The sequence below is a fragment of the Anolis carolinensis genome, chromosome 3, assembly GCF_035594765.1.
Source record: "Anolis carolinensis isolate JA03-04 chromosome 3, rAnoCar3.1.pri, whole genome shotgun sequence".
NCBI lineage: Eukaryota > Metazoa > Chordata > Lepidosauria > Squamata > Dactyloidae > Anolis > Anolis carolinensis.
Window position 1 is genome coordinate 266153259 of NC_085843.1, and position 144179 is coordinate 266297437.

The window sequence follows — 144179 nt, forward strand, 5'->3', positions numbered from 1 at the left end:
GATGTCTTCGGATGAAGCTGTAGCCCCTCTGAGAGGAGAAGCCATGTTGGCATGCCTCTCAGTCAATCAGAGCGGAAGAGGGACGGAGGGAGAGGCATGGACATCGATCTGCTAGCATTTAAAAAAAAATGTTGCTTCAAAAATCCCCAAAAATCAGTGGATGGGTCAAACATTATGAAACTTGATAGGCAAAGAGTACTTAATTTTTGCTTCCATTCTGGCAAATTTCATCATAATAGCTTTCATAATGCATGAGAATGAAGCCTCTGAATATTGACCATTAATGAAGCAATTCGCCATAACGAGAGAAAAAACTCCATTTCCCAGAAGCCTTAGCAAGCCAATCAAAGTGGAAGGAAGAAGGACAGGGAGGTGTGGCTATCGATCTGCTAACATTTTAAAAAAATGTTGCTTCAGAAATCCCCAAAAATCAGTGGATGGGTCAAACATTATGAAACTTGATAGGCAAAGAGTACTTAATTTTTGCTTCCATTCTGGCAAATTTCATCATAATAGCTTTCATAATGCAGGAGAACGAAGCCTCTGAATATTGACCATTAATGAAGCAATTCGCCATAACGAGAGAAAAAACTCCATTTCCCAGAAGCCTTAGCAAGCCAATCAAAGTGGAAGGAAGAAGGACAGGGAGGCGTGGCTATCGATCTGCTAACATTTTAAAAAAATGTTGCTTCAGAAATCCCCAAAAATCAGTGGATGGGTCAAACATTATGAAACTAGATAGGCTAAGAGTACTTAATTTTTGCTTCCATTCTGGCAAATTTCATCATAATAGCTTTCAAAATGCAGGAGAAGGAAGCCTCTGAATATTGACCATTTATAAAAGCATTGGGCTGAAGCAAACGTTTCTCCAATAGTACTATGCCCACTTGCAAACTACAATTCCCAGGTGTTCCAGGCCCTCTCTCCTCTTAACATTCCCCACCCCCTTTTGTTCTCACTTAGAATCATAGCATCATTGAACAGTAGAGTTGGAAGAGAGCTCGTGGGCCATCCAGCCCAACCCCTTCTGCCAGGCAGGAAGACACCATCCAATCCCTCCCAACAGATGGCCATCCAGCCTCTGCTTAAAAGCCTCCAAAGAAGAAACCTCCACCACAGCCCGGGGAGAGAGTTCCACAGCTGAACAGCTCACAGTGAGGAAGTTCTTCCTAATGTTCAGGTGAAATCTCCTTTCCTGTAGTTTAAAGCCATTGTTCAGTGTCCTAGTCTGCAGGGCAGCAGAAAACAAGCTTGCTCCCTCCTCTCTATGACTTCCCCTCACATATTATACATCATGTCTCCTCTCAGCCTTCTTTTCTGCAGGCTAAACATGCCCAGTTCTTCAAGCCACTCCTTATAGGGCTTGTTCTCCAGACCCTAGATCATTTTAGTTGCCCTCCTCTGACCATCTTGACCAAACTTTCATACAGTATGTGAATTCTTGGAAGGTATGAGAAGTTTAGAGAGAAGGAGGGAGGAAGAGGTTTGAATTTTGGACTCCAATTGTGGCATGATTCCCCACTCTGCCACCCACTTGGGCAAGTCACACACTCTCAGCCCAGAAAAGCCAATGGAACAGGAAATAGCACTTTCAAACCAGGAACTAATTTCCTTATGCAGAGGCTGATGGCCATCTGTCAGGAAGGATTTGATGGTGTACTATGATTTCTGTTCCTGGGTGATAAATGTCATTTCCTAATTGGTTCTGTCATAGAAACATGGCAAAATCTATGACACTGCCTGAACTTTGTGCAAGCGACATGGATGGAACATATTATGGTTTGGTCCACCAATTTAACAAAGTTTCAGCCACAAAAACAAAGTTTCTGAAGTAGAACAATGACTTTCACAGTAAAGACAACCCAATGAAACAGGAAATAAGACTTTCAAACCAGGAACAGATTTCTGCAATTATTAAAAAATGGTTTATTATAAAAGCTATGAAAATTCGCCAAAAATCAGAGGATAAGGGAAACATTCCAAATTTTGGTGAGCTATCAGTGTTAAATGTGTTCTACCACTGTACCAAGTTTGAAGAAGATCACTCAAAAAATGAGGGCGGGATAGTCCTGTAAAATCTCCCCTCGTGCTGTTTTTTTTTGGGCCACTGCGCATGCGCGTCCGCCATTAACGAATTAATTTAGAAAATAACGAATTTTCGTTAATTTCGAATTTTTTGGGGGGCAAAATTCGGAAATGACATCAGAAACGAAACCCTGGCGCCCCCTACTTTTGAAACGAGTTTAGAATCAATTTTTTCATGGATCGCTCAAGCCTATTAGTTCAGAAGGAGATATATAAAGGTAGAATTTAAAAGTTTCAATTTAGTATTCAGAATGACTGATTTCTAAAATGTATTGATTAAGTTTAGTATCTTTTTCCAGATCCTCACTAGTTCAGAACTATTGTGTTGGTGTTTATATGACACCTGTGGTAACCATTAATCTTTTCTTAAAGAGTATATTAATGATATCATCCTAATAGGGGGGAATCCATCATCTTTGATTATAATAATCTGTCTGAAAATAAATGGAGCCAATTAGCAGTAAAGAGAGCACTCTCAAGTAATGTCAAACAAGGACAATCTGTAACACATATGAACCATGTCCTTAAAGCAATGAACAACAAACAAGCAAACATTTCCACAAAGTTTTATGGAGTTTAAAATATCAAGAAGACTACTTGTTTGGAAAAATGTCTTTCAACAAAAAGATAAGTTTCTCACAATGACACATATGAAGGAAATATCTCATAAAATAAAAGTATCTACAAGGGGATGCATACCTAAACTTCACATTGATATCTGAAATCACAGACAACAGACCCTATTGAAATGAATGGCATCTAGCCCAAGAATACCATAAGGCCATGCTGGAGGACCTAGAAAATGGATAAATCATACTGGGAATACTGGCTATGTGTATAGGGGCCATTACATTATCCCTGGGAAGTGTGAGAAAATGTATTGCCTCATCTTTTATGACACATGGATATAATGAACAACGGCAGGAGATAGTTTCAGGTGAAGAGAAGTCAGTTCCAGTAAACTAACAGAATGGCCTTGGCTATCTCATCTCTCTCACTGAAGCAGCTGGTGAATGGAATATAGTGGGTGCTTGTCCTAAACCTTGATGCCTGAGGGTTTAATACATGACAGGAAGTGGGAGTGGTGCATGCAACAGCAGGAGGTCCTCATTGGTTGGAGATCTAGAATCTCCCTCCAGATCCAATGAATACTTGTGTTATTCATCATGAGAAGGTATGATCTTTGGATCATCTCATTCTTCCACTGTTTCAGGTTTCAATCATTTTTAGAATAAGATTTTAAAATGTACTTCCCATGTCCATAGGGAATAAATTCCTAACCAGATCACAGTTACTGAAACCATAGATATAACTAAACACCATTCAGTTACAGTCCCAGCATACTATGGAATTGCTTTGGAAAACCTAGAGATTTCTACAGGGAAATCATCTTTAGGAATTTGCTGGGTCCTCCAACACATCTAAGCACACCATTGATCACATGGAGGACCCAATAAATTCCTAGAGAGACAATTTCCCCAGGGGCACAGGTAAGGGAAACTGCAGATATGGATTCTGTGGTTAAGGACATCTTGCTGTAGTGAACTGTAGAGAAAGACTAATCCATTCTGGATGTAACTAAGGCATGGACTGCCGTGGTCAAGTTAGTCTCCTTGAGATACGTTCACAGCTGGCACACAAGCTTTAACTGTGCAAAGGCCCTCCTGGCCACTGCCAACACCTGAGCATCAAGCATCAGTACTGAGTTCTGGAAGGCCCCCAGGCTGCGGACCTGTGTCCCTGGGGGAGTGTAACCCCATTGAGCACCCTATACCCCGATTGACCTCACAACTGACCAGGAGGACCTCTGTCTTGTCTGGATTAAGTTTCAGCTATGACCACTGCTAGAGATGGATGATAATTTTTTTTAAAGCATACATTTCCAAAATGATCATAGACTTCTTCATAAATATATTGAAAATACCCTGAGGTTTATTTTGAAAAATCTGAGAGAAAAAGTGCAACTGCCAGATTCTATCCAGGCAAGCTAAGCTTTGAGTGCTTAACTCCTAAAAGTTTGTCTTCAAACTCATATGCATTCAGTACCATTTATCATGCTGAACTGGATTGCTGCCTCTTTTTGTTCTGATCATATCATCACCTTTAACAGCTACACAGCAGGCAAATGCAACATTATCCTGTCCAGGACCAGCTCTCTCTATTAAATCTAGCCAATGCAAATGGCTAAGAATTTTGTCCAATTTGTTTTGATGAAGCATTTCCAACATTTGCAATGTTCCTCATAAATATGATAAAAAGACCATGAGGTTTAAAATAAATGAATTTGCCAGGAAGCCAAATGACATTTCCATCCAACTTTAGCCATTGCTGCTTTCCCTCCTTTTCGAATGCCACTCAGGGGATCCTTGACATGACACCCCACATAAAAGCGAATGCATTGGGCATAAAGCAGTAAAACACTGCTCTGTGCCAAATTATTTTGATACTGAAAAGACCCAGGTCGAATCCAGTATGGACACTGTCTGGACTGCCCCCTTGGAAGTTTTGGGACTTTTGAGGGGGCCGTCCACACAGCCCTTTCACGTTCAGCCCAGAAAATGTGAGAGGATCTACTACCTTCCACAAAACCCCATAAAAACTGTGGGGGGAGGAGGGAGTAAAATAACTTACCTAGCCACCATTAAACTGCTGGTGGAGCTCTCCCGGTGCAGGGGAAGAGGGAAATTGTTCCTGCCCCTCTTTCTCAGGGCACATCATTTCTATGCTCCAGGAGAGCTCCTGCCACAGTTTAATGGCGGCCTGATAAGTTATTTTACTTTTCCCCCATTTCTAAAGGGGTTTGGCTGAGGCAGTGTGAGTATTTCCCTGTCCTTCTGGAAGGTTCTGGGAGGGCATATGGATGCCCCCCCCCCCAGAAAAGCACATGCTTTCTGGGGCATGTGTGGACTTCAAACAGGGTGCAAACGCATTTAAAAAACGTGATTGCTCCTGGGATAAAGGGCTGTATGGAAACATCCTTGATATTTTTTCTGACCAAGTATTTCTAATCACTCAACACTATTATAGACCAGTCTTTAAAAGTTCTACCTATTTTTTGAAAATATTGTATTCTTTTATTTCTAGGAAAAGTTAATCAAATTCTACAAAATGTATCAGTTTGGTCAACTATTCATTTAAAGATGGAACAATACTTTCTTTTCAGTGTCTTGCATAAACTATTTGAGCAGCTGTTATAGAATTTTGAAAGATTTTTTTTTCTTGTTGATTATATTATTTACCAGTCCCAACAAAAATATTTCTGGTGAGAATGGTATGTTCTGTTGTAAAATCATTTGGATTGTTTATTTAGCAGCTGTCCAATATGCATGGGCTTTATGACAGGTCCACCACACGTGGAAAAAGATCTCTTCTTTTCTCTTTCATTTCCAACATTTTTATCCATTATTTTGTTTTTATTCATTTTGCTAACTTTTACTGGAGTGGTGTAAAACCTGTCAAACATTTTATAAAGGTTTTATTTCAATTTGTTTGCTTTTGTAAATTTAAGGCCTTTGTTTCACATTTCTTCCTATACGTTCATATTTATTTCATGACCCATGTCTTTTGCCTAATTTGCCATATAGACTTTTACTTGTTCATCACTTGTCTCATATTTCAATAAAAATGATAAATCCTTCTGATATGTTTATTTCTTTCTGGCCATGATATTTTTCAGCTCAGTCATTTCTTTTTCAAAGCCATGTTGAAGATTTTGTTTAAATTTCTGTTTATAAGTAAACCATCCAACTTTTAATTCTTCTTGCTTCAATTCTTCTCTTGATTTTAGCATAGGTTGGTTTAGTAGGAATCTAATCAACTGATACTATTAAAAATGTTATCTGCTTTTTTATTTGCCGTTGTTGTTGTGTACCTTTATGTAATGTCTGACTTAGCTATTTGTTTCCATTTCATTTCTTTGTATGTCGTATTTTGTCGTTCTGTAGTCTTCTTTGGTTGATATTTTTATTTGGTCACCAGGGCCCAAACTAGCTTCACCTCCTCTCTGCTTTAGCTACACAAAATGGTGCTATATCAATCTTAATAAGTGTAGAAATCCTTGCACTCCATGTGCTGTGATTCCATGTTAATGGGCAATGTGCCAGTTGCAGATTTTTCACAGACTTTTATGATTTGCTGGGATCCTTCTTTCCGGAACAGTCTGATTTAATGAGCACTTTCATAGAGATGAATCCTACCCCACCCCCTGCCTTAGTTCCTTTGATTTGTTTGTCCTTGGGCAGGAGGACAAGTTGCATGGAACAAAACAGAAACCGCAAACAAATAAAAGCCCCCTTTTGCAGTTCATTTCTTTCTGATGTTTTTGTGTGGAAATAGTAAATAGTATACCTAAAAAAAATGAAAGGGGTTCAAAGCACATAGATGTATGAGTTTGGCATGAGACCTTTTGCTGAAGCTATGCCTGCAAAGTCTATAAAAATATTTCCCCAAGGAAATTGGAATCTGTGGACATTTTAGAGCTCTGACAGTTTAAAGAAAAGCAGAAATGTCATGGTAGTGTGAGACATTCTTAGCATGTGAGTACAGAGAAGGTTACAGGGAAAGTTGTTCTCAGGCATGTCAGGCACATCCTGCTTGACCACATATCCTGCTTGCTTCTCCTTGTTATAAATACATTTCATAACCGCTACCTGACAGTCAAAATGGGGGCCTATTTGTGCCGTAGTCAATGCTGCACTGAAGGTCAAAATAAGGTTTTGCTGACAAGTCATGTTTGTAGCAGAGTCAATTGCAAAGCTCTTTTCATCTTCATTGGATTAGGACATGCCATTGGAATTGAAATTCTTTGGGGGAGTAGGCATGGGGGAGGATAATACTAAGGGGAAGTTAGAGAGACCTAAATGAAGACCGGCACTTAGTTCCAATACAGCTGTGAATCCTGTTATATGAACTGCTGATGGCAATGACGAGGTCATGGATAAGGTCTTGGAAACCAGAGTGCAATTGAGCAGTTCTGCTTCGCCTAAAGGTTTAAACAACAGGAAAGAGACATCTCTCCGAAAGATGTTTGCACACAGCTGAAATACTGTTGCTTGAAGCCCACATACTGGCAACTGTTATGGAAAATTGCCTTGCCAGCTTTTCTTTCCCCTTTAACTAGATAAAGTACTGGTGGAGGAAAGGGATTTTGAGAGGCGTTGCCAATATCATAAGGTAACATGATCACTGATTGAAGGGAGTAAAAAATACAACTCTGCCAAAAGGAAAGTAATAAAGAAGGAAGGAGTAAAACAAAATAACTTCTATTATAGTGTTAGGGGAATACAAAATAGTCATTTCTGAGTAGAAATTAGCACACTTTCTCTCTCTCTCTCTCTGTTTTTGTGTGGGTGTGATGTACAAAGCAGAAAATTAATCAACAGTTTTATTTTCTAAAGAAACAAACAAGAAACCCTTTGTAACTACTGGCATCAGGTACACTGTTTATAGCCTTTAGGAAAAAGTGGAGGGGTGAGAAGAACTGAACTATTTTGGCCAAGGGGAAGCTAAAAGTCTGTTGATCTTACATCCCTTAGAGCTGCTGGCAGAAAGAAAAGTATTGGAATTGCACTCCTATTAAGAGAGCCAAGACTTGCTGCATGCTAGATTTTAGTTACTAAACAATGGGCTGGGAAAGCCATAGTGCCAAGAACTCAAGGGACAAAACCTTATTATTGGCTCATTCCACTTCAGGCTGCAGGTGGTCATGGTAAATCTGAGGGCTTACTATTTGAACATTCTTTTGCAGAGGTTAGTATTGTGAGTTGTGCAAAAAGTCTAAGAACATTTTGTTGTTTTGTGAAAGTGTACAATGACATTTCTCAATTAAACACAGTTGACATCAGCTCTCAAGCCAGCTCGGGGTCACACGATGTGGCCTCCGGCAACACTGAACCAGAGTACTCCACTCTTGTCAGCATCCCTGTTTCTGGCCAATGTAGATAGGGCTTTGAGGTAGGTGTACTTTTCAAAGATATCTAAAAAAGAAATATGTGAGTTTTAACAGGCAGGAGTGTTTGGAGGGATTAATAAGATGCCTATTGCACAAAGAGGATTTAAAATAGAGATCTTTGGAATGGAGTTGGGCAAAGATAATTTAAAGCAGGGATCTATTAAAGGGGATTGAAAAAAGAGGATTTAAATCAGGAATCTGGTGCTTCATTTCATACAATGGATCATTTCTCAAGATGCCTCCTTCTTTCTCTTTAATTAAAGATTTCTGTAATTAAAAAGAAAAATAGGTTGAATGATTTTGTGAGGGGTGGTAGTAGGATTTGATTTCAGCCATCCTGTTGCCACCTGGACCACATGTGCTACTGCACAGATGAAATCTAATGCATCCTGTAGACCATTGTCTCAGAGAAAATGGAACTGTTCTATGGTTGACAGGAGAGAACAGGTTATCCTTAGCATGTGATGATAAATAGACTATATTTACTTATATATTTATGAGGCTGGTTAATTATAGGCTTTTACAAACAGTAAGACCTTGTTCTTTTTGTTGAAGTCAAATGGCAAACTTTTCACTCATTTAAAGGCTACAAATATCCTTTAAAAGGAACCCAGAGGCCATGGCATGAGTTGATTTGCAGAGATAATAAATGGCTATCAATCATTATAATTGCTTTATAATTAGAGTTTGGGAATAAAACACCTCTACTTTTTCTTTTGTGTGTAATATTCAAGACACTATGCACTTGAACCCCTCAAACAAAAATAGAAGGCACAGGTTTTAGAGTTTTAAAGGGGCAACAGGTATATAATTGTTCTGCAGCAAGTAAACAACCAAACATTAGTACAGGTTGAGTATCCCTTATCTGAAATGATTGGAGTAGGAGTGTTTTGGATTTATTTATTTTTTTCCAAATTTTGGAATATCTGCATTTGTATAAACTTACATAATAAAATATCAAATGGGGCACAAGACTAAACATAACATTTATTGATGTCTCATAGGCACCTTATGCCATGTAATATTTTTTACAATATTTTAAATAATTTTGTACATGAAGCAAAGTTTGTGTACAATGAACTATCAGAATGTTCAAACCTAGACCAGTTGATAAACTCTATGTTGTGACTGCGCCTTCGGGGACTGTGGATGTTGGTGGTGGGATCAGGAGAGGAAGGAAAAACCCTCGTGAGGAGGGCTCGTTGGAGGATTTGTACAGAAAGAGAATTAGGGACCTCAATGGGGAGTCTTCTGAGGAAGATTGAGATGGGGAGTTTGTGGAAGAAATGGATGCTGGGGAACAGGTGGTGGCTGAGGAAGTGGGCACTGACTGGGCACGGGCACCGGAGATGCCTGGGGAATTGGGGCCCATGGATACTGCTGAAACTTGGGTATCTTCAGAAGCAGATCCCACTTGTTCTGTTTGGAGGAGGGAGGATGGATCCTCAGGTGTGAATGGTGTTGGGTGTGGGCAGGATGATTGGAATTCTGATGAAGAATTAGGCATGCCCGATCCACGAGCTTTAGCTGTGTGGAGTTCTGATTCAGATTAAGGATTTGGGACACCTGCTCTTTGGGTGTTGGTGTTTGGACACCCAGGGAGAATTGGGATAAATTGGGAGTGTTTGGTCACTTCACTTTGCGTTGGCAAGGTGTTGCTGGGCGCCATTGGGATTCCTGTACGTGTTAAAGAAGACTGGACTGGGACTTTGCTTCAGATCTGCTGTTGTCTCCATTGCCTTGGCTCTTTTTGCCATTTCGTGGACCTTGAATTGATTAATTCAACCTCTGGACCCTGGACTGGAATTCGACCCTGTTTCTGCCTTCGCTCTCTGATTGGTCTACCCACGGCTCTTGACTTCTGGCTTGCCTCCTGACCCTGCTGCTGTCTCCTGTCCTGACCCTGGATCAACCTGACGATGTTTCTTCACTTTGTCCCTTGAGCTCCTGGCATTACCTGCACTCTTGAAACAGTTTGCTGATGTTCCTGCTATTTTGACTCCGGACCGGTTTGACGACATCTTCTTGCACTGTCCCTTTAAATCCCCAAAGCCTGTTGCTTGCAGCAGTAAGGGCTTGGAGCCATACTTTCCCTTTTGCACCGGCTCCAAGTTTGTTTACAAGCTCCTTTGCCCGGTTTTGGTTTCTGTTTAGAGCTTTGTGTTCAAATTGCTAGCTTGTGACTCTTGGGAGTTTTTTGGGAGTTTCCTAGTCTTTGTTTTGTTTTGGCTGCTTTTCCAAGCCAACTTAGTTTGTTTAGAGCTGAATTGAAGCACACTTTGTTTAATCTGGATTATTTGCTTGGATAATCTGGTTTGGTTGCTAAAACATACTTTTTGATATATTTTTGTTTGGACTGCTTTAAAACACTGAAAGTTAAGTGTTTAAAGCCATCTTTTGTGTTTGTGTCTATTTTTTTGGGCTATCTCTTGAATAAACTCTGTTTTGCTCTCAAATTGGTGTCTGACTTTTGACACTCTACAAGCTAGCTGGCATTGCCCTCTCTGATGTGTGATGGGAAGTTGCTGCTAACTGTGAGAGAAATAAGGTTGAACACTGTGAAAGCCATCCACTGCATGGCTATCAGCCTCCTCCCAGTAGACTCAAATCAAGGAAAAGCTTCATGAGAACCATCACTCCTCTTAATGTTCCTCCAGCAACAGCAAGAATATCCCTTTGGGCAGCTAAACCAGGCAATCCCAACTGGATGCCCACCCCCCTCCCCCCCCCCCGAGGGTCTGCCTCCAGGGGCAAACTAAGAATGGACAACTTGGAAATCACTGAACAGACTCAGAAGCTGAGTGGGCAGATCAAAAGACAACCTGGCAAGATGGCACTACCTGAAGGAATCTTCCACCTTGTGTGACTGTGGAGCAGAACAAACAACTCCACATATGTATGCTTTCCCACAATTTCCTGTCTCATGTACAGAGGAAGAGTTGTTTAACGCTACAGACAATGCGATCACAATTGCCCGGTTTTGGTCTAAAACTATTTAGCTGCTTGTGATCCCTTTATTTTATCAGTTTTAACCTTATTTATTATGCAATGCTTTTGACACAAAATAAATAAAGTCATAAGACTTTCATTAGATCCATACTTATGACTGGATTTACGAAGACTGAGCAGCGTGTCCACTAAATAAGGACAGCCACGAGGGTTTGCTTGCCATGGCAAGGCAAGTGCAGTGGGAGAGAGTAGGGGAGCAACTAGCATGCAAGAAACAAAGCAGCAAACAAATAGCTTTAAGCTTAAACTTAGCAATAGTCAGAATAGCACACAACTAGCAGCTGAATTTGTCCATTCAGGAAGGCTTTTCTTCCAAAGGATTCCTATTAGGATTCCCATAGCCAGGCTTAGGATTCACTTAGATTCATTTTATTTGTGTGTGCATGTTTGGGCGGGGGGGTGTCAATCTGGTATTTATTTTGGGGGGTTTTCTTTCAAATCAAATAAAAAATCTTTATTACGGTCATAGACCAGCATAAGGAGAGTGGAGTACAGTCTCATAAAAGCATTGTACAATAAAATCTAAAAGGCTAGAAAACAGGTATGTTGAAGGCTAAAACACAAATAGAAAAGGGAAAGGACTAGAATGAATGGAGAGGGAAGGAGATTGATGGAAGGACAGGAGCATACGGGGCACAAGTCTAGGGGGCTGCAGTGGGGGGGAAAGTATTGATTTATATTTCAGTTAGTTGATAGCTGATAGTTAGATTGCTAACTTTTGGAGCCAGCCATGGGGTTTTCTCCCCCCCCTCTAATTATACAATACTTCAAAAATGTCCTAAAATCAATGGGTGAAACATTCTGAAACTTGGGAGGCTTAGACTGATCAAAGTGTGATATAATTGTACCAAGTTTCATAGCAATAGATATAAAACTGAGGGAGTGAGGAGTCCAGTTAATGTCCCCATTGGCCAAATGGGTGAATGCATAAGGAAAATCTAACAATTTCTTTCAAAACTCCAAGATACATCTGACACGGAGCCCTTCAAATGTTTTCAAAACACTTTGGAATTTTGTTAAGACCAACAAAACAGGATTTTTACTCATGCACACTCCTAATATATACTGTATTTACTTTAATCTAGTGAACCATAAAATCTAATGTGCACCTCAGTTTTTAAGACACTGAAACCAAAAAAAGAAGATTTTCTTGCAAATGTAATGTGTAGCGGAAAGAGAATGGAAAGAAGGTAGGAGAAGGAAGTGGAGAAAGGAGTCTTGAAAGAAAAGGCAGAAAGAGAGAAAGAGAATGAAAAGAAGGTAGAAGAAAGAAAAGACAGAGAGAAGGAAGGGTGGAAGGGAGAGATAAAGATGGAAAGGAGTTCTGCTGCGACGGAGTCAAGGAGAGCCAGGGCCTCCTGCTCCTCCTCCTTCAGGGCCTGCAGCTTATGAGGCAGTGGCCCCAACAAGCCATGGTGGAAGATGTGAAGGTGGCCATGGTGCCTTTGCCAGCTGTTTGCTGCAGGCCACAGACCCGAGGAGTCAAGGAGGCTGCTTCTCCGCTGCCTTCACAGCCACCTTCACCTCTTCCTCCTTGACTTCTGGGACCATTTGCTGCTTTGTCGGCTTGCCCCTTCTCACCGGCTGCTTTCCCAGCTCACCCCTTTGCCGTCCACTTTGCCGGATCACAAAATAGTGTCACAGTCATGACTAAATAATTATTGTGAATACATAACAGTTGTCTAGATTTATTAATCCATAATTGTTACATTTTCACAAAGATTCATTAATCCAAATTGTGACACTATTACTACAATCATTTATTAATAATCAACTATCTGAGAAAAGAAAGTGCATTGTGCTGATGATGGGCAAATGACATTTCTGCCAGATTTGGGAGTCAGGTCAGAATAGACAATTCAGTTAAGTATACATAAATAAGTACTTAACTAATAGCTAATGTAGAATGCTGACCAGGACCCCATATTCCAATCTGTTTGGATATGTTGACAACAAAATCAAGAACATGGCTTGGTAGTAAATTGACAGCCTATGGGCCTCATATTAATGTATTCAAGGATTTCTACCTATTTTTCACTGTGTTACCTATCAATATGGTTGCACATGGATATGCAAGGAAGGTCCTTTTTCGGACTTATTTTGTTTCTCTTACTCTTATTCAATTTATCATCCTTAAATCTGGACTGAACCAGTCACAAAACAGGGGTAAAATTCATTTTACTAGCAATTGAAAAGAGAAAAGTGATTAGGGCTGAACAAAGCTTCAGAAGTCCATTTCATAATTTAGAGATTTGTATGATTCATTAATACAGATCTCTGAATTACTAATCAGAATGGGGCCCCTCCGAAGCATTAAGAAGCTAAACAGAAGCCTCCGAAATATTCTGGAGAGATTAGTTTTGGAGCATTGCAAGCTGTGGGTCTTTTTTTCAATGTAACATGCTCCATAATTGTCTGAGGTAGAAGAGGGAGGGGGACTGATGTGATTAGCAATGACAGCTGCATGCTGGGTTTTTTCCTTGTCAGCCAATCACTTGGTTTTCTTCAAAGCTGATCTCCTCCCCTCAGCATCTGTGTTTCTTTATGGAGTTCGTAGGAGAGAGAAAAAGGTGTGTGTTTCAGGGATCTGTTATCTGTGTTTGTTAAAACATAAACTTAAGCTTTTTGATAATTCTGTTTCTTTCTGTCCCTTCATATCCGGTCTATAACCTTCTTTTGTTGAAATTATCTAATCCCAAGCTTACATTTTCCAAATTCTCTATACTCCCTTCCCAAACTTTACAGCCCTTACCTTCCCCTCAGTTCTTAAATTTCCTAAAACTCAGTGGATGATCAAAACATTCTGAAACTTGGCAGGCTTAAAGTCGCAAATGTTGGCTATATTTGTACTAAGCTTCAGAAAATGACAGAGAAATGAGACTCAGAAATTTCCCCATTGCCGCTAATGAAACCAAACTTAATGAAACAATTATGAAGCTTTGGCGATTTCGATTATTTAATGAAATGGGACTCCTCTGAATCTTTAGGAAACGAATCAGGGGTCATCCAATATCTGAAACGAATTACTAATCAAAATTCAGCTTCTTTACACATCTCTAAAAGCGATTATCCACCTGTTCCCTTTAGTACTAAGTACTAAATGTTCAACATTTATTTGTTATATCTTGCTGCATTCAAAGAAATATATTAGCAGCCATGTACATATCAGCATTATTTAATCACTCCTAGACCTCCAAAGAAACGTGTATATCTAAAATATATAGCTGTATAATTAGTGAGCGGAAGATTTAATATTTCAGAAATATTACTTTGGATGTTTAATTTTCACTGGTTCCCTGCAGATCTAAATAAGAGTCCATGTGAATTATTTTCTAAACAAACCCTGATAGATGATCAGTCATATCTTTTGGTGTTACCTCAGGTTAACATCTCAAGTTCATCCAAGATGAAATTATAATATCAGATCAATCCAGGACTCTATTGAAATATACATATCTATTTTTGAAATAAAAAAATCTAGTTGGTAATAAAGAGATGGGTGATGAGGTGCCTTGAAAATTATTAGACATGCAGTAAAATATATTTAATTTGGGAGATTGAGAGGTGGGAAGATAACTGCTTTCTGCCTACACACTTCTGCCATTGCCATGTATAACTAATACTTGAAATAGTTTAGAAACTGAAGAAATTAAACACAGAACTCCTGGCACGAAGGAACCACCTACACCATTTATGCATTTGTTCTATTAATAGTGTCCCACACATTAGCTGTTGACACCCTGGAATAAATTTCGGGAGAACATGAAGAGATGAGCTCTGGTCTTTTTCTTGTCCATTTATGTATGCTAATTGGGAAATACCAGAAAAAGAATGTTGTAGGTCTCACTGATACATGCAGGAAAATTAGAATAGATAAAGCAAGTAGTTTACCAAACTTGGAAACATTACCTTTTCAGATGACAATTCCCAGAGTGACATTTTCTCCAAGTGATGCCCCTCTGGTAGGAAAATACCTTAACCTGTAAACAATTTTGTGAGAATATTGTGGAGAAGATTATGATGTTTGATATTTGTATTGACATGGTGAAATGGCCAGATCCTTGTGGTGAATGGGTTCAAGTGAAGGGCACCATAGTAGTACAGTTTGTTAGCAGTTTGTTACAATGCTTTAATATTTGCATTTTAGGCATGTGTGCAATGTTCATATACTAAAGCACAAGTGAGAAGAAAAGGCATTAATCTTCCTGTCTATCCTTGCACCCAGTCATCATGATGATGACAAGACTGAAGACTGTGTTGGGGCTATCAGGGACCATCTTGGCCCATCTTCATTATGGCACAAGGTGAAATCTGGTGTCTCAGGACAGGTTTGTATCTGTCAGCACCAGAATGTATGAGGCTATTTATATATAGCCTGTGTTTCTTTTCATAGTAGATACAATTTGGCATAACACAATGCTTTCATAGAGATATAGCTTGTGTTTGGAGTCATGAGTGAGAACAACAATGCTCAGTCATGGAATGATCAGAGGCCTTATTCCTCCGATTTGCTTACCAAGCCCCATACTGAAGGAAGGTCAATCATTTGGAAAATAGTTCTGGAGGAACTAGTTTTGGGGGTGTGGCTGCTTTGTGGAGCAGCTTGCCCCATTTAACTCAGTTTGAGTTTGCCGTTGGCCCACCTGTCCACCCATTAACAGTTTAATATATTGGTTGTCCAACGGGGCCAGGTAGGAATTTCCCCCTATGTTCTAGGGGGGCTTTTTCACCTACCCTATACTGTTTGTGAGGGCAAGTGGGGAGTAGTGGGCCTGCCTGTGGAAAGCACCCACAGGTTTACATCTGGTGTAAACCTAAGGCACCCCTTTGTGGTGTAGGCCAGGAACTGAAACCAACACCTATGTTTATGTAACCAGGGTTAGGGCGAATAGAAATGGCCTAAAAATGGGGAGAGTTCTGTAAAATTCTTTGGACTTGGGGTAGAATTCTTTGTATGTTTTCCTAAGGGGTCACCCTGGAAATTTCAATTCACGCTGTTGTCTGGTCTCTTGTTTCAATGATGGGATGGTAAAAGGCTTATATGGGTTAGTTATAAGATTTATTTAGCATTCCAGTTTTTGTTTCCTAATGCAATCATTTCTCAAATAATGTAAAAAGGCTTATTTGTAGATATTCTTATGAATTAGACCTCTGGATGGACATTCAACTAATTCTTATCTTAGGACATTGATTCTTCACTAAAGACTTCATCACATGAGGATTTTTAGTGTCTTAGGATGTTTCTGCCTCAGTTGCGGGACAGATGGGTACACAGCTCATCAGAAGACATCCCTCACCTTCCAACAGAGTCACCCCATATGCCTGCCGTTTCATCAAGCTTGCTATCAAAATGGCACTGTGGTATGTGTGTATGATAATATCATAAGAGTCTGCCTGAACTTTGCTATCTGGGGTGACATCTGTTTTTTTCCACCTCAAGAACATGTTTCGTAAGCATGAAATAAAGTAATTTTAGAAAATATTTTCTTGAGGCTTCCCCAGGCTCTAGATCTCAGTGAACTGCCCCCCTTCCTGTGGTTTTTCCACCAATACTCAATGACTTTTTTATGCAGACAGATATTTGGCAGTTAAGCAGGGTTGTTATAAAAAGGGCTTTTAATGTTGCTATGCTTTGCAATTAAAAACAAAACAAAAACTTATTTGTTTTGTGATTGCTTTAAAATTGTTTGCTCTTTTAAACTATTCTGTTTTATTGTTTTAATCAATACTTGTTTCACTTTATTGCTAGCTTTGCTGAGTCCCATTTTACAGGGGGAAAGGTAAGATAAAAATCTAAGTAACAAATGTGTCAGGAAAAATAGATGAAACTGCGGTAGTGAAGTAGAATTCTATTCGTTACCTCTCCCAGATATGCAATGTTGCACATGGTGAATGAAAGAAAAGGCATGGGACGATGGGAGAGGAAGTTGGCTCTGGCTTGTCTCCTGAGGATTACTGCCTTCTTCCACTGGAACATTTGAGACCCACTTTGTTCTCATGCACTTCTTGACTATTTATAAACTTCAGTGTAGAATAGCCAGTTGTTATAGTGGCTGAGCATAAGTTTTTCAACTTCTTTTCATACCTGAAAATGGGTGAGAATGGAGCCGCAAGGTCATTAAAATCAGTGTTAATACTCAAAGCTTAGATCTCCTTAGTTGAGGGATGAGGGAAGCAAACTGGCATTGAAGGAGGTTTGCATGGTGTAGTGTGAATCCCATTGCCAATCTCCCTCCTTCCCAAGATTAACCTGTCCCTCACTATTGACAGGTAAACTAATCCCACAATGTTCCCATCACCTACATTGTGTGGTAAGGCCATTCTACATTTCTACTATTATTTCTCCTAGAATTCCTTTCATAAACAGAAACTCAATAGAAAACTAGGATAAAAAAAGATGCAGCACAAAAGGAGGCAAAATGATGAAGAGAGAATAGAAAAACAACTGGTGCCAAGCAGCAATCCTTAAAGTTACAAAGTTCTTAAAATGAGTGGGATGGAAATGGCTCAGGAGATAAATAACCAATGACCCCTGTTTGCTCTGTTTCTACAGGGAGAAAACAGTGTCATTACTCAATTTGTCTCTATTTCAGCCTGGTGGAATATTGTGTGAGTGTTTACCTGGTCCAGGAGATCTTTTGGTAGAACCATTAGAATGGTCCTAGTTTCTGTTGTCTCATTTTCTGTTTATTTCTGTTCTGTCATTTTGAATCCAAAGGCAACCAAGGTAAAAGACATTTTAAAGTTTGTTTATACAAGTACAGTAAGCAACCTTTAGAACTGTAAGGATGCAACTCTTCACTAATTCATTGAAGGAAACAGTGAGTAAATTTCACACTTTCTTCCTGATCCAAGAAAATATTTGAAAACCATTGAGTTTTGGAAGCCTGTTCAAAGTTCAAAACTTTTGTGCAAAATTCTCACATGATTCTCTCTCTGTGTGTGTATGCATTTGCTTGTTTGTTTCTACAGAAGAAAAACAGCATTTTTATGCAGGAAAGTGTGTTATATGCAAAACAAACATGCTTCTCATCCCCATAATAAATCCCCAATTACAGCATTTTGTGTGCAGGAAATAATATTCTTATGTATAATATTTTCCCCCACATAATATTTTATTTTCTGTGTACTCAATCATGTGTGAGTTTGGTACAGAAAAAGTCCTGACCTATGAAGATTCCCATCAATCCAGGATTCCCTCATTTGGGTTTCTTGATATTCGGACACATTCTTTTAACCATTTGTGAATATTTTCATCTCTAGTAGTCAGCTTAATACTGAGCCTTTGTAGTAGAAGCAATGGTGTGATCTCAGATCTTGAAAACTAGTGCCCTTTCACTAGTCTGTAGTTACATTTTTCAGTTGTAAAGATATACTTGTCTTTATGACCTTGTTTTCTCTTTCTATTTTTAATTTACATTCAGCCTCTAGCTGATGGATTCTGTCACATAGTTTTATGTTCTCTTCCATGTCTAAGGTTTCCATGCTTATCTGTCTTTTGTCCAGGATAAATGTTCTGAATCTTTCTGTTCAGACAAGTTCTCTCTCTCCATATTTCAATATCACTCAGTTCCTGTTGAGTGGGCTTTAAATCCAGCTTTGTTTACAAAGGAAGGCCTTCCATTCAATTTTATCCTTCCCACCTGCTTCAAAACACATGCACATTTGGTCTTTCAGTTGCTTTTGATGAAAGTGATATTATTATGATTATGACTATGATGATTATTATTATTATTGCTTATTCATACCCTGCTTTTTCTCTCCAAAAAGGAGAGTCATTTATTGTTTCCCTTTTATTTAAGTAAGTGCTATCCCTTTAAATAATATAAATAATATATAAGAATATAGTCCAGTTTATTTGGGCTTTCCCCTCTTTGTTCTATGTTCAGCTTTGCGTACTTTCTACCTGGAAAACAGTTGAAAATTACTTTTGTAGGTGTCTTCTCATCCGATCCTAGGGTTCATGCACAAAATTAATCCTGCCTGTCTTCCTGTGGCAGTTTCAATGAAAATCACCTCCATGCTTGCTTTTTAACTTTTTTTCAAAGAGCCAAGAATGTTACTGCTACATCTAAAGAAGCAACTGTGGTTCCTGCTACACTGCTATATAATGCAGGTTATCAAAGCAGATAATCCAATTATAGATGATCTCATTTGTATAATTGAAGATCCAATTAAGACAATTCAAAATTGGCTATTTAAAATAAGAGAATTTGGAGAAGTTTCGGGTTTAAATTTAAATATAGATAAGACCATGATCTTGCCAAAAAATATGACAAAAAAAAGGCAAGAAGAACTAACAGAAATCTCAGGGATACAGATCAGGAAAAAAATAAAATATTTAGGTATAACGTTAACGGCCAGAAACTTTCAATTATTAGAGAATAATTATGACCCTATATGGAGAGATATAAAAAAGAACTTAGAAAAATGGAAGTATTTAAATTTATCATTATAAGGAAGAATTTCAGTAATAAAAATGTCTATTCTGCCCAAGATGTTATTTTTATTTCAGAACATCCCTATCGTTAGAAACTCACAAAAATTTAAAAATTGGAATAAAGATATTAGCAAATTCATTTGGATGGGCAAAAAACCTAGAATAAAAAGAAGTTACATGATAGATGAAAAGAAAAGAGGAGGACTAGGGCTACCAGATCTCCAAATATATCATGACACATGTGGCCTCATATGGGTGAAGGATTGGGCTACATTGGAGAACACTAAAATCATAACACTGGAAGGTATAGATCTACGGGCGGGTTGGCATGCATACTTATGGTATGGAAAAAAACAACGGAAAAAAAATTTGGCAACCATTTTATCCGATCCTTACTCATAAAAATCTGGGACAAATATAGGAAGAAATTTTATTGGAAAACACCTAGATGGATCTCCCCATTAGAAGCATGTCAGAGAAGAGAAACAGGTGGAGAAATATGGCCCAGATACAAAGACATCTTAGTGAAAGAAAATTGAAAACATAGTCTACAAAGTCAGGAAGAAATAAATCGCAAATTCCCTAATGTTGGATGGTTCCAATACATGCAATTGAAAGAATATTATAATAAAGACAAAATTCTAGGATTTGAAGAGAGAGATAGTTTCTGGGATAAGGTAATGAAATTGGGAAAAAAACAAATATCCATAATTTATACAAAACTAATAGAATGGGAGACGGATGAAGTAGCAATAAAAGAAAACATGACTAAATGGGCTAAAAATGTAGGGGAAAAAATTTATTTAGAAGAATGGGAAAAGGCCTGGAACTCCAGACTAAAAACAACTTATGCCATAGAACTGAAAGAAAATTGGATTAAAATGTTCTATCGCTGGTATTTGACCCCTCAAAAATTACCAAACTATTATAAAAAAAACTTCAAACAAATGTTGGAAATGCGGTGACCAGGTGGGGACATTTTTCCACTGTTGGTGGACATGCAAAAAGGCGAAGAAATATTGGAAAGAAATCCATCAAAAAATACAAGAGATGTTGCAAATTAAGGTAGAGCTGGACCCAAAGTATTTTCTATTGGGTATGCTCAATATAGAAAAAGATAAAAATAAAGAAACTTTGTTTAATTACCTCACCATATATAGAAAAATATATGCCAAAGATTGGAAAAAGAAAGAAACTCCTGAGCTAAGCAGTTGGTTAAACAAAGTGTTGGAAATTATGAATATGGACAAGCTGACGTATTTACTGAAAAATAATAATGGCATACCAAAAAGGCAAACGGATTGGGGCTTGATAAAGAAGTACTTAAGAGAAAAACAAATAACGATGCTAATTTAGATAAACAATTATTAGAAATAGATCAAATGTAAGAGGATACAAAATATCTGTGTAAGAGATGGAAGTCAATTCTTATTTTTTATTTTTATTATTATTATTATTATTTGCACTAGTTGGTTTATTTGTGTATGTGGTTTTTTTTTGTTTTTTTTTCTTTTTGATCGGTTGTTTTGCGCGGGTTCTTCTGGTTGGACTCTCTCTTTTCTCTTTTTCCATTTATCCATGCACACTCCCCCCTTCTTACCTCCCCTCTCTGTTTCCACTACTCAGCTGTTAATTTTATCTGAAATTCTAATAAAAAATTATTATTATTTTTAAAAAAGCAGATAATCCAGATTATTATTGAATTATATGAATCTACACTGCCATATAATCCAGTTCAGAGCAGAGAATCTGGATTTTATATGGAAGTGTAGAAGGGCTAAATTAAAAGTTAGAAGGCCTCCAATCTGGATCAGGATGATGTAATAGATATGTGGAAGATTTAAACTTTTCACCATTCTAATAATCTGGAGTAGTAATAATAATAATAATAATAATAATAATAATAATAATTTTATTCTTATATCCCGCCCCATCTCCCCGGAGGGACTTGGGGCGGCTTACATGGGGCCATGCCCAGACACCACAGCACAAATCAGATAAAACATTAAACCAAGCAGTAAAATTTCAACATGGTTAAAAACAGTCATAAAAGTCAATATACACAACAATATTAAAATCCCGATTTGGGTCAAAAGATCCAGGCCAAGGTGCAAAGCAATATCAAGTTATCAGGGAGGGATAATTATACAGCAGGTGTAATACTTAAAGTGCTGAATGAATCCTAAAAACAATCCAGAGGGTCTACTGCTTAATAGGTAAATAAAATGATCCCACAAGGATCAGTCAACGAAGGCCTTCTGGAATAGCCAAATTTTCAGGCTCTTCCTGAAAGAAAGTAGGGTAGGGGCCTGCCTAATCTCCCTGGGGAGCGAGGGCCACGGCGGAGAAGGCGCTCTCCCTCATCCCCACCAACCGCGACTGCGAGGGTGGTGGGAGCGAGAGAAGGGCCTCCCCCGACGAGCGAAGAGAACGTGCAGGTTCATAGGGGGAGATGCGGTCTTGAAGGTAGGTGGGTCGCAAACCGTTTAGGGCTTTGTAGGTGATAACCTGCACCTTGAATTGGGCTCGGAAAATAAATGGCAGCCAGTGGAGCTCTTTAAACAGCGGCGTTGAGCGCGCCCTGTAATCTGCCCCAGTTAGAAACCTGGCTGCCGATCGTTGTACTAGTTGTAGTTTCCGAGCCGTCTTCAAAGGCAGCCCCACGTAGAGCGCATTGCAGTAATCCAGTCTAGAGGTAACTAAGGCATCTGACTTCTCGAGGTATGGTCGCAGCTGGCACACAAGTTTTAGTTGTGCAAAGGCCCTCCCAGCCACAGCCGACACCTGGGCCTCAAGTGTCAGTGCAGAGTCCAGGAGGACCCCCAAGCTGCAGACCTGCGCCTTCAGGGGAGTGCGACCCCGTCAAGCACAGGTTGCCACCCAATACCCCGATCAGACGTACGACTGACTTGGAGGACCTCTGTCTTGTCAGAATTGAACTTCAGCTTGTTTGCCCTCATCCAGGCCAATACAGCGGCCAGACACTGGTCCAGTATCCGAGGGGCTTCCTTGGAATTAGGTGGAAAGGAGTAGTAGAGTTGGGTGTCATCCGCGTAGAGATGGCACCGCACTCCAAAACTCTGGATGACCTCACCCAGTGGTTTCATGTGGATATTAAAAAGCATGGGGGGCAAAATGGAACCTTGCGGGACCCCTCAGGTCAATGGCCAGGGGTCCGAGCAGGTGTCCCCCAGCTTCACCAACTGGGAACGGCCCTCTAGAAAGGACTGGAGCCACTGCAAGGCCCATCCCAGAGAGCTGTCCCAGAAGGATACTATGGTTGATGGTATAGAAAGCCGCTGAGATGTCCAAGAGAACCAGCAGGGTCACACTCCCCCTGTCCAGCTCTCTGCGGAGGTCATCCACCAAGGCGACCAAAGCCGTCTCGGTACTGTAGCCAGGTCTGAAACCAGACTGCGATTGGTCCAGAAAATCCGTATCTTCCAAGAATCCCTGGAGCTGGGAAGCAACCACCCGCTCCAAGACCTTGCCCAAGAATGGAAGGTTAGAGATTGGTCTGTAGTTACTGAGGTTAGCCGGATCCAAGGAGGCTTTCTTCAAAACAGGCCTCACCACAGCTTGTTTTAGGCCAGATGGAAATATGCCCTGCTCCAAAGAGGCATTGATTATTCTCACAAACCAATCAACTAGCCCTCCACTGGCTTGTTTTAAGAGCCAAGATGGGCAAGGGTCAAGGGCACAGGTGGTCGCCCTCACCGCTCCACATCTTGTCCACATCGTCAGGCTGCACAAGCTGAAACGAATCCCACAAGATCGAACAGACAGATGCCTCGTTTACCTCACCTGGCAATGCATCAAGGCCGGCATCTAAGTCAGAACGAATCTGAGCGACTTTGTCTGCAAAATGGTGAGCGAACTCGCTACACCGAGTTGACGAGATGTCGGGTGCTCCCCCAACCTGAGGAGGGTGGAGGAGCTCCCCAACAACTCGAAACAACTCTGAAGATCTATTTGTTGCAGACGCGATGCGGGCTGTCGAGAAAACTTTCTTGGCTGCCCGCAATGCCGCAGAATAGGCCCTAATAGCGGCTCTAGACCGTGCTCTAGACTAATATGCTTGTGTTCATGCCAAAGCAAAAATAAATGAACCTGGAGCGACATAGCTGTTGGTTACTGGTTTAAAGTAATGTTTACTCGGGTATATAGAGAAAGGGAAGATTCCAGATAAAGTCTAGAAATGGAGTGATTGGTTCAGCAACTTTTACAAAGTTTGGAGCTAAATGGCAGTAGAAGATGGAAGAGTGTGGCTGCAAAATTTAGTGAAAATGATGTATGTTCATCTAATGTATGCACAGAGATAAAAATAAGGATAGGCAGAAGAAATTATTTATCCTTGTTTTATCTCTGTCTTCCTTTCTGGGATGGAACATAGATTATTACCTCAGACAATTCCTAGGCAGAAGAATCCGAGGGAGGGAGGGAGAAATGTCGTTATACTACCTGGAGGCAATGCAAGAGAAGAACCCTTGACACTGATTTGAACAAAACAACAAAAATAATGTGACTTCCATGTCAAATTGATTTCACTTAAAGTTGAGAAATTATTATTAAACCACACAATTTTACTTTAACCCAAAGGAGCCTAAAAGAGGTAAACGATAAGAGTATTCAAGAGAGAGGGGGGGAATAGAAAAAAATGCTTGTTAATTAAGCCTTGAATCAAATGGATTCAAGATCTCAGTCCACCCATCACAAACCCATTGGCATGTGGCCTTTACTACAGATGACTCTGTCTTCCTAAGCATGCCCAGCTGCAAATGTCTGTACCACAGGTGCTTTGGTTTGTAGCTATGAGACATCCAAAGGCAGATGGGCTTATTGGCCTTTCAGTTGCTTTTCACTGGCATTGTGAAGACGGAAGCATGCTGATAAAAATAGATGTGATATCCTGCTTTGCACGTGTGTCTCCCCCCACCTTCTCTCTCTCTCTTACTTTCCCTTTTCCCTCCCTCTCTTTCTGTCTGCATGGTGTGAAGTGTGGCATGCAGACAAAAGAAGCTCTGAAATGAACAGCCACTGTCAGTACATGAGCTAATTTGCAAAAGCCATTTTTAGTTAACCAACAAAAAGTGCAGCTATTACATGACAAGTTGGAGCAGACACTTCTTTTTACATGAGATGTATAGAATATTTTAGAATGAGTTTTAGCCTCCTCCTCTTCCTCCTCTTTCTTCTTCTTGTTCCATTTATGTGTCACTCTTGCAGTAGATAATGGTGATCTACACATATTTCAATCAATGATCAATAGGATAATGATCATATTACTTATCATGCCATTAAAGCACAATTCTAAAATAAGAACTATTGGCTTTCTTTCTCTCTTTCAGATTTTTCTTGTATGGCCCTGAGAAAATAATTGGGCCCATCACCATTCTGGGCTTCTAATGTTAGACAGGGAATCAAGAATTCATATAGGTGGAGTGGTGAAGATATAGATCTACAAATCCATAGAATCCAGAGGTTTCACAGTCCCTAAATATATCTCCACCAAAAGAAAACATTCATTTGAGAGAAGAAATGAATATTGAGATAAGAAATGCGTAAATTGCTGAATGATAAATCAGCAGCTGAAAGGAAGAAAATCAGCATATTTGAAATGTGTTGATAGAGGAGAGTTTTATGGATACGATGGACTGCTAAAAAGGATAAATGGTCCCTTGAGCAAATCAGTTGGGAACTATCATTAGAAGCCCAGATACCTAAACAGGGTGTCATAAGTTGGACAAAATGTGAGATGACAATACTTGGTAAAGCAGAAGGCACTAAGAAAAGAGGAAGTCCACATATAAATTGATTTCATCATGGAACCATGAAACTGAATTTCCAAGACTTGAACAGGAAAGTAGATAAATTGGACTTTTGGAGTCTCTCATTTACAGGATTTCTATAAGTTGAAGCAAATAACAACAAGCCAAGACTTACCTAAGTACCAAACAGATGGTTGCTGCAATGGGTATCTTCTGTTGGGTTTAGCAAGCAACTAGAACAGCTTGCACTGGATTTTGCAGCATTCAAAAGGATACATTTGAGATCTGCCTGTTCTGAAGTCCATCACTGGCTAAGACATCATGATGCCAAAGAGGGAAAGGCTGGCACTGTTGGCAGGATAGGACATGAAGAGAAGGAGAGAGGGAGGAGTGGCATTAAGGAGGCAATTGGCTGAAGGTTGCTAAAATCAGCTTCAGTGTCCAAGAAATTTATTTATTTATTTATTTACAGTATTTATATTCCGCCCTTCTTTCTCACCCCGAAGGGGACTCAGGGCGGATCACATTATGTACATATAGGGCAAACATTCAATGCCCATAAACACATTGAACCGAGAAAGAGACAACAGACAGACAGACGCAGAGGCAATTTAACCTTCTCCTGAGGGGATGTTCGATTCTGGCCACAGGGGGGAGCAGCTGCTTCATCATCCACTCTGATGGCACTTCCTCACTTCCTCATTCCAACGTTGTAAATTAGTTAAACTTGCCTCCCCACTTTTATAAATGGTACCTTATTTCCTACTTGATAGATGCAACTATCTTTCGGGTTGCTAGGTCAGCAATGAGCAGGGGCTATATTTTATTTTTAATTGATGGGTGCTCACCCCGCCATGGGCTGGCCTCGAACTCATGACCTCATGGTCAGAGTGATTTATTGCAGCAGCTGTTTACCAGCCTGTGCCACAGCCCGGCCCCAAGAAAGACTGGAAAAACTCTCACTGAGGCATCATGGTGCCAAGGTGAGAAAATGACCTATGGACCAGAAGTATTGGTGGGAAAGGAGTCTGTAGCATGCATTTTTTGGAGATAGCTTATGATATTTATAGTTTGTTCTCTTTTGTGGGGATCCCATGAATATGTACTGACTGTAATAAATACTGACTGTAATTTAAATTGATATTCTTGAACCTTTAGTTTAAATCTTTATTTATATCCTGCCCCTCTCCGCAAGTACTCTCTGTTTTCAGTATTTAACAATGCCCAACTATAAGCCTCTGATGAAAAGGGATCTTGTAATACATAGGGACTAAGAGAAGGAAATTGGTAGAATATGTTTTTCTAGACAACACCCCATCTATATAGGCCAGTCGAGGTGGTGGTGAATGCACTTCATGGCATTTTACAAAATGATACAAAAGTTCAATTAATCCTAACAGCCATGAAGGTCACTTAATGCATCTTTGCCATGTGATATTCTAAACTGGAGGGTGCCCTAGAACTTCCCTGAAACTCCAGAAATCACCTGCACATTTGCCACTGCTTAGACGGGGCAGCCTGGGGACAGCAGATGGCAATTGGAGAAGGGGGGGGGGTAAAAAGGAGGGTGGATTTTTCCTTTACTCCCTCCCATCTCTTGAATAGTTATGGTGCTCCAGTTTCAGTAGATGCAACGAGCGATGACTGCCAATAATTTGTGCCCACTGGCTGCCACTAAGCAAAACATACAACGGGGATGGTAAGGATGGCTATCCATTGGTGCCAAATCACATTCAGCATCTCTGGACTGTGTGGACAACTTCCCACTACAGTCCAGCTTGGTTTGGTTACACATAGTATGGACACCTATCCACTGCCGAGAGCGCACATTGATTTCTCCACAGAGAGTATGTAGTTTAAAACGAGTGTTAGTAAGTAAGGCAGTGTATACAAAATGCAAAATAGATATTTGCATCTTTTTGCTTATGTTCCAATAAAATGTTGAGTTTCTGCTGCTCCTGGGGCGAAATAATGATCTATGGAGGGCAAGCAAACTCTGGTCTGCTTCTGGTCAACTTAACCCCCCCCCCCCCCCCCACACACACACACACACACTCCCACACACAAATCTTCAAATGCTTTCCTATTCTGACTTTTCATGCAGAATCAGATTGTGTTTACAGTCTTAAGGCATGCAAAAGTGACTTTAAAACCTCACCACCATCATTGCATTCTGTGTGCTTTTGAAGTTAAAAGCTGAAATGAAGTCGTCTGATGATCTTGTGCACAGGTAGGATAAAAAGGACTGCTGTCATATGACATTTCATATAATGAATTTATTATAGAATTGACATGTAAGCATGAAGGGCAACAGATAATTATAATAATTTTATTTCTTACCCATCTCTTCTCATGGCTCAAGTTGCACCCAAGTTGAATTGAACTTTCTCCAAATTAATCAAAGTATCTTTGAAGAACTACAATAGTCTCTGAAATGTTTTATGACCCGCTTATCTCATCTTTAACTCAATTGAGATTATTTGCGAGTAGGTTTAAGTACTGTTCTGATTAAATGTGCATATGATTTTGGAGTAAATGACTATTGTTATTATAACCTGTGCTGAATAGCTGCATGATGCTTACCAGAAATATAACATAGAACTGAAGGGGGAAGATTCCTTTTAAGTGTGTGTGGGATCCTGAGGGAAAAATTGAATTGTTGGGAAATATGTATACATAATAGTGTCATCATCAAGTCATTTTACCTACTATCTGGGACCATGGTTTCTTTCACTTTATTTGGTCGACATTACTAGATTGATATTTCACATTACCAAGAAACACAATAGAAAAGTAGAAAATACTCATACCTTTTCTTTTCCTCAGTTCAAAAAAGTGTCTCAAAACTCCATTATAAAAAGATCATTACCATTATTTTGTGCTGACATTGATGTTTTCATGTTTAGTACAGAAACCAGTGACCTAAATCTTTTTGGCTAGTCTCAATTAAAACAGATTCACTAAGTCAATAAATAAATGATGAATCAACAAATACATAATGCCTACAATTCAATGGGACTTTTGAACTCTAATGGGGACTAACAATAGGTTTCCAGCTAGTTTTTTTTGTGAAAAATTATACTAGTATTTATTATACTATTTGACATATCAGTGTAATGGTAGTGTATTTGGGGGTTTTGGTTGTTGCAGAGGTAGGAATTCAACATATTTTTATTCATTGGCATCCAAACTGCTCAAAACTCACTGGACTCATGCTGTCCCCTCAAACATGATAATTTGATGGCGGGGGTGGATGGGATGGGGCACAGAGAAGTAGCAATATCTCGAATATCAAATGTTGCATTTTTCTGCAAAACAATATGTTTTTTTCAGTAACAACATTTTTTCACAGGGTTCCGAAATGTATGAACTCCGTTTTTCATTTTTGTGTGTGAATATGACATAAATTGAAGGTTTATGTCTCTAAATCACAATGGTGTGGACAGTTCTCCAGGAGTACAGTAATCCATTACATTCAGTCACCAGTTGATAGGACAAGAATGGCAGATCACAAGAGTGTGTACCTATAATTCTGCTGGTGGTCCCTGAAGATATATATGTGGACCCACAAAGACATCCAGCAGAACTCAGCTCTTTGATGCTGAATATTGTCTAGTGGGAATTTAAGTCAAAATACTTAACTAACAACTATCCAGCTAACAGTCTGGATCTCAATCAAATTACTAGGCTTGCTCAAATAATTCGATTTCCCTGTTACTCGTTACTAATTCGTTACTTTTGTAACTTGTGAAGCAATATACGACCTTGATTGTCCACACGTCTGGATATCGCGGTTTCGAACCGCGACAGGCCGTTTTTCTTATGTCGTCGTTTTTTTTCGTTGGGAAAAAAAGGTTTTGCAAATCACCCAAACTTGTGTAAGTGCACTGGGGCAACCTAGCGTGTTGTTTCCACCTTGTGGCCAATCAGAGAGCACGTTTAACCCAGGGGAGGGGCTGGTAGTACGTCCTGAATAAAAAGACCGTGCACGGGACCCTCGTGGCTCATTTCGGGATCTGCAGAGAGAGGGTGGGTTGGGAGTGAGATTCCGCAGGCAGGCAAGATTGCTGCGTCACAGCTTCCTTGGCTGAGCTAGAGCTAGGCTACAGATTAGAAGACCGGGAGAAAAGGTTGGGTGGGTGAGGTGGGGTGGGAAACTGTTGGGTGTTTCTGAATATTTTTTTTTCCAAAGGGTCTGTGGCCTTTTTTCCCCACAAGCTTGGCGTTTGCCATTTTCCCACCAGGCCTGCAATTTTTCTGCTGCGCCATTTTGCCTGGTGCGGGCGGGGTGGGCTTTCATTTTTGTTTTTTCAACGCTAGCAAAAGGATTGCACATCCCATCCTCCTCCCTAGAATAACACCTGTGTTTTGGGGAAAAAGGGACCCTGATTTTGGTTGCTTTCCTGCTCTGCTGCTCTAAAGGGCCGGTCTGTGCCAGGGCAGTAGTGATTCAAAAGCAAAGTTTGGCAAAAGGATTGCACATCCCCTCCTCCTCCCTAGAATAACACCTGTGTTTTGGGAAAAAAGGGACTCTGATTTTGGTTGCTTTCCTGCTCTGCTGCTCTAAAGGGCCGGTCTGTGCCAGGGCAGCAGTGATTCAAAAGCAAAGTTTGGCAAAAGGATTGCACATCCCATCCTCCTCCCAAGAATAACACCTGTGTTTTGGGAAAAAAGGGACCCTGATTTTGGTTGCTTTCCTGCTCTGCTGCTCTAAAGGGCCAGTCTGTGCCAGGGCAGCAGTGATTCAAAAGTAAAGTCTGGCAAAAGGATTGCACATCCCATCCTCCTCCCAAGAATAACACCTGTGTTTTGGGAAAAAAAGGACCCTGATTTTGGTTGCTTTCCTGCTCTGCTGCTCTAAAGGGCCGGTCTGTGCCAGGGCAGTAGTGATTCAAAAGCAAAGTTTGGCAAAAGGATTGCACATCCCCTCCTCCTCCCTAGAATAACACCTGTGTTTTGGGAAAAAAGGGACTCTGATTTTGGTTGCTTTCCTGCTCTGCTGCTCTAAAGGGCCGGTCTGTGCCGGGGCAGCAGTGATTCAAAAGCAAAGTTTGGCAAAAGGATTGCACATCCCATCCTCCTCCCAAGAATAACACCTGTGTTTTGGGAAAAAAGGGACCCTGATTTTGGTTGCTTTCCTGCTCTGCTGCTCTAAAGGGCCGGTCTGTGCCAGGGCAGTAGTGATTCAAAAGCAAAGTTTGGCAAAAGGATTGCACATCCCCTCCTCCTCCCTAGAATAACACCTGTGTTTTGGGAAAAAAGGGACTCTGATTTTGGTTGCTTTCCTGCTCTGCTGCTCTAAAGGGCCGGTCTGTGCCGGGGCAGCAGTGATTCAAAAGCAAAGTTTGGCAAAAGGATTGCACATCCCATCCTCCTCCCAAGAATAACACCTGTGTTTTGGGGAAAAAGGGACCCTGATTTTGGTTGCTTTCCTGCTCTGCTGCTCTAAAGGGCCGGTCTGTGCCAGGGCAGCAGTGATTCAAAAGCAAAGTCTGGCAAAAGGATTGCACATCCCATCCTCCTCCCAAGAATAACACCTGTGTTTTGGGAAAAAAGGGACCCTGATTTTGGTTGCTTTCCTGCTCTGCTGCTCTAAAGGGCCGGTCTGTGCCAGGGCAGCAGTGATTCAAAAGCAAAGTCTGGCAAAAGGATTGCACATCCCACCCTCCTCCCTAGAATAACACCAGTGTTTTGGGAAAAAAGGGACCCCGATTTTGGTTGCTTTCCTGCTCTGCTGCTCTAAAGGGCCGGTCTGTGCCAGGGCAGCAGTGATTCAAAAGCAAAGTCTGGCAAAAGGATTGCACATCCCATCCTCCTCCCTAGAATAACACCTGTGTTTTGCGAAAAAAGGGACCCCGATTTTGGTTGCTTTCCTGCTCTGCTGCTCTAAAGGGCCGGTCTGTGCCAGGGCAGCAGTGATTCAAAAGCAAAGTCTGGCAAAAGGATTGCACATCCCATCCTCCTCCCTAGAATAACACCTGTGTTTTGGGGAAAAAAGGGACCCTGATTTTGGTTCCCCCTCTTTCCTTTCTTCTCAGCTGCTCAAGTAAGGCTTGCTGCAAATATCTTTCTCCTATATTAACCCTATCAAGGTCTGGAAAATACAGGTATCCCCTTTTAAACTTATAACAACAAGAACAACTGTAATAGAAGGGTTTGCGGCAGTTCGACCCAGAACACATTGCCAATCAAGAAACAACACATCTTTCCCCCCAGTAACACAATACCTTCCTCCCTTCTGTAACCTCAAAACACTCCCATTATCATGAAGCGTTCAGCTGAACGCGGGTCTGGTGGAGCAAGTCCTGCTAGTGGTCAAGCAACAGCCCGGACACTGTGGGGGGCCAAAAAAGTTAGGGTGGGTCCCATCCGTCTGGAACGCGGAACAATGGGAGTGGGTGGACTTGATGAAGAAGCTGGCTGTTCAACTGCTGAAAGTTCACAGCCCTCCACCCGGAGCCAGTTGTTGGTTGGAGCTGAGACAAGTGGACGATCAATGGAACATGCAGGTGTTGCCGTCCTGGAACTACAGGTGGTGGATAGTGAGGATCTTGATAACCCCACCCCTCCACCCGCTACTGACAGTGAGGAGGAGGTAGAGGAGGTAGTACCATCAAATCATAGACTTTCTCATGCTGCTGAAAGGGTGCCCACGACTCCTATCTCCCTGGGCGTCAGCACAGTGGCTGTGGGGAGGCCAAGGTCATATATTTGGGACCATTTCCATGTCCACACTCAGCGTGCCACTTTGGCAGTTTGTAGACACTGTGGGGCAAATATCAGCAGAGGCAGAGACCTGAGACATCTTGCGACCTCGGGGTTGAGCTCTCACATGAAGTGACACCATCCCTCGATATCGGTAGGAGGGGGAGCTGCAAGCCCTTGCAGTGGCAGCATTAGCACACAAAGTTCTCCTGGTGTAGATGGTGGAAGGCAGACACAGTCCACCTTGGAGGATTGGGGCATGCCTTTAGCCAGGAAGAGAATGGGGGAAACATTACCCACACCCCAGCAGATAACCCAAAGTGTTGGAGAGATGATGGCCCTTGATCACCATCCCTTCCGCCTGGTTGAACAAGAAGGCTTCGTCCGCCTTATGAAACGCCTGTGCCCCCGCTACAAAATCCCCTCCCATCACACCTTTTCCAGAAAAGTTATTCCCGGATTGTACGAGGGCTGCAAGGAACGCATTATCCAGATGTTGCGTAGCGCCATGGGAGGACACATCCATTTTACCTCTGATATTTGGTCAAGCTTGGGAGGAGGCCATTCCTACCTCTCTCTCACGGCACATTGGTGGGAGAAGGAAGGCAGTATGGATACATCCCATCGTTGGGCACTCCTCGCTTTGGAGGTAGTTGATCGTGATCACAAGGCAGAGACCATCTGCAGCTATCTGGGAAACATGATGGGGGAGTGGATGCGTTGCAGGCCGGAAGAAATGAGGAGGGGCTTCATGGTGACTGACGCTGGTAAAAATATGATCAAAGCGGTTGAAAGTGCTGGGTTTTTGAATGTCACCTGCATGGCCCACTTGCTTCACAATACCGTCAAGGAAGGTTTAAAGAGCCCGGAAGAGCAGCCGGCCAGCACCGCAAACATCGCCCTGCTGATCGAGCGCTGTAGAAAGATCGCGGGCTACTTCCACAGGAGCATCAAGGCAGCCCGGCAGCTGAGAGACAGGCAGAGCCTTGAAGGCCTCCCGCAGCACAAGCTGCTCCAGGACGTCTCTACCCGGTGGAATTCAACCTATAAGATGCTCAAACGCATGGTCGAGCAGCAGAAGGCGGTACACGGCATCTCCCTTACATTGGTTGCGCCTGTTAGCAAGCTTGTTCCAACTAAGCAAGAGTGGGACACCATCTCCCAGCTGGTAGACGTCCTAAAGCCATTCAAACATGCCACAGAGACCCTTTCGGAATCAAAAGCCCTTCTTAGCCAGGCAGTGCCCATGGTCTTGGGGCTAAGGAGGCACCTAGAAAGGCTTGGGGCCGGTCAAACACTGGACTCCCTGGCTGGACTGCTGACACTGCCAGTCCAGGAGGTGGTGAGGAGGTTGTCCTTTGCTGTACGGAAATGCCTAGAGCCACTTCTTTCCAGCAAGGTCCATATGCTGGCGGCCTTGTGTGATCCACGGCTAAAGTACAACGTCTGCCCAAAAGACTTTACCGTATGGAAGGCCCAACTAGTTAACCTTGTGAGGGAGGTCTTTGCTGCCAGGGTGGGGAAACGGGCACAGTGTCCCCTCTACCGGAAATGCCTGCCACCCCCAGCACTAGCGCTAGTGGCGAGAGTGATAGTCCCGGGGAGCCGGCAGGGGGTTGCCGTAGGGTTATGGATCTCCAGCCGCGACCAGGAAACACTTTCTTTGCAGAGACGGTGGCCATACTAGCCTGCTCGGAAGATTCCTCTTTGCTCGCTTCTGCGCAAAAGGTAGACTTGGCCGAATGCTCGGTCAACAGGTACTTTGAGGAGCCTCCTGAGATAATTTCTTGTGATCCATTGGCCTATTGGGCTTCACGTGATCACATGTGGCCGGATCTGTCGCACGTAGCCCGCCAGTTTCTCAGCTGTCCGCCCACCAGCGTGCAGAGCGAAAGGGTCTTCAGCCTAGCGGGAGATGTAGTCACGCCCCACCGCAGCTTGCTGGACCCTCAAACAGTTGAGAAACTGGTCTTCCTGAAGGCCAACCTTCCCGTGTTGAATTTCCCCGATTTGGATTTTGACACCGACGCCTCCTAGAACAACAGTTCTCCTCCTTTAAGCAGCTCTGCTTCTGATTAACTTTGGCTATTTCTGTTGGGGGGGGTTTGCCCCTTTGGCCTATGTCCAACAACTCTCTCCTCTATCCTACTATGCTTTCCTTCCTCTCATCCCTTCTGTTCTCGTCTTTATCATCACACACCGTTGCCCACTTTCGTTTTTGGGTAAATCAATCTCTAGGGGCCGTTCCCTGAGGTTCTTTAGGTTTTGTCTCCTGTAATAATGATTCTGGATGGGAAGAAGGATATTCTGGGGGAACTTAGTCCATAAAAGCCAAGGTAGGAAATGCATCCGCTTTGGGTTCAGGACGGATTAAATTCAATTCTCTACCCTTTCTTTATCAAAAAATATTTCGGGAATGAGCCATGACTGTTAGGTCTTCTCCAGATTCTCGCAGCCCCTGTACAGAAAGAAGATTGTTATAATCGATGTGGATCCTTTGGTAAGACATATTTGGTGAAGGAATACGGCAGAGTCTCACTTTACAGAGATAACGGTACATCAGAACATTTGTGGCTGTGTCTTGCTGCATTAAGTAGTACACCTCGGCCTTGGCCACCACTTCAAAATTTTTCTCTTTCACTGTCCCATATCCTTGAGCGGGTGTGGTCGACGCAGTGGCCGCGGGACGGCCGCCTTAGGGTCCCCTCGCCCTCTGGCCGCGCACGCGGACGGTGCCGTTTGCCCGTCAGGGCGTGCGCCTTTGCGGCTGCTAGTGACCTGTGGGCGCAGGTTCTGTGGCGTGGGAACTGTTTTTTGCTGGTTTGTTTCACTACCTCCTTGAAGCGGATGGGCATTAAAACATGGAGGATGGACCAGTTGGATCTTCTTACACTCCCAGGCACTGTCTTGTTTTTCAAAAAGCAATTATTTTCAAAAGTGCCATTCTTCCCACGCTCTGCCTTCCTTACGGTCAAGCTCTCACATCCACAGGTTGCTGGGGTATGGCATTGCGATGACAATGCGAGTATGCGGTCCTCCAATGTTTGCGTGAAGTCTCTGCTCTTATTTTGTCAAGTGTGGACATAGCTCTGCAAAACCTCTACTAACTTGCAGGCCACAGTCCGCACCTACAGTGATATGTCGCAAGAATAAATAAAACGTCTGTCAAACCCTCCACATCCAATCCATGTTGTTGACAGTTATAAATCTGTGTGGTTCCCTTTGGCTTCCTTCTCTTACAACCCAGCTTTGGTCCTTTCTTCTTTCACCTTTGAGAGAAGGCTCCTCTGCCCCTACTCTCTTTCAGCCAGCAGACTGTTATCTCATACCATAGGTTGTAAATGTGCCTTCCATAAATTTCAAATCCTGCCTACAGGTCCTCTAGCCACGCATGTCGCATTTAATGTTCCACACAAACAACTAGATGATTCCAGAGGCTGAACTTATGCGGCCCTGCCGCAACCCGTTCCCAATCATGAAAACGGCGGTTGATCCGTTTTCTGTTCCCAGCATGTCAACAAACACTTTTCGTGGGACAGACTAGGTGACTTGGAATTCCCAAATAACCCAGCACATTCCATTAATTATCCTCCAAGCAGTTCAAGGCTTTGAAGAGAGTATTCAACATGGCCGACGATGGTGTGACCCCTTGCAGCAGCTTGCCGAGTGACCGATCTGAGAATACTCTTCCTCGAGGCCAAACTCCCGGTCCTGGAATATCAAGAAATCCCTTCGAAGCGAGGAGGACTCTCTGAGAGTTATTAAAACGATCAATGTTAAATGATTTAAAAAATTACTATTTCCCGCCAACATCTCCCTGCGTGGACTCGGTGCGGATTACTTGGGGCAGCGGCCCAAGCAACATGAGGACAAAATAAAATAAAATAATTTAGATTTAATTTTTTTTAATGAAAGTAATAAAATAATTTTATGTCTTGACATCATAAAATATTACGGTACTTGCAGAAATGTCTGCTGTGCAAAAGTATCAGGTGCACTTTTCCAACACTTTTGCTGAAACAGTCCAGGACAATTCTTAGCGTTTTGTATTTGAAAATGAGGACTGTGTTTTGACGGATGAGACGAAAGGTGGTTTACAAGCCAAATTTGTTAACACAGCCATCGTTAAATGTGGGACACCCTGCCCAAAGCCTCTTGTCGTTTAGGATAACGAAAACATTTTATTTATCTCCAACCCCTTTACAATGCTTTTACAATATGGGATAACTGAAATCCCACAATGACAGGGATAAACCTTTTTTTAATGGATCCCAGCCATTGTCTGCTACAAGTTTTTTCTCTATGCGTGTGTCTGAGAGGATAAGACACAGAAGGTAAGTATGTGATGCTAATCTTCTGCAGACCCATAAGTAGAGAAACAAACCACTCAGAAACTCAGTTGAAGAATTGGTTGCCAGGCCAAGAGTATTTCACACTTTATTGATTTTTAACTGTCAAACTACCTCATCTCTGTGGAAGTATTCAGCCCTCGGCCCAGAGCCGTGTTTTTACACCACTGTTTTCTAAGCGGGTAATGCTGTATGCTGACTGTGACAGATTTTATTTTATGTATTATTGATGCAACATTTTTTTTACTATATATATTATTTTGGTTTTATTGCTGCCATTGTATTGTTGACGGGCATGCCCCATGGAAGCCGCTCAGAGTCCCTCCGGGAAGATGGGGCGGGGAATACAAATAAAGATCTTACTGTTGTTATTATTATTATTATCATTATTGATGTGATGGTGGCCACGACTACCCTGCAGACTGCCAGCTTACTTGTGTCCATCCGGTAGGGCTGCGGCCAGGGCCGCAGACGGTTTGCTTTCAGGGAGTGTGCCTTTGTGGCGGCTAGAGACTTTGGGGCTCTGGTCTGGTTGACACAGAAGTCTGGTTAGGAAACATGGTGGAATGGAGCCCAGCCGGGGGATCTCAACAAGTTTATCATCGTTTGATGCGAGTGTGGTGCCCAGACAAACGGAAGGCTTGGATCTTGTTTGTGATTGGCCAGGGTGATGCAACAAACACCGTGGTATGAGAGAGACAATCAAGAAGGAAATTCCTGCTTCTTGGCAGAAATGGGCAGTGCTGGGTGAGATGTCATGGGTGGTGGGGTGGTGGCGTGGGGCCGGCCAACGGTGGCCGGCCCCCCTGGTCAGTGGGGCTTGGGACCCCATTTCACTAGCTGCCACGAAGGCAACACGCCCTTCCCCTTGGGTGGTGGGGTGGTGGCGTGGGGCCGGCCAACGGTGGCCGGCCCCCCTGGTCAGTGGAGCTTGGGACCCCATTTCACTAGCTGCCGCGAAGGCAACACACCCTTCCCCTTGGGTGGTGGGGTGGTGGCATGGGGCCGGCCAACGGTGGCCGGCCCCCCGGTCAGTGGAGCTTGGGACCCCATTTCACTAGCTGCCGCGAAGGCAACATGCCCTTCCCCTTGGGTGGTGGGGTGGTGGCGTGGGGCCGGCCAATGGTGGTTGGGGCTTGGGACCCCATTTCACTAGCTGCCGCGAAGGCAACACGCCCTTCCCCTTGGGTGGTGGGGTGTTGGCGTGGGGCCAGCCAATGGTGGCCGGCCCCCCTGGTCAGTGGAGCTTGGGCCCACATTTCACTAGCAGACATGAAGAAAACACGCCCTTCCCCTTGGGTGGTGGGGTGTTGTCGTGGGGCCGGCCAACGGTGGCCGGCCCCCCTGGTCAGTGGAGCTTGGGCCCACATTTCACTAGCAGACGTGAAGAAAACACGCCCTTCCCCTTGGGTGGTGGGGTGTTGTCGTGGGGCCGGCCAACGGTGGCCGGCCCCCCTGGTCAGTGGAGTTTGGGCCCACATTTCACTAGCAGACGTGAAGAAAACAGGCCCTTCCCCTTGGGTGGTGGGGTGGTGGCGTGGGGCCGGCCAACGGTGGCCGGCCCCCCTGGTCAGTGGGGCTTGGGACCCCATTTCACTAGCTGCCGCGAAGGCAACACACCCTTCCCCTTGGGTGGTGGGGTGTTGGTGTGGGGCCGGCCAACGGTGGCCGGCCCCCCTGGTCAGTGGAGCTTGGGCCCACATTTCACTAGCAGACATGAAGAAAACACGCCCTTCCCCTTGGGTGGTGGGGTGTTGTCGTGGGGCCGGCCAACGGTGGCCAGTCCCCCTGGTCAGTGGAGCTTGGGCCCACATTTCACTAGCAGACGTGAAGAAAACACGCCCTTCCCCTTGGGTGGTGGGGTGTTGTCGTGGGGCCGGCCAACGGTGGCCGGCCCCCCTGGTCAGTGGAGCTTGGGCCCACATTTCACTAGCAGACGTGAAGAAAACAGGCCCTTCCCCTTGGGTGGTGGGGTGTTGTCGTGGGGCCGGCCAACGGGGGCCGGCCCCCCTGGTCAGTGGAGCTTGGGCCCACATTTCACTAGCAGACGTGAAGAAAACACGCCCTTCCCCTTGGGTGGTGGGGTGTTGTCGTGGGGCCGGCCAACGGTGGCTGGCCCCCCTGGTCAGTGGAGCTTGGGACCCCTTTTCACTTGCTGCCCAAAAGGCGACACCCCCTTCCCCTTGGGTGGTGGGGTGGTGGCGTGGGTAGAGGCTAAGGTCACAAAAGCAGAAAACTTTGTGGGTGGGCCGGGCCGGTCTCTCAGGGATGCGTTCCAGCCAACTGTGGCCGGCGCAGGGTGGGGTCTTTGCTGCCTGCGGCTTTTTTCTTTCTTTTCTTTTTGCTGCCTCTCGGCCTACGTGGTCTAGTTTCCCACGATGCATCGCATCTCTCTTCTCTCACGGCTGTCCCTCCGCACATATTTGGGCAATTTTTCCCAGATCCTTCCTTTGGGGCGGGGTCCTCTGGTTTTTTTTCTCTCTCTCTCTCTCTCTAGGGGATGCATGCCGGCCAACTGTGGCCGGCTCAGGGTGGGGTCTTTGCTGCCTGCGGCTTTTTTCTTTCTTTTCTTTTTGCTGCCTCTCGGCCTACGTGGTCGAGTTTCCCACGATGCATCGCATCTCTCTTCTCTCGCAGCTGTCCTTCCGTTCATATTTGGGCAATTTTTCCCAGATCCTTCCTTTGGGGTGGGGTCCTCTGTTTCTCTCTCTCTCTCTCTCTCTCTCTAGGGGATGCATGCCGGCCAACTGTGGCCGGCGCAGGGTGGGGTCTTTGCTGCTGAGATAGACATTGGGGTTCAGATCCCCACGGGGATTTTTTCTTTCTGCTTTTTTCTCCATCTTGGCCATTGCGGTTCAGATCACCACGTTGATTTTTTCTTTCTTTTTGCTGCAATTTTTCCCACTCCCCCTGCCAGTGCTTTTAATGGATCCAAACCCTCATGTGTATCTCTGCAGCTAAGCCCCCGCCCTACTGCTTTAGGGAAAGGGTCAGGGGTGTGGGATCCATGCCCCCATGTCTATTTCCGCAGTTTAAGCCCACGCCCTGCTGCTTTGGGGAAAGGGGCGGGGGTGGGAGCCAGCCCACGGTGGCCGGCTCCCCAGGGGAGTGGGATCCAAGCCCCCATTTTGCCATCAGGCGATAAATCAAACCAACATCGCACAAATCTTACATTTCTTGGGAGGGGGAGGGGCTTGACCACTGTGGTATAATGGCCTCCAATATGGATGCCTGGGGAAAGTCATTGCGCATTGTGGCAGGCAGCACAATGTGTCTCTTGGCCAATGGCCCCCAATGCCCTAACATTTTGACAGATTTACGGGCACTGGAACAATGTTACACAAGTAGAAGAAGGACTTTCACAGTGAAGGAACCCCCATTGAACAGGAAATAACAATTCAAAAGCAGGAACAGATTTTTTGCAATTGGTAAATAAAGTTTTTTTATATGAACTATAAAATTGCGCAATAAATCTTAGGAAAGGGCAAACGCTCTGCAATTTAGCGAACAAGCAGGGTGGATTGTGTTCTCCCACTGTACCAAATTTGATCAGTATAGCTGAAAAAATGAGTGCAGGAGAGCCCCCTAACTCCCCCCCTCTTGGGCTGTTTTTGGGCCACTGCGCATGCGCGTCCGCCATTAACGAATTAATTTAGAAAATAACGAATTTTTGTTAATTTCGAATTGTTTGGGGGGCCAAATTTGGAAATGACTTCAGAAACGAAACGCTACCCCCCTCTACTTTTGAAACGAGTTTAGAATCAATTTTTTCTTGGATCGCTCAAGCCTACAAATTACGTCACAACTATCAGATTCCACTGAAATTATATAACTATAAAATTGTCTCTTATTTGAATAAGTTTACTCTTTTTAGCTTCCTTTGTTTTTTTCATTTTCCTATGGCCCATTTAAAGTAAAAAGTATTATGCTTCTACAAAACTGAGATGTACAAGAAACCAAAATCCCTAGATGAAATTAATGAGGCAGAGGTGCATTATATTTTTGTCTAAAAATGCTCCCTGACGCATGAAAAGGTAGAACTACACAATATATACAGATCAACAACACTTACACATCAACATCTCAGCTGAATGGATTTACGTTGAATTTTATTGCGGTTATTTGTTTTTCTTGTTCACAGCCTATCATTTTATAAAGTCTCTTTTCTACATGAGATTGCCTATAACCTTTGGAGAGTGTCATTCTCAAAATAAACTCCCTTATACCTTTTAGCTTAAGGGAAAAATAGAAATAAAAGTACACAGGGTACTGAAGTAGTAATATGAGGGAGGCAATTTCCCTGCCAACAAGCATTGGTAAAATGCCTAGAGGATTTAAATTTGGCATCCGCTTCCATTGATGTAATGTTTGATCCAGGCAAGAGATCTGATAGAATGAATAGACTGTGAGATTTAAAAGTCAACTCCAAATATGTAATCAGAGATGCCACATTCCCTGGAGGAATAAAGCCACAAAGGTTTCCATAGAAATCACTAGTGTATTCTGAAAGAGTGTTGGCATGGATTATAGATGCCTTGGCATTCAAATCTTACATTTATTTAAGCCTCAGGAAAGCCTTATTTCATATAGCCTAGAACAGGAACAGGAAATGTATGGACCTCCAGATGTTTTTTCCCTTCTATCCTTACAATGACTGTTAGAAGTTGAAGTCTGAAAGTATTTAAAGGGCTGTGTGAGGTATAGTAGCTACAAGGAGAGCAATATGAGGGCTTCATCTCCCAAATACAAATTCTGTTTTCCCTTATTGAAATTTCACTTTAATTCCCATCTTTATAGTAACTTAGAGTTTTAATTGAACATTTAGAAATAAAGTTTAGGCAGGGGGCAGATGAACATACCAAGAGAATGTAAAAATAGAAAACAGAAGAATTCTTGAGCTGCAGAGTCTCACTTTCTGCAATGCTAAGAAATGGAAGGAATCAGGATTTTTATTAGAGAGCAATGTTACATGTCTGACTATATGTTTCTCACTCTGAACTAGCCCTGGGACCATACTTCTATCTAGGACCACTCTCAATCACGGTGCATGGAAGTGGGTTATTATTCCCTTGCACTGCTGTTTTAGGGCCTATTGTGTGACAAATTGTCATTTTCATATTTCATTTTTTGCATTATTTCACAAGGTCTTTTCATCTTAGATAGAAAGATATTTTTGAATTTTGATAAATGCTTCAAAATATGCCCTGACCATATTAAATAATGACATCTATCCCCAGCCTGGAGAGGAGCATTTATGTCTTCATGAAATGTATGTATTAAAGATGAGGAGTACCTTAGAGCAGCAACCCCAATTCACCAGTAAAATGATTGAATACACAGGGTTTCAGCAGAATTGTAAGCCTTAAATCTGGATGAATGATTCACTCAGCTATGGTCTTCCCATAGGCAATGGAATGGAATACAGGAGAATTCGAAAAAACACCCAGCACCACGTCTAAACTCAGACACAACTACTAAGGACCTCATCATAGCCAGTTCCATTTCATCAGCAATCACAAGTGAAATGGAAGGCATATGTGGCACCTTGCAGTGACCTGGCACATCCTCCCTCCTTTCACCATCACATGGGGCATCAAGACAAGGCATATTGGCACCCTGTCCCTCCCTCCATCAGATGGGGGGAAAGGGTCATAACCACGGGCAGCTCTGTTGGAAATACCCAAAGGACAACTTACCTTTGGCTTTGGCGAGAACGCTTCTTTGCCACTTCAAACATGAATGGGGCTAGGCCAAAGCCTGTGTCATGTGATTTCAAAAGCCCATTTTGTGATAAGGTAATAGATTGTGTCCTTTCACCTTCAGACTGTAACCCTTTGCACATTTATTTGGGTGTAAATCTTATAGAAAATATTAAAATTTACTGCTGAGCAGGCAGATCTAGTATTATGCTCTTAGTTCCAAAATACTACAGTGATATTATAAATGGTCAATAGCAAGAACAAATAAACAGATGGCTGCAAATTAGGAAAATTGACCAAAATCACTAGCAATAGACATGTGGACCAGTTATCTACATCATCTCTCCTGGTCCAGCAGTCCCCCACAACCTTATAGAATTGTCATTCACCCATGCTTTCATTGCTGTCAAAATGAACTTACTTTCTTCAATACAGCTGGTATCCAGTAAAGAAGGGCGTGGGGAGTTTTGATCATGGTAATAATTTCACAGTTGTGCCTACCACATTATCACACCAAGACTTTAAAGCAGGCAGCCACGTATTTCTTTCACCTGCAGAATTCTGGGAAATGTCGTTTGAGAAGGCAAAGACTTTTTTAGCTGAGAATTCAAAATGCCCTGGCCTAATCTACATTTCCCAGAATTCTGCAGGCAGCAGAAATGCAGGACTACCAGCTTTAAAGCCCTGGTGTGATGTTGTATGTATTTATTGTGTATACGAAATTACGGATGTGTAAATCTAGTTTGCCATTGTCATTGTTGCGTTCCTTCAAATCATTTTGGACATATAGCAACTCTAAGATGAACCGTTGCTACTTAGTCACAATTGTGACACTATACCACAACCATAATTTTTTCACCAATAAACTTCACCAGGTATTGACTTCATAGGGAGAAGAAGGTCCAGTCCTCCAGTGATCACAGCATGGGTTAATGCTGTTTCTATCAGGTTTCAGGAGTGCAGGGTAGGGAGGCTAGATAGATCAGAATTGTTTACTTATTTAAATATATTTAACTAAACGACTGATATAGAATACTGACATAAGTCCCTCTTGGCACTCATGGTCAAGGGAGTGAAGTTACAAGGGGCAAAAAAGTCCATCTGAATAGTTTTCCATTTAATCCACTTTCAAGAAATCATTATGTTTTCTTTTGGCCCCTCTTTGGTCCTTACCAATAGTGTAGACTTATATAATTTGCAATTGTGTTTTTCCCAATAATTCCCAATTGTTCTTTTTTATTTTTTTTTAAAAAGACACTCATACATAGCAACTGTCAAAACCTCTTTGATAAAATAAGGAAATTACATCTTTTTTTCTTTCTTGTTGGTCTGGTTTTGGATGTTTCCAACAGCTAAATTATAGCTGAAGCAGGGTTATAATGCTGTGACATTATCATTGGAGATCTAATCTGATTGAGCTTGCTTCAGCAGTGTTCTAGAATAGTTGCATTGATGCCATGTGCTTAAGGAAAGATGTGATGTTTGTTAAAATATTATGATTTTTTTTTACTTGAATTGAAATTTACTTAATTTATCCAGCTAAGGAGGTACATATAGTAAGTAATAAAAGCAACTGATATTTTAATATGGTTTTTTTTTTTAAAAAAAAGGAAAAGTTTTTCCATGTAATCTAATATAATGTACTTTTCTTCTATATATTGTGTATAATGCTATGATATTGCAAATTAAAAACATAAAAATAAAGGAATTATTATAAATTGAAATCCCTTTGTGACTTTTGGCCCATACTGTATGTAATCCTGGGCTTGCGATCTTGTGATTCCCATCACAGTATCCCACCACATTATCATATCAGAACTTTAAAGTGGGTAGCCCTGCTTTTCTTCCACCTGCAGAATTCTGGGAAATGAAATTTAGGATGGGACCTTTTGAATTTTCAACATCAGAGCTCTTTGCCTTTCCAAGCTACATTTCCCAGAATTCTGTACACAGCAGAAATGGGGGGTTGCCCACTTTAAAACCCTGGTGTGATAACAATCAGTTTAAGATATATAGATTTCTCTCTATGAAAGAGGAGGAAGAATTTACTCTTGAGGACAATCACATTTCACTCATTTACAAAAATATTTATATGCCACACAAAATCATGACATTTCAGAGTAGTGTACAAGTAAAATTTATTTAATCAGAATCCCTTTTCCAGTTTCTGCACAAATCTCTTTACCTATGCTTCTCTGACATCTCAATTTCAATATCAGAGGTGGAGCGGTATTTTTCAGATATACTGAGAAAGGGAGTAGACTCAAAGGATCCACAGCTTGTCAAGCTCCTAACAGCCCTCTCTAGCAGCATATCTTCATTCCCATATATCTTCCCTCACCCATGCAACCAGGAGGTGATCTATATCAGATCTTTATCCAATTCCCTCTCATTAAAATTAATTGATTCATTTTTGAGGATCCCCCCAAAAGTGGAGAAATGTGCAAAGATATTACTGTTTGACTGTTGGCACAAGCCCAATGGGTCCTTTGGATCTTTGATGTTTTCCAATATTGCTCTGCAAGTCTATTTTGCATGTCCTGAAGCTTCAAAGGGTAAGAAATGTGTTATAATATTTTTGTCGTATAAATAGCAATAGAACAGGAAGACCTGTATATTTGTGATGTGTCACTGAACTCGCATAACATGCCTTATTGCTGGATATGCTCCATTATTTATCTCTGTGTATTTCTTGATCTTTGACAATACAGGCGTTCCAGAAAGGCTGAAACTTTTAATTAGAGACTTGAACAGCTTTCCCTCTTACTAGTGTACTCATTAAATTGATTTTTCCAGTCCATCATGTAATTGTTCCAGCGAAGGATTCCTGCCTTCCACTCTTGTTCTGCTTCATCAATATTTTCTGTAAAACATGAAATGGGTGGTATTAATCTAAATTTAAATCTCTTTGTATATTAATTGAAAAATAATTCTGATTACCAATGCCATTTTTCTCTAAATACACCGCACATTTTGCCTTCCTTCTTGTCACTTGATTTATTGCAAATTATTATTTTATCTTTAGATCATGAGATAACCAGTTAAAATGGGAGCAGTGGGACTCTTTATTTTCAGGCCAGTATTCATATTGGATCTGTGTTTACAGCTTTTATGTTTGACATTTACTAAGTGGCTTAGAGCACATGAGAGAAAGGCAATTAATTAGTCAACCAGGGTACAAATATAGACTTCGAACTAGAGGATGCAATGAAGTGTACTAATTTTTATTTCTGGGAGTTATCAATCAATCAATCAATCAATCAATCATAAAAATCAGTTGCAGAAAAACACACCAAATGTAGCAACAGGTTTTCCAGAAGGAAAAAAACCCCAAAGGATTGGCAAGAAACTGATGATTTATTTGCTTAGTACAGAATCATAAAGGATTACAAGAGCAGTGAGAAATAATCTATTTACCCACAACAATAGCAAGCCATCCTTTAATTTTAGTATGGACATACAATATTTTAGTCTATTTTGCCATGGCTAAGATCTGAAGAAGGAAGCAGCAAAATAATTGCCATAAAAGTCTCATGTCACAAGCTGCCATTTGTATGGCTAACCATCCTAAACATACTGTATGAAGTAACTTTTTACTGATGCAAAAATATTCACACAATTCAGAGAACAGAAGCTAACTTTTTAAACCTCCTACATGTACATACAGCATGATGGTGACAGAGTTTCATAGCATCATTGAATAATATAGTTGGAAGAGACCACATGGGCCATCTAGCACAACCCCCTGCCATGCAGGAAAAGCACAATCCAAATATCCATGACAGATGGCCATCCACCCTCTGACTCTTGGATGATTTTCATCTTGGGCTAGGATCCAATGATGATGGTTGCCATGCAACTTCTATATGTCCAAGTGGTTGAACATTTCCAAAATTTGTGTTTGGAGACATCCACAATGTGCAAGTGGTTCTCTATTCTCTGTTTAGGCCAAGCATCTATAAATTGAGATGACCACTTGTTGGTCCAGAGAGTAATACTGGAAGCTTCCAGGCAGCTCTCTAGATTCCAAATCAGCCAATGCTGTTCTAACAACAGCTTAACACCTCTTTGGTGAACAGAAGATTCAGTGCAGTCATGCTGGCAGGGTTTATTGCTCCACCAGTGGTATGCTAGATGGTAACCTTAATGTTTAGTGCTTTAATTGCATTTTCCTACATGCCAAAGGGTTGGATTGGATTGCCCTCATGGTTTCTTCCAACTTTATGATTCAATTTATAATATCATGTCACCTTTGATTTTAGGTTAATGGCTAAATATCCTCCCTTTTTTCTATAGCTCTCCAAATGGAAATATGGCAAAATATGAAGTGGAAAATCCACTTACATATTACAGCAAGTTGTGCTAGAATTTTTATGATTCTGTTTCTGATTATTAACTTTATTCATACCCTGCCTTTCTCACTGTGAGGACTCAATTTATTTATTTACCTTATTTATATCCTGCCTTTCTCTACCCCAAGGGGGACTCATGGCAGCTAACAATTCCACACACCAAGTTTAAAAAATGTAATACAAAAGTTACAAAACAATTATATAGTACAGTATGGTAAAAAAAACAGATTAAAATATAATAAGTATGTTTAAAATAGCCTTTAAAACTCACAGTCTCTCTTGCCCCCCGCCCAATCCTATCCACAACCTCCCCAAAGCCTGCTCCTTATCCTTCCCCAAATGCCTACTGGGAGAAGGTCTTAATATGCATCCTGGTCTCGCTCTCTTATTTGATTATTTGTCTGAAATTTCAACTGGTGTTTTTTTCCCTTCAGATTAATCTCTTTCATGTTTTTTATTCCATTAAAAAAATTAGCAGCAGCAGCCTTTGAAATCACTTATTTTTGACTCGGTTGTATACCAAAAGATGCCAACTGTCAACATGACCTTGTGGAGTTGGAAGAATAGATAATAACAGCTGGACATTGGCCACATTTTACTTAGAATACATGACAAATTATTTGCCTACTTTGCTCAGAAAAACAAATGCTTCTTTCTTACCCAGATGCTCATCAGCATTGCACCTGCAAAATTCCCCTTAGTTAATGGTGATGATAAATTTGGTGTCCATGATGATTTAAAGAGAATAACATGACCTTAGACTTAGAGAATGATCAGAGATCTTTCTGATATTAGATCTGCATCTATATATTTTTAATTTTTTTTCACATATGTCTCTGGAATAGCAAACTGTGATGCTAATGACTTTAAATAAATCATTGTGGTCAATCGGGATCTGTTATATTCATATGCATATGAGTACAGAACTTGTAGTGGGTTGGATCACATCTGATTCTCCCTAGAGAATCAATGTACTATTACAAAAATTGTTCTCATTTTTATCAAGTCATCTATAGCATCAGGTATGTGGAAATTATCCCAACAACACATACAATTGTTTTGTGTTTTAATACATGAATACTTAGCTTTCAAACAAACATGCAAGACAGTGAGGAACCCTAAATTTGGAAGTATGAGAAAAGGGAAGTGTAAAGGATTACACATCCAGACACACAAATCTGACACTCCGCATAGTCAACATTTTCTATAAAAATCAAAAACCTTGTAGAACACAAGTGGTTTACTCATATTTACATGTCTGTACACATATAGGCATGGATTTTGTTTGTTCAAAATAGAGTAAATGCATGTGACAGAATCAGTGTATGCCAAAACTGAGGACATGGAAATCATCCCAACCTGACTATAGATAGAATTTTTAAGGTGTAAATTAGGGCACATCTATATGAACACTATGCCCCCTAAGTGCTGACAACGTGGGTTAAAATTATGTGTTTGCGCTCTGTATTAGGGAAAGCTGGGGGATGCACCAGAGCTTCCCCACACTTGCTGTAGTGTGAAAAGCCGGGCCACCAGCCCCACTGTTCAAATGGATCTGTACCACCACTCAATTTTCCCCATGCTCTGCAGTGCAAAGAAAATGGGGTGGCCCTTATCTGTATCATGTTGTTATCACTGTAGCTGTGGCTTTGGACTTCAAAGATCTCATGTCTATCACTAGGCACCATTGCTTACATTGACAACGTTGCTTAGGGATGGTCAGAAGTTCTTTGGAACTTCGTGTCCTCTGCTACAGCAATGAAAATGTGATACAGGTAAAGGTAGCAATTTAAGAATGGAAGTGGCCCTTTGAGTACTGCAACTCCAGATCAGTCCCATGGTAAGTGGCTCATGTACATGCACCCTTAGTCAAAAATACATTTCATGCATCTATTACCCCATCGAAAGTGCTATCACATGTCAAGAAACCATGAGTCAAGGAAAAATTGACTGACAAAAATCTTGATATGTTCAGAGTTAACCATGTTTCCCATCTAGCAAAATAAAGCAAAATCCACAAAACGGTATTACCAAGAGTGCCAACCTAAAAACACAAAACACTTCATGCAAGCTCTTCCATCAGGCAAATGATGTTAGAAAATCATAAAGGAGAAGGAAGGAAAAGTGATAATGTTGGAGTCAGATGCCTACGTTTTGTTGTTTCTGTTGCTGTTTAGTGGGTCTGAAAGGATCACAATGCAGGCAAAGACCACTCCTTTTTAACTATGTGGGTACAGAGACAAAGGACTGTACAATTCTACCAGCAGCAATGAAATGACATCTTTGGGGGCCCATAGTGTTGCTATCTTTTGTGAAAGTCCACCCCCTTTCTTAGGCAAAGAACATTGAATTTCTCAAGACATCACTGTACTGTTATATCTAGAAAAACCTTTTGGTACTGTATAGTTTGGAATGTATTCTGCACAATTAATTTATTCTTCACAAAATTTACACCCAATTTTGCTTGTGATTGTTTTGTAATTTAGAATGAATCCTGATTTGTAAATAATCCTCAAAAGGTATGCAATTTTTAGACATTTTAGTAGCCAGAAAATGACTAAAATTATTTATTATTTCTTCTGAGAAGTAAGTTAGTGAACAAGCACATCCCTGACCATGTCACATATCTCACATTGGAACAGATGGCATTTCTACTGTAAATTCATAGAAAACCTATCTATTTTTGTGATACTTTGGGATTCACTCTGAATCAGTTGAGTTTACTTATGCAATAATCAGTATGTATACTGATCAAAAATAAAAATTGAATTAAGGCTGTGTAGAGTAGGAATGCTTGAGGAATTCGATTGCTGTGATGAATCGACCTGGTAAGATTTCAACTCAGACTAATGTGAATGTTTAGTGCAAATAATTTCCTTTCAGATGAAGAAGCATCTCATTTCAATTTATCTTTAACAAGAATTTATCCAGTAAATATTTTCCTAGACTTTAAAACCTATTTTCATGCAGGAAAAGAATCCACTGCTGATTATTAACACAATTATTAACATAAAAATCGAAAAGATTTAAGTAGAATATATGAAACTGACACAGACTAGAAATAAAAGTCTGCATTCCATTCTAATTGGAAAGTACATAGGTCTGATAATATATGAAAACATAATGTATGCACATGTTTTCTGAAAGATTTCAGTCCCTTTATGGAAAATCTGGCTTATTGTGTAATGCTGATCTATTGTTACCAGTTATATTGCAAAACACTTGATTACATGCAACACATTTGCTTATTAGTATCATCATCAGACAGGTGGTGTCTTTAGTCATATTTTTTCTGAGGAATGCCTAATGATAATAAAAAAGAATGTTTCACTAGCTTTGTGATATTTCTGCTTTTTTCCTAAAAAGTGATCTAAATTCAATAGTGTTTTGGGTCTGTATTCTGTTTGTTTAGTTTGGTTTTTTTATACTTATCCCCACACTGTCCTTACATATGATGGCATGTCATGATGTGAGAAATGATAAAGTTTCTCAAACATCAACTCAGGTCAATGCATCAAAGGAAGAATATCACATTGTTTTCCCCTTGGGAAGTGTTATACAGAGAGTTATTTCAAGAGGCAACCAAACCCAACTTTGGGGTATCTACTATTCTGACAATCCAGATTATAACTTAAGCAATGTGACAAATGTCATTTCATTGAATACTACACAAGAGAACTGAACCATAAACAGCAGAAATATTCTGCATAAAAAAGGTTCCAGCAGCCATAAATAGGCACTAGGAAGCATCCTTACCAAAAATCCTAGAGAACTGTTGCCTGTCATTTAAGCTGGTTTTGATGTAATATTTTTAGAGTGAGAATAATATAATGCCTAAAACAGGACAAAGAAAGGTCCATCCCTTCTCTTGCTCTGTGCTTATAGCATTCCTAACTATTGGCTAGGTTAAGTGGTGTCACTGGGAATTGAAGTCTAACAAAACTTTGAGGGCCACATTGTCTCCACCCCAGTTTAACCTACACCAAAGCATTGTCCTGAAGAATGGAAACTTTGCATTTTGAGCTCCTTGAAGAAAGAGAGTAAAATAACAAGAGCAGTAGCCACAATTACAGTAATGGAAAGAAGAGATTGAATCAAGGCTTCACTGAATGGGAGTTCCATTTGTTATAACTAATTTTATATCCCATTCATTCAATGGATGATTTTAAGCATGCCGAAGCTTTGATCAAACTCTACATTTCTCATTTCTCATCTCTGAATTACTGGATATGTGAAACTATGTGTAATGGTTTTCTGTAAATGGCCAGGTTGTACTGTAATCCCCATTGATTTCAATAATTATTTGGTTCCATGGTCCAGTTTGCTTCCATGCTCCATCACTGTAATCCGACTTAATCAAAAACATAAATCACAAGAAATATACCTGCTTAAAGATATTAGCCATGACAATACAAACAACTCTCATGGCCAGATTTTTTTCCGTACAGTAAATACATGCATGGAAGAAGACTAGGAATTTTAAATGTGTGTCCTTTGTTTAATCTCTGTTTTGTGCATTTTCATACGTATTTTATAGAAATACATTTTAGTATGTATCTTTTATAGAAATACATTTTAATATGTGTATTTGTGGCATTTTACAATGTTTATGTGTTTTAATTATTCTGTAACCCGCCTAGAGCCACAAGGAAAGGTGGGTAAGAAAAATAATAATAATAATAATAATAATAATAATAATAATAATAATAATAATAATAATAAAAAAAACATCTGCCAAGCTGGCTTTGACTTCTGGGGGATACAGTCCAAAGTACCTGGAGGATCAACATTTAGGAATAATTGCTTTTAGCCATTTTCATCCTGTTATTTACCCCAAAGCTGTACTTGTTATATTTGGACAGGAAACAGCATTTTTTTGTTACTATGCAGAATATTTGTGCAGAATGTACATTTTCCTGTGCAAATAAGCATGCAGTTTGCACAGAATAAGTCCTGAACTATGAATATTTGGGTCAGTCCAGTTTTTTCTCATACAGAAATAAACTTATTTTAAGCATACATTTAAGCATATTGTTACTCAATAATTACTCTTTCCCCCAACTATCATATACAACATTTTGGTGCTGAAAACTTTACATTAATTGTGAACATTTTCACTCATTTTAAATTTTGGACAGAGATTCTGAAAAGATGTTAGTTCTGTCATTAGCTCACCATGTTGTTTTCATGGAGACATTTTCCCCACTTGCTTTCCTTTCTCCATTATGTGAATTTCTGATGTGTGTACTGCAAACGAAAGTGGTTTGTATTGCTTTTCAGAATTCTATCTTTGCAAATTGAGTAGGTCTTGCTTTCCAATAAATAGTATCCTCCCCTTCCCATGTTTTGATTTTGATATAAATGAAACCCCTATAAGATCTTAACTATTTTCTCCTGTAGGTTTCATGCAAAGCCTCTTGTTCACAGACTGCACTCATTCAGTGGATAAAAAATCTTATATCAATAAAACCAAAGAAAGAATGTAAACACACACACTCTCTCTTTCTTTCAGAACAAATTAATTTGGAAACATACTCTTTAAATGAAGGAGCTTCTTTTTGGAGGAACTTCTAATTTTACACAAATAGTTTGTACCCACAAAAGCCTTGAAATTGAAATAAAAATTTAGTAGCAGCAAAGTGACCTTGTATTATCCAATTTACTGTACATACATACATTTACCACCAAATTACCTGTCATCTCCAGGACTTTGGGAAAAAATATATTCCAAAACCGGCACTGCTGCGCACGTAATTTTGCACGAATCTTAGAAGAGTTTGTGCTTAATGTTAAGTATTTTTGTTCAGCGATCGTGAAGACTGGCCATCTCATCCCATTAATCTGAGTTCCATTGGGTGTTCTAAAGGATTAAAGAGAAGTATTAGATTCCTCATGGGAAATTACCTGTGCACATCAGTAGTGTAAAAATTGTTCTCTTGAAAAGTTATTTTATTTCAAAGATTGGTAGGTTTGCATGGAATTACCTCTGTACTTTGAAAAGTAGGTAAGAATAAATATCAACAGCCTCAAAACTTTAAATGGAAACCTATCAAAAAATTAATTAAAATATAGCAATATGCACTTCTTTTTAAAAAATGGCAGGAAAAGAAAACCACACTTATCATAATAAAATCATGGCTCATCAGTTCCATCAATGAGCCCAAGAGGTCAGGGAGAAAATGTAATCTTGTAGGTAAAAGTAAAGGCAACAAATATAATAACTTGGATTGCCCGAAGTGCTTAATAAGAAAGCTAATATCTTATTCAAATATGCAAGAATATTATATTGGTTTTCTTTGATGGAGGAGAAGGTTTGGTAGAAATTTCTATATAGGTGTACCCATATCTAGTTAAAATGAATAAAAGTGTGTCTTGGTAAAAGCTTGCTGAAAGAGGACTGAATTTTGTAAGAGGTGTGGGGAGGGAGGGATGCTTCAAAATAGTTGGCATGAGGCTGAAAGCAGACTGCTAATAGTTTAAGTTTGCAATAAAACAGTTGTGATCTCAGACTCGGGTTGAATGTAACGGAACATTCCTAACTCTCCTAATATCCCAGTCTGGCCTGCCGAGATTCCCCAAAGGCCACATCCACTTCTACATGCTAACATCATTTAGTACTTTTCTAACTTATGTACATTTTACCCTTTCTAAAAAGCTGGATTGTCTCTCTGAATGCTTCGTTACAGTAGCAAGATATGTGTGTGGGTACATGCCTTCAAATTGCCCAATGACCTATGAAGAGTCCATGACTGTCATAGGGTTTTCTTAGGCAAGGAATATTCCAGAAATTGTTTTGCCAGTTTTTCTTCTGAAATACAGCATACAGCTCCTGGTATATTGCACCCTTTTAACAATCTTTAAAACACAGCCCCTGCAGAGGTTCTCTGAAATTGATTTTGGCTCTCAAGATGAAAGAGGCGTTTCACCTTTGCTGTGAAGGAAAAATATTGGTTCAAGGAATGCTTGATTCACACTGGATTTACTGAACATTCTAAATTTATATATACCTAGACAATGTGTTATACTGGTTTAGGAATTGAGCTAAGACACTTCAAATCCCCATGGAAAACTACTGGGTGATCTTGGATAAGTCATACCCTTTCATCCACAGAAGAAGGCCATGTCAAACCCCTTCTGAAGAAATATTGCCAAGAAAGCCCAGTGATGGGTTTGCCTTATTGTTGAAATAAGTAAAAAATGACTTGATAGTACACAACAGCAACAAAGACATGAGAGTGGGACAGAGGGATTGCAGTGATAAGGCCTGTTTTCTGATTTCATGAATGTACACTAGCAAACTTGTAAATTACTCTGTTGTTAAACTTTTTTTGTGTGTGTCAGGAGCGAGTTGCTAAACTGGAAAAATTGCACTCTATAAAGTAGGTTTTTTTTCTAAGCTCCTTGGGTAAAAAAGGTACATGTGTCATCTTGTGTATTCATAGGGACTGTGTGCACGTGGTCTAACATTACAGAAGTGAATGGTATGTCCAATTTGCTTTTCCCCAAAGTCAGTTCTCTGTCCAGTTCATGAAGAGAGACTTCTGAATTTTAGTAAGTTCATATGAAAAAAGGAAACATGAATTTCTTAGCCATCTGCACCGGATAAATTCAGCAAGCATAGCGAATGCTATCAGAGAGTATTCCAGGTTGTAGTAGGATATCATGTAGTTAGCAATGAAGATCTCTCAAGGGTGGAGTTGAGAGTAGCAGTTAAAAATATCAATGCTTGCTTATTTCCTGCCTGAAATATTGTTCCGTTTTTTCAAAAGCCTTTCAAAGGATGGGATTGAGAAGGGTGAAAAAATGTATTAGTATAAAATGTTGTTTTTGTGCAGTACACAATATTTTATGCATTAAAAGAGGTCATTTTTGTGCAAATTGTTTTGAATTGGGGGGGGGGGGGAGATCTCATGACATTTCACTAATTTCCCCCCAATGATGTGGCTTGCTGTGCCAAGATGCTCTTCTCTTCAAGGATGAGGAAAAGCAGCAAGTATTCTTTTCATCCCTAGTTGCAGTAACATATATGGTATGGTTGTGTACACACAGATATAAATTAAAGAGCCTGGATGGGCTAATTTTCCAGTTTCATTTTCTCCCACACATGTATATTTTAAACTTCATGATGCAGTTGTTTTGGGAAACATTTTGTTCAACCTTATGACTCTTTATAGTTGATTCTAAGGCAGAGGTTCAATGTCTTACTGAGCCAATTGAGAGGTTCAGTCAGACCAGAGTTTTGCATTTTCAGTCTTCTGCAGGTTTTCGTATTTTCAGAATAGAATAAACAAACTAGGGATCTTATCAGATGGCAGGGATAGCAGGGGAAATCGTGGGGTAACGGAGGGAACCATCACGCTCTGTTCCCTACTGTCAGGGCCATCCTCTCCCTTCCCATGATATTTCCCCGTCTGTCTCTGCTGCTTCTTCGGTTCCTGTTGCCTTGTTCAACGAAGAGTCAGGTGTATACCTGACTCCTCTGAGCTCTACGGTTGCAAGACTGCCGACATGGAGCCCCACGTTGTCCCAGCAGATGTAGACCTGCATCATGTAATGGGCTCTGGGGACTCTGTGCTGGCAGTGGAGAGAAGTGGGCAGAAGACTCTTCTCTCGCTGCATCTGATGAGGTCCTAGGCTATATGGAAAGCTTGATCTATGGCTGCTTCCTGTGTTCTTTACATAAACGTATCAAACGGAAGTTGGTGGGGTCTGTGGGAGGAAGTACAGGATTTTTTTGTTTTCTTTAAAACTGCTCATTTCTCTTTCTGGATATAACTCTTTCCAATACGATGCTCAGTAAAATCCAAAAGCAAATTCTTCAAGCAAGACAAACATGCATTAGCTTCTCTTAAAGTGGTTGAAAAAAATTAACAGCACTCAGAAAGAGGAATGCAATAAAAGGCTTAAAAGTGTAGAGTTGATTTGAGCAATTTGATGTCTTTCTCCATAGTTTCCAGCCAGGAAAAACGGGCAAGCAAAAGCTAATTCTTGTTGAAGTTAGTAGGGGCTGAAGATTGTTTACCAGCATAGTAGAGGTCAAGATCAGCCATCTGAGGAAAGATTGGAAGACTGCAAATGTTTACTTCAGGCTTTCTCCTTGCTTTCTCTTTGGTAGCACAGTTGTTAATGAATACTACATTTAGAAGCTAGATGGCTTCAAATAAAAGGGAATTGGGTTTGCAGTTCATATTCAGTTGAAGAACATTTTCTCTAACAGGGGGCTATTGGGATCAAATTGTTTGATTTGTACATGGCCTGGTTTGTTGTATAACTATTTTAACACAACAAAGATGCTACAGCTAAATGCATTAAATGGGTAAACATCCAGCCAATGCTAAAATAAAAAGGACACCAGCTGTTCTTGCTACAGGCCACTGGCTCCATGCCTGGTATATCTCAGTTCTATGAACTGACTACCCAGATGTAACACTGGAAATAAACTTTCTCATATTACCTGCAACTGAATTTCAGATTGTAGTGGGGAATGCTTGCAATCTGAAGATGCAACAAAGGTAGATCCTATCCTACTCCAAAAGGTTACCAAATTTTACATGGTTTGGATTCAGTTTACAATGGCTTTCACTGTTGCTACTTCTATTTCTCACACAAATATATACATTTTAGGACAATAGCTGAAATTATTTTGGCTGCTGATGGTCTCTCAGCATAATTTTTAGGATTCAACATGGTTTGGAAACTATGTTTCCAAGAGCTGATGATGTACCAAATTTGTAGTCCCAAGGCCTTCTGACCGTTAGGAACTCAAGATACCTTGAGAACTACATTTCCCAGGGTTTTCAGTGATGCTGCTTTATTAAATCCCGTCTCAAATCAAACTACCAGAAACTTGTTCATGATTGGCTACATTTTGTGATTTCAGGTGTATTCTGCCTGTTTTCTAGCACCTCAAGAATGTCTTAAACACCATTCTAATAAAATATCTCAAATAATATGCAGTCCTGTTAATTTTCTGCTTCTCTGTGATTTTTAACAACTTTGCCTGATAAAGTAGCCAGTGAGCTATTAACCTCATGGAATGTATTTCATTCCTTTTTGTTGACTTAATAAATGTCAGAAGCCTTGACCCCAAATACTAGCAGTGCATTAATCCACAAGTCCAAGGTCAAGCCGATAGTCCAATAGAGGTGCAAATATGACAGGTTAACACAATAGAGAAGCCAAATCTCCAATCCAGGCTCATTAGCCAAACATCTGAATCTCCAGAGTACAAGGTGCAAAGTAAGTCCAAGGTTTGGGAAACACAAAATAGTAAGAGTCCAAGGTTGTAGCTTCTAGCATTGACATTGCAGACAACATCAAGGTACCAGGCTTGAGTTGCTTAAACCCTAAGTCTGCATGTGTTACCTGTCACTGGTTCTCTTCTCAGCTAGTCTTGAGGACCTGAGTAGCTGACACCTCTCTCTTTATAGGTCCAGGAAAGCTGGAACAATTATCTTTTCCTCAACCTGCTCAGAGGAACGTGCTTACACTTGTTCTGTGGGCTGAAAAGTAGTAGGTCCTTCCATGGGTGCTTCCTCAAAGCTTGGCTGAGGGAGCTGAAGGGCACTGTTGAGCTTTCCGCTAGCATCTCCTCATCCACACTTACCAAACTGCCCATGACAATAGAGCTGCCATGGTGCCAGCATGGTGTAATGGTTTGAATGTTGGTCTATGCTTCAGAAGACTACTGCTAGCCCCTGCTAGGCCATGGAAACCTAACCTGGGTGGCTTTGGGCAAGCCTCACACTCTCAGGCCCAGAAAAACCCATGATAGGTTTTCTTTAGGGTTGCCATAAGTCAGAAATGAATGGAAAAGCACACAACAGCAAACAACAACAAAGGTGTCACAGTGATGAGAATGCTGAGTGCTGTTGTATGGTGGAAAACTCAATATTTGACAGATCTCACATCACTACTCCATATTTATTTACTGCCTTTTAAGTGCTTAGCTTTACCTCAAGCCCCACTGGACAGTCAATAGTGAAGTCAAACGATTAGCCTACAATATCCCTTAATCTGATCTGGCATGGCAATTGCTAAGCTCCTTGATTGGCCACTTCTTTGCTAATTCTGCTCTGATTAACTTATGGCACCCATTTAATTGCATGTTTATTTGTGGCTCCAGAGAATAGTGACTTAAACAGAGCTGACTAGTACTTCAGTTCAAGATCAGAACACTAATAGCACTGTCAGAACTCATTTGAGTGCCTCCCTCCGATTAAACAAATCATGACATTCCAAATTACGATTTATGGGCAGGAAGGGGTCTGTGCTTATGGATGCAGATATCACTTTGCTAAAAGTGATTGAAAACATTATTCCTTTGCTGTAGCTTAGTGTCATGTGTAGCCTTGATATTTAAAAAGAAAAATGCAAGGCTACAGAGCAAGAACGGTATTAACAAGTGATATACAAAAATGCACTTTTATCAGTGTATTTAGCACTTTTACTGCTAAAGCTACATCACAATCCTATGCATGTCTGTTGAAGAAATAATAGACTATAATAATTTAGAACACTTTCAGGTGTTTATGGGGGACTGGGAATAGGATACATGAGAGATGAAACTGGTTCCTTCAAGATCTAGAGATAGGATACCTTCATCTGTGCACCATTAACTGCTGAGTGTCTGTTTGATGCTATTGGTTCAACAAAGTAATTTAGAGGAAATCTCTATTTTGTAGGCAAAATTCCCATAATTAAAATGAATGGATTGCCCATTATTGCTTTCTCACTAATATGATTAATGCAAAATGAAAGCACAATGCAAATATCCACTGATCTTTTATTAAAAGCAAAATCAATATAGTTTATCAATCATGGACAAAAAGTTATAAATAGAATACAAGATGGTATAAGTAGGAGATAATTCAGACATATTGCTAGATCATGACTTGACATTTCATAGACAGACAGAAAATGGTTTCAGGTTTATGAGCCTGTCTGCTTTCTTTTCTTTTAGTGATGATTTCAGTCAAATCATAATTTCAAGATTCCCTCAAATTGGAAAACAAACTGTTCTTAATTTGCATAGCAAGATTATACGCTAGAGTTTTACCGAAGATTAGGTCAAAATGTATTGTTCAAGCAGTAGTATAGTTAGGAATGAGAAGAGCCAATGCTTATACAACTGGAAAGCAAATTATAACCTGGTAGCAAAATGTTACCTTCTGTTAATTTTTACTCTTTTTATGTATTAGTTACAATTGTAGCTCACCTTTTCCCCAACAGCGCAAGATGGTATCCATGGCTCTCCTCATTTCATCTTTGTTGTGACAACAATTCTATGTGGTAGCTCAGGTTTAAAGACAATGGCTGTCAACCAGTAAGTTGCATATATTATAAGGTTCAAGAATTTCCCAAATCCCAGTACATTTTAACCTTTATGCCACATGTAAAGGAAGATGTGATGCTGACTGTCAGCTCCTGCTTCCAATTCTGGATTGTAGGACATGGTTCAGAACAGACCAAGAATGGACAGTCTATTTTGGGTGTTGGTCACGTTCATATAGGGATGAAAAGAAGAATATTAAACAATATTTGGAAAACAAGGAGGAAGTGAATCATAACAAAGAGAGTAAATTGTCAATCCAATGAAGCAAAAAACAATTTTGGCCCAGTTGGAATATTGGATTTTTAACAAAATATTTTCAAGTCATGGATGGTTGAATCCATGGATGTAGACTCTGCAAATATGGAGGGCAGACTGTACTAGCATTACTGCCAGCTTTTTTGGGAATGTGAATTCACTTTACAGAAATATTAATAATTAGATTTCATAGTACAGCTTTGTTAAACTGCACTAGATCCAAAACATTTTAAAGATCTTTTTTAGCCTGTTAGATAGTATAGATAAACCCTGCTATTTATGGTTCGGCATAGAGTCCTCTGCTTCTATTTTATTACTGGGAGAGAAAGGTGCTTCTAATTAATTTGGGAACTAGAATAGAGTACAGTACATGATAACAGAACACAATGCAGTGTATGTTCCAAATGTCCAAGTTAACATTAGCTGTGCATCCAAAAAAAGCCAGTCTTTCCAAGGATGAGATGTATTCACTACATTGCTGAGACATATACAGGCAGATGTCTCCCTTAATTTTAAGGGAAATTTAAAATGTTACCTTTTCCAGCAGGCACTCAACAGTGTAATAACCAATTGCAAAGACTAAAAACAGAATTGTAGTGACAGAGTTCATAATACTTCTTGAAAGTTCCTAATCTGTTAGACACAAGAATGTATAGACGATTTATGCCTATTCAAGGTACTTCTTTTTTTTTTTCAAATAACAAATCCTAGAGACTTCTTGATAGTAGATAGCATCTTGATTAATATTTAAAATTGCAAATGAAATATTTCTATCCACTTCCTTTTATTTGAGATTTATTGATATGAAACCCTGAAATATCAACCAGCACAACTACCTCCTCCTTGGTGAATTATCTAACATAAGCTAGGCACAATGGCATTGAGCAAGCAATCCTTCATGCCATTGATGAGATGATAAATGACTAGCTGCAGTGAATAAATGTTCTGAATTTAAAAAGAAATCTAGTTACACAAAATCACACATCAGCAGCCAGTGATGATAGTGAGAGTGACTTAAAATATAATCTGAGCATTCACAAAGTGTGATTGCTCCAAGATTTCCATTTTATTCATTTGGGTGTGATAATCTTGTTATTTTGAATGACTTTATTTGAGGAAAGCAAATGGCACTTAGTGTTTTTCTTTCCTTTTCTTGGTGACAGAGGGTCAGAGCCTGACTGAATTTGTTGCACTTCATTCTTTTGACACCAGTGGGAAAAATTATCCATGACTAAAATTTCAATAGTGTCCAAGTTCAGTTAACTTTGTGTGTGTTCACACTGCACAGTTACAATAGTGTGATAGCTCTTTAATTGTCGTCATACAAAATTCTAGGGTTTGTAGTTGGATGATGTCCTTAGAATTCTTTGCTAGGGATTTTTAGTCAACTCCCCAGAACTAAATCTTCACAATGGGTCAATGTGGTAGTGGAAACTGAGTTTATGGGATTGAAGCACCAGGACTTTTAAAATTAGTATGGCTGATAATCTCCTTTTTCTTAATTAACAGAGATTATTCTCTGTTCACATGCACAACATATTCTTTCCTAAATGCAAACCAGGTTTTACTGTTCCCTACCTTCCAGTGTGTAGATGTGTTATGCATATGTAAGGAGAAAAACCAAAAGGTTAGCAAAGGTGATAGGAGGACGATGGCCAGCAATGAAAGGAGTGTGGTGCTAGTAAGAAGCATGGAAGTGATCAGGTAGAGTCAAGGAGAGAGAAGAACAAAAGGGGAGGAGCAAAACTAATAGAAACGATGTCGTCCAATGGGGCAGGAGAGGAAATTAAACAAGAAAAGTAGGGAGGAATTGCGACTGCCCCCTTTGCTGCTTTGCCAAAAGGTCCTGACCCATCCAAGCATTCTTCACACTCACAACCTAAACTATGGCTACAAACATCACATCTGTGTGTGTGTGTGTGTGTGTGTGTGTGTAACTAGATAGCTTATTGATCTTTCAAAGTCCTGCAAATCTCCGTCCACCACTATCCAACTTAATGGTCGAACTCAACAGCAGTGTGTCTGCCAGCTCACGCTGTCATCAGCATGTGGTCCTGTAGCTGGGCACCCATCACCCAGTATGTCTCCTCTAAGTCTGAACCCCCTCACTTGGCCCACCCCTTCTGTGGCCAGGAGCAAAGGATACCCAGTGATCCACATACGATCCTAACAAAAAATCTCTGTATATATGTGAAAGAAGTAGTTTCAACTTGCATTCATTTGTATACAGCAAAGGTGATGATTAGCATGGCGTATTAGTATATTCCACTTCCATCATATCCGTTGTGTTCTGATACATTTTGAATTTATGTTTCCATATCTTTTATAAGAGGTTAGCTAAACCTCCGGTTTGCTAATAAAACTGAATTACCGTGTTGTGAAATGATGCCTATCTAAAATGTTTTCCACCAACATGAAATGTTCGAATCTGAGAGAATGAAGTTGGTGGCATCAGCTTTTGAAGACTGGTAAAACCTTATGCTTACCAACTTCATTCTTTTAGTTATTTTCTAAAGAGCTTCAAAGTCTGTTAGGACACATTCATTTTAGTAGTTAATGTTTAGGTAGTTCCAATTGGTGATAGAATTGGAATTGCAATCGGTAAGGACTTGTTTATAAGTTCTTGTGACAATGAATATTCTTGTCACTGTGACTAGATGGTCTTGTGACATAGAATGGTCCAATACTGCTGGACTCCAGCTCCCATCCACAGAATCACTCGTGAGGAACCATTGAAGTCCCACAACATACAAAGGACCATACATTGGCCACTTTTGGTCAGACCATGACAATTGAATTACGTTGTGATTTCTTTTCCTACTTCAGCATTGTGCCTTGACACTTCTAACAGAGACCCTTTCACACTACACAGTTCTAACATTATAATCTCACTTTAAATGTCATCCTGGGGATTGTACTTTTGTGGGACTATTTCTCCATGGCTGTCCATTCTAAATTGACCTCCAAATGGCATAATTATTTGAGTGTTGGATTGTGACTCTGGAGATAAGTTCACCTGAGGGTTGGTGTACATTGGAAATGACTTGAAGGCACACAACAATGACAACCTCCACCACCACAACACTGAAAATCACAGCATTTCACAACTATTGCAGTTAAAGTGGAATCATATGTTTCTGTCCGTGCTGCATGAAATAGCCTTTACCAATAAGGACTAAATGAAGTGGGATGAATTTTCCCACTGGATTCGGAATACTGATATGAAACTAATCAGTGCACTTTGGTTGTAGGCTTCTGCTTTCCTAGGTGGTAATTCAAATATGCATGGAAGATATTAATAGACATGTGAATGTAATACTATTTGTCAAAATCACCTTGTTAATGGGGGGGAAAGTTCAAAATGGTATTCTTTCAGAAAGCTTGAAACAGAATGAAAAATAACTGAACTAAGAAGAGTTACCAACAAGTCGTAGCTATGAATTGCAGCCAAGATATTTAATCAGTAGTAATAACAGTAAATTATAAACTTTACCTTCATGCAAACACATTACCTAACATACCCCTGTATATCAAATGGGCAATTTGAGGCCAGATTTATATCATTCTTCACATTTATCAAAATAGACAAATGTGACAAATTGGACAGGCATATTGATAAAAAAAAATGCATAAAAGCAATCCTGATGCAAATGCATATGTATACAGTATGAACCCTGTATTTGCAGAGGATATATTCCCAGACCACTCATTGATACCTGAAATCATAGGGAATGATTATATATAGTCAAATAATTATTTATGGGCTGGGTGCACACCATAGAGGCACGCTAGAGGACCTAGAGAAGTTCACAAAACCTTCTAGAAGGAATATTTATTGGAACATGTAAGTAATAGGTGGCTGGCTATCAAGTCAAACTGAAGAAAGAGCAAGCTTGTTTTCTGTTTCTTTAGAGACTAAGGGCCTGTCTACACTGTACTGTCTCTAAAGTCACTTTTGGGTGTCCAAAAGCTGGTTAACCTAATTTTACCTCAAATTAGCAAAAGTTCATGCATGGGGGGGGGGGGAGGAGCAGCCGGGCTGGTTCAGATTGGGTACTAGTCTCAAGAGCCAGTGCTATCATCTTGTTTTCCTCATACCTTGCAGTGCTAAGGAAAGGGGATGGTATGTACTTACCTTCATTACTGTTTGTTGCTGCAGCAGCAGCCACTGAACTCCAGAAAGCTACTGGACATTGCCAGACACCTTTGCTATCATGGGAAACTTGGAGAGAGGAGGGGAATAACAAAAGAAAGAGTGACTGTCCAGCAGGAATAAAGAGGCATAAACACCTTGGAAGATTCAGGACTGATCTAAAGCAACAATGTTTTGGATGAGTCCTGGATTTCATTGCCTTTTTTAAAGGGCCCTAAGATATGGATTTAAGGTACAAGGAAAGAGATTCCATGTAAACAGATAAGAAAAAAAATTCTGACAGTAAGATGTTTCACTATGGAATGTGCTGACTTGAAATGTGGTGGAGTCTCCTTCTTTGGAAATTTTCAAACAGGATGGATGCAAATTTGTTGGAAGTGCTTCAGCTGGGTGTTTCTGCATGGCAAAATGGGGTTGGACTGGATTACCCTTGTGGTCTCTTCCCACTCTATTATTCCATGACTTTTAAGTCTCTGAATAAGCAAGAAGACACACAAACACCATATGTATGACCATTCTGAAATTCCATTTGTCCTTTTTTTTTTAAAACATTTTTATTGGGTTTTACATTCATAATTCATAATTCATAACAATACTACTTCCCTTTTTTCCAATATTTTTTCCCTCCCTACCACCCACACCCTCCCTCCTCAACCACAGTATGTTTATATTAATCTTGCAGATCCAGCCACAGGTAAAGTCTTTGTATTTTTTCTTTAATGTAATCGTTGGCTCCTCCATTTTTCACCCAGTTGAAGTAGTCTTTCCATCTGTTTGTAATGTCCTTTTGTTTATTCATTCTTGTTACTTGGTTAGTCATAATTCCTGTAATATCTAACAACACTTGATCATACAAATAATCATTCAAATTATTTAACGTCCATTTCGATTTGTCTCTCCATCCTCTAGCAATCACAGCATGTGCTGCTCTTATTGTTACTTTCAATAACTCTTGGCACTCAGTTTTTATACTTGGATGATCCAGCACTCCCCGAAATAACAAATCATTATTAATTTGTATTGTTATCTGTAATAAGTCCTGGATTTTCCCTTGTATCATTAGCCAAATTTTTTTTAATTCAGAACACTCCCACCACATATGTGAATAAGTGCCCTTTTCTTTATTACAATGCCAGCACTTTGAATTCTTCCCTTTTATCATATAAGACAGTTGTTCCGGAGTTCTATACCATCTTAATACCATCTTTTTTTCTAATTCATTATATTTTTCTGTTTTTATTTTATTTATGTTCCTAATTATTTCGTCTACTTCTTGTGTGCTTAATATTTTAACCCCATTCCATTTGTTACGTATTGCTCGGATCATAAATTCCTTATCTTCTACCATTAAATTGTATATTTTTGCCACTGTTCCTTTACTTGTTTTTTCTCTTGCATTTAGCAATTTATCTACCTTCAGTTCTTCAGTGGGCTGTGCACCCTCTTTTTTTACTTTTTCCCAGATCCCTCTTAATTTTAACCAATATTCTTTCCCCCCTTTTTCCAAAAGATCTAGCCAGTTAATTATCCCTCCATCTTGTTTCCACATATCTTTTACCCTCCTTAATCCTTTTTCTTCTAAGGTATTTACCAACCTTTCAGGGAGTCCCATGCTCTTAATTGGGGTCTTTCCAGAAATTTTATTTGCCCATAGTTTTTGCCATTTTTGCCAACATTCAAACTCAATCTTTCTTGGACCTGTTAGTTTTTCTTTTATTTCTTTAATATCTCTAGTATATAGCCCATATTTTCCCCGCCCTTCATTTATTTCGTTCTCTACTTTTATCCATTTATCTTCTCCCTTTAAACTTATTTCTAGTAAAGATCTTAGTTGAAAGGCCTCATAATAGTTTTGTAGGTTTGGAAATCCCCATCCAAGTAATCTTCTTGGGGTATATTGAATCTTTTTCATTATTCTGTTTCTCTTTTTTCCATATATCCATTCTCTCAAGGTATTATCCCATTCTTTTATTTGTCTATAGTCTATTTTTATTGATAGGGTTTGGAACAGGTAAAGTAATTTGGGTATTATGCACATTTTTAGTGCTAATATTTTTCGTGGGATACTTAATTGTTTATCTCCCCAGGCTTTTAATTTTTCCTGGATTTTTTTCCATATTGCCCCATAATTGGCTGCTTTTAACTTAGTTATTTCTTTTGTAATGGTTATCCCTAAATATTTTATTTTATTTCTTATTATTTTTATGTCTCCCATTTTTGTCTGCAGCTCCTTCTGCTCCTTTTCCCCCATATTGTATATCATCATTTCTGATTTGCTCATATTCACTTTCAATCCTGAATACCTTTCAAAATCTTTTAATATTATTTGTATTTCATGAATAGCTTCTGCTGGGTTTTCCATTATTAGTAAAATATCGTCCGCATAAAGATTTATCTTCACCTCTTCGTTCCTAATTTGATATCCCTTTATCCTGCCGTTGTTTCTTATTCTATCTGCTAGAGGTTCCATTGCTAATGCAAATAGGAGCGGAGACAGAGGACAACCTTGTTTTACACCTCTTTCTGTTTTGAAATATTTTGTTAAGCCTTCATTTACTCTTATTCTTGCTCTTGAATTACTATATAACTCTTTTACTATTTTAATAAATGAAATGTCAAATCCGTAATTACCCATTAGTTGTAACAGATATTTGTGGTTTAGTGAATCAAAGGCTTTATAAATGTCTAACTTTAATAGTGCAAACTTTCTTTTTTTGTTATGATTAAGGATGTTTAATACATTTCTTATAGGGTGCGCAATATTCCTGCCTTTTATAAAACCATATTGATCTTCCTTTACTATTTTGGATATAATCTCTTCTATTCTATTTACTAATATTTTCGTGAATATTTTATAATCCTGATTTAGGAGGCTAATGGGTCTGTATGAATTGGGATCTTCTGGATCTTTCCCACTTTTTCTTACTGTTATTATCTCTGATTCTCTCCATGTGTCAGGGATTTTCCCTCCCTTCATTATGTTATTAAATAGAATCTTCAATTCTGGAATTATTATTTCTTTCATTTCTTTGTAAAATTCTGCAGTGTATCCATCCCCTCCCGGAGATTTTCTATTTTTCAGTGTGTCGATAACCTGTTCTATTTCTTGATACGATATTTCTGTTCCTAGTTTCCTATTGTCTTCTCTATCTATTATTTTCTGTATTTTTTCGTCAAATTCTCCATGTATTTGTTTTTTATACAATTCCTGATAGAAGTCTACAAATGCCTCCCTTATTTCCTTGGTCGAGTTTACTTTTTTATTATATTTATTTTTTAACTGAATGACTCTTCCTTTCTCTTTCATGTTCTTCAAATAGTTAGCCAGTTTTTTCGTTGTATTCATATTTTGTCTTTGGAAATTATTTTTAATAAATATATCTTTTTTCCATAAATCCAAATTATCAATTTCTTCTAACTGTTTCTTTAAATTTTCCAACTTTGCTTTCACCTGCACTTGGTATTTATTTTGTAGTAATTTTTGTGTTTCCTCTATTTCTCTAAACACCCTTTTCCTTTCTCTATCTTGCTGTTTCTTTACTGCCACTTCTTTTGCTATACAGTAACCCCTAATTACTGCTTTTGCTGTGTCCCAGACTGTTTCTGTACTTGCTGAACCCCTATTCTCTTTGAAGTAATTTTTTATTTCTTCTGATAGTTCATTCTTAAGTTTTTCTGTCTTAATTATAAAATGTTTATATCTCCAAGTTTTTATTGCCTCCGTTTCATCAGGCTCCTCTATCCTTAACTCCACTATAATAGGTGCATGATCTGAAATCCAGATCGGTTGTGTTTCCATATTTAAAATTCTAGACCTATTAGTATTTTTTATTAATATATAATCTATCCACGAAAAAGATTTATGACTTTGTGAGAAGTATGTTGGCTTTTGTTTTATGAGATTTGCTTCAAATATGTCCTCCATTTTCCATTTTTTTACAAGGTCTTTGTTTTTTCTAAGGTCCATATTAAAATCCCCTCCAATTATTAGCTCCCCTTGATAAATTTCCTGTACTTTCCTAAACCACTTTCTAAAATATTTCTTTTGTCCTTTATTTGGGCCATATACATTTCCTATTGTATATTTCTTGCCATTTATTTTGCATATTAGTACTATGTACCTCCCTTCCTTATCTATTATTGTTTCTAATATTTCCAGTTTCAATGAGTTTTTCATTATAATCGCTACCCCTCTAGCTTTATTCGTACCTCTCGCTTCAGCTATCACGCTCCAACCTGGAATATTTATTAATTGTTTGTTATCTTTCTGATGTTTGTGGGTTTCCTGTAAACAAAGCACATTGCAATACGATTTCTTTGCTAGTTGTATTATTCTTGACCGCTTGAGGTCTGAAGCCAACCCGTTTGTATTTAAAAAACACATTTTTAACTTGTCACCCATTATCTATGTATATTTGTGGCTCCTCATCTGCAATGTTCCCTTCCCTTATTACTGTGGTTACCCCTCCCCCCTTCTCAAATGTTATTTTAAGGAAATGAATCTTTCCTTTCATTTGAGATTTCTTGCGGCACTGCGCCCCCTGTTCCCTCTCCTATTCGTTCTTTGTTATTACTATCCCAGGCCATACAGTTACTTCACTGTTTTTGCCCATTATATGCCTGCTTTCAACCCTCTACCCGCCATACATATTAGTTTTGTTGTACATAAGCTTAAACATAATGTCCATTCAATCCTGCATCCATCTTCCAAAGAGATTCTAAGGTAGAGTCCCTACTTATTATGATGTTGTAGTCCTTGTTCATTTTAATGGTCTTGTTAATCCACTAATCTTCATCTTCGTCACCTTCCTCTGACTCACTTTCTTCTCCTTTTTTCTCTGTAGAGTCTTTTGTTTCTGATGTCAGCAGAAGGCCCAATTTATCCAGCATTGAGTGAGCTTGTTCTGGTGTTCTTGCAGTATATTTTTCCTTGTCTTTGTAAACCAGAATAGCCATTGGTAACACCCAGGAAAACTTTATCCCGTGAGCAGTCAGTCTGTCTGCATACGTTTTTAAAAGAGCTTTTATCTTCAGAGATTCCGGAGACAGGTCGTGTTTTGGAATTATTTTTTTCCCTTTATATGTTAAGTCTCTGTTTGCTTTAAGGAGTTTAAACACTTCATCTCGTTTACTTTCTGTGGTGAAGGCCATTATGATATCTCTTACGCCTCCCCTTTTTGCATGGTGAAAGGTTCTGTGAACTCTTTCAATTTGAGTTTGCACTATTTCCATGTTTAAACCTTGAAGCCATAATATTATTTCCACTTGTAAATTCTCTGCAGAAATTTCTTCTGGGAAACCGGACAGTCTCAAGTTTTTTCTTCTTTGTCTATCTGATAGCTCAGCCACTTTATATCTTAAAGCTGCAATTTCATTCTGGTTTTGCTGCGTTCTTTTCTCAGTCTAAGTTTTTTTTTAATTAATTTATTATCTTGTTGTATGGTCTTCATTTGTTTCAGCAGCATGTCAACTTTTGGATTCAAGGTTTCCGACAGCTCTGTAATCATTTGTTGAATATTTTGTAGTTCCCGTTTGGACGCCATTTTTGGCCGTCTTCCCGGTTTGAGTCTTGCTTATCTTACTTAATAAAGTCTCTTTCCCCCAATTATTTTACTGTAGAGAAAGTTTGTTGTCTGCAGGGGTCTCCCACAAATAATTATCCATTAACTGACTGCTAAATTAATACTTATCTCCGGCTCTGGACTTTATTTCATTTGTATCTCCGGAGAGTCAGGAACAGAGCTGCTTCCTCTTACCCAGGCATGCGCAGAGCCCAATTCCATTTGTCCTTTATCTTACTGATGCCCACATGTTTTCATGCCCTTCTTTACCTTTGTAAAACATTTTGAAATACAATAGCACCAAAATTGTTATGGATGAGTAATTCACTTGTAAAACCTTATCAATACATGTGTTTTCAATGGCAATGATGAGGAAAGAAAACTGATTCAATGCACTCAAAAATTGCAAACCACAGCATGAAACATGTTTTTTAAAAGTTATTGAATTAGTTTCAGCGTTCCCCTTTTTTTTAAAGTAAATGTTACTAACACACTATCTTAACTTTTTAGTTCCTTAAAATAGAAGAATGGGGCAAAATTCTCCATAAACTCTCTAAAATGTCCCCTCAACTAGTATTTAGGAAGTAACATAGAAACATTAATTAAACTAATAAATACATAAATACATAAACAAAACAAAGTAACCTTAAAAACAAAGCACAATTCCTCATTGCCCTAAAGCACAACATGTTACATCAAAAAACATTACATATAACATATTAATTTAAAGAAGTGCAGAAAACTGTATCTGCAAAATATTCTATTAAAGAAGTTGTGAAAAAATTGTCCCAAACAATGGAAAATTTACAATTTATTCCACTTTCAAAGAATACCCTGGGAATTCAGAAATCCTGGAGAAATTCATTGGAGGAATACATGAAGAGAGAAAGTAAATACAATACTACAACAAAATCAAATTAGTCTATTACAACATTTAATACAAATTATCTTAAATTCCCTCTAAAACAAACTTAATTCCAAACCACACTATCCTCTATTCCTCCTTCCCCATACATACACACATATATGAAAATATTAAAATTAAAAAAAATCCAGCCCTCCAGCCCAAAGACATCTATATGAAAAAGCCATCTTCTTGCTTCTGTGAGATATATATTCTTAATTTCACCACACAATATATAGAGATATGGACAAACAAAACTATGTTCAAAGGGAAACAATGGGAAACTATGCTATCTTCGAAAGTTCGAATCCTCAGTACCTGTGTACCATAGGTGTTGAAATTAAGATTACCTTAGAATTTGGATAAAACCAAACTTCCAAGCTGATGTAGCTGTTTGGATGCAACATCTGAAGAATTCCAAAGGAAGGAACAAGTGTTAATGGCATTCCTGAAAGAGATGTGTACATCTCAGAATTGCCATCGAGTCCCATCTTCAGTTACAATTTAATAAATCTTTGGAAAAGCTCCTATTGCTTTTGAGGCAAATAAAGGGAGAGAGTTTTGAGAAGAATGATGAAGTACTTTTCAAGAAGATACCAGATGTTCCCCATTAAAGCAACAATCAATTTACTGGGAAAGTCTTCCAAACTACCATATGATTTGCTCTCTCTTTCCCATGACCAGAAGTGACAGAATAAACCTAGACAAACACTTGCACAATCTAGACAGTTAGCAAAATCAATTTTCCTTGCACTATATTTAAGTCTCATTCCACATTGGAACTCATTCATTCCTCGTTGAGGAATAGTTTTTGGATCCAGCTTCCAAATAGAATTGCATGTCCCAAGGACTCTTGAAGCATGGTAATCTTAAGGTGTGGCTCCTGAGGGTTGGCTATGGATGACTACCATTACTCATGTACATATTTAGAAATTTTAGTTAAAAAATCAGCCCAAAAAACCAGGGTTGACTTATCCATGGATCAATGTGAATATCATACTCAAAAGAAACCATCGCTTTCTCTGAGTAGACTGGGAAAAGGCAAGAGTTTGTTCTGTTCCAGGAGAACATAAAGAAAAGCACCAATGCCCTCTACTCTCTCTGCCACGGAGCTCCTTCTGACCCTTTTAAATGTCAGGATGGGGAAATTGAAGTGGTGGCCAGTGGCACTTTCCCCTTTGATGTGGCATTGGCACTTTCCCCTCTCCATGTTATAACCCTTTACTTGGGTCATATCAAAATCCATAATCCTGGCCCTCAAACCTGCCCTTGACTTACACATCAGGTTAACTTAAATTTTTGTCCATTAGTATCATCAAAGTTGTCAGGCACCAGGGCTATCTTTTGTATTCATATGGGTATGGCTTAACATAGGGATGGAATGTTGTACTTTGACCAGGGAAACTTTTATTTGTTTTTTTCCTTTAAAAAACTGATGACTTATTAGAATTGGATACATGTACTCCTGTGCTACTTTTCCTTCTGAAGATCATATTTCAGTTTAATCAATGTCGCCTATAATTAAATTACTACTGTTATTTGCTTCTTTATTTTTGCATTTGGTGCAGTTACCTTAGTGTGTGCATAGACGTGTCTAAACCATGCTCCATTTGCCTTCCTACTGTTGAGTGAGTAATGCTGAAGTGCATTTAGACTGTTCAAATTCAGTAATAAGATGTCAGCTCAAAAAATTAATTACTTTTCACTGCCGACAAACAAACTCATCTACCAGAATTTACAGCCTACAGATTTACAGAATTTACAGCCTACAGCCATAGCATGTGATAAATAATTAAATAAATGTGTTGATTGTATATTCCCACAGGTAAACTAATGACCATGTATTCAGAACTTGAAACTATTGACATCAAGGTGGAGGAGGCACCTGGAACAAGTGACTCTCAAATTTAAAAAAAAAAAAACCCACTACATTTCTTGTCTTATTTGGCTTTCTGCCAGAAAATCTTTCTGCTTCCTATTTCACCCTACATTTTGCATAAAACATGCATGCATACTTATGCACATACAAAGGAACTCTGAACTCTGATAATGAAAGCAAATATTATGCCTCCCTCTGATCCCTTGAGAAATGTCCATAATCCATTTGGCTCTCATCTTAATGTCCAGAAACCTTATTCACATTGTTACACATCTCCTTTTCTAATGCCCTAAACATACTAAATTAGGCTCAAGCTAATCTATCTGGATTCCTGCCAAGTGACAGCTATCTTAGCTAAGCATTCTTGTGGTATGTATGGATTCAAATGGAAAATGAAATGGCATCAAGTTTCCTTGGTCCAGGATAGCAGATATGTATATAAAGCTTGTTTGTTCAGTTGAGATATAGTTCCTTTAACTATATCCCTTTGAAACATGTTTTTATTTTCCTCTTAACACATATCTGGAAAATCTGTTATCTACCAGACTAGACAAAATCTATATATTATATAGGCTATAGACCAAAAAGGAGATTGGATGGAGTAGTATTATATGTCAAAAAATATTTACACCTTTGAAGAGATGCAAGACTTCAATCCTGGAAATCAGCATCTGGATAAGAATTAAGGGAACAAGGACTGAAAAAGATGTAGTTGTGGGGGTTTACTACAGACCTACAAGCCAGACTGAAGAACTGGATGAAGCCTTCCTTGACCAAACATGCAGAAAGAAGAGATATAGCAATAATGATTTCAACTACAGTACTCTGATATTTGTTGGAAAACAAAATTTGCCAAGAGTACTAAGTCCAACAAATTCCTCACTTGCCTGGCAGACAATTTTATTGACCAGAATGTAGAAGAGGCAACAAGGGGATCTGATCATTCTGGATCTGATCATAACCAACACTGAGGACCTGGTCAATGGAGTGGAAGTGGTGGGTTCCTTAGGTGGTAGTGTCCATGTGCTCCTGGAGATTGTGATACAAAGAAAAGTGAAAACTAAGAGAAGTCAAGCATGCATTTTTGACTTTAGGAGACCTGACCAGGAAATTTAAAGGAATACTGAGAGTGATTCCATTGACAGGAATGCTAAAAGGGAGTTAATGATGGAGGATAATTTCTTAAAAGTGTGATACTGAAGGCACAATTGCAAACAGTGGCAGCAAGAAGGAAAAAATAAGAGAAGTGTAAAGCAATCAGAAAGGATGTCCCAAGAACTTTTAAATTTAAATTTAAATTTATAAAGTCCCTCATAATATTTTGATTAGCATACTGATTAAATTTGGAATATATAGAAACACTGTCGGACAAGTTGGTTACAAAAATATACTGAAAGAGTTGTCATGAATGGCTGCACTTCAAAGTGGAAGGAGGTCAAAATTGGAGTTTTTCAGGGCTCTAGTTTAAGGAATTATTATCAACATTTTTATCAATGGTGTATATGACAGGTGAGAGGGAATCCTTATCAGTTTAGTAGATGACACAATATTATGGGATGAGACTAACACAGTGGAAGACAGGAACAGATTTCCAAAGGAAATACTTCTGGAATATGGCCATACAGCCCGGAAAACATACAACAACCCTGTCTCATTTTAACAAGAATATAGATAAGTTGATGCGGATTCATAAGATGACGAGGTATTGACAGCAAAATGTATGGGATCAGTTGAAAAAGCTGGTCATTTATGCTTGGGGAAGAGAAGACCAAAGAGTGACATTATTGCATTCGAATGTCACAGAAAGAAATTTGTTTCTTTCTCTGCTAGATCCTGGGGGAGGTGTGCGGGCGGGTTGAGGGCAATAGGACCATTTTTGTTCAGCATCTGCCTTAATTATCTGATCACCCAAGAGACCCTGCACTCTCTACTACATTTTTCATGATGCATAAAGTCTAATACAGAGGTGAGAATTGAGTCACTTCTTCTTTCCCTCTAAAACAGCCAATCTAATGTAAAATTTTAGCATCACCTGAAGCCCAAGATTCCACCACCCTTTAGAAAAGATACAATATAACTTAAAAGTTAATCGATCCTCCCTACTGCTTCAACCTGAGTCCAACAACCTCCCCAGACTAAGACTGGCACTTCCAGAATGCTGACCAGCTCTATCAGAGGTGCCTCCTTTGCCACAGGTTAGTTTGGTAACTCTGATAGTTACTCTGCTGTAGTGCTGTGTGTGACCTCCCTCTCGAAGACCTTGACTCCAAGCCTCTGCGGCCTGCACCAAAGCCTTATGAAGGTTCTGCAGGGCTGGTCTAAGGTTTCTTTTAAAAACAATACTCAATATTCAAGATTTGGAAATTGAACAAGGCATTGTTCTGATGTCCTTTGTCATGTTTAGCCTTATTCGAAACAATCCATCTTCAATAACTCCAGATGCAGTATGAGACACTTTCCAATTGTATTCATTACATGCCAATTCATTAGTCATGGTTAGGCAGGAAAAAGAAAAGGCCAGTTTCTGAGCAACTGCACTGCTTACAATGAAAATTAACAGGTTTGGAATAACACAAGGCCGTTTTTGATCACTGTAAAAGATGTTAAGTTGTTTTCTGAGGGTAATTATAAAGGTATTCAACACACAGCAATAGGAGCAATTGTTAGTGTTTTTTCAAACCTATAGAAATGTCTGATATATTTCTTCTAGCAAAATGTCTCCTTAGTCAGGTATATTAAAGTGGAAAAACATACAAACTTGGAGAGGCTGTAGTATTTTGCTTTGTGGGGGGTCAATTGTGAAAGACAACATTCTACCCCCGCCTCTCTTTTCTCCTGCTGAATTGAATGTAATCTGCTTTTGCATTTTAAATATAGTTTGCAGCCATTGAACTAAGCTGGAGATAAAGAGGGAATGTGGGATGAGGAAAGAAAAACAGTGACTTTTTAAAAAAAAAGTTGGAAAAAAAAGCAATTTAATTGAGATTGTGCCCAGTTGGAACAATTGATGCAATTATGGCTACAAAAGAAAGAGAGAGGAGGAAAAAGACAAGAGTAACCAACAAAGAAGACAAAAGAGAGATGGAAAAAGTTTCCAACAGCTCAGCACAAGGAAAAGTGGATTCTGTAATACAGGCTACAGCTAATGCCTCAATAGAGGCAGTCAGTCTCCTAAACCACTTTGACAAGAAAGGTCAACATTTAGGTGAGTATTAAGAATCTGCCTGATTCAAACAAAGCTGGTTCTTTGAAGTTGTCAGAAATTACCATGATGACAAGGCTACGAGTGGACAATGTGTATTAAGGGGGAAAAACATCAGATGAAATCTATCCATATCAATGAGAGACTGAAGTACATGCTTAAGGTTGGAATTCTAAATGCAGGAACTAGAGAGCAAGGACTTGAAGAATATTTGTGAAGTTTCTCATTTTTGTCAAGAGTGGCTGTCTCAACACATTGTTGAGAAATCACCAGCCAGCACATAATAGTCCACAGCTCAATGCAAGAATGAAACAGAGTATTCTGCTTTCTAAGGATTCAGTAATTTTAACATGAATCTCTCCCACAAAGGTACTTTTTTCACCCTTTTGAAGCGAAGTACAGTAGAGTCCCACTTATCCAACATAAACGGGCCGGCAGAACGTTGGATAAGCGAATATGTTGGATAATAAGGAGGGATTAAGGAAAAGCCTATTAAACATCAAATTAGGAAATGCTTTTACAAATTAAGCACCAAAACATCATGTAATACCACAAATTAGACAGAAAAAGTAGTTCGATACACAGTAATGCTATGTAGAAATTACTGTATTTACAAACTTGGCACCAAAATATCACGATGTATTGAAGACGCTGACAACAAAAAAGCGTTGGATAATCCAGAACGTTGGATAAGCGCATGTTGGATAAGTGAGACTCTACTGTAGTTACAAATACAATAAATAAAGAATGGCTGTCTCAAGAAAAATGTGAAAACAGCCCATCTGTTGCATAAAACATTTGGAAGTCCATGCTATAAGGCAGCAACTAACATATTTTAGCTATAGAATTTGTATTTTCTGCACTATGTGAAAAAATTGTTCTCATTCCCAGCCTATAGAAGGGGGGAGGGCTTTATAAGCAAATGAGAACACGCATGTGTTCTTCATATGTAGCTAATGTCAGATCTAAAAGAACATGATTTCCTCAATAGAAGAACCTGGATTAATTATAAGAGGGGGAAAAGGGGAAGCAAGGGGCTAAGTGTTTATTTTTTTCTTTACAAATTACTATTTCCACTGCATTACTGCAATGAGCTCAAAACAGCAGTCTTTGGTTATATGATGAAATTCATGGCTGAGCCTAGATGAACTTTGAAAGTGACTCTTTCTCATTTTAATATATAGGGCACATGCCAGACATAAATAAATATGTCTATGGTGTGGTAGTGATGTATCTGTTTTATTTTGTATTTGCAAATATTAGGGCCAGGATACAGACGAACGTTGGCTTCCATGTGAGTGAGATAATGCAACTGCCTGGGAATATAGGGCCCATCTATAGGGCACCAATTATCTGGCCTGGCTCTGAGGATGGTTACACTACCTGCCTCTGTTCTGTTGTGGTGGCAGAATGGATCAGACTGGATCCAATTTGGCTCTGCTGGATGATCACCATTACTATTTTTGTTGTTTGGTGCCACAAAATCAGCTATGGATGTTTGGAGAGCTCCTGGTCATGGACAGGAACCTTTGCTGATGTCAGCAAATCTGCCCATACAACTTCACTAGATCATGTAAGCATCTTTCCTGACATCAGCAATTGTGACCAAGAACAGCCAGGAGCTCTCCAGAGCTCCATGGCCACTTCAGTGGTGCCAAAAAACGATACTGGTAAACAGCACCCTCTTCTCCCCAGTGCTGCAGAGTGCAGAGGAAAAAAAACAGGATAGTGGCACTGGCCTGTGTGGATGGCTTGGCTTGTTTAATTTCAGGGTTCACACTAACCCCAAAATGTAAAGGCTGCTCTGAAGTTTCAGGGAACCTCTGCAGCATTCCCCAGCTTCTTCTAATGCAAGATAAAATTGAGTTAATCAGTTTTAATCGGCTTTAGGGTCTGGAAGTCAGCTGACATTTTCTGGATACCCAGGACTTCTGTTCTCATTTGCAATATGTGGTTTTTATGTATAGACTTTTAGTCTCAGATTTAAAGGAGCAATTCAAGTTTCTGAATCCTAGATTCAAATTAATTTCAGCATCTTGGATAGTTCCTTTTAAAATGGAGTGGATTCACTGCCATGGGAGTCACTAGTTCCCATTGTGAAGGAGGCATTCTGAATTGGAACCACACTGCAGGTAGAGGAGGGGCAAGATGATTAGCTTTCCTCCTTGTACTGTTTCCTCAACAAAATTCAATATTCTTAAATCTCTGATAAGGTAAATTCTATATTTGCAAATACATTGCTCTAGCTTTGTAAAGCTTGTGCATGTGGAGGGGCAATCTTTCGGACAACAGTTAACTCTCTTTCCAGTTTTTCCAGTTAAGATTACCTTGGCTGAAACCATTGTAATTATTTTCAAAAAGAAGAGATCTATTCATACAATTCCAAAATAATGACTCATTTTCCACAGATCAAACTAGCATCTCTAAAAAAATGTTCTTCCCTTCCTCCCTAACTTTCTTTTTGTTGCAATTGCTACAAAAGTACATTTTGTTATTTTGACCCCTTGGTAAAGTCAAAGCTGAAAATGATCACATAACCTCACAGGAGTGTAACCTGTAATTTTCAGAAACAAAGACATAAAGGTCATTTGAGTGATCAGCTATGGAGATTAATCATGTGCAGATGGTTTCCTCCACCCTATAATGCTTTTGATCCATTATCAAAAATTTGGATTCCAAACCCATTTTGTAGAACAGCAGCAGGATCAAATATGTTTAATTCTGAGATTCTGTGACAGCTTGTCAGTACATTAGCCAGAACTTTATACAATTGCCAAATATTTGTCTCCAATTATTGGTTTCATGCCTGAAGTCTTAAATCCAAATTAATGAAACAGCTAAGTGGTTTTTACTACAGTTCTTCAGTATTAAATTGATGGGGACAGCCATTCTGTTATGGAAATGCAAGGAGTTCCCAAATAAAGCATTTTTTTCCTTTTTTCTCCTATCTGAGCAATGTATCCAAGGATGTGGCTTGAGAGGTCACATATCTGACCTATTTTGACTAGCTTCATCACTCAAGTTGTTCCCAGGAGAAACAACTTAGAGAGGGTTTTCAACATATAATAGAACAATTATACTTAGAAAACAGGGCTAAAGTCATAATCAACTATTCGAGTACTGAACCTTTTAGTATTAAGCAAGGTGTAAAGCAGGGTTGTCCTCTTTCCCAGTAGTATTTATATTAGTTATGGAATTATTAGCCTCTGCCATCAGGAAATATAAAGAGATACAGGAAATGGGCATAGATAACAAAATCAAAATCAGCTTGTTTGCAGCTGATATGCTTTTGACAGTTAGGAATCCAAATAGGGCACTAGATTGGATAAATTTACATTTAAAACAGTTTGACAAAATAACAGGTCTAACAATTAATTGGAAGAAAATTGAGGTGATGACAATAAACCTGGAGGTAAAGGACAAAGAGAAAATAAAGGATTAATTTAAAGTTAATATTAGAAGCAATATTAAGTACTTGGGAGTTACAATACCTGTTAATTACTCAGAGTTAAAAAATAAATAAATTTTAATAGACTTTTTAGGGAAATCCAAGAAAGACTACTGGAATACAAAAATTTTAATCTCTCATGGTTCAGCAAAATAGCCATTTTTACAATGAAAATATCAATATTTAATTTCCTTTGTAATATGCTACCCATTAAAATACCAGACGTTGATCTTAAAAATGGCAGAAAATAGTCAATGAATTTTGTAATGGAACTAGAAGATCTAGGCTATTGAGAGGTTTATGGTACATTCCTCAGAAATTATGGGGATTAGGAATACCAGAACTAAAAATCTACTATCACTAAAGGGAGTGTTTAGGCTGCTCTCGGAACCTAATTTAATCTGGCGGAACTTAAAGGCAAATGCTGGCAAAGAGATTATGTTGTGGCTTTTTTTCTTTTAAAAAATGTTTTTGTCAAAACTTTTAAAAAAATTCTCCAAAATTAGTAGGTATATTAATATTTCTGAAATTTGGAGGGAATGATCCCCTGTTGTCTTGTGTCATTGTTTAGAAATTCAAGGAAATAGCTCTTGTAGGTTTTTTTTTTTAAATTGTTTACAAAAAAATTGCAAATTCTCAAAAAAATCCGTGGATGAGTTAAATGTTCTGAAACGTGATGGGCGAACAGTGGTAAATGTGTTCTATAATTGTAGCAAGTTGTATGCCAATAATTCTAACAATGAGGGAGAAAGGAACACCTGAATCTTTCCCATTGGCACAATTACTTAAAGAAAAGTTATGAAAAAGTAGTGAACTCAGAGTTATGATATGGACCCCGTCCAATTTCAGGAACACTTTAGAACCTATTTCTCCCCACCCCAGGCTCATAGCCAGGATTTTGATTTGGAAGGGGCTGGGATTTTGGTTTGGGGGGGGGGCTGAGTCTGAGTGCAAGGGGATCTACCCTAGCAAACCTTTTGTATCATTATCCCAATACCCCCATGCATATGGGATATATTGAGCATGGTGATCAGATCATAATATGAATAAACACAACAGTTTAAATAATAAATATAAAGCCTTCTCATGGACCATCCTGAGAATTTGGGGGGGGGGGGCTGAAGCTCCTCAAGCCCCCCCCCCCATGGCTACATGCCTGCCTCACCCCCTAATTTCATAATGAGTACTGAATTTTCTTTCATGGATCGCACTAATTGAGTAATCATTATATAAAATACACATATTAACTTACTGTTGATATATTTTGGTCCCCGTGTGTTTAAGAGTCTTTCCATTTTGATAGTTCTCTATGGATGTGTGCTATTGGCTCCATTCTGTCCAAGATTCATCACTGCCAAATTTAAAATATTTTTTAACTATACACTATACTGTAAAAGATAAAACATCTCTTTATGAATGTCCGTTTTTTTTTAATATGGAAACTATATGGAATTTCTCTCCATAGCATTCCTCACAACACAATGAGAATTCTGGGAACATTTAAGATGCTCTTCAAGAACTTTGAAATTTGTATTCCAAAAAGTAACATTTCCATGTTCTAAAGTATACATGAATTATTTCTAATTCTTGTTTCTTTCAATACACATTCTCTTGGGGAGTGGTAGTCAAGAGAAGCAGGTTCAAGTGTTTATCAGTAGGCCCTCTCTTGGGATGTGGTCATCTAAATGTGTGTATTGAATGGATGTTACCTTCAGTTTCTTTCTTGTAGATCTCATTTCATCTGATCTGTCAATTTTTGTCATTTTTCTTTAAAAAAACAGTCACGTCTGGAAAACAGTGCTGAATAAAGATAATGAATAAAGTAATGGAAAAGGCATAACCCAGCAACTTCTGATGTTAGTTGACAAGCATTTTCTTCCATGATAAATAAAGCTTCTCCTTACAAGGGTTTAGCTGGGCATACAGCTGACGGTGATTGATAATACCAGTTAGTGTCACTCATTACTCCTAAAGCCTTTCTGAAGAACACCAAAAGTCAAGAAGGAAATTGAGGATAAAATGTATTTTTAATATAAAAAAGCAACTAAGTTGTCATCATGGATCTAAACTTAAAATAAATCACATGAAACCATAGACAAAAATAGTCTCACTCCAACAAATAGCCTTTGAATAATATTCATATTAGTAATAACAGGGGGGAAATGGGTAGGCTTCAAATTGAAGTAGCACAGACATGCTAAGAAACTGTCACATGATGAATATATTAGTCTCAAAGTGGACCACTTCTGTGTTTACACATGTGCCAACTGTCGTTGTTTTTCAATTAGTGCAGCAATTAGAATTACCAGATTTCAGAGCCTGATCCTGATCCACTAGCTTTTGTGGCTTATTTCCAGATAGAAAATTCTTCAATTTTGTTGGGCTCAGTTTCAGGCAAGAAGAAGAGACTGCAAATCTTCAGTTCAGATTGCCACTATTTGTGTGACTTAATTGATTTGTTGGTGCAACACGGAAAGACTCTTCGGGGGAGTATTATGTTAACCTAGCTCCTTTCAACCTGGCCATTGTGATGGAGGCACACCCTCAACTTTCCTCTGTAATCACTTTCTGTTTGGAAAAAAGATTTTAACCTTCCTTATGATATATCCCTATATTAGTGAGAAGGATTAATCTCCTCATTCCACCTTGACCAACAGCCTGTTTAGCTGATATTTTTATCTTAATTTCCAAATAAGGTAAACATTTTCTCTTTCTTTATATACATGTATGTGATTGAATTATATGAGTTGTGAGGAATTGTTGTTGGTACCTAATGTTTAATGACATCACCGGGGCTGGCCTAGGTATCAGATTTTGGCCTGAAAACCTCAGGATTTGGGATTAACCTGATGGTAATCACAGCAGTTTAAGGCAGGGCCTTCAAAAGGCCCTGCCTTAAACTAAATTTCCCAGAATTCTGCTTGCTTCCCTCATTAAAGCCTCAATGCGAATGTGGTCTCTGCCTGTCTCTCTCTGGCCAGCCATGTGCTGGAGGGGCTTCTTCCTTGCCCAGCCATCCAGCCAAGCATTCCTCCCTCCCTCCTAGATGCCCCAGGCTCCCCTTGCTGCCCCCCCTTTGGAAAATTGCAGGGCTTTGTCCTCCACTTCGACCTCACCATTTTATTTATTTATTTATTTATTTACATCACTTTTATCCCACCCTTCTCACGCGGAGGGACTCAGGGCAACTTACAACAGTCAGCAAATTACATTGCCCAAAATGCATTCAATAAAACAATAATAGAATCAATAACAATAAAACAATACCACATCAATTAAAACTCTAATCAGACTCTATTAAACCATGAATTATACAATTTAAAATGCGTGTATAGTTAAATTCTCCTCAGGGCCCTCTGGGGGAACCAAACCCAGACCTTTGGAGGAAGAAGTGGCACCCACAATGAAGGCCTGGAGCCCTTTACAAGACTTACATAACTCTTCCAAAAGTCATAAGTCAGTGTTTTGAATAGTAACGTTTTATTGTATGGGCACCACTTATGTTTCTTGATATCAAGTCGTATGTATAAATCTTATGGAATAGATACGGTAAATAATTTTTTTGGAGGGAGGGAAAGAATTACAAAAATCTGAAGACTAATACTCATTTGCATTAGAATTGTTTTTTAAAAAAATCTCCAGAAAACTGTTAATGCTTGATTGCTATGCAAAGCAAAGAGGACAGCACTGACAATAAACACATTATAGTCCAAGTTTTGGATTTGTGGCTCTGTTCACAGTGGAAACCTCCGGGTCAAGTGACAGCTTCATTTTATTGTGAGATACAAAAGAGCAATTGATTCTATATACAGTACCAGAGAGTAATGTTTCCATGACGTGATGGTTTCCTTGGCCCATTTGTTTACATCATTAATTTAGATATTGAATGGGTATCTAAAGAGCCCCCTCTCCACAATTCTTCTATTACCTGTCCGTAATGAAATATATTAATCCATTGCCTCTGAGCAGGTAGCCAAATTTCAAAAAATACTGCTTCACATAGCCTTCATCTTTTTTAAAAAGGGGTTCCCCATGATTCATGATGAGCTAACATTAAAAGAAGTGGTTTAACTAGGGGAGAGGTGCACAGCTCCAACACATAACAACAGCATCAGCAGCAGCAATGGGGTCTAATGTCTTTTGATTAAAAGTAATTAATAGATTAGAATCCTTCTTAGTGTGCCAAGTCAGCATAAGAGCTGTTCATGTAGAACTGGGTAAGGGAAATTCAGAAACTGCTATAAATAATTAAGTAGGATTCACAGTTCTTCTGTTTTATGACATTTTAGTTCATGTTTGCAGTATGATTGGTTAACATTTCTTTGCAGTATTTTCATTTCTGACTGGATACTAAATATGATTTCACTGAGGTATTCATAAAATGAAAGCTGAATGTATTTTACAAGGTCAGTCTAGAACCTAAAAATTATACCACCAATAATATTTGATGGAGTTTTCTCCTATGGAACATACAATGGTCATTTCTGTTTTAAACTATATTGAAAGTTGCCTTAGGTCCCACATTGGAAGTAAATTGAGGCAGGAATATGGCTTAGCCAGACACAGGTCCATATGCAAACCTGCTGTGCTATGCTGTTCCATACAAAATTGCAGCTTGTAATACACATCACATTCAAGTAAGCCAATATTGGACAAATAATTATAAATAAAACAGAATTTAAGAAATGTGTGAAAATGCATATTAATTTTAATTCAGAACTATATCTTAATGTCAATAGTTCAGAATGAATGGATAATGGAAATCTGTATGAGTCACAGATAGAAACTTGACAGATTTATCTGCATGTTCCAATACTATATTGCCATAACTGGTGAAAAGGTGGTAAGAAGTTCAAAAAAAGCAATCATTTTCTTAATTTTAACTCTCGAATAAACTTTTACTTAAATGGAAACTATTGGGAAATTCCCTGGCCCTCAGCATTAATTTGTTGGATACATTGGTTTACTCTTCATCTTCATGAATACAACAGAGGTTTGAAGGAGAGAGTAAGTTCATGATTATTACAGGCCAAACATTACAGAAGCTATCCAAGATAGTAAAACTGTGGAGAAAATAGAGTCAAATATCTTGGTTAGTTCATAAAGGGCGAATTTATATGGGCAAAAAACCCTAGACTCACCTCAAATCCATTATTGGATGTTAACATCTGGTGAGTAGTGGGGATCTGGAATATTTAAACTGACTTAGTCCCACTTGAAACTCCAGAGTATTGCAAGATTCAGGTCTGATTCAGGCTGATCTGCTTTTCAGCAGATCATTCTTTCTCTGTGCTGAATAGCACAGGAAGAGAAGATGGCTTATCCAGTCTTGCCACTGCTACTCCCAGTCAGCCTTGAACCTCTTACCAAACTCCTGGCCATTGCAAGAGCCTATCAGAATAGAGTATTTACTTATTATTTATGTATTTATTTACTGCATTTATATCCTGTCCTACTCACCCCGCAGAAAACTCAGGGCAGCTCACAAAAAAGCACAATTTGATGTCACATATACATGGGATAAAAACAACACATATACATTAAAATCAATACTTAAACATCATAATCTTAAAACCAATTATTTAAAAACCACACAGTCCAAAGGCATAGTCCAGGAGCCATTCCAATCCTAAATTGCACTGTCCTATAGTTACTTATTGCATTGCAGTTTGTTGTCCAAAAGCTTGGTCCCACATCCATGTCATCACTTTCTTTCTGATCTAATTTCACTGCAAAGGGACTTTCACAGCCGAGGGGCCACCACTGAGAAGACCCTGTCTCTCGTCCTTACCAATCGTGTCTGCAAAGAAGATGAGGCCAAGAACAGGGCCTCCACAGATTATCTTAACCTTCGAGATGGTTCATAGAGGAAGATACATTTGGGCAGGTTACCTGGGCTGGAACCATTTAGGGCTTTATAGGCTAAAGCCAGCACTTTTAATTGTGAAGAGAAGGCTGAGAGGAGACATGGCATGCATAAATATGTGAGGGGAAGTCATAGGGAGGAGGGAGCAAGCTTGTTTTCTGGTGCCCCCCCCCCCCAGACTAGGACATGGAACAATGGCTTCCAACTACAGGAAAAGTGATTCCACCTGAACATTAGAAAAACTTCCTAACTGTGAGAGCTGTTTGGCAGAGGAACTCTCTGCCCTGGTGTATGGTAGAAGCTCTTTCTTTGGAGGCTTTTAAGCAGAGGCTGGATGGCCATCTGTCAGGGGTTCTTTGAATGTGATTTTCCTGCTTCTTGGCAGTAGGTTGAACTGGATGGCCCATGAGGTCTCTTCCAACTCTATGATTCTATGCTCAGTAGCAGACTGGTAGCCAGTGGAGCTGGTGCCACGGGGGGCTGTGTGCTCCCTGTACCCCGCTCCAGTGAGGAATCTGGCTGCCGCTCATTGGACCACTTGAAGCTTCCTAACAGTTACCAAAGGCAACCCCATGTAGAGCACATTGCAGTAATCTGTTTGGAATGTAACAGTAGCATGGACCACCATGGCCATGTCTGGTATTCACATGACCAGCAAGGAGGAAATGTGTGATCCCCCCCTTCACAGACATTCATGTTGATATCAGCAAAAGGGTCTTCAAGGTCCAGGAGGATGAACAGAATCCTAGCTGGGAGTGTTGATAGTAACATGAAGAATGAGATGATAATCCAGTGGGGCCAATGCAGTGTCAACCCAGTTGGATCATCTGAACACCAACATGGTGCCAAAGCATGTTTCTCTAGGTACATCTGACTCTCAACAATGTTCAATGGATTTTGAGGAGTGAGTTCTTTAGAGCATAATATCTATTTAGTGAGAACAGAGGGGAATAACGGGAATCTGATTACATGCCCTGGGCTTATGCCACAGTTTATGAAAGTATGAGCATCTTCTATGTGTATTATGATAGTTGTAATAAAACTATGGAATTGGACCCCAATTCTTATTGGGCATCCAACAAATATCATAGTGGGCTGAACTGAGTGATGATGTATAATTGCTTCATTATGGATCTTTCTCCTTTTTATTTGCACCAGCAGCAAATATTTGCAAGCCTCAGAAACATTGTGACCAATGTCACTTCACCCTGAAAACCAGAACCTGTGGGATGGAAATCCTATCATCAAGAAAGAAGCTACAACTGCCTAAAGTTAAAAAGTCAAGCTTTGTCAGCTGCTGTGCCTACTCGAATAAGTGAAATTGTGAAGAGACATTATATTAGCAAAATTATCATAATAACCCAGAACTACCAAAAGAATTACAATATCTGAAGGAGCTGGGATTATTAGAATATCTTGTTTAAAGAAAATCAGGGAAAGGAGCTGCAATCCTCCAATACTAAAGATTCATGCTTACTCCAATATTTAGACCTGCAAGGATACACTATGTTTGTGAGAGAAGTACAAATCTCTCCAAAGAATTAGATCATCCGGAAAAGTCAGGGTTATGAGAACATCTTGTTTGCAAAGAATATGCCTGTTGTATACACATCTGGTTGTTTTTTTTTCCAAAATGGGGGCACAGGGGGGAAAGAACAATCCTATTGTCTACAGAGACACAGAGATTGTATCATTTACATGATACAGAGCCAAGTCGAGTTTCCATCTGTGTAGCTATTAACTATGGAGCTGAATTTCATTTTGCTTGGGTACTGCTATTCTTAAAGGAGGACAAGGAGGGCAAAGATTGTTTTTCTTTCGACAGCCTTTAGGAAGTTGACTTTTCACTCTGCTTGAAACATTGTCTTACTGAGCAGGTTGCAGTTATCTGAGATGAAAAGTGTAACATTAACTGTCAGGGCACTGTGAATGTCAGGTACTCACTCCCTTTGCATCCCAGGAGCGCAGATAAATATTGTTATTCAAGTTACTATAGAATTCAACATTTGGAGGCAGATATAAACGTTCATTCCTAGACAGGGGAGACATCTAAGTAATTTGGGTGGGAGCCCTTCCACAAAGTTTACTAATACTGCATCTATTAAGTAATTAGTTATTTGAGTACCTATTTGCAAATAAATAAATAAATAAATAAATAAATGACTGCATATCCATGAAAAATCCAGGCTCATCTTTTGAGTTTATTCAGATGTTGCTTCAAATTTCAAAACATGTTTTATTTCCTTCCTTATAGCAGGGTATAAAGTGTCCTTCTACAAAGGCAAGCAAGATCAAGAGTGTGGTTTGCAAAACTACTGCTAGAATAACTATATAATGCTAACTTAGAAAATCATAGTTGGACAGTTGGGTGTCTCTCATCTTACATTTGACAACTCTGACCCATAGCACCCATATCAATTAGTATGTGAAAGTAAAAATACAAGCTGCAATCATTGAGAAAATGCATATAGGATTTCTCATTTGTTGGAATTTTTCTCATTACATTGTGTATATATTTATTTATTTAGTCCTAGCATGAGTGCTGGGTCATCCAGCCATGTCATGCTTGTCTTTGTAAATACTGGAGTTAATGACCCTCTTTGGATAAGGAACACAAAGGGCATGGTGAAGGTGGATCTCTGGTGCAGGATTGCAAATATAATACTTTTGCAACTTGAAACCTGTGTCCTTCATTGGCAACAGCTGCTATTGTGACAAAAGGAAGTTTAGTTCTCTTGTAAGATATTCAACAGATGAACAACAATGCTAAAGCATATTCAATCTTGTTATAAACACATCTGATACAATAGACTTCTAATGGGAACAGTAGGTATGAAAATACTATTCAACATTGCTCATTCCTTGCCAAAACAGCTTTTCCAAAAGGAAATCCAAATGTGAATAATATCTAAGGTCCCCTCTTCACTGCCATACAAAATCCAGAATATCTTATTTGAATTGGATTATCTAACAGTATAGACTCATATAATCCAGTTCAAAGCAGATAATGTGGATTATCTGATTTAATAATCTGGATTATATGGCAGAAGGGTCCAGAGAGCCCAAAATTTGAGAAAGCATGTAGTGTTCATACATTGTGAATTGTTTGGGGAAGTTATGTGTACAGAAATACACATATCTTGTTCTTGTGAAAGTTGTGGGGTCATGTGCCAAGCCCGTGTTCATTATCCATTTTAAAAGTCCACTGTTTTCACTGATTTTGATTTTTAATGCAAAATCAGTATTTTACACGCATGGACCTTTCATGTGAAATATGTACATAATAGGTCATTTTGCACAAAAAACATGTGTTTCTAGAAATAATATGTGCATTAAAAACAGGTGTTTTTTTTTACACAAACACATATATTGCTCAAAGTAGACACCTATGCTAAAGATTTTTCTAACATATCTTGAGATTTGTGAAAATGGGAATACATAGCAAGGAGAAAACTATGAAAAGTTGAAGAAGATTCATCCTTGTTTGTAAGAATAAAATAGTCAGATTTCTATCCAGAATAATACTTGCCAAGACATTTAACCGCTATTTCATGCACTGTTATTCATTCCTACAACAAATTCCTAAATATTTTCTACCCCATGGGCTACCACAAATATTTTTTATATCACTTCCTCCTGCTGTAGTGATAGCCATTATCACTGTAACCTATGCATACAGGCAGTCCCTGAGTTACAGACATCTGACATTCATATGACTCCTAGATAAGAACGGGGTGAGACAACAAAAAGGCAAATTCACTCATGGAAGGGTTATCATGAGAAAAAGGTGTTTACTGAAGCTTCAACACCAATCCTTGTTTCTATAACAAGTATTTTTTTCAAACTCTAATTCATAGAATCATAGAATAATGCAGTTGGAAGAGACCTCATGGGCCATACAGTCCAACCTCCTGCCAAGAAGCAGGAAATCGCATTCAAAGCAAGCATTCAAATTGTCACAGAAACAGAAAGTCAGATGAAATCTTCTGAACAGGAGCAGAGAGAGCAAAACAAATGTAACCCCTCCCTATGCTATTCAAAACATGTCCTGTTTACAAGCTTGTCTGAGTTATGAGCCATTGCTTAACCCGAGTATCACTTTGACATATGAGCAAAATTTTGACTAAGGAGCTAGCTTTTCTTCTCCCTCTCTTTCCTTGCTGAGGGGTTTCTTCGACCATTTTTTTCATAGCTTCTCCCCCAGTACTTCCCAAGTGGCACCCGGCATTTCCTAACTGCTTTGGCATCTCCTCTGTACCTCTCTGAGGGAGGGAGGGAGAGAGGGAAGGAGGGAAAGAAAAAGAGGAGGATGAGGATGAAGAAGCCACTTTCTCTAAGTCTGGCTCAGCCCCAGGCTGCCTGAGATCCACCTAGGAGCCCATGGCTGGGGCCTTTGGTAGGCTCCCTTGCCCCCACTTGCCTCTTTGGCTCCCTGGCAAAGTGCTTCTGCTGTTGCTGCGGTGGTGGCTGTTACACTAGCCAACACACATTTTGTTGCCTCAAATGTGCTTCCTTGCCACAACTTTGTGCTTCTACCATTTTAAAGGTGATCTTTCCTTTTTATTATTTCATGTGAATGTGTGGGTTTTGCCTGGCTGTTACACTGGCCAACACACATTTTGTTGCTTCAAATGTGCTTCCTTGCCACAGTGGCTGGATGGAACCAAGCACTGCCTATCTCTGAACATTTTTTATTTACTAATTTTCATTATAGATAATCTAATGCTTTGAATTTTGTTATTTATTAGGTACATTTTCTTATTTAAAAACACAAACAAAAATGTTGAGGGGCTTCGGGGGGCTGGAATAAATTAATACCATTTCAATGGGAGTTTGCTTTGAGATAAGAACAATTTGAGTTAAAAGATCAGTTACAGAACAAATTAAATTCTTACCTCAAGGTATTACTGTGTGTGTGTGTGTGTGGATGGAGTTAAAACTTTTAAAATGTACCTGTTCTGACTTACATACAAATTCAACTGAAGAACAGACCTAAGGAACCTATCTTGCCTGTAACTCAAGAATTGCCTATATGTTAATTTGTTATGATAGAGCAATATCACTATTGGAGTAGGAGAGTGAAAACACTGGGGTAAGTGCCTCATTTTCATAAGCAAGCATTTAGAGATTTTTTTAAAAAAAATATTTGAGGAAATATGAGGAAACCAAAATAATAATCATAGAATGCTTATAAAATATAAAATCGTAAATTAATGCAAACACACACAAAAAACCACAAGGAAAAACTTACCCAGTTTTTGCAAAAGTTGCCCAATATTTCAGAATAGATCTACTCAGTGTTTCCTCTGCTTTCGTATAATTAACTCTTCTCTCTAAAGGTAGTCCAAATACAAACTCTATTTCATAACCATGTGGAACTCCCATCCATTCTGGCCAAGCAAGTTTGGAAGACCTATGCTCAAAGAAGTATAAGAAAGCACTGTTCCCTGTCTTGATGAAATATTTTAAGAACTCAAGCACAGGGCAGATGAAATTGTAATCCCCAAGGATCTCACCCATTACATTGCGATATCTGAATGGGTCCTGCTCCTCTTCCCAGTCAGTATAGTGAAAAGCAACAGCTTCCAGCCCAATTTCCTGTGTTTCTGGAAAGGTTAACCTCAAACATGCCCAGAATTCTGTTTCATTGATAAGGCTGTTGTCTTTGTTGAAGCCTGGGGCTCCATAGGCAAGAAAAGGTGCACCTTCATCTTTGTTCACTCCCATCAAGATCTGGGTTTGTTTGAATTTTCCACTCCTCAGCAGTGCAGCTGGTGTGTCAGCAAGAAAGTCATTGTCAACTACTGGAGTGAAATAGAGCTCCAAAATGGCACTGTGTTTTAAGACAGACACTTGTTTGTCAAGGATATCCTGAGGATCTTTGTTCTGAAGACAAGAAATTATCTCTGTTTCATTGCTGCTTGTACAGTGAAGGAGTTGGGCTAGAGCCAGCGTTCTCCGCCTAGCTTCAGAGGGAAGGATTACACCCCATGGGGCATTTCCGGCTCCACTCTGTAAGATTGCTCTAGTGAAGAGAGGATGACTTTGAGGAGAAAGCATATGGTAGCTGATACAACCTGCTCCAGCACTTTCTCCAAATAATGTCACACTTTTAGGATTCCCGCCAAAGGCTACTATGTTGTCCTGGATCCACTGAAGTGCCAGCCGTTGGTCAAACAATCCTGCATTTCCAGGAGCTTCTTCATTTCCTGGCAAAGCCAAAAATCCAAAGGCTCCTAACCTATAATTCATTGAAACAACAATAACTCTTTCTACTCGGGCTAGAAACTTGCCATCATAAACATTCAAAGAGGATGTCCCAGACTGGAATGCACCCCCATAGATCCACACCATGACAGTTGTATTTTTAGGTTTGGGAGAAGGAACCCAAATGTTGAGGTAGAGACAATCTTCATTGAGGTCTGTGTTTGGGTTCCACATTTCTGATCCTATGAATCCAGGGAAAGTATCATCAATGATCTGAAAACAAGAGTTTGCATATTTGCTGGCATTCCAGACCCCATTCCATTTTTCTTGAGGTTGTGGTTTCCTGAACCGGAGCCGACCAATAGGAGGCACTGCATAAGGAATTCCAAAAAAGGCAGTTACTGTCCCGCCAAGCACAGGTAAAGTAACCCCTTTAACTCTTCCATTCTTAGTGTCAATTATTGTGTCATCTTCAGGGATCACCTTCTTGACAAACATATAGAGCAAAAGAAACCACAGAAAAATTCTTGATTGGCCACACTCCATAGCAGACTTGGTGATTTCTGAAATAAAAAAAGGTATTGAGGCAATCTGTTTGGGTATTGGAATTGCTCCATTTTTAAAAAATTATATAATACAGCCATAACACTTCAGTAATACAAACATGTGCATTCAGACCATATAAAGAAGAAAAATCTTAAAATCAGTTACATAGTGGAAGGGGCAACTGTGATAGATGGGGGCCATATTTTGGATTTATTAGTTAATTTATTAGTTTGTATCCCACCTCCATCTCCCCCAAAGGGGACTCGGGGCAGCTCACAGAAATATCAGAACAACAGAATAACAATGTACAATACATCAATAAACAATAACATGCACCAGTTGTAATATTTACATATTAACCAGAAAATTAAAAAACATTTATTAAAAACATAGAATTAAAAACAGTGAGGCTGTAATAGTAGATTAGCAAAGTGCACGTTATAAGTTGCGAATTCAAAACATAGATAAAGTGCTACAAGTTTGTTTGAGGTCAATTTGGGATGAGAGGAGCCCTGAGCTAATGTCAAGTAACCAGGAGAAGTGCAACCAATATAAAAAGGTCGAGGAATATAATTATGATTATGATGGGAATGGGCAATCTTTTCTGGAGGTTTCCAGGAAAGGCAATTCGCGTTCTCTCTATTTTTTCTCACAGAAAAGGGAAGTTTGAGATTTCTGGAGAAGTCAAGATCCATAAAAACTACATTGAGACCACATGTAATACTTAAACTAAATTTTTACTCACTCCCACAGCTTAACACTAATACAAGCCAGTTACATTAATGCTATTGTTTTTACACAAGTCTAGGAGTACATCTGTGATAAATATGATATGTGGTTTGAATGGAATTGTATGAAACATGTATAGTTGGGACCTGGAGACGCTATCCTAAGAAATGGGGCCTGAAAAACTACAAAAAGAGGTGAATTGCTGAACTGCTGGCATTGATGACTAAAGACAAATTATTAACTCTATGGTGGAAAACAACATGTTACATTACCAGAGATAATGACTCGTTTAAGTTAAGGAAGTGTCTACAAGGCTCCTTAAGAACAAAAACCAATTATCTTTTAAGGAAGAAAAGCCAAAATATGAAAAAAAAATACAAGACTCAAGCTGAACTCTAGTAATTATACTAGAAGAGCACCATTCTCCATTATCACAGTTATTCTGGTGGTCTGGGGTTATTTCCTGGTCATCTTTTTCCTTCTCCTACCCTAGGTGTTCTAGGTGAGACAAAGGATCCTGAATGCACTACCACCCTCCTCTGTTAGCAACAGATGAGCTCCAGGATACTTCTGGAAGTCATCTGGCTATCAATATGGACTTGGAAGTGGTGAAGCAACAGCTGTTGTTCTCAAGGCAAAGACAGAAGTTGTTTCTTTCAATTTTCCATGAAAAATGTTATATGGGAACCTCCTTCTACAATGTCTTTAATCAGCCATTAAAAGTATGCCAGCCACTTAGATCATTCTGACCTTAGCGAATTGTTAACCTTGCCTTTACATGTACATGCAGTTAATCCAGAGAGAAGAATCATATTGCATATTTCAGACCAATTAGAGGTAGTCCACCTTGGAGGTTTCGTGGAAAAGGAGTAAAAGAATAACTAAATTGTATTTTAACACTTATTTTCTAAAAATTATTATCACTGTGTGTCTGCTTGAGCATGCATGTGTGGGCATGGATCTCATACAGACTCAGTAGAGTGTATTTTCTTATTTTATCAATCTGGAGCCATCCTATTAATTATTAACCTTAATAAAAAAATACTGAGAGAGCCCTTGAAATAGTATTGAAGCAACTTGAATATGCCTAGTAATTTCTCCTTGAAGAAGGAAGAAAGATATAGAAAGGGGAAAGAATTCTGTGTCCTCATTACTGTCATTTTAAACATTCTTTTCTCAGCTATTGAGGAGTACTTCTGTCCTTAAAAGGAGTGGAGTTAATTTCTGTTGAAAATACAGCTGTGCAGCTCATTTAGGACTGGTTTGCTTGTTGCCTGCTTGGAGTTGAAAGCTGAGAATAGAAAATAGGAACATTTTTGCTTGAAGTGCTTCCTAAGTATGTGAGAGCATCAAAGGAACCGAGGGACAGAAAGGGGATTATCATAGGCAACATTTTACAGATTCAGTTGAATACAAGAGCAAATAAAACACCATAGCATATGGGCTGAGTACTGAAAGAAAGGATTTAAAGTAATAGTAGACTTTATGTAAAGCCTCTTGAGGTGATTCATAACAAACTGAAGAGCATTATCTAGCATTAATCTAACCTTAAACTTTATTCACCTAAAAGCCTCTATATCATCTGTGAATTTTATGCTTTCCAGGTGGTTTGTGGACATAAAAATGCTCACAAGGTTTGGCACAAGCAGAACCCAAGGTCCTATTCCATAGATAAAGTAGCTATGAGTCCTATTTTACTACGGAAAGACTTCTAATTGAAGTAATATTAGCAGGTACTCATATTCTTGAAGGAATCATTTTGATGGCATCATTTGAATAGTTGTCCAGTCTAAGTCTGATTTGAAAATAAAGCACAGTGGGGGGAATGGACTCATAACTGCAGATGGTCCATGATTCGAGACCCAGTACGTCTGGATAAAAGAACCCATTAATGGGTGGTAAAGAAGATCTGCTGCCAATCTGAATGGAATACTCCAGGAAGGGACAGCTGCACTTACATGGAACCTCCTGATAATTTTAAATATAATGTTAAATAATCAAAATAATTGCAAATAGGATCTTATTATTGTATGCATTAAAATTGGGTTTGACTATGGAGTCCTGTGACAGGATCGTATTGACATAAAATTGTTCAGAGGGAATTTGTCATTGCCTTCCTCCGAGGTTGACAGAGGGTGAATTACCCAAGGTCACCAAGTGGGTTTCAAAGGCACAGCAGGAATTCAGATCATGGTTTCCCAGAGTCATAGTTCAGTCTACAAACCATTGGTGTAGTACAACTAAAAGAGGAATATAGATGATAAAACTGAAATTCATACAACAGAATCTCACTCTTCTAAACAAGGACAGGTGATCAAATGCCCTCAGGATGTATTTGGCTGCAAATCTTATAAACACCAGCAATTTTTGTTCCTGGGTTATAAATGTCATTTCCTAACTGGTTCTATCATAAAAAACATGGGAAAAGTTTGAAGGAAATAATAGTACTACCCTCAGTCACAAAAAACAAAGTTTCTGGAACTACTTTCAAAGTAAGTTCCACACAATTAAACAGGAAATAACACTTTCAAACCAGAAACATATTTTTTTCAAATTTTATTACATAGTATACAGAAGTATTTATTCAAAACCTTAATAGTATTTTAACATTAGTAACTTATTTTGTATAAATTGTTCTTGTTTTTCTCTCAGATTTATTGCAATCTTCCTTTAATCCCATTTCTGGGAGAGTGGTAGCTTCAGATCAAATCGCAGTCATCAGTTAGTAAATCAATAACATTTGGAGAAAACCTGGTTGCCTATGCCTGCTGCAGAGGATCAGGCATTCACTTTGAAATCAATGTTCCCAAAGAAGGTCAACCAAGAAGAATCAAATGTTGTACTCCTATAGTCACTTAAAATCTGAAGCTTGGAAAACAGACCCTTCCTTTGCATTTTAAAAATAATGCTCTTTTGAAAGCCAGTATCGCTAGTCCACAAATTTTGTGGACTTCAGTTGCCTTACATGGTCAAAAATATGGCATTATGGAAGATGAAATGCAAAATATGTGGTGGTTAAAAAATTCTCCACCCCTGACTGGATGTGATGATAATTCATTGTTCAGATCTTAGTCTCTGGTGTGTACACTTTCAGTATCAAAATTATGACAAAATTTAGTAAAATGGCAGATATTTGGATCAAATATGACAGAGTTGTAAAAATGTGACATGCTGCCTGAAAAAAGCAATGATCTGCCTCCCCATGTGTACCCAGAAGTTAGTTACACTATTGGAGATGGGTGAAATACATATAGGGCCCCAACCTTAGGAATACTTTTTAGGATTATAAAACATCAACAAAAATGTAGGGCATAATCAAGTACGAGGCAAGCTCTTCCATTGTGTTCAAAGGAAAGGAGTTAAACGTTTTCCCTCCTGCAGTTGACAGATATGGTCTTAACCATGTTTACTTTCAGCTGGACTGTGTCCCATTTTGAGATATATGATCAAATTATAAAGTTTAGAAAATATGAGTATAATATATTAGCAGTTTTAGCCCTCTTCATATCTAAAGGCAGATCCTTCTTGCATACATACACACACGCAATATAACTGCCCCTATCCTTATAAAAAGGGTGAAATTTATGACTCAAAATAAAATAGATCAGCAATTATTAATATTTACTGTAGTTGACCAAAGAAAAAAGTGGGCAAACTGTTTCATATCAGCATCTTGTTTTGTGAAATCAAACACCCCCAAAAAGTATCACTGAGTTCAGAAGATTAACTCCTAAGGAAAAATGCGAAGGACTTTGTCCATATCAACTTTCCACTACCCTGTCACACACTCTTTAGTACTGTTCATTTCAGTAGGATGCAACTATTTATAACAAAGTGGTAACCTAAAGCCAATGCCAGCTATGGAGCACATACACTGGGATTTCTAGTAATGACACTATCTTTATTAATGACTTGGATGAAGGTTTAGAAGAAATCCTTATCAAGTTTTCAGATGACACCAAATTAGAAGGGATAGCTAATACTCCAGAAGGCAGAATAAGAATTTAAAACCATCATAACATATTAGAGTTAAGCCAAAACTAACAAAATTAATTTCAACAAGGAGAAATGTAGGATACTACACTTAGAAAAAAAAATGAAATGCACAGATACAGGATGAGTGACAAGTGGCTCGACAATTTTACAAGTGAAAAAGTTCTTGGAATCTTAGTGGACAACATGAGCCAACAATGTGATGCAGCTAAAAAGCCAATGGGATTTTGGGCTGCATCATAAGAAATATAGTGTCTAGATCAAACAAAATCATGGTGTTGCTTTGGTTAGATCTCACCTAGGATACTGTGTCCAATTCTGGGCACCACAATTCAAGTAAGATATTGACAAGCTGGAAGATATCCAGAGGAGGTGACTAAAATGATCAAAGATGTGGAGACCATGCCCTATGAGGAGCAGCTTAAACAGCTGGCTATGTTTAGCCTGCAGAAGAAAAAGGTGAGAGGGGACATGATAGTAATGATAAAATATTTCAAATGATGTCATAAGGAAAAGGGAGCAGGCTTATTTCTGCTCTGGAAACTAGAGCAATGGGTTCAATTTACAGGAAAGGAGATTCCACCTGAACATTAGGAAGAACTTCCTAACCATAAGAGCAGTTCAACAGCAAAACTGTTGAACTCACTGCCCTGGAGAGTGGTGGAGGCTTCTTCTTTGAAGGCTTTTAAACAGACACTAGATGACAATCTGTTGGGGATGCTTTAATTGTGCTTTTCCTGCATAGCAGGGGATTGGATTGGATGGCCAGTGTGGTCTCTTCCAATTATATGATTCTATGAAAAAGTTAATATAAATTATCAATATAATGAAAATGAATCATTAAGCCACTGTGGTGTAATGTGGTTTGAGCACTGGGCTATGTCTGGAGACCAGGTTTGAATCCCCGATCAGCTATGGAAACCTATTGGGTTATCTTGGCAAGCCATGCACTATCAGCCTCAGTAGAAGAAAAAAGAATCCCCTTTGAACATAATATATTCACCTTTGTGCTACCATGCATCAGAAACAACCGAAGGCATACAACAATAGTGGCTCATGTGTTGATTTTATTTTTTCATCAGGATGTGACTTTACATCAAGTTACACATAAAGTCCGTCACGGAAAAAAAAAGGCTGCTGCAAACTAATTTCAACTCACTTTTAATACTGTAAAAAATGCTGGCTACCAACTCAAAGTTAAACTGCAGCTATTTGCATTAAAACATTTCATTCTGTATTTAAATAGACTCAAGTTAACGGAAAAGAGATTGAAGCAAATATACCTTAGTTTGTTACTTCCAGAATAAAAGAGGTCAGAGGATTCCTTTAGGCTGTCACCCAAATGGAGATACATTGTTAGATACATTTACATTTAAAAAAAATATTTCCATTTGGCTTAGCCATGAAAGTTAAACAAAACGTACTTCAGTATTCTCATTCAGTGAAGCAATGCCATTCATTTCAATGATTGTTTCCTCTCTTTGCGAATCTTTAGCCAACCAAGAAATCTATACACAAGGCTATGTAATCTCTATTTAAATTCAGAAAATGGTTGAATTAATAAATGATTTTTCAGTTCAGTTTAATTTACTTAGCCCAGAATCTGTTGAATAATACTATGGTTCGATACACATGCTTGCTTATTTGTTCCATCAGTTCCATTTACAGAATAGACTTTGTATTCCCAGCAGAGCAACAAATGGCCAGAGCACAACACTTTAGCAGACTGCAATTCTCATACAAATCGAGCTTAACTATAACTTATGCTGATAGAGAGAAACGTAAACAGAGAATCTCTTACCCCAGCTTCTATTACAGAGATGCCAAAGTTTTTTTTTCCAAAAAGCCAAGCTCTTTGATAGTTCAGCAAAATTCAGTGTTCAGCTGCCTGTTTAAAGCTTGCAAATTGGACCGTGCTGGCATTATAATCAACTGTTTAAGACAAAGCTCGCGAGACTTGGCAACAGCAATTTGATCTGAAGGCAGGCGGTCTTTGTCTCTGACATCTGTTCAAAGTGGTTGAAAGGCTTCAAAGTTAACACAAGGAGGGAATTGGAGTGTTCCAAGTTTCCAACCATTTCTCACAAAAAAAGAAGGAAAAATGAAAGGAGATATTAATTTATAAAAGCCATTCTCTTAAAATTATCAAGCAATGCAAGTGCCAAGCAAGTGCAAGTAAAAACTTCCTCTTCTATGTGTTTGCCTTCTGTGTCATTTGCAAGTACATCATACTGTATCTGTTGGTCTTTTAGTGGCAAGGTGGGACTCAGCTACCAAGTGCAGCACAATAGGGATACCACCTCTTTATCTTGTATTTATGATTTTTTGTAAGTAATGTTATAAAATGATTTTGATGGGAAGAATGCAGCAGACCAAACAAAAGAAGGCAGAATGGCAGAATATTATAAGTGGATTACATGTTTTTCTTAGCATTCTCTTCCTCTGAGAATGAGAATATGTGACTTGCCCAGGTCTCCCAGTGGTTTTCATGATGGAGTAGGGATTCAAGCTCTGGTCACTCAGAGTCCAAGTCCAAGTGTCAAACCACTACACTGTACTGTCTCTCATACATCCTAGATTAATAGATATATCTGAAGTGATTAAACAATATCAGATATCCATGCTGCAAAATGCTTTCTTTTAAAAAAGATGCCTCCAAAATAAAATGTAATTAAAATAGGAGTGATGGTACTGATATTATTTGAATCCAGTAATGTGAAAATCACATAATGCCTCTGATCCTGAACCTACATGCTTTGCCACATCATGGTGATTATTTACACCTGTTTAGTGGTTATAGTACCAAGTAATTAAATATGTGAAGCACAAATGGTCTACCTTAGCTCTTAGGATAGTAACTAAAACTAAAAAATGACAACCCTGTTTTCTTAACCTTGCTTATTTCTTCTTTTGCCATGGGATCTGTTTTAACACATCCAAAAGAGATAGAAAGAGATAAAAAGATAGATTGCAATCTATCTGAACTATATTGCAACATTCAAGAAAAAAGTATGAACCAACTGTTATCCAAATTAATCAACATATCCGAGGTGAAAACCTATTTATCACACTGAGAAACACATTACTGGATTTGGCTAATACATGAGGCATACAGGCATATATTGAGAAGTCAGCACACTGTGATAGTGTTCAATATTAAGCTTGGGAAACATGTGATTTTGGTTTACAATGAACATTCATTGTGCACAGTTGTTTGACTGGGACTGGTAGCAATCATAAAGCCACTCCCCACCAAAGCAGAAGGGGTAATGGTAACTGCCAAAGGGTGGGAGGTAATATTCCTTGCCATAGGAATAACGGTTCCCAGTGGAATTTCTGAGCGGATCAAACTGTGATCTAGTTTAGCCCTCAGAGGCACACAAGTGTTAAGAATGGTGGTAGACAATAACATTCAAAGTAAAGGTGCTGTTGCATAATGCTAATACTAGGCATGTGCGATCCATGAAAAAAATGGTTCAATACTCGCTTCCAAAGTAGGGGGCGGTGGCGCTTCATTTCTAAAGTCATTTCCAATTTTTGAACCAAAAATTTCAGAACTTTCCAAAAATTCAGAATTTTCATAATAAATTAGTTAATGGTGGATGCACATGCACAATGGCATAAAACAGCAGTGTGTGTGTGGGGGGGGGGGGGCGGGGGACAACCCGACCTTTTGAATCAAAAATAAAATGTTGTGTTACTTTACTTCTCCTTCTTCTGTATTTTTCAAATGTTTAAAGAAAAATACCCCCCCCCCCCAACAATGGCGCCGCAGAAGGAATGGGCCGGGGCCTGCAGCCAGCAATGCCCACCAGGCTGCAAGGAATTCCCCACAGTCAGGCATGTTTAGCAAACATATAATAATAACTAAACACAGCTGTCTATTCTAAACAATATCCGAAAAATCGTGGTGCATATTTTTCAGATAATGCTTAGCAAACAATAGGCTGGCGGCCGGCAGCAAGCGGAAGCACTGGCGGCCTGGGAAAAAAGGGGGCACACTCACATGAGTTTCGCCCCCCCCAGCCCCAACCTGACCTTTTGAATAAAAAATAAAACGTTGCATTACTTTTCTTCTCCTTCTTTATTTTTCAAATGTTTAAAGAAAAATAAGCCCCCCTCCGCTTCCCTGTCCTTTTTCCCACCCACCCTTTTCCCAGTATCTTCTTTCAATGTCCTGCCCTGGCCCCGAAAAATGGTGCCGCAGCCAGTAATAGCCCCGGCTGGCAGCTGCCAGCAATGCCCACCAGGCAAGAGAGCAATGGCACAGCAGAAAATTCCTGCCTGAGAGCACACTCACCCAAACAGCCAACTTCCTGCTATTTCTTATGAATAGAATATAAGCTCAATGTGGCTGATACTCCTAATGCTTGCTTGGAAACCATCTGACCTGTATGCCCATAAAATTATTGACATGCCACTGTTACATGAAGAAGGTAACATAACCTACTTCTCCATATGTAAACAACCATTTTTATCACAGAAACAGTGGCTTACAGGTTATTCAAGACATAGAAGATCTTACTAACTATTGGTGGGATATTTTCCCAAGTAAGAGCCCCATCATGAAAAATGTACTAAATTTGGTATGATGTTCCGTAATTATCTTATTTTCTATTGCAGTATTACTTATCATAATATGTATCCATTATGCTAAAGTTACATACCGTATATGCTCGAAGATAAGCCAAGTTTTTCAGTCCTTTTTATGAGCTGAAAAAGCCTTCCCCAGCTTATAATTGGGCCAAGGTCGAGCCAGCAGTGGAGTCTGGAGACCGTTGCTTGCAATATATGATATATTATCTCTCACCTTACCCTCCCTTATCACTGTTGACTTTTCCAAAGCCTCCGCTCTTAACCAAGGGAATGTTTTGAAAAGAGAAAGAAGCCCTTGCAAGTCAGGAAGAATACACACATACACATATATATATACACACACACACATTAATCTTATAAAAGCATTTTTCCATGAAAACCAGTTTTGCATATTAATGAGATAGATATGCTTGTTTATTTGTATATAAAGAATTAAATATTAATGTGTTGTCGAAGGCTTTCATGGCCGGGATCACAGGGTTGTTGTATGTCTTTCGGGCTGTGTGGCCATGTTCCAGAAGCATTCTCTCCTGACATTTCGCCCACATCTATGGCAGGCATCCTCAGAGGTTGTGAGGTATGGAGAAAACTAAGCAAAGAGGTTAATATATATCTGTGGAAAGTCTAGGGTGAGAGAGGTCAGTGTGAATGTTGTGTAGTTAATCACTTTAATTAGCATTGAAAAGCTTATCTGCTGTCTTCTTCCTGCCTCTGGGGCATCCTTTGTTTAGAGTCGTTAACTGCCCTTGGTTGATTCATGTCTGGAAATCCTCTGTTTTCAGAGTATTGCTTTTTATTTACTGTTCTGTGTGGCCCAATTCACCATGGAAACATCCAATTCACCATGGAAAAAGAAAAGGAAGGAAAACTGCCATTTCTAGATGTTCTGGTCATCCGCAAACCCAATCAACAATTGGGCCACACAGTTTACAGAAAACCTACACACACAGATAGATACCTTCATAAAAACTCCAACCATCACCCAAGTCAAAAAAGGAGCACAATCAAAGCCCTGACAGACCGTGCACAAAGAATCTGCGAACCTCACCTCCTCCAAGGTGAACTCAACCACCTAAACTGGGCTCTACAGGCCAATGGAGACTCCACCACAGACATCAGAAGAGCTGCAAGGCCAAGAACAAGCCATGAGAGTCAAGACAAAGATCCACCCAGAGGAAAGGTGTTCTTACCATACATCAAGGGAACTACTGACCGCATAGGGAAGCTGATGAAGAAGCACAACCTACAAACTATCTACAGACCCACGAAGAAAATCCAACAAATGCTACGGTCAGCGAAGGACAAGAGGGATCCTCTCTCTTCTGCAGGAGTCTACCGGATACCATGCAGCTGTGGACAAGTCTACATAGGGACCACCAAACGCAGCGCCCAAACAAGAGTCAAAGAACATGAAAGGCACTGCAGACTAATTCAACCAGAGAAATCAGCCATAGCAGAGCATTTGATGAACCAGCCTGGACACAGAATACTATTTGAGAACACAAAAATGCTGGACCATTCTAACAACTATCATGTCAGACTACACAGAGAAGCCATTGAAATCCACAAGCATGTGGACAACTTCAACAGAAAGGAAGAAACCATGAAAATGAACAAAATCTGGCTACCAGTATTACAAAACTCAAAAATCAGAACAGTAAATAAAAAGCAATACTCTGAAAACAGAGGATTTCCAGACATGAATCAACCAAGGGCAGTTAACGACTCTAAACAAAGGATGCCCCAGAGGCAGGAAGAAGACAGCAGATAAGCTTTTCAATGCTAATTAAAGTGATTAACTACACAACATTCACACTGACCTCTCTCACCCTAGACTTTCCACAGATATATATTAACCTCTTTGCTTAGTTTTCTCCATACCTCACAACCTCTGAGGATGCCTGCCATAGATGTGGGCGAAACGTCAGGAGAGAATGCTTCTGGAACATGGCCACACAGCCCGAAAGACATACAACAACCCCAATTAAATATTAGCTGAACATTTGATACAGCAGGATATAGAGCATTTTCAATATTTTTCATGCCATGAATGCCTGTTTGGCTTGTAGCCTGAAATGGCAGAATATACTCTGTTGGTTCTCTTCCCCCCACCCCCAATTGAGGGTTTCATCACACTAGTTTGAATCCACTTTAGGGAGGGGCCTTTAAACAGCTCAGCTAGACAGGTCCTGGGCCTCACCACACTACAAATCCCAGAATTCTGCAGGAGGCAGAAACCAGATTTAAAGTAGATAAATGCTTAAGTGTGATGAGGCATAGGGACGGTTTTGAGGTCCATACCTCTGTATTATACCAGATTGCCCAGTGGGTCATGTGTCTCTGCACACCTTCCTCTTGTTCCCAACACGGTCTCATAGAAGCATAGAATCACTGGGAGAGTTGGGAGAGACTCCAAGGACCATCTAGTCCAACTCTCTGCTATGCAGGAACACATAATCAAAGCACTCCTACATATGGCAATCTGCTTAAAAACCACCAGAGAATAAGATATCCAAGAAAGTATATTCAACTGCTGAAAAGCTCTTGCCATTAGAAGCTTCTTCCTAATGTTGAGGTGGAAACTCTTTCTCTGCAATTTGAATCCATTGTTCCTTGTTAGTCTCAGGAGATTCAGAAAATAAGCCTTTGCATTTGCAAGGATTGCTAAAAAGGTAAGCTGATTTTCTGGCTGCCCTCCCCCAAAGGAATAACTTTGTTGTAGAGGAGGGGAGGGTGGAAGGGAACAAAAGAGAGGAGGAGTAAGTAAAAAGGGAGAACAAGAAGAGGAGGATGGTTCTCTTGCTTTCCTTTTGCACATGTAAGAAAAAAGGCTCCAAATGGGGAGGGGAAAGGGGGGAATTTGCATGTGGTCTGACTTTCTAGTAGGGAATAAGGGGAGGAGGAAAGTGGAGAAGAGGCCAGGGGAGGAGGGGCTGGAAGATAAGCCTTCATTACCTGGCTGGCTGATTAGCTGGTGAGATGGTTGCTTGGCTCTCACCATTTTGCTCACCTGTTTCTGTGACTTCTTTACAAAACAAAAAGCAGCAGTGGGGGGAAAGGCACCAGATTAAGTTATGTGACCCCAAATAGGATAAGACTCCAGGTTTAAGAAGGTTATAGAGAACATCTCTCTAGAAATGTCTATGTTTTCCTTCATAGCTCTATGATCAGCATCTGTTGTTAGTTAACCATAGAGTCTCAATAGAGGGCAGGGACATTTATAGAAAGAATATAAAATCAAATCTATGAATGATCAAATCCACAAAACTTAAACCTGAAAACATGGAGGACTGCTTGTATAAATTGGCTTTTTCCAATTTTAAATGGCCAGGATTAAAGGGGACGAGGAGGTCTCACTGACTGAACTATTTCTGCAAGTGGAATGAGGAGAAGAATGCCCTCTTTCTGATGCAGCTCCCCACCCCAGGAGTGCTCCACAGGGCAGACAAATAATCTGGAATATGTTTTTGGATACTACAGAGATTCCAGGGAAGGAACGTTTAGTCATATCTGCAAACATAACGCTGAATCTTTGCCTTTGCTTTGAAGTTTACTTTTTTGCTCAATTTCAAAAGCTCAGTTTGAAGCCTAAGGAATTTTTGATTAACTGAAGAGTAATCCAGCAACTCCTCTACCTTTCAAAGTAGTCAGGGGGATACTCATTATATTTGAAATATCACAGAATTTACAACAGAAACAACATACAATACAAAATGAAGTTCTCTAATTCTAGCACCATCGTTTTTTTTCTTTTCCTGCATGAGCCAGCTTGGTTAAGTGGTTTGAATGTTGACTGTGATTCTGGAAACCAGGATTCAATTTCTTGCTTGGCCATGGAAACCATGTGACCTTGGGTGAGGCACACACTCTCAGCTCCAGAATGTATTTGATAGAGACACTTTAGGGCAGTGGTTCTCAACCTGTGGGTCCCCAGGTGTTTTGGCCTACAACTCCCAGAAATCTCAGCCAGTTTACCAGCTGTTAGGATTTCTGAAAGTTGAAGGCCAAAACATCTGGGGACCCACAGGTTGAGAACCACTGCTTTAGAGTCAGAAATGACTTGAAGACAGAAAGCAGCAATGATTTCTAAAACATCTTTTTCCTGAAGAAGCAAATGGAGCTTCAAATACTTGCATGAAATGTTTTGGGCATTTTGGTTGACTAATAAAAGTATCACTGTTTTATAGACAGTTAGATCAGCTGTCAGAATTTAAGACACAATTGAAGACCCATCTCTTCTGTCAGGTCTACCCAGTCAATTTAAAATTGTGAATTTTAATCCAGATTTTATTAGTGGATTTTAACTTTTATTTTAAATCTGTGTACCTTTTGTATGTCTTTTAATAGTGTTGTATCTTTTGTTTTAATAATGTTGTATGCTGCCTCGAGCCACAGGCAGAGGCAGGTAATAAATTCTTTGTAGTGATGATGATGATGATGATGATGATGATGATGATGATGGATTTTGGTTTATCTGCCAATTAGATCTTAATCTGTATGTTCGAACTGGGAGAATGAACACTCAAAACACATAATGAAAATGTTTGATATTTTGGCATTTATGATCTAACAGGCTTACTGTTTCAGAAAAATTGATATTTACAACATGACTAAATATTACATAATTAGAATAGCATTATCTGAATTTTGCAGATAGGTAAAATATCTGCAAATAATTATTTGCCTTTGTTTTGGCAGCCTGTGATACTCTTTATCTCCCTGAACTCTTAACTAGTTTAATTAGGTTTACACAAAACTTTTAACAAGGTTTTCTTTTCTGATCCTTATTTTTCTTAAGGCCCTAGTTTATAGTAAACGATGCCAGTGCTGTGAACTAGTGAAAAGTTTGTGTTCGAATACTTTTTGCCTCTAGCTGAGTCTTTAACTATATTTTGTTTGCTGCTCTCAATGCATCCTTAGTACATTTAAAAACTCTCCAGTGAGCAGTTTAACACTTCCATGCTCCCATGAATGCAAATGATGCTGCAGATAACATTTTACCTGAATAAAGTAGTAAATTTAAATGCTTGGAGAGGGAGATTGGAACCCTCAACTGGGACTCAGCTGCAATTATTGTTGTGATTATTGCTTGTTCCTTTGAGCCCAATAGTGCTGAGATTGGTGAAATTTAAGCTTACAGAAACTGCAGATAAGAAATTGTACTAGCTACTTTCTAAGAAGAGACTCACTGCAATCCTGTTGTATCTACTCAAAAGTAACCCCAACAGCATTTGTTTAGTCTTCAGACTCCTGAAGGAAACAAATTATTTGGCTCTAGTCTGAATTTAGACCTGGTTTGAGGACTGGATCAGCCTTGAACTCCTTGATATACTGACATAGAGATTTAACCATTGATTTTGGACTGTAACATGGCCCCTTTGCAGTTATGCTTTAGTGTGCTGCCAGATGATACCCTGTCCCCAATGCAATTAAACATCTGTATTACCACTTCATCACATTCATTAAATTCTACTGAGCCACCCACTTAAGAAACGGCAGCCTACTGTGTTCACTTGATCATCATCAACATCATCATCATTTAATTACTTATTAATCGCCCTCCATCCACGATGCTCTAGGCGATTTACAAGATAAAATTGTAAAGGATAAAAATACATACATACAAATATTGATTTAAAAATATTAACATAGATTAAAAGCTCTAGTAAAGAGCCATGTCTTGAGTGCTAGGGTAAAAGGCCCCAACTCATGCATGGCTCTCATATAGGGCGGCAAGGCATTCCATAAGGCAGGGGCAGAAACAGAAAAAGCTCTGCGCCTGGTCCTCTCCAAGTGCACTTCTCTAGGACCCGGTACATAGAGTAAGTCTTGTTGGGATGGTTGTTGCGACCTCCAATGATGGGAGAAGGAGAGACGGTCCCTAAGATACGATGGGCCCTGGCCGTAAAGAGTTTTAAAGGTCAGGACTAGCATCTTATATAGAACATGGTAATCAGTTGGAAGCCAATGCAGATGCTGCAGCACTGGTGTTATGTGGCATTTCATGGGTGTTCTTGTGAGTAGCCTGGCTGCCACATTCTGAACAATACGGAGCTTTTGGGTCATGGACATTGGAAGCCCAACATACAGGGCGTTGCAATAGTCCAGCCTAGATGTGACCGTGGCATGAATGACTGTTGCCAGCACCTCATCAGATAGATAGGGTGCCAGTTGCCTCGCTTGTCGTAGGTGGAAAAAGGCCTGTTTGCTGGCAGCAGCGACCTGAGCTTCCATTGTCAGCTGCGAATCTAAAACGACACCCAGGCTCTTAACGGTGGGCGAAGGAGATAGGACAGCACCATCGTAGGTGGGTAGCAAGTGGGTCAGACCAGTTGAACGGCTATGCCAGAGAATCTCAGTCTTTGCCGGGTTCACCTTCAGTCTACTAGCACGTAGCCAGTCCGACAGAGCCTCCAGACATAAGGTGAAATTTTCTGGTATTGACGTTGCTCGAGGCTCCAAGCGCAGAAGGAGTTGGGTGTCGTCCGCATATTGATAACAGTCTAGGCCGAAACTCCGAACCAAGCTAGCAAGGGGTCTAACGTAGATGTTGAAGAGAAGAGGGGAGAGAATGGCACCTTGGGGTACCCCACATAGGAGGGGAGATCTGTCAGAGACTTGATCCATATACTCCACGCATTGGCTCCGGTTTCGCAGAAATAAGTTGATCCAATTGAGGGCCTGACCGCGAACTCCGGACATGGCGAGACGGTGAATCATTAGATCGTAGTCCACGGTGTCAAACGCTGCGGTAAGGTCGAGAAGTACCAGTAGCGCTGATCCGCCGCTATCAGACTGGCGATGAAGTTCATCTGTAATGGCAACCAGGACTGTCTCCGTCCCATGGCCAGGGCGGAAGCCTGACTGGAAAGGGTCCAGGCCGGCTGTATCATCCAGAAATTGTTGCAATTGTCCCAGCACAGCCTGCTCTATCATCTTACCCAAGAATGGGAGGTTGGAGACAGGACGATAGTTGGCAAGGGTCATGGGATCCAAGCTAGGCTTCTTTAGCAGGGGACGAACCCTTGCCTCTTTTAGGTTGTCCGGGAAGACCCCATGTTCAAGAGAGCCATTGATGATATTACTCAATGGATCAAGTAGACCTTCCAGGCAGCTCTTCACGAGCCAGGAGGGGCACGGATCAAGGGAACAGGTGGTTGGTTTTGCAACAGCCAGGATTCTAGCGACATCTTCCTTGTCAAGCAGAGTAAATCGGTCAAAGATAGGCCCAATAAGCGGCCACAAAGTCTCAAGCTCACTTAAGGTATCAGCTGTAGGGGGCAGTTCCTGTCGAAGCACGGTGATTTTATCAGTGAAAAACTTCTGGAATGCCTCTGCTGTAAGAGCCATGGTTGCTGGGTTTTGGACTAAGGGAGCCGGACTGGTCAAAGCACGAACGATTTTGAATACTTGAGCTGGGCGCGATCTAGCAGAGGCTATTAAGGAGGAATTGTAAGATTTTTTAGCATCCTTGACAGCTGATTCGTAGGACCTGCGAAAAGCCTTGAAAGCGGACAGTGACACCTCGTCGGGTTTTCGTCGCCACCGATGTTCCAGCCTCTTTCGTGCTTGCTTCATCGTCTGCAGCTCATTAGTGTACCAGGGGGAGCGATTCCGGTGAGGGCAAAGGAGGCATCTGGGGGCAATCTCATCCAAGGCAGCCAGCAAACTGACATTCCAGGTGTTGACTAGCTCATTGAGAGTGACGCACGCAGTTCCCAGGCCCTTAAGGGCATTCAAGAACCTAGCAGATTCCATGAGTCTCCTAGGCCAAGCAAAGATTGGTGTGGCCAGATGGGGAGGAGGAGATGGAATCTCAATCCGGGCCTTCAGGACAGCGTGATCAGACCAGGGAACATCAATTACCGCAGATAGAGATGTTTGTACTCCGATATTAAAAATCAGGTCCAAGGTGTGGCCGGCCCGATGAGTAGGGCGAGTCTTGAGTAGTGAGAGGCCCAGAGCTTCAAAGGTTGGTACTAGGTCCTTAGTCACAGATGAAGATGGCAGTGCCTCGACATGTACATTAAAGTCACCCAGAACAATAAGTCTGGGGAACTTCAGGACCCAGTCTGCCACAAGATCTAATAAATTTAGCAGACTCTCTCCCGGAGACCCAGGCGTGCGGTAAACTACAAGAATGGCTAGGGATTCCCTGCTAGCCAGGACCACACCAACACACTCAATACCGGCTATCTTTGGAGTTGGAATAGCTTTGATGGTAAAATAATCACGGGAGAGTATTGCTACCCCTCCACCCCGACCCCCACTCCGTGGCTGTTGAAATATCTGGAAGCCTGGAGGTGTCAGTTCATGTGAGGTAATGTTATCACCCTCACAGATCCAGGTCTCTGTAATACAAACCAGGTCCGCTGCTTGATCGAGAATAAAGTCAGAGAGGGTAGCAGTTTTGTTGACAATAGACCTAGCATTGAATAATAGCAGGGACAGGAGGGGTGTTGGTAGCACCTTCTCGGCCGAATGCCTAGGGATGGAATGCAAGTTGGAAAGAGAACGAGTTTCCAATCGACTCGACCTCACTCTGGCACTTGACCTAGGACCACAGTTATCATACTTGGGAATATCATATAGGACAGATGAAGGCCGAATCTGTCGCTGACTTTGTCTCTTTTTAGAGACCAGCATGCTATCATTCTCATATATCCCTCTCCCGATGATTACTGGGATCGTCCTCCCAGTAGCCTTGATGTAGCCTTCAAATGTAGGGTAGAGATATTTTGGGGTTTCTGAATTGTTTTAAAGTGTTATCTTTTCAGACAATATCTAAGCTGGTTGGCAAGTGACTTTTAAAAAATTATCTGCAGAGAGAGTGGCAAAATGGCCAACTCTGCCATGTAATAGTAGTCCACCCATTTTACACTTTAAAATTAAACGGTTATGTAATTTGTGGGATGAGCTGAAATGCCCTTTTTTCCCTTCTCCCCTTTCCTCTTTTCTCTTCCTTCCCTTACTTTCCCCTATCTTCTCTTCTTTGTTGTTTCCTTTCTTTCTCTCTTCTCTCCCCTCTTTCTTGTTTCTTTGTCCTCTTTCCCCTCCCAGGCATTCTCTTCTGCTTTCTTTGTAAAATACACTTACTTCTTCACTTGAGCCTTTCCATTGTCACTGTGTTGCTTTGGTTGCTATACAAAGAAAGAGCTGAGGTTTGAAAGGAGCTGAATTCAGAACAGGGATGGAGCCAATGTGAATCTAAGGAGGGAAGGAAAAGGGGAGGGTCAAATGGAGGCTTCTTGGGGGCTGCAGAGGGGACCCACCTCACTGAGTGAGGGTAGAGTTCCTCGGGGCAGCTTCCACTAGACTGGAAGTGATTGGGGGGTGGGGTAGGTTCCTTTCACAGGAAGGGCACTCTGAGGAGTACATTATCCCCAATCGGTGGGGATAAATCTCAACTGTGTCATGGCAAATCAATGGAGGACTCCTCAGTAAAACAGATAGATTGAAAAGTGTGTGGTGAAGGTAGGAAAATCATCAATTTAATTTCAAAACAAGTATGCCTAAGCTGAATGGTAAACCTACTCTCCCGAACACTTGACCTGTTCAGTGGGATGAGGTCTCTAGAGTGATAAATCATGATAGTTGGAAAAGTCATTGTTAGCCTACGGTTAAATGGAAGAGATGCACTGATTTTTGCAGCATTTTTTTGGACATTAAGATGAAATCTTTGTAGACAAATGTTTCCTGGGTTTGGGATCTTCTTCTTTTATATAGATAGGTTGTGGTTACTTCATGTTTTTCATCTTTGTACCCAGAATCCCAGCTGTTTGTTATTAGAGAAAAAGAATGACCTTTAGGTGGTAAAAACTGTAGTATGTTCTATGCAGATTTCCTTTTTGATTGTTTAGGAATAAGTGATTGTCGCACAATGAATCAACTATTGAAAAATCCTACTGTATACTAGAGGAATTGTGCTGAATGCCAAGTAACATTTTTTGGCAGTCATAATGTCTTCAAATGGTTGAACACATACTTTCGTATAGGTCCTGAAAGTCATTACAAGAGGCCTTTCTAGTCACAACATGCCAAGAGGAGAAACATGTCTTATAATGACTCAAAGAGTGTATTCTTCATAGTTGTCTCTGAATTATAAGTATCCTTATATGTACAATTCACTGTACAGTAGAGTTGGGCCAATTGTTCAAATAATGCCTGTTCATACAATATTAGCTTTTCTCAAGTATCTTGTTAGATGTCTTAACTATTCTTGGACTTTTCAGTTTACTTTGTAAATGCTCTTTATTCTTTATAATTAAAATTGTTATCTTATAACAGAAATGAAAGGAGAGGTGCTATACCAAAATTCAGTAACTACAATTAGAAAATTGTTAGAAATTTGAGAAAACATTTGCTCAGTTCTCCAGAGACAGATGAATGTTTACTGCTTATCCTCCTCCTCCTCTTCCTTTTTTGCTAAAAAAATTATTTGTCTTCTCATATTGAAAATGACAGAAAGTACATTTATTGTGTAATAGCTTCTGTTATTAGGAAAGATTGCTCTGCTTGTCTGCTCATTCAATAAACTGAAACATGTCATACTATAGAACCATGGAAATGTGTCTTTGTACAACTTTAATTTTGTCTTTATTGCTATAATTGTAGATTATATTTTTCTTCATTATTGGAATAAAGGTTGCTAGGTTATGAGGAAATTCCATGGCAAAATATGAAAATGCGCTTGTGTGTAGTATGCATTTCTTATGGCAATTTTCTTGCTTGCTTATTTATTATTTATTTATTTAATATCTTCCATGATGTGTGTATGTACACACACATGGTTAAGTTATTGCCTGTACATTTTTCTTGCATTTATATTTCCAAAATAGAATAAAACAAATTTAGCTAAATGGGAGTGGTGGTGGATAAATTTGTCAATTTCACTTTTAAATTCATTTTTCTTCCTGTGTGTGTTATCACCGGTTCTTTTCACTGGATTAATGTATGCATTTTAAGTACTTGTTAGGAAACCAAAAAACTTATTCAACATCTGTACTGGACAAATTCAGTAAGTTCAGGTGTTCCCAGGATGGAGAACATTACATTGTCAGGTAAGAAGTTTGACAACGCTAATTCAATAGAACAAACATGGTTCACATTACAAAGATTGGAAATTCAGTCTTTAAAAACTACTTGCTCAAAGCAACTTCCTGGAAGGGCAATTTTGTCATTTTTTCCTTTAAGTTTCAGATTTTTTAAAAAAAATCAAGTACTGTTAATTGAATATCTGAAAATCTTTCTGGAATTACAAAATTACAATATTCCAAAATTGTCCTTATGTGGGGCTGAGATAGTGAACTTTTTGATGGTACAATCCACACAAACTTTGTTTTATGCAAAGCATTATTTTAAAATACTGTATAAAATTACTTTCAGGCTATGTGTGCAAATGTCTATAAAACATACATGATTCCCCAAGATATAACATACACATGTATATGCAAATATGTGTATTCCACAGTATAAACTTCTTTCAGAGCAGATGGTACTGTCAATCTGTGATTATGCCAAGGGTGTACTCATGAAGATATCATCATGAACATCTGTACAACATTTCCAGGAACAGGTCACAATTCCTTCACACTGCAGAACACATCATGGCACCATCTGCTTGAACAGCATGAGTTGTCAGAAAGGTGCTTTAGTGTTTTATGCATTTTAATAGTACTTTGCCTTACTTCATTTTTTAACTATGTTGCAACCTGCCTTGAGCCACAAAGAGAGGCAGATAATAAATTATTATTATTCTTTTGTTGACACAAAGACATAGTATGATAAAGGAAATGAGATCTATATGCTGGATTTCGTATTACAAAATTACAAGTCGAACACTTCCCAAGTGTTTAGGGAATTATTATTATTACTATCATGAATGTGAACATGACATAATATGCATGATATGAAACATTGATGCTCAGTTTGAGAAAAAAATAGGAGTTCATCAAAAGCATGACACATTCTATAATGATCATAGCATTTTCAAGGGACAATTTTAAAATGCCAGAATTTTTTTTACCCCATAGAGTCATATTTTTTATATGATTAAAACATAGTTGAAAATGTTGTTTAGATCTTCAAGAAATTCATGTCTAAGGTTACAGAAGGTAACTATGCAACAAAGAAGAAGATATCTGTTGTTATAATGTGTGAAATGGAGTGTCAGACACCTTTGCTTACATGTCATGGATGCTTGATGCATTGCTTTTATGTTATAACTTTAAAGACTAGAGATGTTAACAGAATGATTCCTGACATTACATTACATATAATGTCAATAATAACTAAAGAACGATTAACTAGCAGAACAGTTTCCTATGAAGCCTTCAATCAATGTGAACTTTTCTGTTACTCACATATCTACCTTTGACATGGGATTAAACAACATCTTCACAGAACACACACACACATCTCAACTCCGGAAGACAAATCTTTGAAGAAAGACAGAACAATACATGCTATCTGGTAACCCTGAATAATGCATTCAAGATTGTTTCTGTTTCCAAAAATGTGAAGTAATAGCTAATCATCATCATTTTTATTTCTTACCCGCTTCTCCTTGTCGCTCAAGGCAGGTTACAACATTGTTAAAAATTCACAATTATCTAAAAAGATTCTACAAAATACACATATTAAAACATGTTTCTAAATATATATATATATTAAAATACACAGAACAAATTAAAATTTGGCAGAGTAGACCTGCCAGAAGATACAAGTTTTCAAATGTGTTTTAAATTCCAACAGCTCATTTAGCTGTCAGAGCTCTTCTGGCAGGTCACTCCACAGTCTTGGGGCAGCTGATTAAAAGGTCCTCTTAGTGACAGTCACTAGTTGGGTTCTAGCAGGCTGGAGTAGCTGCCCCCCAGAGGATCAAAGTGTTCAGAGTAGATTGTATGGGAGAAGATGATCCTGTAGGTAACCTGGACACAAACCATGGTTGGATCTAGTTAAGATGGTGAGGCAAGGAAACAACAAAATATCACATCAGAGAAGGACTCTGATCTTCCATAATACTGTAAGTAGCATTGGCTGGGACTCTTCTTTACTATCTGAACAAGGTGCACAAAGAAAAGTGATAGTTACTTATTCTTTCAGTTCTTTATTTCAAATGTAGATCACTACCTTTCCTGTCCTCCTGCAGAACTAAAGCAGAGCTTGGAAAGATTCCTTTTAGGGACTACAATGTTCAGAGGCACCTTGTCAGCATAGACATAGTCTAAGACAATGATCCCTAACCCTTTGTCCTCCAGATGTTTCAGATTTCAGCTTCCAGAATTCCTGACAGTTGGCCAAATTGGAGCTTTTGAGAATTGAAGTCCCAAACACCTAGTGAACCAAAGACTGGGACCAACTGACCTAAAGTATTCTGATAGAGCAGTGGTTCTCAACCTGGGGTCCCAAGATGTTTTTTGGCCTACGATTCCCAGAAATCCCAACCAGTTTACCAGCTGTTAGGATTTCTGGAAGTTGAAGGCCAAAAACATCTGGGGATCCCAGATGGAGAACCACTGTGATAGTACAAAAAGTAATTTCCTAGGCCTTGTTATAAAGGATGCAATGGACCTCACCACTTAGCCGAAGGTGGCACTCCTCTTAAGGGCAAGGCATGAAACCTTCATTTTGCCTCACCGATGGGTAGGACAATCACATAGAAGGAAGCAAGGAGCATGTGTCGTGCGCAGGGCTTCCCCCATAGAGCTGGCATGGATCTGGCAACACAGGAAGCCACCCATGTTGTCAGATCCTTAGCTCCCTATCATTGGGAATTTTATTCAACTACACCTATTGATTTTTGAGACTTCAGGAACTATTGCCACATATCTTAAAAAAAATGTTTTTAAGGCATATCTCTCAGGAAGTTAACAAACATGATTCTGGATTTTTCCTCTGCACTCCTGTGGAACAGTATATAATCTTCATCCTAAAATTTCTTTGAACTGGATCTAGAGTGTATGTATATTCTGTTTATCTATGCATACATCAGATGCTTCTCATAATTCTTCAACACCAATTTTATTCTTAATATCAGCCTTTAGGCATAGTACACCAACATGGGTTTCAATATTTGCCTGGACTGAGAGATGCCCAGAGCAGGTATATCAATTATGTTTATGCATAATTCATATTGCTTAATACCATATAATACCAATGGTGACAAGACGTAGAAGGAGATGAGGACTGTAGGATTTAGTCTGTTTGCAATAAAGATGTCCATACTCCTCCAGGCAAAAGGAGAAACTTAACAGCAGCAACCGCATGTTGACTCATTGGCTTAAACCTGACAGACGTTAACACTGTCAAGTTGATAATTAATGTCATCTCTGCCAGGGTTAGAGAATGAGAAAGTAAAGCTCCTTAGTGCAAACAGAAATAGAATAATAAAGACCGTTTGGCTACCTAAAAAAGAAATCATATACAGTATAATGGTTGTTCATTGGAAAACTGAAGTAAAGGAAAATTGATTAGAAATGCCAACATCAAAATATTGTTGCTATGTCCCAATTCTCTGACATTCTTGGATTCACGTTTCTTTTCAAATGAGGTCATGTGTTTTTGAAACAGTCACGTGAGATATTCCATAGTTTGATATCCCTCCTTTATTTTATTTTCTTGTTGTTGTTGTTGTTGTTGATCATTATTTGATTTTTTTCTGTATGGAGATAAAAATGAGTGTTTAGAGAAGCATGTTTCATTTCTAGCACTTATTAATGCATATCCAGGTGTGAAAAATACAACATGCAGTATTTTTTTTATATAAATATTCATTTGTGAAAATATGGCCTTCTTTAACAGAATTTTATTTACATGTAAAGGATTTGCAGGGTTTGAGCATTCCTGGAATTCATCTTACAATGAAATCCATGTGCAATCAAATATTCCTTGTCTAAAGGAAAATTGTCTAGCTTTTGGAAGTTGGATGAAGGTAATATTTTCAGGGGTTTTTTTTTCATTCTGTCCATTTGGTTACTGACTCATTTGCCTATCAAGAGATATAGCCTTTCCTTCTGCCCTCTTTGTTCTATAGTACTGCCAAAACAAAGCAATCTGAATCACAGCTTTTCCTTTTCAAAATGACAAATGTAAAGAAAGTACTTTATCTATGGCCCAATTCTTTCCCTTACCTTCTTGTCATGAATATTGTTGATTTGTTTTGGAATGCCAAAGGTTCCTCAAGAAGAATCATGATATAACTTCAAATTTTAAAGATCTCTGGGGCAAAGCAATATCTCTCTGCCTTACCAGTATCACAGGCTTGATGGAAAGTTCAGAACCTCAGGTTTTGGAGCCAAAATTATGAATTTCGAAATGACCCATAGATATGTCAAGGGTCATTCCACAGAGACAGGAAAACACCATTGCCATTCCGGGGGAGGGGGGGCAGCTATATAAGCCCTACTGCTATTTCTTTACCCAACCATTTAAAAAGGCCAAAAGTGTCAAGGTGGAGAGCCTAGAAAGTATCCATGCTTATTTTTGGTTCTTCTGAACTAGAATAAATTCTTGCCTTTCACCACTCTATTCAGAGAAGGGAATGGTTTTTTTTAAAAAAATAAGAGTCAAGGTACAATACTCATATTGACCCGTGAATAAATCAACCCAGGTTTTAGAGATTACTTTTTTTACTAAAAAGATTGATGATGATGATGATGATGATGATGATGATGATGATGATGATGATAACTATTTTTGTATCCCGTCTCCATCTCCCCGAAGGGACTTCAGGCAGCTCACATGGGGATTCTAAGCTTATATATGTTAGAATAGTAGAGTTGGAAAAGACCACATGGGCCATCCAGTCCAACCCCCTGCTAAGAAGCAGGAAATCGCATTCAAAGCACCCCCGACAGATGGCCATCCAGCCTCTGCTTAAAAGCCTCCAAAGAAGGAGCCTCCACCACGGCCCTGGGGAGAGAGTTCCACTGTCGAACAGCTCTCACAGTGAGGAAGTTCTTCCTGATGTTCAGGTGGAATCTCCTTTCCTGTAGTTTGAAGCCAATAGAATCATAGAATTACTTGTTACTTGTAATTCGTTCATTTTCCCCATAAAGAAAGCATAGTCACACTATATAATGATTTTAACAAGAAAGAACATCATATATCCTGTAGTACAATTGTGGTATTTTATTTTGTTTGGATTCAGTTTGCTCAATTATGTATGGGGATGTGTACAAAGAGTTTTAAATGATTTGAGCAATTGCTTGAGGCAGTGCCTTGTGTTCAGTTGTAGCTGCTTAAGGTGGGGTGATCAGATAGATGGGAAGATAATGTTTTGAACCAAGTCTGTTTGTTACTTTTGAGAAACTGGAAAATAGTGAGTCCTTTTATAAGATATAATAGCAATGGAACTAGCAACTATGGCCTTATACCCAACATCATTGTATGTACCAATACTTGTGCAATGGATTTTTTTTCCCTACTCTTTTCAATCATCAGTTGAAACTTGGTCCCCGAGAAGTTATATGGAGGCTGCAGGAAAGAGGAGAAATTACCACACAACACGTTTGCTCACAAAAGCATTTCTATCAACAGATATCTATATATATAAAAGAGTGATGGCATCAGGGCAGCGGACAAAACAACAAAACTACAGGCCCCCCAACCTCAAAATTTGACAACACAACCCATCATCCATGGCTCTAGGTTGATACAACAAAAAGAAAAGAAAAATAAAGTCCTAATTAGAGGGAGAGGAGTAATTGTTTTTATCCAATTGCTGCCAGTTAGAAGGCTAAGTTCCGCCCACTTGGTCTCCTAGCAACCGACTCAGCCCAGGGGACAGGCACAAGAGTTTGGAGAGACCCCTAAGGGCCATCCAGCCCAACCCTTTCTACTATGCAGCAGGACACAATCCAAGCATTCACAACACATGGACAACGTATAAATACTATACAATACAACACAGGGACATAGACCCCCCTCTACCCTCACCACTTTCACAGTACACAAACAACCAAATGCATACTAAACATAAAGACAACCATACAACAGACATTCAATACCACCACTACCTCAACAAGTTCTCACCAACACCACCAGGCAACGCCACAGCAACGTGTGGCCGGGCACAGCTAGTCTATCTATATATATAAAAGAGTGATGGCATCACGGCAATTCACAAAACAACAAAAGTACAGGCCCCTCAACCTCAAAATTTGACAACACAACCCATCATCCACGCCTCAAGGTTGATACAACAAAAAGAAAAGAAAAATAAAGTCCTAATTAGAGGGAGAGCAATAATTTTTTACCCAATTGCTGCCAGTTTAGAGGGCTAATCTCTGCCCACTTGGTTGCCTAGCAACCAAGGGACAGCCAGGTTTCAGTTAGGGGACAGGCAGATTTAGGCCTCACTTAGACTTCTTCCACAGATTATCTAATTTGCACTGGATTATATGGCAGTGTAGACCCAAGGCCCTTCCACACAGCTATATAATCCATTTATAATCTTATATTATCTGCTTTGCACTGGATTATCTTGACTCCACACTACGATATAATCCACTTCAGTGTGCATTTTATACAGCTGTGAAGAAGGGGCCTCAGATAATCCAGTTCTGAGCAGATAATATAAGAGTAGAAATATACAGTAGAGTCTCACTTATCCAACGTAAACAGGCCGGCAGGATAAGTGAATATGTTGGATAATAAGAAGGGATTCAGGAAAAGCCAATTAAACATCAAATTAGGTAATCGTTATACAAATTAAGCACCAAAACATCATATTATACAACAAATTTGACAGAAAAAGTAGTTCCATGCGCAGTAATGCTATGTAGTATTTACAGTAGAGTCTCACTTATCCAACACTCGCTTATCCAATGTTCTGGATTATCCAACGCATTTTTGTAGTCAATGCTTTCAATATATCGTGATATTTTGGTGCTAAATTCATAAATACAGTAATTACTATATAGCATTACTGTGTACTGAACTACTTTTTCTGACAAATTTGTTGTCTAACATGATGTTTTGGTGCTTAATTTGTAAAATCATAACTTAATTTGATGTTTAATAGGGTTATCCTTAATTCCTCATTATCCAACATATTCGCTTATCCAACGTTCTGCCGGCCCATTTATGTTGGATAAGTGAGACTCTACTGTACTGTATTTACAAATTTACCACTAAAATACCACAATGAATTTAAAACACTGACTACAAAAACATTGATTATGAAAAGGCAGACTGCGTTGGATAATCCAGAACATTGTATAAGCGAATGTTGGATAAGTGAGATTCTTCTTTAATATGAAATAATTACTGGGATAGAATAATGCAGAACAATATAATCTCTAAAACCAGGACAGTAAATAAACAGGGGAATTCCAGACAGGAAACAATCAGGGCCAGCTAACACCTCCCAACAAAGTATTCCCATCATCAAAGTCTGGCAAATCCTGTTTTCTCAGGGCCACAGACAGTAGAAGCACATAAAATATCGCAAACAACATCACTCTGAAAACAAGGGTATTCCAGACAGGAAACAATCAGGGCCAGCTAACACCTCCCAACAAAGTATTCCCATCATCAAAGTCTGGAAAATCCTCTGTTTTCTCAGGGCCACAGACAGTAGAAGCACATAAAATATTGCAAACAACACCACTCTGAAAACAAGGGAATTCCAGACAGGAAACAATCAGGGCCAGCTAACACCTCCCAACAAAAAATTCACTCAGGGAGGAAACAGCCAGGCTTTAAAGCTGCAAGGCCATTACATCCTAATCATTTTTCCTAATTGCAGCATTCATACTTGCCTCCAACAAACAAAAAAAACCAATCAGAAATATTGTATATTCACAACCTTTAGGAAATAATATCCCCTGATGGCACAGCGTGTTAAAGCGCTGAGCTGCTGAACTTCTGGACTGAAAGGCCACAGGTTTGAATTGGGGGAGCGGAGAGAGCCCCCACTGTTAGCTCCAGCTTCTGCCAACCCAGAAGTTCGAAAACATGCAAATGTGAGTGCATCAATAGGTACTGCTCCGGCGGGAAGGTAACGCCGCTCCATGTAGTCATCCCACATGACCTTGGAGGCGTCTACGAACAACGCCGGCTTTTCGGCTTAGAAATGGAGATGAGCACCAACCCCCAGAGTAAGACACGACTGGACTTAATGTCTGGGGAAAACCTTTACCCTTGACGTTAACTACCACCAATTCCTCAATACTTTATTTCCCATACCACCAGACTTCGCCACAGCAACGCGTGGCTGGGCACAGCTAGTATATATATATATAAATGTAATGTGGCACTTTATTATGGAGTAAACAGCAAAACCACTGAACTCAATCACACCAAATTTGACCACATAAGTCATAGTCATCCAAGGTATGTTTTTAAATCAAAAATTCTAGAAAAATAAATTCCAAATTAGAGGACAAGTAAGAGCCATTGTCATGCCACCAGAAGGCTCTCCCCTGCTGCCCTGTCCCTTTAAGGTTCTAAGGGGACGGAGCTTAGCCTCAGCTCCTGCCAGCTTTAGGGATATGTTTGCAGCTAACTAGTACTGAAAGCTAACATTTCAAAATTGTGCTGTTGAAAGAAACAGATAGTATGGAATGGGGGAGCAAACACATATAGTATTGATTTGAATTTTAGGAAAGAAAGGCTATAGTTCCAAGATCTAGCATGGTTTGACTATCTACTAGGACCTCATCACATGACACAGGGCTACTTCCGATGGGTTTCTATCCTGATTCCACATGAAAGCCCCCTAAGATGGAGCCCTGAGGTTTCCCGTGTTCTCATAAGGTAAGCCAGGGAAAGCGCAGGGGGAGCTGAGCAGAACAGTTTCCCCTGTGGGATGGGGAAGGGGGCAATGTGGCATGCGGGGCAATGGTTTCCCTCACTGCCTGCCAAATTTGCCCCACTGCCCTGCGGATGCCTCCACTTTCCTCTGGCTTAATAACCTCAATGTGATGAGATCTAGGACTCCAGGTGACCAGAGTCTGAAATCATAATCAGCCATGAAAATCTAGGAGGTAATCTTGGGCAAGTCACACTCTATCAGCCTTAGCAGGAGTCAATGATAATCTCCTCTGAATATAGGTATATTCAGAGGAGATTGTCATTGACCATTAAACTTTCTGACAGTGTTACCATAAATTTGAAGCAGACAACATCAATAACAATATACAATATGCATGTAATGAACAATATTAATTGACCATTTCTGTGAGGTTAGGAAATATTACTTCAAGTGTCAATTTTACACTCCTTGAATAATCAAATTTATGTTTAAAGAATCAGGAAATACTCGCACCACACTACTGGAGTGGGGAATAGCAGCTTGTGATCTGTTGTCACTTCAACTGTGACTTCTTTTGATATGACAGCAGATGGGTCTCTTTATTGTTATAAGGGGGAGCCTTTGGTATTGATACAATGCACAATACCTTAAGAATCAATCACAGTTGCTGAGAATATATCATTCAATTTAAAAACACAAAAAACAAGAAATGAGAAGAATATAACCATATTTTTCCAAGCTTCATTCTTGCCTCGATTCCTACCTCTCACCTTGAAGATCACAGATGACACAATATCATGAAATGTGTCAGCCCTCAAATACATCACTTTCACCCTTACATAGTTCAACAAATGCTTCAGATCCATGTTTTCCTTTGTGAAGAGCTATCCAAAGAATTATATTGTAACCTTTTCCTATCCGTTTTAAGTGTGGCCTTTGGTGTAACAAGTAGTCCAACCTTCAATTCATCATTGTTTAGCTTTCTCAGCAACTATCAGCTACCATGGTGATGATTTTATTCATCTATCACATCACTTGTAGATGTATTTTGTTCAGTAACAGAAAATTCTCCAACACCAAGGAAAACAAAATGTAATTAATTGGGCTTTTTAAAAATCCCTCTGAGCCCCATTTTTTTATTGTTCCATTCCAAAACACAGTCCAAGTAATGACAAATGGCCTGAAGAAATATATTGAATACACACATGCTCAAACCAAATGTATTTTGCTTTGTTTCATTATGACAGTAAGAAGCGTCTAGTAAGATAAACTTGGGTGTTTTCTCCCCCACTCTACAGTTGGTACATATTGTGCATTTTATAACTTATTGCAGCTTTTCCATTCTAGCCAGGTGCCTCAGGCTAATCATTTGGAACAAAGCTGAGCTCCAAATACATCCAGTCCCCAATACGCAGTAAGCAATTGGCAACAGCTATACCCCCAGGCCTGTGGATTCATGAAAGGTTTAAGACAGAAAAGTCCAATTAAATCAAAGTTAACATTGCTCTGTAAACAAACCACCTTAAGAAAAAGCTGTATGATTTTAGCCACTCAAGCAAGCATGCAGAAAACTGTTGTCCTCCAACAGAGTTAATTAAAAACATCTTTCATTCTTCTATAAGGAAATGATTGATTGGATTTTTTTATTAAAAAAATGTATCATATAGAATAACCAGATACTATCAGATCATGATATTGTACTTGTGCTTGCAACATGTGGAACTATGTTTCTCTCTTGCCCTCATGTAGGAGGTTCTCCTTTGGAAGATACCTTTCAGACATCAAGTACAAGAAAAAGGTTCCACGATAATTTTCTGATCAAGTTAAGACTATAGGTATTTCCACATTCAAGGCACACACATGTCTGCCTACATAAGTCAGCAAGGTAGATAAAACTAGTGTTGGCTGAGATGAACATATAGTTACAAAAGGAATATATCTTTTGACCCAGTTATGAATAGGAATAACGTTTCTGTTTTGATTTGCATCTACCTTTGAGTTCCCATGAGCTTCTGAAGTGGACAGTTGTAGACAAGCGTTGTAGACCTCTGAGCATTCCTCATTTAAGAAAACCCTATGAAATTCATGAAGTTCCCATGAATTAACAGACTACTTGATGGGACACACAGGTAGATCAACAAGGAAATCTTCCTCAAATAATTTTCAGCATTAGGAGCCAGGAAAATTAATAGTCATTTTAATTGCTTGGTCTTTTTAGTATATATTTCTTACTACTGGAGAAAGATAAGAAGGAGAAAGGAGGAATCCTAAAGAACCTTATTCCTTATATAGCCATACCCCAGTTTTAAAAGTCTTTGATAACAAAGATCATTTTTACAAGTCATTTTACCATGACAACCCCTCTTATCCTCTGTCTTGCTGGAATTTAGCAGCATTAGCTGTGAGGTTGTCAAAGATGGGTTGTAGGAACACAGACTTTTTTTGTTAAAAAAGTCAAGACTGAGATAAGAAAGAATGGAAACATCAGTTGCTAACAGAAATCTTCACTGGGCATGTGTTAATGGGAAAACAAAGAGAAAGGCGGGGAACAGATCTTAGCAGCATATTAAGAAAAGCACAGCCCTACGGGTTTGGTCACCAGTGATGGAAATCATAGTACAAGTAGAGGTGGATGAAAGAAAACATCATTCCTAGATATATTTGGGAAAGAGCTATCAAATGGTTTCTAGAAGATTTGAAAGGTTTTTCATAATGCAAGGCTTACTTGATGTAGTTTCATATCACATGTGTATTGTTTGTTTTGAACAAAATGTTTGCTGAAAAACCTTGACATGCTCTTCTTTTGAGTAATATTATTCAAATTCCTTCCATATAATTTGGTCATCGTATTTTCTCTTATGACCTCATTACACTCACCTACATCAGTGTCCTATGACGCTTCCACCCTGTCTTGGGGACAGAGCCGCATGCCGGCCATCGCACTATGAACACCAACCTCATCAGAAAGCCCAGGCACAGCATTCCACTTCACTTGGCTTCCACAAAATAAAAAGGAGCAATGGAGAAAATCTGTCACCCTGCACAGAGCTCCCTCTCTGTGACACATTCCCCATCACAACACCTCCTGTGTTGGGTGGAAAGCGTCCAGTGATGCTTTCACACCAGCTGTGGGCAGGCACTCCACCGGATGTCACAACACATCAGATAATGTCTGGCATCAGTTTCCATCCATTAGATGGAGTGAATGCATCCTTGGATGCTAAATTCACCAGTCTGATGAGGTCACTGATCTACTTTGTTAACTAAGCTCTGCTCCGTTTCTTTCTTCTTCTGGACAGTTCAGACATAGTGTTCTTCTAGTCTAGTAGTTTCCAAACTCTGGTCTTCAGGTGTTTTTGACTTAACCCCCCAGAATCCCTGGTTTACAGCCAAGCAGTTGAAGTTCAAAACACCTGGGGAATTAGAGTTGGGGAATCACTGCTCTTGACATAGCCACAGCCAGGTATGAACCAAACTGATCTCCACTTAACTTAAAAGTATAGTAGCAACTGTTGTTCCCTAGCTATTTTCTGTTCTCAATTTTTCCATTACCCAACATAATAACTTTCACATGCCTACAAAGGTTGCTGAACACAATATTTAGATATCACTACCAGAGAAAAGATCTTAGGTATATATCTAGGAGATATACTTCTTGTTGCTAAAAGAAATAACTGGGGGAAGTGTTCTTCGAAGATTACAATGCAATTGGCTAAAACTTACAAAAAGAATCTGCAAGGAAAACAGAAGCTATGTCTAACATGCTGGCATTCTGCAAAAGAGATAACAACACAGAATGTAATTGGGGAAAATTATTTACAGTTTTAAAAAGCTTATGATAAAAATCTGCCACAAAAGCTTATTACAGGAAGTCGGCAACTGTAGACTAAAAAGCAAATTTCCATCTTGTATTAAAAGGTATGCAAAAATGAATATGAAAAGGGAAATGGAAATAATGGCAAACTGTCAGAATAGAAAGAATGGCTTAGAAAAAATCCCAAAGACCAATATATGCTCTAGTCAATCATATATAAAGGATTGTTTGTAGTCCTTCTTGGACCCTAGGTTTGATATCCTTGATCAGACATAGAAACCCATTGGGTAACTTTGGAAAAGTCATATCTCAGTTTCAGAGATATGCAATGGCAAAGTCCTTCTGAATAAATCTTGTGAAGAAAATCCTGTTATGGGTTCATCCTATGGACACCATTGGCAAGCTATGTCTACTTATGTGTATTCACAGGTGATATAACATAGATAGTTTTCTATTCAGTTTCTCTGGCTGTAACCCGCATTCATTGTTGATTCTCTTGGTTGAAGCACACTGGTTTTTCTGTTGTCTCAGAGCAAAGGCTTGGAATAACATGCCAGTCAGCAAAGCTGGTGATTTAATTTAGATGTTGCAATAGTGGAAAGAAATCAATTTTAAACAAATTCACAATGTTACCTAGTGACCAGAGAAATCACTCACTGAAGCACATTTTTTCTTAAGTGGTTGGAAAAAAATCTTCCTTCGGGAAGATGTTCATCCCTGTGTCATTTCTGTGTATTTGTGTCATTTCCCACAGTAAACTAATCTTTTAACATAGAGTTGCTAGAAGTTTTGAGGAATATAGAACCATAAGATGTGTTGTGAGAATATATATATATATATATATATATATATATATATATACACACACACACACACACACACACACACACACACACACACACATACATACACACACACACATATGGTGTATGTGTTATGGTTGAGCCTTATGGCTCCGATACAGGGAGACGAGGTCGTAAGACTCCTCGAGAGTCAGACTCTCTTGAGGAGCGCAAAAGGAAACGGCTCCGGGACTTATTTGCAGAACCAACAGACGAAGACTCCTTTGAGGGTTTTACCGAGGGAATGGAGGAAGAGATGGTTAGCTCAGAGGAGGATGACATGGAATGGACTCGTGTGAGGGAGGATTTGGGTGTCACCGGCAATGATAGCATGGGAGGCGACTGGCGGGTTGCAGGATCGGACCCGTGGACGGGCTGGAGGGATGGAACGGGATCCACAGCTGGGGATGCTGTGGGGCGTAGTCAAAGGTGTTTTAGCTCTGATGATGATGATGATGATGAGGCACCTGGAATTAGGATAGCAGCTGATAGTGATGAGGAGTTATGAACTGGCATAAAATGGGGTCTAGAATCAATGGCTAATTGCGTTGGGCAAGGTAATCTGGACGAACGCTTGGGCTCTTGTTGGGGAACTTCCTGAAGACGGGTGTGATTCGTTTGCTGAATACGTAAGTTACCAAGGACACTGGGCATAGACGGCGGGAGGAACTGTGTGGGCTTTTCCTGTGCAACTTGTGTTTAATCTTGATAGCTTGGACCTCCGTCGTCTTTTTGACGGACATTAATTGCCTACTCTGGATTGACGCTGGACTGACTGACTGACTACGACCTCGGACTATCCCTTCTGTGGCTATCGGTGGAACTTGTGAACTAAAGACGTCTGTACCTGGCTTTCGACCTTGGACCGGATTGGGACCCTGCTGACCGCTGCTACCCTGATTGATGTGTCTGGACCCGGAGTTCGCTCGTTGCACGGAGGAGTAACAACTTAGTTACTCAATCGTAGCTTTTGAGTAGCAGAGAGGAATCTGCTGCCAGTTATTTGTGTTTCATTGAATCTTTGTTTACCAACTTTTGTTTGTTTAAAGTGCCAGGCTGAAGTAAGCATTTTTGATTTAACCCGGATTAAACTCCTGTTTAATCCGGTTTATCTTTTGAACCGTTTTTAGTACCAGCGGAGTCTTTTTGTATCTTTTCACATTGAAGGCAAGTGTTTGCCTAGCCCTTTGTTTCTTACGGGCATTTTTGGTTCTGTAACTTTAATAAACTGTGTTGAACCTTATTTGGTGGCGTTCTGTCTGTGACAGTATGTGTGAGAGAGGGGGGATGTAAGAGAAAAAGAGAACCATGCTTAAGTTTGTATTATTATTTTAGCAAATGGTCAGAAAAAATGGTTGAGAGAAGGTGGAAACTCGAAGTTCTGAGTGGATTTACAACATTGAGAGATCAAATTCCTCACTTGGTTCCTGGAGGACTAAGCTTTCTGGCTCCCAGTATAGGATATCTCTTGTGTTAAATACATATGGCAAACCTATCTCAACATCTCTTTTCTTGTATCCCTCATTGTACATACTAAAATACTAGTGACTACATTTTTTCCACATTTTTAAATATGTTACGTCCATCTTTTAAATTTGGTGCTTCCTAGTTTCAAAAGAGTTCTGTAAAAGTTAAAAGCTTGTACATATTCATGATCTTTTAGTGGTGGTAATTCAACCTTGAAGGAGCTGGAGGTGGTGATGGTGTACAGGGATCTCTGACGTGGGCTGGTACATGAGGTCGCGAAGAGTCGGAAGTGACTGAACAAATAAACAACAATTCAACTAACACACAACCCTTAAATGTCTGCCTACCCACAGAGCATATAGCTACCTTGTTTCTTAACCAGCTATATATTGGCTCATGGGGAAAACGAAAAGATGATATGCGGGAGCCAAACACAGGTATGTTAATAATTTCTACTGTGAAATACACTGTCTTGCGCAAGATGTGTGAAATTATCTCTTATCTCTAATAACAAGACTGGAAGTTTTCCCAGACAACAGAAGGCATCTGGACACAGCAAGAGTTTTTTTTAAAGAACAATAATAAGTTAAACTAACAACCAGAGTATTATAAATGATTGTAGTATATGATGTACAACTGGCTTTTCCTCCATCTGAATATATCACATAATTTTGCCAAAAGAAGAGGCATTGACTGTGATTCAATGGAGTTTAGAGATGAAGTGATTCTTTACTTATAAACGGAAGGGTAAAAAAATTACCCTCCTGCTTTGCATCTTTTTAAGTCAAAAATTCAAGAATCCTTCGCTTTTTAAAATTTAGTATAATAGAATAAAACTTTACATCTAGATTCATAAGGCCAATGTTATTTTAATATCATTTTGAAATGGATGTCCACTGTTCTCCAAAAAACAAGCAAACATCTCCCTCTTCCTGCAGGCAGGAACAACTTCATGGGTTTTAGGAAAGCTAGGTCCTTCTCTCCAGAAGAAGCATGGAAAGTCCCATTTAAGAGGAATATAAGGACATACTGAAGGCAATTATTATTCGGTAAGATGGTGGTGCCAATTTGGGTGCATTAGCTCTTAATTTAGTGTAATGTTTTAACTAGTATGCTGTTAATTACTTTAAAAAACTGTTCTATTATGTGTTATTTTGGCCATGTTTTGTTTTAACTTATATTGTAACTTCCCATGTGCCCCGTATTGAAGGAAGGCAGGAGACAAATGAAATTATCTAACTAAATGGTAACCTTTTATCAGAAATAACTCATAGTCAGTTTGGAAAAGAACAGCACAAGGTCCAATATATGCCCCAAAAACAAGATGTGTTGTCAGCGAATCCTTTCAGAGTTTTAGTCTGAACTTGAAAGAAACCATTAAAGGTGCTGAACTGTATTCCCAAAATAGGTTCAGCCCCTAAATAGCTCCTTTATAGTTCAGGTGAAAACACAGAGTTGAGTCAATGAACAACTGATACAGAAACCAGTAGCCGTTACTGGTTGTTTCCATTCACAGAAAAGCTACCTAGAGGAAAAGTCTAGCACAAAGGGCAATGCCCACTGAAAAAGCATCGCACATAATACAGATCCTTATTGTCAGTGCCTTTCACAATGCTCCTAGCTCAGCATGCCCTGAGTAATGCCATTTCACACATCCATTACAAATGCCTTACTGGCTTTTTGCATCTTCTGGTCTCTCTGATTACGTCTAATTGCCACAAATCTCTGGTTTTTAAAAGCATAAGTTCATTACGAAATGCCAACCTTTTCCTTTGATCTCTGAGCTGGCTGTGGCTGCCTTTCCCCTCCATCCCTTGTGAGCATCACAGATTTCAAGGGTGGGGTGGGGGGACTTGTCAGTATTTTTTTGTTCAACCCAGTTCAAAGTAATCAAGCATACAGCAGGGCAGCCGACAGGTGAGCCAAACATGGAACTAACAGCTGACCAGAGAGATAAGCTGATTTATTTGCATCTTTGAAGAAAAGTTTGGTAATTCTCTTTTTAAAAAAAAAGAAAAGAAAAAGAAAAATATGTGAGTGGTGCTTTAAGCAGCCATAAAATGAAATATTTTAGTTCCTGGAATTGCAGGAGGTATGAGAACATTATCTATCAGTTTTACCCTTGGAATTTCAAAGAAAAGGGCAGAAATGAGGAGAGGATGAATATCCAAGTTCATATTACATTGTGTAGAGGTGGGATCCCATGATAAGCTTCAAAATATAACAGAATTGCAGATTTTTGCACTTAACAAAATGCTTTATAGTTTCAGTTTGAAATTTATGAGATGGTATTTCCAATGGAGTTAAAATTGAGCTTTAACTTAATACACAATACTGTTGTGTTAAACAGATATATATGTGTGTGTGTTTACAAGAATGCATATCCATTTTATATAAAATTTCTGGTCAGAATTTTGCTGAGGACCTACATGCTTGAAAGTGAATGTACAGACGTGGAATTAAAATTGCGCAGTTTCATAACATTCATATTCAGCAAAGTACTGTTGTTACATTACTACACAAGCAAAGTGACTGATGCACATTGAGACCGATGCACAACAGGATCAATGTAAATTGAGACTGATGTGCATCACTTTTATCTTGCATCGACAAAGAAACTAGGGATTGTTGTACATTGGGACACTCTTGCTGGTGTGAGATTATACATCTTCACAATTCACCAACAGGGTTTCTTATCACCTCTGTTACATAACTAAGTTTAAGGAAATTTACATGGCATGCACTGTAATAGAGGATTCCAGCCTGTGCATAAAAAGGTACTTACTTTGATCTGAGGTGGAAATTACTTTGATGCAGAACTGGAGGAGAGACAAAAACTGAAACATGACTCAAAGTGAGCTTGACAGATTTGACTCTCCCTAATTGAAAATGTCATCAAAGGCAGGATTTTTGCATCATTTGATCACCTGGGGTGTTCATAAGAAGACAAGCAATCCATTCCAGTTCATGTCAACAGTGTTAGCTAGATGTTATTTGGAAGTCTACAAGCAGGCTTTGAAGACTACCAAAAGGAGTATAATCCTAACTCAAATATGTACCAAATATGTGGAGTAAGGCACATTTTTTTCCTGGCAGAAATCTCTTGAGAATAGAATCCTCTTCTACTAGTAGTTTTCAATCTTCTGGAAAAACTGCTCTAAGGTTTGCTGACAGAACTTATTAAATGTCAGAGAAGACCAAGCCAAGATCTCAAATTCCTTTAACCCAGAGACACGACATTAATGGCATGCAATATTGCTAACACAAGAGCAGTCTTAATTTCAAATGAGTGGACTTTGGAGTCAGCACGGCTTCACCTAGCATCATGATCTCTCTAGTGACACTTGCCTTCTTGGCCAACTAGGACTTTATTCCCAACAGCCAGTTGTCTTCAGCATCTGGTTCCTTACTATTAATACGTTTGTGGGTGTGCTTTTCTTTTAGGGACGTTGTGGGGTTTGAGTCACCCTTTATCCTGTAATACAGCCTTTGGCTTCTTCTCTTATCTCTCTCATCTCCTCTCTCTATTTCATCAAAATAGTACTTTTCAATTATAATTGTCATTAATAATTATAGGAATTCCCGCGAACAGCAAAGCCTTATTCTCACAAAAACTACCTACCTACCTAAACTTACCACCAATATCTAATAATTTATTTCCTTTGCAATCCCATCTCAAGTTCTTTCTCTTTATATTTCTCTCTATGCCTTCTTAATTTCATTTAATACTAATAATAATTTGGTTGTTGCTGCCTAACAATAATGATAAAAAGAACTGGGCTTCTGTGGAAGCTTTGCCAAGAAGCCAACAGAACCCATCATCTCTCTCTAAGGCACACAAAAAACAAATCAGTGGGTCTTCCGGAATCCGAATAACAAAAATGGCTCAAGGTTCAGCTGAAATGCACAAGCCTAGTCTCTAGTCTTCTATCCCTAAGAGTTCTGGTGCCTCATTGATTCCATAGCACTGAGGCATGACAATTAAACTGGTATCAAACTGCATTAATTCTGCAATGTGTGTACAGCCCTAGACTCAATTTGCTATTTCTATAGTGTATCTCTATAAACACTCTCAAATAAAGCAAAATAGACTCCCACTACTGTCTTCCAGCAATGAATATTCAGAGAAATACAGACTGATGGGGAGTCATATTGAAAATCGAGTCTCTTTTAAAAGCACCTAAAATGATGGCAACAACCCCAAAAGGATTGTGAAGGCCACTACCACATCTTGAAGTACGTAATAGTGCATAGTTTTACTATGCATTATGTGAAGAATGTCATTCTATTTCATCCTGAAATCTTAGCCAAATGGATAGTGATTTTGTGAAGCAAGTTTAATCATTTTGCTGATGTTTTCCTGGACAAACTTTGATTTGAAATAAAAGTGACTTGTAAATATTGATTCAACAAGAAATAACGTAAGGGCATATTGTAGCTGTTGCATCATTTTTTCAAAAGCTTCTTACAGGGGTAGAATAGCTTCTACAGGTGGATGGACAAGAAATATTTATATATAGAATTTAATAGGCTATCTGTGGTCTATGATACACAAGTGCTCTAATAACACTGATATATGATGGGACTGTTCTGGACTAGCCATGACAATCTCTTCTAAAGCAGTACACCCAATAATAAAGAAGTATGCTTGGGGTTTGCCTTAAAATCTACACGTTTTGAGAGCAATAAATAAATTTTATAAGCTAAAAGGCTAGAAACGTGACATGCCTGCAGAGCTTGGAAGATAAAGTGAATAGAAGACAAAAAGATATGAAAGGCCATGATATGTGATTTATGGCAGCTAACTGAAAGTAAGAGCTCTCAGTGGTGGAAGACATTTATTGAAGTTCCTAAATATGATGTTGTCCCATTTACACATGACAGTGAGATGTGATTACTCAGATTCAGAAATTAATTCTTAGATATTCTTTATCAAAACACTAAAGTTGTATTATTTATTTACAGTATTTATATTCTGCCCTTCTCACCCCGAAGGGGACTCAGGGCAGATCACAATGTACATATACCAGGCAAACATTCAATGCCATTGACATACACACAGAGTGACAGAGACACAGAGGCTATTTAACATATTCCAGCTTCTGGCTTCATGAGGGTATGCTCGAGTCCGGCCACAGCTGGAGCTGTTGCTTCATCATCCATTGCGATGCTGAGTCCTTAATTAAATACTTCCTCTTCTTTCGGCATGCAGGCTGCTGAACTTTTTTTATGGTGATGTAAATTAATTAAATTAGCCTCCCCGCATAAGTGGTCCCTAAATTTCCTACTTGACAGATGCAACTGTCTTTCGGGTTGCTTAGATAAACAACGAGCTGGGGCTGTTTAGTGGTCAGGCACTCAATTTGACCCAGGCTTTGAACTCATGACCTCTTGATAAGTAGTGATTTATTGCAGCTGGCTACTAACCAGCTACACCACAGCCCGGCCCCTATTAGTGTTCAGGGCACTGATAAAATGTCAGATCTATCACACAATTTTACAAGCTAACATTCAGCAAGGGTTGGGGAGTAAGGATTACCAAAATAAGCGATCCAAAGGGAAGGAGCAAGGTGTGGAAAGGAGGACAGGTTTAACAGTGAAACATGTGATGCCTCTAAGTACATCTGTTTACAGCTTCCAAGAAGTTCACTTGTAGTAATGCACATTGAGCATCTAAAATATTCTAAAATTGTTCCCATGGGTGACTGTGATAGTGACACTTTGACTTTCTGATAGTTCAGTGCACACAAACTTTGTTTCATGCACAAAAGTATTAAAATGTTGTATATAAAATTAAATTCAAGCTATGTGTATATGAATGCATTTTGCATTTAGACTTGGGTCTAAGCTGCAATATGTATGTATACTGAAATATAACTATTTCAAAATCTGAAAAGAAAATCCAACATCTAAAGTCCTCTGGGTCCCAAACATTACAGTAAATAATGCTTAACCTGTATATGCATGGAAATTATGTTGACAACCATGCCAGGGTATGGAGAAAGAGCTGTAAGATCTCAAGATGAATAATCAAGATTTTTTAAAATAAAAAATGCAGTGATATGACAAGATTGCCAGCCTATGAATTGATACAAGTCTTGTCTCTGAAAATAATTCATTAACTGCTGCTGACACAAAAATGCTTCCAAGAACAAAATTCACTTAGAATTAGTGTCTATGGAAGGTTCTTCTAATGTACTGGTGAGCTGGAAATAGGCCTTCTAGATAAAGCTTGATCAGCCACTAGGAAAGGGGAGCTGTCCACAATATGTTCTGAGCTAAGGAAAAACATATGGGGATGCTCTCCATGGGTACATGTAAAAGTTGACGTAACTAGTGTCTTCAATTTTTCTGGTAACTCATTAACTCCATTACTCACTGTTTTTTTAATTTCTCCTTAATGTGTAAAGTTGGGCTAACTCAGGCTGGTTAATAATCTAGTGATTTAAGAATGAAACAGTGGATGTATAATGTCTTCTGTGGGACAGCAGTTACTATAAGTTATTGCTTGCCATTATTACTCAAAGTTCTTGGAGGTGAATTCATCCATGACTTGCCATCATAAGGTAGCAAATCCCACTATCCCACAGGGAAGAGTGAAAAAATGTTTGAATCCTTTTAATGACAATTTTCCCAAATCCACAACAGTAAATTGCAGTCGTTTGGCCTCAGCCTCCCACCTGCGATATGAGGATATTAAATTCACATACTTTGCTGGGTGATTGGATTTGTAAGGGTTAAAAAGGAATAATGGAAAGGGCCCAGGACTATCTGTTCATTCATAAATATGACACACACACACACACCATTTCCAGGAAATACTGCCTTTTTCACAAGAGACTTCTGATCCAAGACTGGCTTCTCCAATGGGAATATGCCTATGGTGTGTTATATTATTATTTTATTTTATGACACAGCAAACAAGATAGATATGCTGAATTTCGTTTCAAAAAATCACAAGTCGAACACTTCCCAAGTGTCTAGGACTGTGTGATGTATTTTCGGATGATGCGCGCAGATTCCAGTAGGGTGGCCTTTTGCAGTTGGCAGATCGTAATTTTGTCAAGGCCTATTGTTTCCAAATGTCGGCTGAGATCTTTTGGATTATTATTATTATTATTATTATTATTATTATTATTATTATTATTATTATTATTATTCAGTTCCTCCAGTTTCCTGGAGTCCCCTATCCTCCAGCAAGAATTTTGAGTCTTGCAATGGGGTGTGGGGAAGAAGGGCCAAGACTCAGCATCATCCCACTGTGTGAGGAGCTATCTGCATGACTCTAATAAGTACAGAAAACACGTTGAATACTCGATGCAATTGCACTAGTGCAAACTATTATAAGTATCAAATCTCAAATAATCATATTAGGTCACATGCTAGATTCCATTCTGGGAGAAAGGCAGCATATCAATTAAATTAAATTAAGTAAATAAGTAAAACACTGAAGGTGGAGCAGGGTTGATTTCTGCTGCCCTGGAGTCAAGGACACAGAGCAATGGATCCAAACTGCAGAAAAATAGATTCCATCTGAACTTTAGAAAGAACTTCCTTATGGTAGAACTGTTTTACCGTGGTGAAATCACCTTTGGAAGTTTTTAAACTGAATGGCCATCAGTCAGGAGTGCTGTGGATGTGGATTTCTGCATGGCAGTGGGTTGGCCTTGTGGTCCCTTCCATCTTTATGATAATTAACAATAACCCTTTTCATGATATTAAGGACGTTGTCCACAAATATTTACTAGAAGGTAAAATGCACTTTAAAGAAAAAAAATTAACTTTCCCTACCAAAAATGAGCATGCCTATCCCTTAGCAGCCTGTACAAGGTTGTAGAAACTTGGAAAATACATCAAAAGGATGCAATCAGTTTTTCAACAGCAATCCTATTTGATGTTTCAAAAATAGGTGGGGCGGAGGGACTCTGAATAACAAAAAAGAGTGCTGACATTAGATAAACCTGATACTTTTTATTTATTTATTTCTGATAGTAAATATATTTTAAACCTCATCAAGAATGGTGAGTCCCCCTCCCCATTTTTTTATTACTTATAAAAATGAAGTAAAACAACAGTTTATTGTGGCAATACTTCATACTGCCCTACTTCTGTAAATTGTCTCTAAGCTCTAGGGTAAATACAAGAACATTCATGTTTTTAAATTGGATACAAAAGTGCTTTCTCTGTCGCAGCATAAATTGCTACATGCAGGCTATCAGATATGTTTAAACATATTGCTGTTCTGCAAATTGCAAACAACATTGAGCTTTGCTTTAACTTTGCTTGTTACAGTGGGTGCTTCTGATAAATATTTTACAATGCTCTTCGGTCAAAGGTATATCAGTGGAAAGATTCTTTATTGCCAGCTATGCCTTACATCCAATTGCTAGTCCCAACTAGAATAATCCAATCAAATCAATGGGATTCAAATTAGCATTGATTTGCCATTCATCCATTGATTTAATGGGTTGACTAGCAGAGTCATCCCATTAAACATTTAGGCCAATGTTTGCTAGGCATTAGGATCCCTTTCACACTACACATTATAGCATTATATTCCACCTTAAGGGTCATGGTTTAATTCTATGGATTCTTGGAATTTGAACATTAGGGAAGAATAGTCATGCTGTCATAGACAGAACGCCAGCGAGTAAAACAAAACTCAGTTTATTGAGGTTACAGAACTAAAAACGCCCGTAGGAGACAAAGAACAGGGCAAACACTTGACTTCAGTGTGATAAGTAACAAAAAACAACTCAGTTTGAGCTTAAACAATTCAAAGGGATAAACCGGGTTAAACAGAAGAATAATCCGGATTAAATCAAAAGTGCTTACTTCAGCCTGGCAAACAATGCAAACAAAAGAGGATCAACAGGAGTCAGAATGTAAACAACAGACTGGTAGCAGATTCCTCTCTGCTACTCAGAAACAGCAGGAGAATAAACCAGGCTTGTTTATTCCTTCCTGCAGCGAACGAAAAGCGTGGTCGTAGTCAGAATTCAGTTTAAGGTTCAGCGGCCAACGATATCCAGGTCCAGGCACAGCAGTCAGGGTAACGGCAGTCAGCAGGGCCCCAATCCGGTCCAGAGGTCAATAGCCAAGCGTAGTCGTCTAGAAATCCAAAGGTCTCACCGATAGCCAGCAGAAGGGATAATCTGGAATCGAAGTCAGTCAGTCCAGCGTCAATCCAGTGCGAGTAGATATTGCCCGTCAAAAAGACGACGGAGGTCCAAGCTATCGAGATTAAACACAAGTTGCACAGAGAAAAACCCCGCACAGTTCCTCCCGCCGTCGATGCCCAGTGTCCTTGGTAAACTTACGTATCCAGTAACGAATCACACCCGTCTTCAGGAAGTTCCCCAACAAAAGCCCAAGCGTCCGTCCAGATTACCTTGCCCAACGCAATTAGACATTGGTCCCAAACCCCAATTTATCCCAGTTCAAGCTCATCATCGCTGTCAGCTGCCATCCCAATTCCAGGTGCCCCAACATCCTCATCCTCATCAGAGCTTAAGCACCTTTGACTACGCCCCACAGCATCCCCAGCTGTGGATCCCGCTCCATCCCTCCAGCCAGTCCATGGGTCTGATCCTGCAACCCGCCAATCACCTCCCATGCTTTCATTGCCTGTTTCCCCAACACCCAAATCCTCCCTCACACGAGTCCATTCCATGTCATCCTCCTCCGAGCTGGCCATCTCTTCCTCCAAACCCTCAGAAAAACCCTCAAATGAGTCCTCATCTGTCGGGTCTGTAAACAAATCCCGGAGCCGTTTTCTTTCACGCTCCTCGAAAGAGTCTGACTCTCGAGGAGTCTTATGACCCCTTCTTCTATTACCGGAGCCCGAAGGCTCAACCATAACACATGCCTTCCAATCTGACATTCTTAAAACTAGCCAACACTCATATTGGTGTTTCAAATGTTCGTCCTTTTTCTGGGAATATTTGATTTGCCGATGTCACGAGTTTCCCCCATCAGTTCTAGTTTTTGAGATACAGAACATAAGCCATATACCATCTGCTCACCCATAGAAGGCCATGATAACCATATCCAAGAAACTAGAGTTGATGCGGTCCATCCAATGCATGCCCCATTAACATTGACCATATAATTTAGTTTCTGGATGAAGATTATCTGCTTTAAACTACATTCTGAGTCTACACTCCTCTATAATCCAGTTTAAAGCAGAAAATATGCATTCAGAAACTGGATTATATGGCAGTGTAGATGGGGCCGTAATTTTCTGAATTAGTGCCCCAAACAGGAACAGGCCTAAAAACCAAGACACCAAGAATTTTTTTGGTTGGGCTGTGTAATTCATCATCTCATTTTCTCAGTTTCATTTAACATATCCTAGTTTTTCTCTCCTCTTCCTCCTCTAGCCTCCTTTGTAGGATACAGCTATGTCAGACAAAGTGGAATACAGCACCGTTATGTTATTATGTTCCTGGCAATTCCTTACTTAGAAACATAGCTCTTTGAAGTATTAGGTATAGATGAGCATTTCATGTAATTAAAAAAACTTTTAACTGGTTTTACTGTTATGTTAGGTTTTTAGTTGGTGTGTTCCCCAAAGTGGAATATTAATAAATTACAATGCAATACTGCAATAGCATTTATTCAAATGTTCATGTTTTTTTCAAATTCAGAATGTTAAAAAGGAATGTGACATAATGTTGAAATGGTAGACGTTTTAATCCCTACTTCGAAGTTTTAAATGTTCTCAAACTCCTAATTAACTCTTCACCCAGGGCCCACCTACACTGCCATATAATGCAGGTTCAAACTGCATTATATAAATCTACACTTACCATAGAGTGCAGTTTCAAACTATGTTATATGGCAGTGTAGATGGGGCCTCATTCAAGATACCTGATGTCTATACTTTTTCACTTAAAGCTTGATATATGATTCTATCCAGGAATTTACTAAGCAGGCTAAAATAGATTTGGTAGGGTGTCAATTGAGGTGTGTTAGTGGCTATTTTGGAACTCTCTTCCAAGGGCTCGCTTACACTGGCCCAAACCCCCAATTTTAATCAGAAGTCTAACCTGAACATTCAGAATCCAGAATCTTCCAGTCTGCAATATGAGGTAAAACCAGTTAACCCAGTTTTAGCCTGTATTCCATAAAGTCAAGAGGGAGTCCCCAGTGGCACAGTGAGTTAAACCACTGAGCTGCTGAACTTGCTGATCAAAAAGTTGGCAGTTCGAATTTGGGGAGTGGGGTGAGCTCCCACTGTTAGCCACAGCTTCTGCCAACCTAGCAGTTTGAAAACATACAAATGTGAATAAATCAATAGGTACCGCTACGGTGGGAAGGTAACGGTGCTCCATGCAGTCATGCCGGCCACATCACCTTGGAGGTGTCTATAAACAAAGCTGGCTCTTCAACTCAGAAATGGAGATGAACACGAACCCTCAGAGTCAGGCACAACTAGACTTAATGTCAGGGGAAAACCTTTATCTTTAGTATAAAGTCAGGAAATGCTGTAGAGTTTCAGCCATAATCTAAACTAGTCCTCATCTGGGCATCCCTTGGACAACATCCTCGCAGAAGGCCAGTTCTCTCACACCAAAAGTGACTTGCAGTTTCTCAAGTTGCTCCTGACACACACACACACACACACACACACACACACACACACACACACACAAAACACTAGACTTCTGTCCATATAGGCCAGTGCTGACATTCCCTTTTCCTTGTGCTCAATGGCACTGAGAAAAGTGTAAGGACTGGGGCTGTGTCAAGGCAGCAGCTGGCCAGATCTCCTGGACATCACTGAGCTCCTTTGTCACAGAGATATATCTTTCCTTCTGATATAACTAGAGAGAAAGATTCCCTGCTTCTTCTCCTAAGCTCCCAAGCAGGGCCAATGTAAAGAAACCCTTGAAAGAGAGTTCCAAAATAGCTGCCATGGCTGGTAAGCATCACTATCCAGCAGGGCCAAATTGATTTTGGCCTGATTGAATGGTCTAGACCAGTGTTTCTCAAACTGTGCTCCTCCAGGTTTTTTGGACTTCAGTTCCCAAAAATCACAGCCAACATACCAGCTGCTAGGAATTGTGGGAGTGGAACTCCACAACATCTGAAGAAGCAGAGTTTGAGAAACACTGGTCTAGACCATGCCTGCACAACTTGTGGTCCTCCAGGTGTTTTAGACTTCAACTCCCAGAATTCCTGAGCATTGGACAAGCTGGTTTGAGCTTCTGGGAGCTGAGGTCCCAAACACCTGGAGGGCCACAGGTTGTACAAGCCTGGTCTAAATTCTACTCCCACTACTTCCATGGGTTGAGGGCAGAGCTTCTGAACAGCTCTTTGGAATCTGGGGCTGAATCAGGACATTTCTTCTCTGGATCTGTCCTAGATTTTGGTGTACCTGTAGATGAGCCCTTAGACCAGTGGTTCTCAACTTGTGAGTACCCAGATCTTTTGGGCCTTCAACTCTCATAAATCCTAATAGCTGGTAAACTGGCTAGGATTTCTGGGAGTTGTAGGCCAAAACACCTGGGGACACACAGGTTGAGAACCACTGCCTTAGACCATGTTATATTTCTAGGAGCCTAGCCAGATCTATCCTGATGGTTGGAATTGAAGGGTGTAGATGTGATAGTTTTACTATTCATTTTGGGGGTCTTAAATACAACCATATCAGACCTTTGGCATTGCTGCATCACTATTTTACCCAATTTCTAAGAAATTGGCATTTTTATAATTATATTTTCCCTCACTGTAGCAAAGAAAGAAAAGGAAAGGAACAATAGAAAACATTTGGGCAGAAGCAGGAATGAAAAGGTGGAAACTTCTTCAAAAGGTATATCCCAGACGTTTTCATTTCCTCCCTGTCATAAATTATTTCTGTTGCCTTTTTACAGTAACACAGTACATTGTGGCATGCATCATATAGTGGTTTGTATGTGTGTGTGTGTGTGTGTGTGTAAGTATGTGTAGGAGAGATCAATTCAGCGATAAACAAAAGCTACCATTATGTTCCATTTATATTTAGAATATGTGCATACACACACACACACACACACACACACACAGAGAGAGAGAGAAATAGACATTATATACAATGTTGAGTGAATGAATGAAAAGAATAAACATAAAACTTAAAAATCCGGTGATGAAGAGAAACAAAAGCTAAAATGAACACAGTGATAAGATTTGAAAAACATTAGAAGCTCATTCAACAGCTCAATGCAAAAACAATAGTGCCAGGATCACACATGAAAGTGTACAGAACATATTATTCCATAAGTACAATTGTCAGGTTCTCCCTGGTCCAAGGCTGCCAAGGGAGAGCAGAGGTGACCAGACAACAGGAGAAATGAGATGGTTTTCTGGATCTCTAGTGGGTCTGAAAATATTTTGTAGTGGTTTGGTCATGAATGACATTCAATAATCAAAACTGATTTGTGGCAAAGGTAAAAAGGTTCTTTATTTTATCTTTATTTTGAACTCTGATTGCCCAGATAAATGCCTGCATTTCAAAATGTATCAATGCACTGCAATGTATTTATTTAAGCAGCGACATAGGTGAGTTCCCAATATTTACATAATATCAATAGAGTTGTGAAAACCAGTCAATCTCACTATCTCCTGCATCTAATTCTATTTGAAACTGGAGTACTTTCTGCATCAAATTTCATGAAGTTACAATTTGTACCAAAAAGCAGTGTCATGTCTCATGAAGACCCTCACTGTTTACGCCTAGTTAAGCCTTTTTTAGTTAGAGGGACTGATATTTTATGCAGTTTCTAGGGAGTCAGTTTAGATAGCCTCTTTGCATTTGAAGCCTCTATCTCCCTGCCCCTTTAAAAATCCCTTCAGGGGTGGAGCCTCTAGCAAGGCACTTCTGGTTCTTGGAAGAGTCAGCCTTTTTGTGACTAGAAGGTGAAGAGAGAGGGTCAGAAAGCTGACAAAATAGTACGTCCAGTTGGAGCTGTAGGAGTTGTATTCAAGTCCAGTTGGATCTGTATTTAAGTCCAGTCAGAGTTAAATATTGAGACCATCTTAGAAACAATTGAATATCATACAAGAAAGATACAATATGAAGAAATAAAAATTCAAGAGCCTCAGTTCGGCCAGAACAGTGTCGATCTCTCAAAGAATTTACCTCTCTTCGTAAAGACTTTGTAGTGAGACTCAGGAGGAGAGAAAGTCTAAAATTCATGTCAGTTAATAAATTAATGTTTGATTCAACTATATAGTCTTCGATCTGTCCCCTGAGCAGTCAGTTCACCTTCCAAGTATTTAAGATAGTGTGGGGGCAGAACAAGCAGCATTGTTAAGAGTTTTTAACAGGATTCCAGTAGAAGATAGTTTAGTTTATTCATTCTCTCTCTCCTTCATTATCTCCACCTCTCCTAATTTCTCTCTGAAATCCTGATTGTTCATCCTCCCCAATTCCAACATCTACTACTTATTTGGATTAAATATACATCTAGTCTAGCCTCAGAGATTGGATTCATAACAGCTATAATAAACACTCCCAATCATTGGGAGAGAGAGGTAATATGGCAAGCCACAGTACCTTTCAATTTAATTACCAAACAATAAATCGCATTATTCCATAGCATTGAGTCATGGTAGCTAAAGTGGTGTCAAACTAAATTCTACTGTTAGATGCACACCAAATTTTCTCAGGAATCTTCCAAAGTGGTGTCAAACTGCATTAATTTGGCACCCTATGACTTCCCAGGAACTGTCCAAAGGTCCAAGAAGGTGATGAGTATCCAGTTGTAGAAACATGGCTGGAGGTTGCACAGCTTTCAGGAACCAGACTTCTGAAAGACTAATGACTATTAATTGTCAAGCATGACCAAGCCATTGCAATGTACTTTGCAACTCTCCTACTAAATGGCTGAATAAAATTGGCAACACAGAAATGGGTTCTACTGAGTGGAAAGGACCAGAATTTCATCTGATGGCACTTTATCTGTATTATATCAGTTGTGCTGAAAGAAAATTTTTAGTTCAGCCTTCACTCAAATATATTGGAGTTTTATACTGAATAAGATCCATCTGTACTTTCAGATCATGAAATAATAACTTTTCCTCTATGTGGGAGAGCTAAAGTTTATTTTGAAAGTCCTCACTTTTTGTCAAGCTTCAGTCAGCAGTGCTACTTTGGATAACAAGGGGAAACTAATGTCCTTTGATGCTAATGTTCTGCACCCATTTCTTGCTGTGGAAAGAAAAATTAAAGCAAACTCCAAGTTTTCCATCACTTTCAACTCAAAGTTAAAGGGTAGGTGATTTTGTTGAAATGTAGCTATATTTCAAAATGTCTTTACATAAAGGTATTGTTTTCCATCATCCGTGGCAAAGCTTAATTTGTTTCCATTTTTTCTGATTAGCATTTCTCAAATCCCAAAAGACATTATTTGTCTTTTGCTCAGTGATAGATCTTGCAAGCGAAAGGGATTTCACTGTATTCAAACCAATAACAATGCATCTCATGGCAATGGGATTACTGATGCTTATTATACTTATTTTCAATCCTTTACAGTCCTACAATTTCATTAACAAAACATGGACAGGATAGTGGTTAATAGTGGATTCTCAAAAAATTAATAGAAAAAGTCTGTCTGAATAAATATTAGAGTGTGTTGGGAGGAAGATAACTCATACCTGTACAGAACCCAGTGCTTGGAAAGAAATGGAGTCCTTATGTGAAGGTTCTTGTTCTACTGAAACAGATATGGCACATAACAAAAACAAAATTTTAGTTCAGAAAATGAGTTCACCCAAGGTTGTGATATGTGATATGTTGCCACATTCCCTAGCAGTCATCACTAGCAAGAACCGTTTCCTGGATTACAACACTTCAGATTCCAATGGGAAAGTTGTGTTTTATGGATTCATATAAAGGCTTCCCCCAAGTTATGAACAAGATAGGTTCTGTAGGTTTGTTCTTAAGTTGAATTTGTATGTAAGTCAGAACAGGCACATTTTAAAAATGTAATATATATCTTTAGTTTTGGATAGCATAGGGAAGCGTCTTGAAAATTTGGCTTGTTGTGTAAACAAGGTTTGGTGATAAGGCTTCAGTGGAGACACATTTTCCCCATGATAACTCTTTCAGGAGTGATTTTCTTTTCCTAAGGGTAGATTTTTCTCACTTCCTGTTGTCTCACCCCATTCTTAACTATGACTCATTTGTAAGTCAGATGTTTGCATCTCAGGGACTGCCTATACATGGGTCCTCTGGTTCTGTGGAATCTCGACCTGTGATTTCCTGAAATTGTGGATCATAGCACTAATTGCACTATTATTAAGTGGCAGCAATGTTAATGGAGACACACTGAAGCATGTGTATAGACCATGATTACCCACTTTTTTGCTGTGGGTTCCCATGAACATGGAGAACCAACTATATGTCACTAATCAGAAGAACTACCATCATAAACCTGCTCCTTCTAAGAGCCACCTCTTTACATTCTCTATTGCCCTACCTTTCCTATGTGTCTGTATGTGGAGGAAAAGACATAACTTTACAGAATACACAATTCCTTTTTCTGAAAACGTACCTTGATATCATCATCATCATCATCTATATTTGTATCCCACCCCATCTCCCCATAGAGGACTCAAAACCACTTTGTAAGCATTTTTCTCATGCTTCACATGAAGGGAAGAGAGTTGTCTTTCAGGAGCAGGAAAAAGTCCTGTTGATGTCCTGTTGTCTCTTATTACCTGATCACATTAAGCGATAGTCTGTTTCTGATCTCATGGCAGAAACGGAGCATTTAGACACAGGATTCATATTGTGTTTTTAAATATAAGGTAAGGGTTTTTCCCTGACGTTAAGTCCAGTCGTGACCAACTCTGGGAGTTGGTGCTCATCTCCATTTCTAAGCCGAAGAGCTGGCGTTGTCCATAGACACCTCCAAGGTCATGTGGCCGGCATGACTGCATGGAGTGCCGTTACCGTCCCACCAGAGCAGTACCTATTGAACTACTCACATTTGCATGTTTTCAAACTGCTAGGTTGGCCGGAGCTGGGATTAACAGCGGGTGCTCATTCTGCTCCCGGGATTTGAACCTGGCACCTTTTGGTCTGCAAGTTCAGCAACTCAGCGCTTTAATGCACTGTGCCACCAGGGGCCTGTTTTTAAATATAGATTACATGAAATGCACAGTTTTTATGTGTGATTGATGAAACAGTAAGCATTCCATCCCCTGTGCTATGATGTTTCCTTTGGGGGCATGTATATGGGTGGTCCCTACAGACCCAGGATTTGTCATGAAGGTAGCCATCACCATTTGTCTCTAACTAAATGATGAGAAAAGACCTCCATAACAGCTACTTTGAAACATTCTTCCCTTTAAAAATGTGTTTTCAAAAGAATTTGACAAGAAAATGTTATACCTTAGAATATTTTCATACAGCACAATAGTAATCGCTATTTGCCAGTTTGCGCCAAATGACTGCAATAGAGGCTCTCTACTGCACAGATGCAAGATCTACATGATCGGTGATGTATGCAGAAATTACATCAAATTGGGAGGAGCAAAGCTTCTGTGGTGTGATTAGTCAAACCAGATTACTTTAAACAGTGAGAAATTAATGTGATGGGGGGAGTATGAATCCTGGCAGGATCCTGTATGAATCCTGTTGTAAAAATGTGGGATGCATATTGATTTAGAATTTTAAAGTTTAAATGTGATGAGGTCCTTAGCAGCATTTCCTCACCAGCAGAAAGTTTGGTTGCTGTTCAACTAGATATGATATGTATTTCTCTTCCATGTGGCTCATGGAAAAATCCATTTGAAAAGATAAAGAAGAACCACCTGAGCAAGATGGCTTGAAAAACATACCACTCAACACAACTTTTGTTCCTTGGAGAAAAGAGCTGAGGAATCCTACATGAAGATCAGGTGAGGTCTGCTCTTGTCAGAGGCCATATCATAATGCCAGCGATTCCCATTTTCTTGAAAGAGTTGCTACAAAAGAAAGAAAGAAAGAAAGAAAGAAAGAAAGAAAGAAAGAAAGAAAGAAAGAAAGAAAGAAAGTCCACAGAAGTAAAGGCATGCCCCTGAGCTAGGCTCCCCTCATGAAGAAGATTCAAACTAAATGCCTGCATCTGAGATTTTGGTGGGGCTCAGAGGTCCTGGTGAAACTCTAGGACAGTTTGAGGTTAGGAAGATTGTTGGAAACAAAACTGGAGATTTCCATCTATTTCCTCTCTTCAAATTCTTGGTATGTTAGACGTACTTGGTGCTACACTTTGGATTATCTTTGATGCAGTCAGTGAA

The 144179-nt window shown here is 39.4% G+C and overlaps 1 protein-coding gene across 3 annotated transcripts; it reads right to left on the minus strand.

Annotated features, from left to right (window-relative positions):
* Positions 1-44126: 44126 nt before the first annotated feature.
* Positions 44127-97383, minus strand: bche (butyrylcholinesterase). Of its 3 annotated transcripts, XM_003218163.4 has the most exons (4): positions 97236-97383; positions 89211-90729; positions 52051-52217; positions 44127-44868 (listed from the first exon to the last, which is right to left on the minus strand). In XM_003218163.4, exons 2-4 carry the CDS (start codon positions 90710-90712, stop codon positions 44744-44746), a joined length of 1794 nt encoding a protein of 597 aa, XP_003218211.2. In that variant the 5' UTR covers positions 90713-90729; positions 97236-97383; the 3' UTR covers positions 44127-44743. The 3 variants fall into 3 exon arrangements, with proteins under 3 accessions (XP_003218211.2, XP_062832805.1, XP_062832803.1); XM_062976735.1 differs by lacking the exon at positions 52051-52217 and having other exon boundaries at positions 44726-44868; XM_062976733.1 differs by lacking the exons at positions 44127-44868; positions 52051-52217 and adding an exon at positions 69459-70012.
* Positions 97384-144179: the final 46796 nt, after the last annotated feature.

Excerpts from the sequence above, each read along its gene's own strand:
- bche (XM_003218163.4), bottom strand. The coding sequence starts at position 90,712 with ATGGAGTGTGGCCAATCAAGAATTTTTCTGTGGTTTCTTTTGCTCTAT. Across the intron at positions 52,218-89,210 it reads GCAACTTTTGCAAAAACTGG|AACACCCAATGGAACTCAGA; the intron begins GTAAGTTTTTCC and ends TTAATCCTTTAG. Across the intron at positions 44,869-52,050 it reads CAAAGTCCTGGAGATGACAG|AAAATATTGATGAAGCAGAA; the intron begins GTAATTTGGTGG and ends CATGTTTTACAG.